Here is a 134,698-nt window from a genome sequence, read left to right on the forward strand (position 1 = left end):
TAAATGATTTCATTTCTTTTTTAATACTAGATACAGAATGCCGGTGTACTTTAGTGTTTGGAGTTTAATTTATCACACATCTCAGGAATGGTCGGCCTGAGTCTGTACAAAACTATACCTCATCACGTCATACATATCTTCCTCAACTCACTGGACCATGCGGGGGAGGGTTACATATTGTTCACTAGTAGAATAGATTGCATCGTACATATTAGGAATAAAATAAAGAAAAAAATTGATGTGGACACCATACGACTTCCTTTTACGCCTAATAAATTACATATAAACATTTTTTTTTAATGAAAAATACATAAAATTTTATTTCATTAATAACTTTTGATATTTTTTTATTTTTATTGTTGTTACTGAATTTATTTATTGTAAACATTTTCTCAAAATCAGAGGTTAATAAAATGAATTAATTTTTACTACCTTGTACGAAGTAATGGAAGTATTATGATCGCGAAAAATTTCGGTTTTCAGATTTCAACGGAAATATTCATTTTGACCATCCCTGAATCCATTTTGACTAGTTTCGGCGTGACCTCAGTATTTTCGTACGTATGTATCTCGCATAACTTAAAACCGATTAGCCGTATTATGTTGAAATTTTGGATTCAGGACTGGAGTAACATCTAGTTGTGCACCTCCTCTTTTGATTGCAATCGAGTGAACCAAAAGTGCCAAATTCTAAAAAAATTGGATCTGGACTTTTTCTTAACTGCAGTAATAATGCCTCATTGAGAGATTATCAACGATATATCATAAGTGGTATTTATTTTCATTGGTTCAAGAGTTGTAGACAAATAAAATTTTAATTAATGAAATATTTGGATATCAAAAGGGGAAGACAATCGTTCCAATCAGACTTCATCTCCTTTTTTCTTAAATTTTTTTTTAATTTAAATATATTGATTTATTAACAACTATTAACCTCTGATTGTACACAAAAATTTACAGTAATTAGTAATTCAATAACAACAATAAAAAAACTATTAAAAAAAAAACAGAGGTAGTTAGTGAAACAAAATTTTATGTACTTTGAAAAATGAGTATATGTAATTTAATAGGCATATGTATATACGTAATAGATTTGGTGAAACATTTCATTATTTATTTATTATTAATTGACAATTATAATTTAGAATTGTATTATTTTTGGATTTTCTAGTTTAATTTTATTTAATTATTCTGGAATTTCTGTTTAATTTTCTCTGCATTAAAGTTTACTACAAAGTGACTGAAAAATAGGCCCTCACAAGAACAACATATACACTGAGGCATACATCCCCAATCTTTAATAAATTGCAATAATTCTTGTCTTTTAGTTCATTACTCCCTCAGTCGAAGTTGGTCATCATTTCGTTTGTTTTTTGTTGCCACTCATTTAATTGCTCTTTGGTTTGATATAATTCTTTTGATCTTAATTTGGGTACACGTTCCGTAGTTTTAAAATTTTCTCTCTACATTCATCATCCTCTCTTAATTTTTTTATTCTTTCGATGATGTTAACGTTTTCTTCCTCTTTATATATATAAAATCGTCTCTTAATGTTTTTATTCTTTCTTTGTTTGCAACATTTTCTTCCTGTTTATAGTTTTTTTTTTTTTTTTTTGGTTTGCAACATTTTCTTCCTTTTTATTCTTTCTTTGGTTTTAACATTTTCTTCCTCTTCATATTCATCTTCTTGTCGTTTTTTTGAGGTATATTTCTTTATGTTATCTTTCTTTTTCTGTATGATTTTTCTTTTTCACTATATATATCTAACATTTCTGTCCAGTATACACGAGTACACTAGTTCACTAAATGGAATAGTTAAGTTATTATTAAATTAAATTATTAACTTAATTTCTAGACACACTAGAAATCTGAAACGTTTATTAATCAGCAACTCACGAATATACGAATAATACTAATCTAGTAATACGAGTAATAAGGAGACTTTTACTCTATCCTAATATTTCATGTACGATTGTTGAATTAATAATTGTAAAAATTTGATGTTAATAAAAACTTTCATCAATTAAGTAACTATTTACTTTATTAAAGGATTATTTTTTCGGACTTGCTAACAGGTTCCGCAAGATGTTACTAAGAGTGCATATGTGTGCCTGCACCCTACCGACTAAACCTCCTATCTCACCGATCCTCCCATCACGGGGCCAGACCCGCGAATAAGCATTACACCGCTCCGGGAGGTGCTTTCGAGCTCGGGGGATTCAGAGTCTCCGTGCTTCATCACCGTCGTCCATCCACGCAAGCGTGACAAACGACGGCTTCACAGGAGGCTGTCCTTCATCCCTTCGCTCTCCGGTCCTTCTCTTCACCTCAGTTGAAAGCTTTTTTTCTATGGTCTTTCTGATATCTCCACTCTTGGGAGCTTAGGAGATCCAGAGTCCCCGCGCTTCCTCACCGCCGCCCACCCGTGTACACACGGACGGACGTCGACTACACGCGAGGCTGTCTATCATCGCCCTCCCCCTATTCCATCTTCCATGTCCTTAGTTCTTTACTTTATTAAAGAATTGGAGGATCGTATCTCACTTTCAAAAGAAATAAGTTTAATGGCGTGTAGCAAATAATGTGTATATACAATTTAATAGGCGTACAAAGAACTCATGTGGTGTCCACATCAGATTTTGTTTTTCAAAATTTATTGTTTTAAGTAATTTAGGGCCGAAAATATTTAATTAAATTTTAAAATGAAATGTGATAATTAAAGTAAGTAATATCAGTTGACCTAGCCATTTAATTCATAATAGTATTGAAAATTATTGGTTATTATATATTGTTATTATTAGTGTTATTTATTATTATGAAGGTTGTTATTATTAGTGTTGGGCCATTAATTCCAAGATTAACTGTTCAAAGTTTTTTTTTTTGGATCTACGTAATTCTAGGGGTAATGTGAAAGGAAAAAGTTACTATGGGACGTTTTACCTTGTTTTATTATACTGCGTTTTTTCCATTTTTGCAATTTTGATTGGTTACAGCTAAAAAACGAATCATTTATCATAATTGCAAACTGAATTTATCAAGAAACGGTGTTCACCAACATTTTTATCGTAAAACATTACATTAAAATCATGTATCAAATGTCCGTTTAAAAAAAATGATTTATTGTTACGGATACAAGGTGGTAGATAAAAATTTCAAATACACCAAAAAGTAGTAAATTTTGTAATCACGTCGATCCGCGCTTGTTTCTACCCCCCGAGTATCCCTCAGTTTTGAAATATGAAGCCGTTTCCTTACATTAATATCATTCTGTATAATTAAGTTTCCATAACATTGTTATAAAGAAAATGGTCCAAAACAAAATTTATGAAATCTAAATCCTAACGCAAATAATTTTTTGTTCTCTCTTACTTGCTTTATTAATATACATAATGACTAATATTACATATATAATTCCTGTTGTGAGACAAAAGTCTCCAAGGTAAGCAGTAAAACGGTAAAAATTTCAATTCAGTTTTGTCTCATTGAACGGAGTGTCATTCTGGAATTCATTCTATCGTCCTTCTCTTGCCGGGTCAAGCCATGTTTCATTGTCGATCTTCCAACTGCTTACACCAACTGTTCTTCGGTCTTCCTCGTTTCTTGACTGGCGGGATATCAAGAGCCATTATCTTTTTTGTAACACTTGAAGGGTGCTGAGAATCAACCCTTTCGAACCAATCGTTTCGCTCTCGAGAGATTTTCTCCGCCACTGACTCTTTTATTTGAAGGGACTCTCGTATGCGTTCGCTTCTGATGCGGTCCAACTTAGTCACACCAAGAGACATTCGATACATTTTCATCTCTGCGGTCGTGAGATCTCGATCAAACAGCTCGTATCCTGTCCAACACTTTGCTCCATATGTAAGTGCAGGTCTAACAACTGTAGTATACATTCGGCCCTTAAGTTTTAGAGGCATACGCTTGTCGCAAAGAACAGCCGAAATCTGCTGCCACTTCAACCATGCCACGGTGATTTGATGATTCACATCTTGCTCACAGCCGCCTCGTTGATTCAATATAGATCAAAGATATTTAAAACTTGTACACTTCGGCATAAGTCGACCGTTGATCATAATGTCAGGCGATGGTGCTTGTGCATCGCTGGATGGCAAGAAAATATATTCTGTTTTGGATTCACTGATCTTCAGACCGTGACTTTCAAGTGCACATTTCCAGCTACTGAAAACATCCTGCAACACCGCAACACTTTCACTCGTGAGACCCACATCGTCAGCAAAAAGTACGCTCAGCAGCAATTCATCCATGATGTGCGTTGTCAGATAATTAATAACAATGTTAAAGAGCAGTGGGCTCAGCACGCTGCCTTGGTGTACCCCCACGTTCACATGAAAAGCCGTTGATGTTCCTGCCATGCATCTCACCCTTGTGGTCGCATCGCGATATATGTCCACAATGATTTCATCATATCGTTCTGGAACACCGTGACTTCTCAGTGCCGCCCATATCAAATCTCGCGGCACTCGATCGAAAGCTTTCTCAAGGTCTATGAATATCATATGCAAATTCCTAGCAGCGTCTCTAAACGTTTCCACCAGTATACGCATAGCTTGAATTGCATCCACTGTTGATCTGCCAGGCACGAAACCACATTGATTAACGTGAATTTTTGACAGTACAATTTTCATCAGGCGGTTGTTAATGACTCTTTCCCAAAGCTTCATAGTGTGCGACAGTAGTTTTATACCTCTGTAATTGCTCCAAGGAGACTCCATTTTCTGGAGTCTCCTTTGCCCTTGAAGAACGGCAAGAGGAAGCTTTGACGAAAAGCCGCAGGCACCGAGCTTCCGTTTTTAATTTTGTTGAACAAAATACAGAGAAAGAGGATGCCGATCGCTCCAACAGACTTCCACAGCTCTATGGGCACTTCGTCCGGTCCCACTGCTTTACCTCTTTTCATTTATTTCAGTCCAGCTTCGACCTCCAATTCGGTTATGTCTTCTACTTCTTCGCCTGAGACGGGTTCACAGGATGGGTATTCGGTTCGTGGGAACTCCTCGTTCAACAGATTATCAAAGTAGTTTCTCCATCCCTGCGTGTCGTGGTCGTCAGTAAGCAGCCTGCCATTTGCATCCTCAATAAACGTAGGTGAAGTTATTGCTTTTGCATTGTTTCGATGCTGTGCCGCCACTTTAAAGATCATCCCACCGCCGTCCGGAGATTCGAGATCTTCATAGAACTTTTGACACGCAGCAGCTTTGGCTTTAGCTACTTCTTTTGCCGCGGCTTTCTTTGTTTCAACTTTTTGTTGTCGTAGCCGCTCTTTTTCTATTGTTAGTAGTGGATCACACTTCGACCACGCCCTGAATGCTGCCCTCTTGGCCGCCACTGCCTTCTTGACGGAGTCGCCTTTCCAAAACCAGGCTTCTCTTCCGTTTCTCAATCGACCTTTCGATACTCCAAGCAGTTCTTTAGCTTTCAACAAACAGACATATTGGAATGCCTGCCACATCTCGCCAGCATCCAGTTCAGCCTCTGCCTCAACAACATCATGAATCCAGTCTTGCAATTCTGTCAGAAGCTGGACGCCCTGTTCAGTACCCAGTCTTTGCCATCGAATCTTTTTCCACTTTAATTATCAGCAAATAATTTTTTGTTAAATATTTTTAATTAAATAATTAGACTCAGTTTTTGAGTATAATCAAGTAATCTTTTTATTTTTGTCTATTGTTTAAAAATCATGAATAACAAGAGATAGAAAAATATAATTTTTTAACTTTCTTTTACATCCGATAATTGTTAGATTCTGTTGTAAAGTATTTTTTATTTGTTGATATTTTGGAAATAAATAAATATATATATATACACACACACAGTGTATATGAAAAATATGTTTGAGATAAGTAAATATGTAATTTATATTAACTGAGAAATAAATATGTTAAATGAATAGAATTTCTTTTTAATAAATTCAATACCAAACAAAAGAATTCTTATTTGTTTAATTTCTAAGATATTTTTAGTGCAGTTTTCCCAAATAAAAAATATTTAATTATTCTTTATTTTATTTTTTAAAACTGAAATATAAAAAGCTTTTTTTAAATGATAATATATCTAAAAGCAGATATAACACTGGAGGAAGACAAATTATTCCATTCTCTTTTATCTTCTTTGTCTCAATAGGCGAGCAAAATTATATAAGAAATCTCTGATGCAGATAAAATGGCGAGGTATATGTGTTTTGTAGATATGTTAAATCAGAGCTTTGAAATCGTAATCTTTAGTGATGAAACTATATTTCTCGTTATCTGTTCATCAACAACCACTTAAACAGCAACATAGGAGAATCTTGGATGTTGAATATCTATGTAAATTTCTAAAGAATTTTTGTTATAGGCAAAAAAATCTTTTGTATTCTTAAACAAATAAAAATATATTGCACTTCTTTTTTATTGAAATTACAATAATGTTATCTTGTTTCTAAATTTACTAGAAAATTGTATCATTTCACAATTAAATTCAAATGGCCAAGAATACAGTACAATCCTCTCACGTCCAGCTAAACGTACACCATCGTATTATCACGCAAAACTTCAATAACGTTTTCCTGGTCGGTGGATTGATCTAGCTGGGAGTACGCATAGCCACCTGATTCTCATGATTTGACGCCGGGCTAATATTTTATTTTTTCAGAATTTCATTAAAGATTAAGGCATTAACATTTTTTTGACATTATCTCAATCTAGCCTAAAAATTAAAAATCATATGTTAAAATTAAAAGTGTATTGATATGCTGAAAATTAACAAAATATCGATCTAGATTTTGTCACAATTAAATTAATAAATAAAAAACCAAAACAATTATTTTGCTAACAGCATTATCTACATTTATTCAAACAAAAGAAATACTGGATTCCAAATAAGGAAGATTATTAAATTTCATTCAAAATCCTCTTACTAACTAACAAAACAAACAAACTAACGGACTTACAAACTAAGAAAGTGTATTTTTTTAAATTTTATTAATTAATAAATAAAAAAAATATATACTAACTTTTAGAAATATAATTTGTTATAAAAATGATACTCAAAATATTAAAATTATAAACTGATAAAAATATACAATTACTTAAAATATCTTATCTTTATCAGATTTTTTTTAATTGGTGTAAAAAAAGTAGAAAATGTGTAAAAAATTAAACCAGGACTCGATTTTTAAAAATCAAAATTATTAAGTGGTCATTCAATGCTAGGTTATTAAAATGTCAAACTAATACAACATATTTAATTCATTATTTATGTCTGTTTTACGTATTTGTGTAACATTAACGTTTATTCATTAAAAAAGAAACTATTTTTTTTTAACCAATAAATAAAAAAGTGAATGCACAAGCGAAAGTCAAATTTTACGGGAAATATGCTAAAAGTATAAACATTGTAATAATAATATGTGAAAAAAATTATGGTCAGAACTGCAGACCAAAGGTAAACCAAAGCTGTTTCTCCTTTTTTTTAACTGTTAGTTTGAACCTGTTTTGAAATTTCTGTCCTTCTGGGGGAGGAAGGCTGCATGCTGGTTTATCTTATGATGCTACATACAGCTTACATGTCAGTCGATAAGTTGCCACCTTGGTCAGCATATAGGATCAGTACTGGAATCAATTTCTAACCTCACGTATTATAAGTGTAGTTTTACTGTTTCGTTGTAATTAATATTATTATATTCTTAGTGCTGCACTTTTATTAATCATAATAAATTTTTTTTGTTTTTTTTTAATAAAACACAATATTTTAGTTGGATTCATATTTTTACCATTTTTTCAGTATTTAAAATTAAAGGTAAGTTATTTTCAATTTTTTTACATTTTATTTCTTATATCTATTATTCCATAATCTAATATTAGTCAAAAGATTAATTAATTAAAGTTTATAACAGTAACCTTATTCCACAGACTAACCCTATTTTTTTAATAATTATTATTAGGTTAATTAACTAATCATTACTGGGTTCGAATCCCGGTCAGACTTGGCATTTTTAACACGCTACAAAATTAATTTAGTACAATAATTATAAATTGTTATTGTAAAATACTGTAACTGGACAATTACACATATTTGTAGTCATAAAAAAAAATCTGATGTGGGAACCACATGACTTCCTTGTACGTCTATTAAATTACATATACACATTTTTTTTAAAACGAAAAGTACATACAATTTTATTTCATTAATAGCTTCTGATATATTTTTTTATATTATTATTGAGTGCTCTTCTATTTCGTTTGTTTCGTTTCGTTGTTTTAAGTCACCGGCCACTGGGTCTGTGACTACTTAATATTAGTTCAAATATAGATCTTATTCACTTATTGTTCAATTATTTTGCTGAACAGATTGTAAAGTTGCTGTGTTATTATAATAAATAAAAAATTATTATTATTATTGAATTTTTATTTATCGTAATTTTTTTTTACAATCGGAGGTTAATAATTATTAATAAATTAATATATTTAAATAGAAAAAGTTAAATTAAAAAGAAAAAGGGAAATGAAGTCGAATTCGAACCGATGTGCCTTTCCCTTGTAAGATCAAAATATTTCATTAATTAAAATTTTATTTGGCTGTAACTCTAGAACCAATGAAAATAAGTACCACTTATGATACATCGTTGAAAATCTCTCAATGAGGGCTGATTACTGCAGTTAGGAAAAAGTCCAAGATTCAAATGTTTTGGATTTTGCACTTTTTGGACATTTTTGGTCTAGTCGATTGCAATCAAAAGGGGAGGTGTACAACTAGATGTTACAACAGTCCTAAATCCAAAATTTCAACACCCTACGGCTAATCGTTTTTGAGTTATGCGAGATAACTATACATACATATGCGAGATACTACATACATATATAGGTACATATGTACGTACAGACGTCACGCCGAAACTAATCAAAATGGATTCAGGGATGGTCAAAATAGATATTTCCGTTGAAATCTGAAAACTGAAATTTTTCGCGATCACAATACTTCCTTTTCTTCTTACAAGCAAGTAAAAATAATAAATAATTTTTTTTCTTAAAACGTAAACGAAGCTTACATTATGTCGCAAGCGTGACAGCTGTGCATTTGTGTGTGTGTGTGTCTGAAAATTGATCACATGTAAGTCTAATATTTCGAAGACTACCAAGTATTTTTATATTTTATTAAAGCCATTAAGAGAAATAAACCAGTTGTGGTTAGGCAAAAAATTAAATAATGTAATTAAAATTAAATAATACAAAATAAGTGATAACTGATTTATTTACATACTTACACTTTTTTCCCTGCCTCCCAAGGCCGGACCGTTATTTAAGCAATTATCTTTATCCATTTAAGCAATTAAACTATTATCTTCTGGCTTTAATCTCTTGAACTTATATACATGATTTAAGAGCGTATACAATCAGTTGTTTTAACCTTATAAAATAGGTTTATTTTCAATTTATATATTACATAAAAAGTGTGTAAAGTTGTTGCAATGAAGACAAGTCTTGTTAAAATGTGATTAAACAAAAATAGAGATATAATAATCCATATAATTTTTTTTAGAATCCGTCGGATTCTTTGGCTTACTGCCATAGGTTATCTCCTAAAAGTGAAATCTAATTATTTTTGAATTGAAGAAAATTTGCTCCTACATAAAAGAAATAATAAATGTTATGTTTTTTTTTCAAAATAAAAATGTAATTTCATAATTTTTTCCTTTATATTATTTTAATATCTGTTTTGTTAACCATAACATATTTCTGGAAATTTATTCAGTTCTCATAATTTTTTACAAAAAAATTTTATTTTAATCAGAATGTCTTTATCGTGTACTGGATTTGTGGCAAAATATCGATGTAAAACTGATACATAGTGACCACAAGTGAGATTTATAAACATTTTATTTAAATTTTCGAATATGGAAGTTGAACCAAAATTTTTTACAAAGATAATTCGTTATTATTTAATCGTAATTTATAAAAAAGGTTTCATTATTTTCAAAGATTTGAACTTCTTCCTTTTAGGAAGAAGTACGGTTTTCACGGTGATCAGCTACAAACATAAAAATAGTTTTTAAATGTATTTTTAATTAATTAATTAATCTTAATTTCAGACTTAATTTTATATCTCTTTTTAATTTTATCATAGTTGTTAAACGGGAAATAAAAAGTAAAAAAAAAAAAAAATCATGAACAAACTTTTCAGTATTCTGCATAAAATTTTATTAAATAAATAATATTGTTGCTTTAATATAATTTAAAACGCAAATATAAAAAGGAGAACTTAATTGTATAGACAATGTAAAACATTTTATTTATAAATATTTAATTTCTAGTTTCTGTTATCAACCCTAATTAAATTTAATTATTCGTAATTTTAATGACGTGGAAGGGATGCGTGGTAGAAAAGAGGAAACAGTTTTAAATGAAGTATAGTGAACTAAACTGATAGCTGGGCAGAAACTCACAGTTATGGTTATGTTGATCGTTACTGTTGATCTACAGAGTTATCCTTAAACCTATCTGGACGTATGGGATCCAACTCTGGTGTATCGTGGATAATATAGGGTTGTTCTTTGATGGTTGAGTTTCAATCACCAAACATCTCAGGAATGGTAGACCTGAGACTGTACAAGACTACACTTCATTTGCATTCATACATATCATCCTCATTCACCCTATGAAATAATAAATTACGGTGGTTCCGGAGGCTAAACCGAAAAATAAGAGGTACGAGTAACAGCAATATTGAAATAATTCAGATTCCATAATAAATTGGTGAGAACCATAAAAGAGGCGCTGTGGTTTGTTAAAGGTAGAGAAATTCATGTCTAGGGTTACATTCCGTCTACGAAGATCTAAAAATTTGGCTTGGGGCACAAACAGAGGTTAAACAAACATATAAATAGGAGGCAGCAAATCTATTGGTCGACAGCGATGAAACCAGGTGAATAAAACATTTCCATGTGCTCGACCTGGGAGATGTAACCGGAGGAGTGACCGGGAGAAGGAACGTAGGAGTAGGAACACAGAATGAGTCTGTCATTGTGTTGTGAACTTCATTTTGATAGTCAAAATTTATCGTCTTTTAATACTAATAATACTTCCATTACCTTCGAATATTTGTTTTATTTATAGTGTTGTATTCATGTATTGGTATTGATGACATTGTTTTTATTTTGATTCTTTTCTACCTGTAATTTATTTTTTAGTGCTATGTTAATATTGAACTTTACTTGGACCACTTATACAACTGCTTTATCATTATATGAAATGTTGTACCTTTATATGTTTTAATGAGGGGTTTCGTCGGGGACCTCTCTTCACGTAATTATCATTAATCAAATTTACTTATGGTCCCTTATGAAATACCGATTGTAAATGCTAACAGATAGGCAAAAAAAGTTTTTTTTATACACCAACCATTTATAAATTGAGTAATAATATCATTCATAGTTTGAAGCCAACTTACAATATATAAATTTATTTTTAATTAAAGTACGGCTACTGAAGCTGGAACTGATAAAAAGAAAATGTTGAAAAAAAACCGAAAAACTGGCTTTATGATAAAAATTAAGAAAAAGAATGCAAAAAACATCAAAAATAAACTACAAACGACCTATTTAGGTCGACTGAAATGTAGAATATCTAGTCGTATTATCTTTTTACCTTCTAATCATTTTCTTGAGTTTTTACGCAAAAATACTTTTATATTAGAATAATACCGCGTAAGTAGGTATATCATTGCATATCTATTAAGCAATAACGAAAATAAAATTTAAAAAATTACATTATGTAATTCGACAATTAATTCTTCGTTTAAAAGTTTTCAACATAAGTTATTTGATAGAAAGCCAATACAGGACCACCAGATGAATTTCTTCAACAGTATAGAAATAAAGATAAAATTGAAATCGATGTATTTAGTATAAAATAAAATTTGAACATATATATATGTAATATAAACACACATTGATTTGATTTTATTCCTAGTGTGTACATTGTAATCAATTCAACTAGTTGACAATAAGTAACCCCCGGCATGGTCCATTGAGATGAGGATGATATGTATGGCGTGTAAATAAGGTCTTATATAGACTCAGGCCGACCATTCCTGAGATGTATGGTTAATTGAATTAATTGAACCCCAGCCACCATTATTTGTATCTACTGTCTTGTATTGAATTCCGTATAAAAGTAACTAAACTTTAATAGGATTTGAAACTCAGAACCTTCGATTTCGAAAATCAGCTGTTAAATAAATGATTTGAGACAACGAGTTTACCGCTAGATCAGTCCAGTGAGCTATATTTATTTATCTAAGAATGTAACAAAATTTAACTAAATATTTCATAAATCATATGAAATAAAATGGTAAATGAAACTATTCCTTCCTAATTCCTAATATGAAAAAATATTGTTTCATATTAAATTAGCTTTTGTTTATTAGTTTTTCATTCAAATATATCTTTTAACCAATACTTAAATTGTTAAAATGCTAAAAGATTTAAAAAGATATAACGGTTACTTTTTTTCACTATTCCACATGAAAAAATTTGATCCAACATTAGAAATAATTCTATTTTATTTAAATTAACGATAGCTGTTGAATATAATTACACTAGATGAATACATATTACACGGATTAAATACTACTACACTTTTCATTATAAATAAGTGATAAGTGAATTACATTCAATCTATCTCAATATTCCAGGCTCCCATTTCTACTTTAATTCTTTACCGAATGTTTTTTTAAATGATATTATTAATTACATGGATTTTATTAATAGGATGAGTTTTTTTCAACTTATATATCTTAATATATATTTTTCTATTTGTAAATACTTTTTCTATACATATGTTCGTTTATAAATAAAATTACCAGTCGGGTATTCCTTTTACGTATTATAAAATGCAACGGACGTTTGTATAAACACAGTGTAAAATGTAATGCATTATCATTGTCAGCATTCGATCCATAATCTTTGTTTTAATAATAAAAATAATTAGCAAAACCAGTTTCTAAGTAAGCATCAGTAACATCGTATATCCTTTCTTCAATAACATTGTATACTGCAGGTAAAAAAAAAAAATAGAAAATAAATTTAATATTTTTTTTTATTTTCTTAAAATAAAAAAATATGTTAATTAAATAAAAGAAAATAATATATATATTTTTAATTAAATTATACAAAATATCTACTCGTACAAAAAGTAACTAATCCAGTAGAGTAAATCTAATTTTAAGCTGCACTTCAACAGTGACCTTTTCTTAGATCGACTTTAACATTTTTACTCGCTGTGTCCGTTACAGTAAGTTTTCTCAGCATACCCAACTAAGAAAAGAACTTGAGGAAAAAATTTGAAAAAGTTATTGAGAAAAGTTGATTCTCCGAGTCAGTTAGGGGATCTACACGGAGAATTAACCTCGTAAAACATAGGTTTTAGGTGGAAGGGCTGCTTCCTTTTAAAATTGTAAAAAAAATTACTCCCATTCCAAATTCATATAAAGGAAAACTTTTTTACCTTTTTTAAAATGTTAATACAAATCTTTGGTTTTATTAAGTGAATTTTTATTTGTGCTAAATGGAGTGCAGTGTTTTATATGAAAAATAGGCATGCATCTAACCAGTAAGCGGAAAACGACACCCAAATTCTGTCCTATCTGAAGGTTTACTAGTATATACTTGATTTGCTACTTTATGTTAGAAAAACAAAATTAATAAAGCTATGTTTAATAAAAGTCAAATATAATTTTATCTCATTTATTTAATTTATTTTTTTTTAGTGTAAACTAGATTTTCTACGCTATTTCTAAAATATGTTATTGGCATGAAAAGCCCCGTTTTCTAGCCGTTTTGATACGTAGAACTAATTTGATTGCTTATTATTAAAAAATTATTGATCCCGAATTTTCTGAAATTTATAAAAAAAATATTCTAATCTGTTTAGTTTACAGATCCGAAGTTTCAGATCTATTATCTATATTATTTTCCGAGTTATCATTAATTTTCTGAAAACACTTTTTCTGCGCTTTTACAATGACGGTTTAAAATTACTTTTAGCTATTTCATCGCAAAATAAAAGAATATGTTTCATAATGATCAATTCTTGTGAAAATCAAATAATATGTTTTATAATGGTCAATTGTTGTGAGAATTAAAAAAAAATGATTTATTGGGTAAAAATTAATGTTCTCAACCTGGTAAGAGCGAAGAAACAAAGCCCGGTTTTTCCCTCTTTACAGACCACCTAAGAAGAAATATTCAAACAAAGGCATTGCTGCCAGAGTTACTGTTTAAGGTTGGTGTCTATTAGCTATATATACATTTTGTAAAAACAATACATCTTTTAAAAACAGAATATCGTCGTTCCAAAAAAAATGAAAAAAATTTTAAATAGAATTTAAAATGATTGTTATTACTAAAATTTATCAATTGGCTTTTTTAGTATAAAGCTTCAAACCTGAGTATATAATTTCTGATCGTTCCGTAGCTAGAGTTCCAGAGAGACCAATTTTCATGTTTTGAAAATGAAAACCCTGAAAATAGTGAAAGCTTAGCAGTTGTTATTCACAAGGCAACAGTACCTAGCTTTAATAATTCTTTAACTTAGAAACTGTTATGAACATTTTTAAAAGAAATTTATGAAAATTGCTTCAGGTGATTGAGCAGTAGTGTTTTAATCAGCAATATTATACCGTCAAGGTTTTATCATTTACTGTTTTACACAGAATTTTATTGTGCCGTACAAAGTTATGTTATTGCAGCAGAATGTAATGAAAAGATTATTTTTCCCGAAAAAAATATGATAATTAAAAGATGGTTAGAAATTAAATAGACTATGATTACGTTTTCTTTTGATTAGGTAATTATTTTATTTATTGCTATTATCTATTATTATATATATAATATATATAGATATTATATATATTATATAATATCTATTACTACTACATCAACAATTGTAAAATTTTTGATCTTAGTCTTAGAAATTAAATCAGAGATTCCTTAAAAAACCTTTTTGATTATTTAAAAACAAAAAACTTTGTTTTTTAAACATTATTTTCACAGATATCTTTGGATATAAAATAAACGCACCATTTGATTACGCAAATGTGTTTCCATGCGTTTAAATTATATTGCGATGTTCTATCTTAATCATATCCTTGACGGTTATAAAATTTACGTTATTTTAAATTCATATATATTTAGACCTCATAAACAAAAAAGATAAAACAATTTTACACGATTTTTTAAAAACAAATATGCTATGAAACCTTTCTAAAGATTTTTATCTTCAGAAAAAAAAATCATATATATATTAAAATTTAAAAGTGATTTTGTAATAATAAGCTACGAGTATAAACGTATACAGATGTAGGCATTCCACTTGGGTGCGTGGTCGTCAACATAATCCCTCTTCCTCTTTACTACCAGCCAATCGTCTATAGTCGTTTCAAATAACAACTAGTTACGACTCATCACAACCATAACGTATAACTATAATAGCTTGTTTACTCGATCACGTAAAATGACTAATTATGTCATATTTATTTTGATTCTTATTTTCATTGCCGTAAATAAATTAAAGATACGATAATAAAATATAATATAAACTAAAATTTTCTTGATAATTAAAACTTAGAAATCATTAGTCATTGTTGAAACGTTCCCTTCAGCCTATTTCTTCAAATGTACGCATATTATAATCACATATTGCAAGTCTTACGAATCAATTCAATTTGTTCTATACAATTGCCAGCTTCAGTGATTGGCAAGCATTTGTTCACCTTTTCACTGTATACTATTTGAGTAAGGTTATAACAGTTAATGTTTTGTATCCCGTTTTCAACTATGTATTTTTTTGTGAATTAATATTGGCATGATATTATATTTGAATAATTTAATCGAAAAATAAAATTTTAAATGTTAAAAATTGGGGAAACTAAACTACTCCATAGTCAATCCCGTGAAATTGACGTAAATGTCGTAATGACGTAAAGTTCATGACAGAGGAAGCAGAGAAAGGTGACATTATAAATGACCCTAAAAAAATTATAGAACGTGTTAGGTTAGTGCAGCCACTGGTGTCTCGAATAGGTTTATCGCTCGCATAAAAAATGATTAAAAAAAATTCCAGCAGTTCATCACCGTCTTTTTCACCACCAAGGAAAACTTCTCAACGGCCGAAACCCGTCACAGGGTTTGTTGATTTTAATATCCATGTTATCCGTAATACAATAGACCACTTTTATGTTTCAAAAATATGTTTACCTTCTGTTAATAAAATACTCAAAAAACTGAAGGATGATAATGCGTTTCACAATTCAAGCCGATCATTACGTCGGATTCTTAAAGCAATAGAGTTTAAATGGATTTGAATCCCGTCTAATAAGTCTATATTGGTTGAAAGATTTGATATTCGGTACCAAAGATTTACGTATTTACAAAAAATTTCTGAATTCAGAAAAGTAAAGCGAATCGACTAATAGTTTTAGTAAATGAGACGTCCATTCATAGCAATTATAAGCGAAAAATGTGGGTTGGAAAATTGAATACGGCAGAATGTTTGAAGAAGCCTATTAGTAAAGGAGCAGGACAAAAATCTTGAATGCAGGAAGAATGATGGGATTTATACTGGATTGTCTGACGATGTGGAAATCAACTAGTACAAAAGGGGATTACTACCATGATATGAACTACGCTAAATTCTCTAAATGAGTTCAAAATAAATTACTTCCTAAACTACCTAAAAATTCTGTGAACTGTGATTCTGCGTCTTATCACAATGTAAAAAAAGTTAATTGTGTTTTTTTTTGTTATATTTTTTTTTCTCTAAAGTTCCTAATTCAATGATAGAAAGGAAATTATGGTAAATTAGCTTCAGTTTAATAAAATTCCAATTCCTCAAAATGGCTTAAAAGTGGAGTTGTATAATATTATCAAGGAAAACAATAAACGCTGCGAGAAATATTCCATTGACGAGATTGTAAAAGAAAAACATTATGATGCTTTAAGACTATCTCCCTACCACCCTGAACTAAATCCCACTGAACTGATGCAGGCAGATTTGAAAAACTGGGTCGGAAAGCACAACGTAACTTTCATACATGAAGACGTTAAACTTTGCATTTAATCTTTGTATGGATGAATTTACTTTTATTGGGACTGAACGATGGAAACCAAAAATTCATAATTGCTTACAATGTGAAAATAGATATAATGCCGAACTAGGTATTTTAGAAAACGCTGTGAAATTTTTTATAATATGATTAGATGAAAATAACGAAAGTGATACGGATGACAGCAATACCTATGACAGCGATATACTAGTACTGAGGCTGTGAGTGAAGTACCAGTAGAGGAGTTGTGATATTTATCTTGTGGTAAGTTATTTTTATTTCTTATACGAACTAAAGGAAGTATTGTGAACGCGAAAAATTTCGGTTTTCAGATTTCAACAAAAATATCCATTCTGTCCATCCCTGAATCCAATTTGACTAGTTTCTGCGAGACGTATGTACGTAACTATGTATCTCGCATAACTCATAAACTATTCGCCGTAGGGTGTTGAAATTTTGGATTTAGGACCGTTGTAACATCTATTTATGTACCTCTCCTTTTGATTTCAATCGGCTGAATCAAAAGTGTCGAAAAAGCCCAAAATCCAAAAACAGATCTAGATTTTGGACTTTTTCTTAACTGTAGTAATAAGCCCTCATTGAGAGCTTTTCAACGATATATCATAAGTGGTACTTACTTTCATTGGTTCCAGAGTTATAGCCAAATAAAATTTTAATTAATGAAATACATTGATCTTAAAGGGGAAGGCACATCGGTTCGTCAGACTACATCTCCTTTTTTTATTTTTTTTTATTTTAAAATATATTGATTTATTAAGGATTATTAACCTCTGATTGTAAAAAAAGTGTTTTACGATAAATAAAATAACAATAAAAAAAATATCGGAAGTTATTAATCAAGAGGCAATATTTTTTCAAGTATAGTGTTGCTAAAGTAAAAAGAAAAACTCATTATTATTAATGAATGTTAATATTATTTATTTATTTATTTTTTTTATGATTTATTGAAATTATTATGCAACATTTTTCCTATTACTATTTACATAAAAAAATATTTCTATTATTATTATTATTATTACCATTATTTTTTCTGAATTTAATTAAGAATAAATTAAACTCATGTTTAATCATTTGTTGTTATATGTAGTAAATTAAATGATGAAATACAAGTTAATTATTAATAAAATATAGACAGATTGTAATTGTATACTATCTTATGCTAATTAATCATTGAGGTTTTTACCTCAATGAACCAGCAATACGAAGTAGCAAAAAGCTGCAAATAAAATAATAATTCTTATAGGAAAATAATTTTAACGTAATTTTAATAAAATAGAAAAAAATACATCTTATTTTTTTTTGTTACACAGAAACTTTGAAATTGTACGTAGAATACGGATGAGGAATTTTGTAGCATATAGAAAATGCCATTCGTGAGGTATTCTAACGTACTATTACTAATAACAGTAATCAAAACATACCGCTGTTTTTGACTATCGAACTAGTTTTTAGAAAACTAAAAAAAAATTAGATAATAATTTTAAATAATAGTTAAATTTTTAGAATTTTTATAGAAAATATAATACAGTCGCTTATTTTTAACAAATTAATAAACAAAATTTTAATATTTAATTAAACTTTTGTCTTTTTTTCAAGTTCAAGGATATTTAATCATAATAAGTTTGAAAATGCATATTAACACATCTAAACATATAGATGCTAAATGTAACACTTAACAATTAAATGTAAAACAGGTGCTATATTGATGTGTTAATCATTGCAATTGTTTTCATCACGATATTAACAAATATATAAAAATTAAAATACCAAAGAAGATTAAGATATACATCAATGGAAACGACAAACATTACAAGCTAAATTCATAAAATATTTTAATAAATATGCAAAACAACGCGATGTTAATTCCAAAATAATTTAACTAAAAACTGTTTGTTTCGATTTTATTATGTTCTAACTGTTTTTAGGTTATTACCATTATTTGTTTGCGATTTACCACCAATTTAAACAAATCGCTTTATGGCTTTGAGGATGAGTTTGAAGCTTTAAAACTCAATTAGTTGAACAAATAAACAAACGATAGTAGTCTTATTTTATTGACTGAAGTATTTTCTTGATGAAAAAAGATTGATATATGGAAGACCATCAACCAAAAAAAGCTCAAATTGACAAACTTAAGACAACAATGAAAATCAATTAGTTATAAGACATAATTTTAGTTTTTTTTTGTTTTTTTTTTACGTTTTTCACACAGGAATAAATTTGACTTACGTAAAACGTACGAAATAATTGAGTACGTTTCAACATTTCTTCAGTTTTCGAAAAACGTTTTCAGTAATAAAATAAAGTTGTTTATTTCTAACGTAAAATTAACTAATAATAAAACAACATTCGCTTTTTCTAACCGTTATTGTGAATTAAGCGAGTAAGCTTCAAATTACATAAAGATACAACGCGCTTAATATAATAACTTAAGATAAAATTTGAGTTAATATTTATATTTTTGAGCTATGTAGCTTATGATTTTTCTAGTTAATTTTATTAATTTCATACTTTCTTCAACAGAAAAAATGTTATCCCAAACAATATAAAGGATCCTAACATAAGAATCTTTTGTCCAGGAAAAATAAAAATGAACCCCTGTTTACTAAGTCGGTAGTCTTTTTTTTGTTAATTACTTCTCCTTGGGACCCTGGACCTGTTTTTAATACGAATCCAGCCCAAAGGGAAAGACAGGGGGAATTCATTCCTATACATCTTCCACAATCCTTGTTCGGATGATTCTAACCAGCAACTTTGACACCGCATGCCACGCCCGTTTGGTCTACAGCATAGTCTCAATATAATCAGCTCGCATAGGTATGCTTTAAAGCAACCGTGAATGATCAAAAACTGGGTCAAATATTATCCTAATTCCCCATGTTTGAAGTCTAGCCATTTCTGGATATCCGAAATCACTCTACAACTCCATCTACCATTCGTCAGTTGATTCCATAAGACGGTAGTGTCTAGTTTAAGAAAATATCTTAATTAACCAACTATTAACTTTTAGAATTTCTTACTTCAATAATCTATTGCTCTTTTTTTTTTTCATTTAAAAATATATTTTTATTGAAATTTTAGTATATTACAATATTATTTTTAATATTGCACTATCCTGACAAGTGGGGGGCTTGTTTGCTGCCTCCTTTCACTAATCGCGTTGTTTCGGACGATCTTCTGAAGAGGTTCTGTTTCGGTCTTCTGAAGAGGATGGTTCGTAATGAGTGGCAGAGTGAATGGAATGCTACCACCTACAATAGACTTCGTCCACTTAAGAACATTGTATCACCGTGGAATTCTTCACGCAAGAATAATCGTCAAGAGGAGATTACTATACCGTTTGCGAATAGGGCACCTAGGACATCTCATGACTCAGACCGATGCACCCGTTTGTGTTCGCTGCGATACCCAATTAACGGTACATCACATCCTTGTAGACTGTGTTTGTTATGCGGCGTTGCATCGGAAATTTAAATTAGGGGCTAACAACCGAAATATTTTAGGAAACAATGTGACGATGTTATCGAATGCCTTGTTATTTCTTAAGACCGTGCATCTGAATTCAAAGATTTGGTTATTATTATATTTTGTTTCGTCTATTTATGCCATTTGGCCATGCCAGATGATAATTTCATTGTTGTAAGTTAGATTTTTAATACTGTATTTCATTGTGGTTTTATTTCGTCTTTAACACACGGCATAGGCACTTTACACCTATGTTGTACTATATGAAGAATATTTTTCTTTACGATACTGCGTGATGTAATAGTGTAATATTAATTTGAAAAAATTTATCATTAAGTACGAGTATATTCACGCATCATTTCAGTCATAAAATCATATATTTATTTTTTTTTTACATTTGTTGGAAAGTTTATTTTAAGAACAAAAACGACTGGTAAAATATTTATTAATTTATTTTTCTAATGTACTATAACAACTATTCAGGGTCGACTTTTTATTCAGTGTGTGATGCATGATTTAAAAAAGTACATGAAAAAAATTTGCTTTACTCCTAATAATTTAATAATGAAATAAAACGTGTATCTCTTCCACAAAAAAAAGTCTATAGCCTATTCTTTTTTTTAATTTACGATGAACACAAAAGGATGTAAATTCGAGGCCGCATCGTAAAATATACATTTAGTACAGTCAATTTGTATTTTTATTTGAAAATACTTACCTACCGATTGATGTTTTTCCCATATGTTAGGGGTGATGAGGGAAGCTTAACTCCAGATTTTTAACATCCCCCTCCCATAGATTTTTGAAAAACTCAAAAAGTTTTTGAAATGCGTGTTTCTCTGAATCTATGCATTTTAGAGAAAAGTTTTTCAAACAAAAAGTGTAGAGGATATTCTCCTCTACAAATAATGTCTTTAAAGTTACGCCGTATAATTTGAAATTTAAATACTAGGTGGCGCTGAAGTTGTAAAAATCATGTTTTTTCGGTTTTTCACCGGAAAAAATTGTTTTTCGTCTGTATTGCATTTGGAAAAGCTGTTAATCTTAAAAAAAATAGACAACTATTATTTAAACAATTTTCTTGTACGACTTACCGTTTTGGAGTTGTAGCTTGTGAAAGAGTGAAAATATTGTGAATTGGGCACGTGTTCGAAACCGGTCTACTCGTTTACAACGTTTTTTACAACTTCAGCGCCACGTAGTATTTCAATTTTAAATTATACGGCAAAACTTCAAAAACATTAATTGTAGAGGAGAATGTCCTCTATATTTTTTGTTTGAAAAACTTTTCTCTAAAATGCAAAAGTTCAGAGAAAAACGCATTTAAAAACCTTTTTGAGTTTTTCAAAAATCTATGGGAGGGGGATGTTAAAAATCTGGAGTTAAGCTTCCCTCATCACCACTAACGCATGGACAAAAAATCAATCGGTAGGTAAGGATTTTCAAATACAGCCTATTTTGATGACAAATTGCCTGAACTAGTTAATTTTATCGTTCTTTCCTTAATATTATAATTACGTACTTCAAAATTTATAAATTATATTTCAGATACACACACATGTGTGTGATACACATACATATTATCACATTAATATGTATCATAATACTGGTAACAAGATTACAAAAAAAAAGATTATTCTTGATAATACGTAAAAATATTACTTTGTAGTATTTTTTTAAAGAAGAAAAAATAATTTTGTCTTTGTTGCTGAACTTTTTTATTTTTAAATGCTCTAATCGTACTTAATAAATATTAAAATTTATATATTTCTTACAATCATTTTAAAACTCATAATTTAGAAAAATTCCACATATATATAACCAAAAAAAATCTAATTAAGGAACAGAAATTTTTTAAAGAATACAAATTATTTAAACAAGTACTAAATACAAATAAATACAAATAAAAAGAAATAATAATCATAACTAGAATATCATTTCTGATAACATGGTTTCCTTTTAATTACATTTCAATCCACTAGAGCATCCATCTTTATATTCTCTTCAGTGTACTGTTAACATGCAAGCAGTCATGACTGTATACGTATTTTAACTTTTAACTTAATTGTAATTATATTTTAACTCCTGATGATAGTTTGAAAAAAACCGAAAGATCTTGAGGACTTAACACTTACTTGCTTATATTACTTATTAATTATTTTATTAAAATATACCAGCAGAACCATGTTCAAGAAATAAATGTCAATATATCTGGAAGTTAATTGATGGAATGTTATTGATACTGACTGGTGAGAAAACTGATTGATTGAATTTGGCAAATTTCAGCCATTAGAATAGCTACCATTAAATTCAATAGAAATCTGGAAAATATTTAGTAAAATAATATTTTTCAGTACTTTCTTTCTATGAATCATGAGAAATCAGGGACAGTAATTTTAAAATCATTTATTCATTAGAGTGAAGTACAGACGAATCTCCACACACACACACGCGCGCGCACAATCAATATAAAATGTTAAAAAATACACTTGATATAACTTTATATGTATAATTTAATCAATATATAGTCTGGAAATATTCCAGTGTGATAGCCTACATTACCTATGTTGAAGTTTTAACCATCTTCATTAATAAAAATTATGTTATACAGCCATTTAATTTTTTTTACAAAAGAGAAATCTATGACAAGACTCAAATTTTTGAAAGTAAATTCGGAATTTAATTATTGGTTTAACTCTTATTTATGTTAAGGAAATTACATTTTAAGTGAATGGTATTTTCTTACTCCTCATACTTCAAAATGTAAATAAAATCCAATTTCAACTCCCCCCCCCCCCCAAAGTTCCACCGTGCGATCGAAAATAATACCGTAATTTTCTTCGAAAGGTCCGTTAAAGAAAACAAGATCTATTTATTAATGTACATCTAGCCAATTCGACAGTATTTAAACTGTTGCGTATCGTATTTAATTTTATAGCATATGTCTATTTTGGTTTTTTAATTTAATCTTTTTGTTTTGCTAGAACTTATTAAAAATTTTGGATATGCATATTGTTTAGTTTGGGCATCCTGATATTTTGAAAAAGATATTTTTACTACTACCTATGAGGTACAACCGAAAATACGATTTTTTTTATTTAATAACAGTATGTTTTTTTTTTTTATTGTAATGATTTTGATTTCATAAACAACTCCTACTGATTCTACTTTTTTATATGCCGAATTTTTTATTTTTTTTTAAATTTAAAATAGAAAACGAAAATGATGTCGAATAGTTAAAATATCTTTATTTTAAACAAAAATAGATAAATATTGTGTAAATTAACTATGCGAGAACTCAAAAAGTAGAATTTTAATTAAAAAATTGCTTGGAACAAAATCAAAAGTTTTATTTTTAATTTATATTACATGGCAATTTTCTTGTAGTTTAATTAAGGCTACCACCCACTTTTCAGTCCATAATTAAAATTGTATAAAGTTTATGAAACGTCTAGTAACAGTTTTATCTGACTAAAAATATTGATCATAATTCGATAAATATTTAAAGTCTTGATCAATTTGTATACCTTCATACAAGGTATTTCCTGTCCATTGCTTGGCTTCTCCAGCATCAGGACAAGTGTTAGTAGTATCAAGAAGGCTTAAATAAAACAAAATTTGGTCGGTGACCTTATAATTCCTTATATAGGACGTATATGTTTTAGTTATATCATCAACAAAAATATAAGAAATGAGCATATAAAAACATATTACAGGGGTAGTTAATACCCAATATATATATATTTTGGAAAATATTGGCAAAAAAATTAAAAGATTTTATATCACATAAAGAGATAACAATTTTAAATAAATTTATAGTATGTTTTAAGTATGATTCAAAGAATGTTGTAACAACAACATTAAATTGATTAATTGAAAGAACGTGCCATCGCATTCCTTGCAAATTGCTTTTTCTATTTAAAACTAGATTAGATATATACTTTTATCACTGTGTGAAATTAACGTACACTAAGCTTTGAATAAAAATATCACATCACGCAGAAAAAACTTTCACTCAGAATTAACACGGTGCAATAGAATTAAAAATGCTAAAATTACAAAGTAGGGTCATCAATAAATATATAAATTAATATTGTCTTTATTATTTTTTCAGTAAACTGACGTTACATTGGACAGGAACTGAGATACACCTGTGAAAATTCATTGAAACTTAATAGTTATCGGTAATTAAAGATTGTGAATTGAAAAATAAAACTATACATTGTATGAGTGTTCACTATTCTTCATAAACATAAATTAACGCTTTTTTATGAATTAATACTTCAAATGAATGAAAAATTTAATTTTTGCTAAAGTTTTTCTTGTGTCCTGTTAATTTGAACCTCATTCAATTATACTTCTTAACATAAGTATAAAAATTCTTAGACATTAAAAAACAATGTTAATAATTATTGATTCCGTAAATTTACAAGTAACATTAAACAGTCATTTTTTTTTTTTTATTAAATTAACAAAGTTATTTACTCATAAAAGCAAATAATCTAATTTATTCTCTGAAGAACTCCCTCATGAACGAATTGAGTTAAAAGAACTTTTTAGTCTTTACTATAAAAGTATTTGTCTTACGGGAACTGTCGGAAATAAAACGAGTATTTTACTTATTTATATTATTTTAAATGATAATGCATTAAGCTTAACATTATCAATTTCTTTAAACCCTGCCTCCCGGAACCAGACCCCCAATTAAGCATGAATACGTTTCCGGGAGGTATCTTCGCCTCTAGCCTCCAGATGAGGGAAACGCCAGGCTCGGCTATGCCGTTCCGGTCTCCGACACCAGAAACCGGGACTCAGTCCTGTGTGCTTCGCCTCTAACGAGGACATCCCAGAAGGGACGGCTCCGCCGGGACTCAGTCTTTTAGCTCAGGGGCTCGAGAGCACCCGCACTTCATCACCACCGCCCACCCGTGAAAGCACGGGTGAACGGCATCTCCTTACGAAGCTGTCTCTCATCCCCTTTCTTCCCGATATTTCATTTGCAGTATACCCGACACCATCAATTTAAAAAAAAAAAACAAAAAAAACAGAAAAATCTGATAAAGTGAATCATATATCCGGTATTACGTTACTTATTAGTAAAAATTTTTTAATGTTTAATTTTGCAATCTTCTCTTTTATGTTAGAATCATCAAAGTTAATGTATTCTTTAACATTAAATAAATTCAATTTTGTCCTAATTTTCCCACCGTTCAACAAGTTTCTTATTTCCTTAAACAAATAATACTCGATGCTCACTCAATTAAGAATGAAGTCAATTCCTTTATAATTGCTTCGATGATACTTGAATGCATAAGATTCTACCTATGAAAACTAAAAATCTATTCCAAACGTTAAAATCATTTCATTATACTAGATAATCGTTTTCTTATAATTAACTTATCGTGAATTACAATATTAATATTGTGAATCAAATAAATTTTTCAAAATATTTGCGGCGAGAAGTCTAAAGAAGCTGAAAAAGAATGTAGTACGTAATAAGTTTGATCAATTTTTATTGCATGACTATGCGCCGTATAAGATAAAAAAACAGGCTGTATTTTATAAGACATTTACAGGACAAATCTACAAGATAAAGACATACTAAAATAAGGCATTCCTCTTAAAAACATTTGTGTCGATCCCTAATGCTTATCTATAACACCAGCTCATCTACATCCTACACCGTTCCTTTCTGTTTATTTCAGAGTGTATATTCTCTTTTTGTCACAATCTGTTAATAGTACCTTCGACTTCTTTTATTCCACTTTCTTCTCCATTGATCCATTTCTTTTATTAAACCTTCTTCATTCATAATAATAGGTGAATAAGATATTTTTTCTTCTGAATTCAAGTAGATTTTATTGTTGGATGAATGGCTTTATATCAGATTATTTTTCACTTAATTTTATCCATTCATCCCCACTTTTTATTTTATGAGCTCTTTTAATAAAAGTTTTTTCATATTAATGTCCCTATATTTTTTCGTCATGAAAACAACCGCTTTCAAGAAATTGTTTATAATTTTTTAATTTAAGTATTCAATTACAAGCCTATTTTTATTTCTTTATCATGTTTACGTTGACATGTTTACTACATACACGTAAATGTATATGTATGTTCAAACTTTTTTCATCCAGTTAATATTAGTAAAAGAAGGAAAAATTAGTTCTTTCCTCTTCTTTTTTTTCTATTTGAGAAGCACAACCATGATTGAAGTAAAATAAATTGATTACATTATATGCCTCATTAAGCAAATCTTAATTCTTTGTGCAACAAAACGTTTAATTTACTAAAATATTATATCTAATATTTATCTAAAATATTATATTTTCACGTAAATGAAAAAATAAGCTGATGTTTTAGAGAATAAATTAACGTATATTATATTATAAGATCATTATTTTTCTCTAAGAAACGATTTCAAGTTTTACATAAAAATTACCTTGAGTAGAAACGTACGCAGTACGTTATAATAAAAATCGATTGAATATAATTGCTATTACAGTGGCGAAAAAAGTTTTAATTTTCTTAATTAATTTACATTAATGTTCAAGATTTTGTATTTTTTACAAAATGATTTTATATGATAAACTTTTTTAAAATATAATTTAATAATATTCATCATGATTTTCTTAAATATACCGAACTGAGATCTGTTTATTTATGAAAAAATTTAGATTTCTTCCCATTAATTTTTTTTTTTTTAATTTTATAAACATCAAATAGATTATTATTATTATTATTACATTTTTTAACTTTGAAAGTTCAGTTTATAAAGTCACATAAATTTGACGTAATACAAGGTAAACACCTAAGGTATGACCTTTGTGAAATATAAGAATACAATCTATATAATTCTTTGTTGATTTTAATAAACCAGTTTTATTATTGTAGTTAACAAGTTCAAGTAAATGAGGTAAGAAGGTTAGTACTTGTTTCACAGTTCACACACAACATGATATGCAACCATACAGTGATATCTGTTGCTGGTTTATTAAAAAAAAGGAAAACAATTTCTGGTTTGATTATTAATGATTTGATTCTGATTTGTAACATTATTAAAACATTTTTTTTTTATCTACAACAAAAATTAAATAAATAAATCCTACATTTAAAAATAATTAATTAATATTCTGTTTAGTAATTAAATCCTAACTAAAGCATGTCCTGTTAATTTTGAAATAATATTCTATAATATGGAACCAAATAGTTGTGGCTCGTGTATACTTATACGCGTTCCACAGTACTTACTGTGGAACTGCAGCAACCCCTATTTCCACTTGATATTATCGATAAAATTTAATATGAGTCCTTTTTTCTTTAATTCTTTGTTTATTCTTGTACAATATATAATCCTTAAGCTTAATGTCAGTAGCCATCCCCCGTTTATAAAAGACAGAAAAATCTTTGTGTGGAACTGTGCGCTTCACAGTTCCAGTGCGTGGTGTTTGGCTGTTGTGCACATGCGCACATAGGAAGCTGCACGCGAGACTGTGAGGGACAGAGAGTACTCTCGCTTCCGCGGCGCCGACCCTGGCGTGCTGGTGGAAGGTAGTTTTTTATTACTCCGTATATGAAACGTTCCTTGTTCGTTCCTTTTAGTTGTTTAGTCGGTGAAAGGAGTATGAAAATGGTTTATTTGTTTTTTTTTAGTAGTGATCAGAAGATCACTAGCAAGGGCTCTTTGATTGCCAAATCTGTCCAAAAACACGCTGGAAGGACAATAGAGAAGATAATCAGTAAAAACTAATTATGTATTTGTTCTGTGCATATAGAAATTTTAATTAAGCACCATTGGACTATAGTGTTATTAATAAAACATTTTATTAAGTTATTACCTAACAGTACTAAAAAATATTATCTGTATTGACATTTTATTATTTATTTCTGTTAAACCGAATACGGTTTTTAAGCACAATGTGCGCGCGTGCGCATGTGAGTATAAGCCGCGCATCAGAAAAATCCGCGTGACGGGAAAGCCCTACAACTGTATTGTCGGCTGTTTATCTTTTTATAATCGGAAGTAGGTGAAAAAAATAATTACATGACAATCCGGAAGGATAGATTGTGGAGAAATTAAATAAACATGTGTAAAAATGAAATTACTAAATCCTAAATGTTTTCTACATAATTTTCATTCTAAGAAAATTTTAAGAAATTGAGTTTATTACACGTCTACTTAAATAAAATTTGATCAACAGTTAGAATGTAGTTATTTAGAAATAATTTTGTAGTTATTCTGGAACTTAAGATACATAAATAGAAAAACTAATAATTCCGTCATTTGTGCGTATAAATTTTAAATGGAAGTATTAGTAATTTGATTGTTAGGGTTTCATTTAACTTAGTTAAACACTCAGACTGACAGCTGTGCATTTTTTTATTTTTACAAGTAATTGTATCCATTCTTAAAATGATCTATATAGTGTATTGTTATGTACCGTTTAGAATAAAATATTTATTTATCTATAATCTATAAGTTACTGATTTTGGCTCAGGTATGCGCATTAATCCCTCATATTTTCTTCTAGTGTTCTACTGATAATTTTTTTTATCAAAGGAGGGGAAACCTTTTATACGCCCCAGTGGTCTCACACCCCCATAGTAGTGTGGGACTCTCCCTTGCTAGCTTACCCACTAAAATCACTTCCCCTCCAAAACATGGAATGACGGACCCACCTTACGGTTTTGTCACAGCACCTCATGTGTCTTGTTTCCATCCGTGCCAACATTGCTGGCCCCACGCCTCAAACTTGTCGGGATCCTGCAGGTTTTTATTATTATTAATCTCAACCTTGCGGCCGGACTCCTGTCCCAAGGGTGACTCGGAGGTAGTTATTCATCCCTGGACATCTTCTGCCAACTTGGTTCAGATGATCTTAGCCAACATCGTAGATACCTCTGACACGATCGTTCGGTCTGTACCTCAGCCCCATTGATGTTTTCTGGGGTAAACAAGCCGAATTCTCTCCTGCATGCTTCCTTATGTTGCAGGGACCTTATGTTGCAAACGAACACCGTGCGTTCTGCGGTGTCCTCCTCCCCACAGTAATGGCAATTCATGGAGTATCTCAGCGTCCACGCTCACAAGTATGGATTGAATCACCCATAACTGGTAAGGACTCGTACCCTCATACCCCAGTTCCCAGTGTTTGCTGCACAGCCATCTCTGGAGGTCCAAGATCAGTCTGTAGATTCATCTGCCTTTCGCCGACTGATCCCATCTCAACTGCCGTATGCGGACAAGCGATGCCTCCGCAACCGTCTTACCCATCTCCCTACTGATAATTGGGCGGAGAAGAATCATTTTGTATGGGCGAATATTAGACCGTTAACACATAACAATTTTTTTAATAAAAGGTGCTTTAATGGAAGATGAATCCTCGATAAAAAATTTGGTTGTTAACAAACTGTTGTAAACATTAACGCTTTTGTTAATGCCCAATTAATCACTTTATATGCCAAACTATAATCATTTTTTTGTTATGCTTTAGACTTTTCTTACTTACCAAGTATAATAATTGCTGGATGATACCAGACCATAATCGAAAATCACTTTGAAAGAAAAAACATATTACGGTTTTTGAAGGTCAACCTGTTAAAACTTAACAAACTTGGCACTGACCATCATCATAAAAATCAATAAAAGGTTAAAGATGAAATTTCCTAGGCTTTGTGTTCTGGTGGCAGATAGTAGAAAAGAGAAAGATTTATTAATTCAAGGAGTATTTAAGTGAAGCAGTTTTTTTTTAATATAAAAATCTACTGTTGTTCTCCCTCTATAATTTTATAATATATATATATATCATATTACGTATTTACAACATTAAGGTTAACTACCTTAATAAGCAACTCAAAAAACTGCCAGTGTTATCGAACTTTTAAGAAGCTTTAATTATTTCATACCGTACAAAATAATTTATGTATTGGATAGTGAACCTTAAATATACTTTAATTATTCATAAAATAATTACAGGCTGTCGCCTAGTTACACTTATATCGTAGTTTTTACGACAGATGAATTTTTTATGACATATCAGATGCATAATTCTGTGGTGCATATCCCTAAAAAACCTATTTGTAGAGGCCCAATAAATCTAATCTCCAGACAATGAAAATAACAAAACGAATCATTTTATTTCTATGATAATATATATTAAAATTAGTAATTTCCAAAGTGGGTATTATTGTTCCCTTCTGCGTATGATAAGATTAAATATAAACAGCGTATCATAAACGAGAACTGAAATTCGAATATTTTTAACAAAAATTCTATTATTCAGACTAAATTTTTTTTTTTTTAACATTCCAGAAATATTCAAGAGCTTTTTTTTAATTTCTCTATCTCTACATCTTGAGAGACAGAAAAAAATTAATGTTTATTTGTATGTGTAGAATTAATCGACCCTGAATTAGAATACGTACATATACCTTTTACCTTTTATTTAAAAAAATACTTTATACCATATTTTTAAAATAAATGTGGGTTTACCACAAACACAGATCTGTTTCCCTGTGCAACGTGCCGCAGTGTGTCCAAATCTCTGATATCCAAAGCAGCGCAATGGAGTCATAATGAACGTAATGTCGGTCCGTTGGCTGACATAATTGCAAGTACCGAAGTACCATATCGTTGCCCGCTCCGGACGTGTACGTAGATGTTAATGCACAGACGTGAAGCTAGATTTTATCCGGTGCATTATTATTATTATTTTATAAGAAAGTATTCAAGAGGAAATGATAGGTAAAACCAAATATATTTTCTATCTAAACAACCAATATCCAGCTTACTAAAATGGATACACCTGTGGTAGTAAATCTCCGACATAAAATGGAGATACAGATAATTCAGTTTGTATAAAAATACAATTTAATAATTTGGAATTATCATGAGCAAATGATTTGTTAGTATCCGCCAGGGTATGCCATTACAAGTACATACCCGATCGACCGGGTTTGTAGTGTTATACCCGGCTACAGGTAAAGTACTTCCTTTTGTACGCAATTTCCTGAATATTGAAATGTGGCAGAGTAAACAATCTCTTTGAAACCAATCCGACTGGTAAGATGCTGTAATCGAGTCTTTTTTCTCTACTTCGTGATGATGTAAAATAATCAGTTTAAATAAAATAATGAAATATAGATAATACAGGAAATTACACCGAAGTGTACGTAAATAAACAATCACTGAAAAGGTATTTAACTTAAGAGTTTGAATCAAATGCAGACCTTCCTCTTACAATGTTTGTGATTTTTTATATGTAACAAACGTTACTATTATAAAATGACCTTCTTTTTTTTCTATATTAGAATAATGAAGTCAGTAACACATAAAACAATTTACATTATTATGGCTATTAGTACTAGAATTACAGGTACTATAAGACATTGCTAATGATGTAATTCTGACGCAAACGTTAACAGACTTTTTTTTATAACTACTGATGGTAATAATATTGCACTACCTGAATTATAAAACTTGACAAATTTGACAAAAGAACAAGTAGACCTGTAATTTGTGTGCTAGATAATTAAACAAATAAATGGTAAAATAATCAATTTAAAAAATTATTAAAAAACTGGTGACACGGTTAACAAATTTTCTCGATTATATTTATTAACACTCTTTTCCAACGTTTTCAAAATTATTGTAATATTGTTTTTTACAGTAATGTAAATTTTTGAAAAGGAAAAAGCTAAATACATCTCCTATTCTCAAAAACGCAGTGACTTTCATGTAAAGATTGACAAAATAAAAATACCCTCCTTCGCAGAACCCAGAAATGGTGCTGCTTCCATTTGAATCCCACACAACTCTTTATATCAATTTTTCTTTTTAAAATGTCAAAAAATATTTTTAATAGCGGAATATTCAGGTTGATATTATTTGTCTGAAGGAGGGTAGAATGAAGGAAGTTCTTCTAAATATAACCGGTATTTTATAGTATTAAAATGTAATTTCAAGCATCCTCTTGTTACTCTCTCCTTTTACCACGAACAAGTTTTGGTCCTGTAGCATCAATTTTTGCCGGATAAATTCTACGAACTTAAATTTTTTGAATGTCCAGTTAAGTCTTATAGGAATAAAATCTAAAATAATAATTACAGAAAACTGGAATGTAGTTATATAAACTTATATATCAATTTTTTAAATCTTCCCACTGATGTTATCCGCAGCGGCTGGATAACGTAAATTTTTATAAAGTAATAAAAACTCTTATAAATTATTATTTTACAAAACAGTTATTTTAACTGTTATTTTACAAAACAGTTTTTCTTAAATTAGCACCAGAACGCTATTGTCTATACACCTAAGTGCACACGCCCTCTCTCTTTCTTTCTTTCTCTCTTTCTCTCGCACGCGCACACAAACTATGCATTCTGGTCCAATATTATATTTTCTTGTATAATTTTATATTGTAGGAGTTAAATTTTATAATGAGAAAATTATATCATTTTTTAAGACGATAAAAATATTACAGCAGTTTCTTAATTTTCAGGAGGAGGGATGGAAACCCTTATTCTCCTAGCATTGTTCTCGCTAGGGGTGGTAGAGGGTGCTCTTCCTCCGATGAAGCCACAGCCTATGAACATTGTACCACCGCTACCAATATCTGCCGTGAATGCCTCAAATATTTTATGCAGAAACCATAGTCGGATGCTAGAGGATGCTTTGAGTAAAGGAGTACTTTGGGCTCAACAGAGTAAGTAATTTTACGATTATTTTTTAATTTTTAACTTCATAGTAACATTTTTTTCATGAATCGATAATTTTTTCTTATTCTTAATCAAGAATTTCTTTCTTTCTATTAATTTATTTATTGTTAACACACACACACACAGATTTAAATTTTTTATATATATTCACACACACCACACTTTTTTATTTTTTTTTATTAATAAAGTTACGAAACTTTATTAATAAGGCCCAGTGTCAAGTGTTACTACTTAAAACGATGTATAAAATTAAATTTAAAAACATATGTTCCTGGATTAAATTTTAATTAACTTCAGAAATTTTAATACGGAGACTTTTGGAAATTTCAGTATTTTTTTCATGTAATATCTACCTGAGAGGTGATAAAACATCTGTTAATCAGAACCCAATAACAGATTGGTGATAGGAAATAATATAGCAAGCTACTTGCGTTGGTAGTAAGGCCGGGCCTTGAACTACCAACTTCCGCGCGGGAACGTAAGTTCTGACCCACTGTAACAATCCGTTTTTTAATGCGCAAAATATTTTTGTGTTTGTTCTTTTGTTTGGAAAATTAGACAGATTTTATTTGAAAATATAATTAAATAAATGGTTTATTATTATAACCTGTTTGGAACTTATTTTGCTGCTTTGTTGGGTAAATTAATTAATCGTATCAAAATGAAATTTAAGCGTTAAAATTTCCGATGTTAGCATCACTATTATTATTTTAATACTTTAATATCTTTTAAAAATATTTACAATTTTCTTACATTTGAACATGTAAGAGATTGTAAGTATTTATAGTAATTGTTTATTTTGATAATAAACGTAATTACTCAAAGCCAAACCAAGAAGGATAACTAATTAAGAACTTAATAACTAATTAAGAATAACTAATTAAAACACACTGAATATGGCATACCAGAAAATCACACTCGATTTTTACAAAATATGCTGACCTTCTTGGTGGAAAAGTAGTTTCTTCGCCTTTCATCTGGAAAGTTCTGGGTTCGAATCTCATTGGGCTTAGTTAGTAATTTTTAAACCTTATAAAGTATCATAGTATGTTATTACGTACAACCCTCGAACTTACGCAGTAAATTTAATTATTTAAAAAAATATTTATTGCAAAACAATTTATCTATCAGAAAAGTAAATATATTAGCTGTAGAACAAATTCTACAGTTCACAAATGACTGAAAAGGCAACACAAATACTAATAATTACTTTAAATGTTACATTCTTTATAACTGACGCGTATTCAGTGTCATTTGAAGTTTTACCGTAAAACCATTTAATTACATCTACTTTATCCTATTGCAACCGTTAGGACGTTAGAGGAGCCCATACAAAACTACTATCCGAATGTGTTTTTTTTCATGTCGCCAAATAAGCTTCAAGCTTGGGCAAGGGAAATGGTAATGGAATTTTATAGGATATGAAAAATGTCATACTGTTCGGGATTGGAACACGGGACCTCCGGGTGAAAGACCGAGACGCTACCACTCCGCCGCGAAGATAAAGAACGACATCATACTAGCTTGTTATAAGCTACACTCTGTCTTTGGTTATTAAACGGTTAATCTTCGAATAGCTTTTAGCTTGTATTAACCTTGCTTTTAAATATTTTTTTGAAGCTACCATTAACATTGTTAGGCCGTAGGTCAAGGTCGATAAAGTTTAACTGAGTTCAACCAATGATTACTTGTATATGCTTGAGAATATAGCAGCAACAAATACACATTTATTTCATAATATTATTATTATTATTATTATTATTATTATTATTATTATTATTATTATTATTATTATTATTATTATTATTATTATTATTATTATTATTATTATTATTATTATTATTATTATTATTATTATTATTATTATTATTATTATTATTATTATTATTATTATTATTATTATTATTATTATTATTATTATTATTATTATTATTATTATTATTATTATTATTATTATTATTATTATTATTATTATTATTATTATTATTATTATTATTATTATTATTATTATTATTATTATTATTATTATTATTATTATTATTATTATTATTATTATTATTATTATTATTATTATTATTATTATTATTATTATTATTATTATTATTATTATTATTATTATTATTATTATTATTATTATTATTATTATTATTATTATTATTATTATTATTATTATTATTATTATTATTATTATTATTATTATTATTATTATTATTATTATTATTATTATTATTATTATTATTATTATTATTATTATTATTATTATTATTATTATTATTATTATTATTATTATTATTATTATTATTATTATTATTATTATTATTATTATTATTATTATTATTATTATTATTATTATTATTATTATTATTATTATTATTATTATTATTATTATTATTATTATTATTATTATTATTATTATTATTATTATTATTATTATTATTATTATTATTATTATTATTATTATTATTATTATTATTATTATTATTATTATTATTATTATTATTATTATTATTATTATTATTATTATTATTATTATTATTATTATTATTATTATTATTATTATTATTATTATTATTATTATTATTATTATTATTATTATTATTATTATTATTATTATTATTATTATTATTATTATTATTATTATTATTATTATTATTATTATTATTATTATTATTATTATTATTATTATTATTATTATTATTATTATTATTATTATTATTATTATTATTATTATTATTATTATTATTATTATTATTATTATTATTATTATTATTATTATTATTATTATTATTATTATTATTATTATTATTATTATTATTATTATTATTATTATTATTATTATTATTATTATTATTATTATTATTATTATTATTATTATTATTATTATTATTATTATTATTATTATTATTATTATTATTATTATTATTATTATTATTATTATTATTATTATTATTATTATTATTATTATTATTATTATTATTATTATTATTATTATTATTATATCCAGCATTAAATACCGCTCACGATTTCTTAGGCAACTAGTTCTCTAATAATAATAAATTTTGGTTTAGAATCCAAAATCAAGCTCAGTAATTCAAAATATTTTGTATTTAAATTACCATCATTACAAAATGTGAACATTTTTTGCTTGATGATCTCGCCCCACAGGCTTGAAGAGCTTGAGCGTGGGAAATGGAAGGGAAATTTTTGTAGCGTAATAAAAATGTTTTCGTATTAATCAATAATGTTTTTAAATATGAAAAAAATAATTACTTTTTCGGTTGTTTACTTCTTTGTACGAAGTAAAGAAAGTATTGCGATCTCGAGAAATTTCTGTCTTGAGATTTCAACGGAAATGTTCATTTTCATCATCCCTGAATCAATTTCGACTAGTCTCGGCGTGACGTTTGTTCGTACGTATGTATGTACCACGCATAACTCAAAAACGATTAGCCATAGGATATTGAAATTTTGGATTTAGCACTGTTGTAGCACCTTCTAGTTGTGCACCTTCCTTTTTGATTTCAATCGGCTGAACTAAAAGTGTTTAAAAAAGCCAAAAATGCGAAAAAATTGAATTTTAGACCTTTTATTAACTTAAGTAATAAGCCCTCATTAAGAGCTTTTCAACGATGTATCGTAAGTGGTACTTATTTTCATTAGTTCCAGAGTTATAGTCAAATGAAATTTTAATTAATGAAATATTTGAATCTAGAAGGGGAAGGCACATCGGTTCGGTTCTTCATCTCCTTTTTTATTTTTTTTAGCTTTCTTTAATTTTTTTTTAATATATTGATTTATTAATAATTATTAACCCGTGATTGTAAAAACGTTTTATGAAAAAAATCAAAACTTATTAATGAAATAAGATTTAATGTACTTTTAAAAATGTGAATATGTAATTTAACAGGCATTATTACATATATGTATATGTAGTAGATTTGGTGAAACATCTGATTATTTAATATTAATTAAAAGTTGTAATTTAGAATCGTATTATTTTTTGATTTTCTAGTTTAATTTATGTTTAATTTTATTTAATTATTTTGGAGTTTCTGTTAATTTTATCTACATTAAAGTTAACTACAGAGTGACTGAAAAATAGACCCTCACAAGAACATATACACTGAGGCATACATACCTGATCTTTAATAAACTGCAAAAAATCTTATCTTTTAGTTCATTACTTCTCTGATACTGTTCGACAATATTCCCCCTAAGTCGGAGTTGATCATCATTTCGTTTATCTTTTTTTTGGTTGCCAATCATTTATTTAATCACTCTTTGGTTTAACATAATACAGAAGAATTATGTGAAACCAAAGTGCAATTAATTTGTGTACACGTTCTCTAATTTTCAAATTTTCTCTCTTTATATTCATCATCCAATCTTATTTTTTTTATTCTTTCGTTGGTCTTAAAGTTTTGTTCCTCTTTATATTTATCATCTTCCCTTAATGTTTTTCTTCTTTCTTTGTTTATAACATATTCTTCCTCTTTATATTTATCATCTTCTTTTAATTTTTTTATTCTTCCCTTGTTCTTAACATTTTTTTCCTCTTCATATTCATTTTTTGTCGTTTTTTTGAGATGTATTTCTTCATGTTATCTTTCTTTTTCCTGTATGATCGTTTCTTTTTCAATTTTGATTATTCACCAAATAGTCCAGTAATAAAAACTGAATATTTTACAACGTAAGGTCGAAATTAACATTTGTAACCAGTATACAGGAGTTTACTAAATGGAATAGTTTAATTATTATTAACCTTTATTTATACGACACACCAGAAATCTGAATCTTTTGTTAATCAGCAAATCACGAAGATACGAATAATACTGAACTAGTAATAAAGGGCTTTTAATATATGCTAAAATTTCGTGTAAGATTGTTGAATTAATAATTTTATAAATATTTGATGTTAATAAAAACTAATATTTCAACAATTCTGTAACTGTCCACTTTATTAAACAATTGGAGGATCGTATCTTACTTTCAAATGAAATAAGTTTAAATGAAGTGCTACAAAAAATATATGTAATTTAATAGGCGTTCAAGGAAGTTATGTGGTGTCTACATCAGATGTTTTTATTAAGCTATACAGTTCAATTCCTTGTTCTTGTTAATAAACTAGGGTTTAAAAATAAAAAAATGAGAACTAAAACAAGAACCGATGAAGTTATTACATATTTAAAAAAATAATTACTGTTGTATGTATTCAGAAGCATATCATTCGTTCAGTTTTTGTTTTAAAAATCAGAAATAGTGTAAAATATCCCATAATGATTTTTTATTAGCAGTAGTTTACGACAAGTAAACGAATTATTACCGCTTTAGAGTTTTAGAGAAGCTTCCTCGTGTAGGCAGGAAGTGGCTTCACGAGTTCTCATTTAAGATTTTTGCGTGTTCTGATGATGTCAACTTGGTGAGCATAACATAAAGGAATTATAAACTATTTTGTAACAAGCGATAACATTCATATTTTTTTATGAATGTTATGTTTTATATGAATGTTCATTTTTTTTGTCATATTTTTATGACAAAATAAATGAAGATGACTCGATAGAATACTATACACAAGATATAATAGTTTTTAATTTTCCAAAAACAATTTCAAATAATCTGGCTGCTGTTTTAACAGATGTGAATTTATATGAATGTAACAGATATGAATTTTTAACAGATTGAATTAATAATGGAAGTAGCGTCAGCTAAAGCTGTGAGATACTATATCAACGTACTTTCAACGTACAACGTACAATTTTCAGTTGTACTTTAGGGCTATGAGAGATATTGCATGATCCTCGGTGACCGAAGAAGGAAAAAACTTCTGAAATCAGGATTTTGAAGCTTATTCTTTACCCAAAGATAGGTAGCACAGAAAATCGAACAGCGCTACTAGATGAAAAATTCTGCTCGTAGATAGCAGTCCACGTAAATCATAGCAGATCACGTTATTAGAGCCTATCTTGTTATCAAACTAATTTTCAGTTCACATCCATTTCAAAGGATACCAGCAGGGAAATCTCCTAAAGGAGATTGTACGCGGTACAAAGAGATATTCGGGAAACCAACACTCTGCACGGGTTAACAGAAGTAAGCATCTTACATTCCAATTTAATAAAGTATTATATTTCTGTCTTTCCAGCCTTAAACCTAGCTGAGTTGTTACATATTCGTGACGATAGAAAACTTATTTTGATAACATGAGCGTATATCTGGCCAATAAACCTTTACCGTGATTTAAACATGAATGAATTTAATGTTAATATACTCTTAAGTAAGCGTGGGAAAAACTGGGCTTTGCCTTCTGACCTTCTGACCTTCTGACCGCACATTAGTGCCGATTAGACTTTTTATAGTGAGATAGCGAAATTGGAAACAGAAAACCGGTTCTATTCGTGTATCAAACAAATCTATATCCATCGAAAGTTCTACCAAAAAATAATATCTAAAATCCGATGTGCAAAACTGACCTAAAAACAATAAATACTTACTTTCAAGATCAAAAACCTTTTTTCAGAAAAAAAATAAAAAGAATTTTATTTTACATCAGGCAAACTATGCTCTTATAACTATGAATATAATTATAGATAATTATAGTTATTCTATTATCAGTAATAATAATAATTTAACCGTGCTCCTATATCTCAGGATATAGGAGCACGGTTAAATCTATTTAAAACTTCCTTAAGATGCCAATAGTGTGTATTCTTCTAAAAGGTTACCGATTATACTTAAATACGAGTAGTACTTATTATTCTACAGAAAAAATAAAGAAAAGAAACAACCGACATCAGACAAAAAACTAGCTCAACATTCTATATGTTCAGAACTAAGATACGTAAAAATGAACGGATACATAAATTTTTTTTAATGCTCTCTAAAAGCTACTAGCAGATCAACAGTGCGCAGTAAAGGTTATTTACAAAAAATAAATTTAAATAAAATTTATTAACCAACTTAAAAATAGTAGAAACAGATTAATAAAAAAATACTTTTAAAAAAAATTAAGTTGCTAGCAAACTGACAAGGTATCCTACTATTTACTTCTTTTACTAGAAATTAACAAATAATTTCTTCCTATGTACGTCCAAATAAATAGTTTTATTTAAATAATAGAAAATAAAAACCTAAGACTAGTTTAATATAATTATTATAATTACCTGAAGCTGTAATCTAAATATTTCTGCTCTTCAATTAATTTCACCTCTCCAGTACAGATATTTTTTATTTTACTCTCATCTTATTCTTACTCTGATTCTTTTTTGTAAGTCGTTTTGTTTATTTATTCCTTAGATTAAGTCCTTGTAAATGCGTCTATACGTATATTTTATAAAGTAAAATAAGGTGGATGAAATGATAGGGACAAAAGTATTATAAATTTACCAGGTATTGAATCAAAAAGCTTGCTAATAACGTAACAACTATAGAAAATAACAAACTAAAACAGCTACTTAGCTTTTTTATTTTGTATATTTCCTCCATAATTTTCAAATTCTTTTTTATCTTTAAAAGAATAATAATAATATAATTTTTTTTTCTCCACTGTTTCCTCAACCGTTACAAACTTAAGTATTCTAGACTCCATTGCCAATTTGTCCATCCAACACCCTTGTTTTCCGTTCTGTTCCAACAAGTCCAGAAGTTGTGCCGCTTATATTAACTCTTCAACCAAATAAAAATAACACTCAAAAACTACAACGAGTTTATAATGTATTTGCATACATGTGTAGCAAGTCGGGTTTTGAAAGGTTGCGGTTGTAGCTGTAGAATGTGAAAAAACGTCTTTATTAATGGTGTTATAATCACAAAAGTTTGAATTACATAAAAAATCTTTAAATATATTTTGTAAAAATATGCAGTGAAACTTGGTATTCGTTGATGTTCGGTAATAAGAAGAGTAGCTTTAATTTCTTAAAATGTATGTTGTATAAATCCGTGGATCTCAAATTAGTAAAATTTTCTTTTGTGCAAAAAACATTTTACTAACTTAAACAAAATTCTCACAAAAGATAAGAACAACATTGTTTAACATCTTTACTGTAGAATACTAGAATTTATAATAGGTGGTCTAAAAAGTATTGAGCTTTTTGCGCAGGAGAGGTTAGCGAATACTGGCAAAAGTCGAGGAAGACTGTCATATAAGTAGTCACGACATCGCCAATGACCTAAACATCCATCACCAAACAGCGATAAACCGTTTTGAGGAGACTGGATACAAAAAGAAGATAGACGTTTGGGTGCCTCATGATCTGAATCAGAAAAATTTACTCGTACGAATTTTTACCTGCGAATGTCTAGTGAAACGTAACGAAATCGAACCGTTTCTGAAGAGATTGATCACAAGCGATAAAAAGTGAATAACCTACAACAGTGTGCGAAAAAGATCTTGGTCGAAGCGAAGAGAAACTCTACAGTCTATGGCAAAGCCCACAGGAATTTTATGGTGTGCGTTTGGTGGAATTGGATGGGCATTGTACATCACGAGCTGCTGCACGTGATGCCACTAGGCAGAACGATAGACTCAGACCTGAAATGTGACCATTAACGGGGATTGCACCTAGTAATTTAAGATAAAACGCCTAAACTGGTCAACAGAAAGGGTATTGTATTCAGCGCTGATATCGCCAGACTGCAAAAATGTTTAACGACCAGTCAGATATTGAGAGAGCTTGAATGGGAAGTTTAAATTCATCCACCGTATAGCCTGTCATATTATCATTTGTTTCGGTCTCGGCACAACTTACTGAATAGTGTTAAATTAGTTTCAAAAGAGGCCTGTGGAAACCACAGAAGTTCTATAGTGACGGGATTATGCTGTTTTTGGAAAAATGGCAGTAGTTCATAAAAAAAAAATTAAAAATAAAAAAAATATACGGTCTCATAATGTTATTTTCCAATAACAATAAACGTATTCTTACTTTTGGCCTCTAAAGGCTCACTACGTTTTAGACAATCTCATACGTTCTTGACCACAACTCGTGTTAACAATAGTAAAAATATTTATTTTCTTCAATAAAATATTTTGCAGTAAGCCTAATATTTAAATAGTCTAGTGGAATTAATCAGTGCGTTAAATCTAGTTCCTTAATTGAAACTAATTTTCTTGCGTTTACACCGTATTAAAAATAAGTCATTAACTTTAAACAAATGATTAATTTAATCCTTCTGTTTACCGATGTGATAAGATTTTCATAATTGAGAGCTGTTATAACTGTAATAATGGTATCAGAGACATCAATGGTCTTGAATTGAACTTTGTAGATAAGTTAACTGCATGATTTCATTTACGAAAACCGGCAACAAAAATGCCGGTTTTCGTTGTTAATCCATTTACTAGTGTTTCATAAAAACTTGACAGGTTTTTGACAAAACATTTCATTATTTTCTACGTGTTAATCTCTCGGTTCAACATACTTCCTACGTTTCAAATTATGTTCAATTATGTACTTCAGTTATATTTTAACGGTCTACCCTTATGGTTTTAATTTTAATAAAACCTTCTGAAACAAAATTCACTAACTATGGTTTCCTTAATTAATAGTTCATAAACTTTGTCCTTTCAATAAGATTTTTCCACAAACTTCTCTAATCTCCAATGCTGCCTTAATACCTGTTTATTTCGTACTCTATCAAGCAACCCCTTTAATTTTCACCATTCTGGTAGATCACTATATTTCAAAAACCTCTGGTTTTCGGATTTCCCTGAGGTTCATATTTTGCTTCTATTAGCGCTACATGCAAATATACAATTTTTTTACGCAGAGTAAGAGATGCACGCTATGCACCCCAATTTCAAAAGTTTTTTCTATAAAATCTTTGATTTTATTAATATACTATTGTTTTCCAAATCCAAAATATCATGAATCGGCAAAAGTCAAAAATGCCAGTTCGTTAAAAAAATATATCCTGAGCTGTTTTTCAAAAACTATTCTTCTGATTTTCAAAGAGTGTCATTTCTCTTAAGCTATAAGTATTCCAGCTACAAAGGGAAACCGGATTGTTTAATCCGCGGTGAGTTCCATCGCGTATGGGAAAATTTATTAAGCTTCATTAACATAGCCTTATGGGCTGCATTTTAAGGACTCGCCGCCCCTTAGTTTTAAGTATTTTAAATAATGTGATCTTATAGTTTTTTGACCTAGCCCGTCTAGGCGGTGTAACTTAGAAAGAAGATATTTTAATGATTATAGTCCCTAATGTTATTTGATATCCATTGAGAGAGATTTAAAGATGAATAGAATTTTATTTAAATAAATCTTTAATTTAAACTACATTTTTTATCGTAGATGCTTAGATATTTTTAAAAATACTTTTGTATTCGTCTATCATGAACATGATGAATTTTAATAGAAGAAAATTCATATAACTGGATTTTAATCAAAATTATTAGCAAATTTTCAAAGTAAAATTGTTCAAAATGGAGGACAGTTACTTTTTGTTTGATTGTCACAGTTCTTTAAAAAAATTTCTTAAAATCCATCTGAAGAGAACCAAACGAGTAGGCTGGTTAAAAAAGTAGAAATATTAAAAAATATATTCAACTTTTTAATTTTTCAATGAGTAACTCTAAACATACAACCAAAGAAGTATGGCATAATGACCTTGGAAAAAATGTTTATACATTTAAATGATAAATCTTACAACGCTATATACGTAATAAGAAATTAATGAATTTCAAGTATTAATTTCAAGGTAAAAAAAAAACTGATCGTGAATTGAATTCGTTAAATATACTTACTAGTTTTACAAGTATGTAATTGAGGAAATTTTTTTATCTACTATAAAAATAAAAAGCCTATTTTGCTTTTTTTTATTTATAAACAAACAAGTTACTCGGTTACAAATTAACTGTTACTCGCTATAAGATCAAAGGAAAAAATAATTAAAAAATTGAACCAACACATCTGAAATTTATAAGTATAGGTTTTTTTTTAAATTAAAACCAACTGTTAACATGTGATCAAAGAACACCAAGAGAGTGTTTTAAAATCAATAGCAAATTTGTTTGAGATAAATAACTTCAAAACAGATAAATTAAGGATAACATTTTCCTGGATTAGTGTCCTTCAAATATGGTTGGAAACCATATTAGTTCCAACAGAACTAAATGATCAGAATTTTATTTGGTAGAAAAAAATTAGTTATGCACATCATTTTCAAACACTTATTGTAATCTTTAAAGATTTTTCACGTTGTCATTATAAATTTATATTTTAAATCAAGTAGCCTAACGTTTAATTAAATTTAAATATTTAGTTATAGTTTTTTTAATAAAATTTTATCATTTTTTATGTACAACATATAGGTTATCAGGGATTTTTTCTTAATGACTTTTACACTCACCAGTCAGTCTAGAAAAACTCGTTATCTTCTATTGGAAAGAAAATCTGTTAGGTAATTTTTTTTTTTTGTTTATTTTAAAGGCGTAGCGGATAAACAAAAAAATTACTTGGTAGTTTTTTGTATCGGATACAATAGTATTAAGAAAAGATGGTGTGAGAAAAAAATAACGGTATACCAATAACGAATTTATCAAATACTGTTTTAAAAGTTTTATGTTTTATTTCATCTCTCTTCACTTTATTAGGTCTTTATTTGTTAATAAAAAAAAGTTGTAGAAATCTGATAAGCAATCCAGTAAAATCGAATTATTACGTTAGACGCCGTTAGAACAAGAAATAAAATACAAAGTACCATAAATTAAAACAATACAATAGACTAATAACTTCAGATAATTGTTTTTAGAAAAATTACTTTGAGAGTTAATAAAATTATTTTTTTTATATTTTTATCATTAAAAAAATATAGTACAACTTTAATAAGAAAATCTACATAATTCGTACTGTAACAACAAACATCTTTATTATTTATTGCAAGTCATTACCATTTAATTTTTACTTCCTTGAACGAAGTAAACAAAGCATTGTGAACGCGAAAAATTTCGGTCTTCAGATTTCAACAGAAATATCCATTTTGACTAGTTTCAGCGTGACGTCTTTACGTACGTACATATGTGTGTATGTACGTATCTCGCATAACTCAAGATCGATTAGCGGTAGGATGTTGAAATTTTGGATTTAGGACTGCTAAAACATCTAGTTGTGCACCTCCTCCTTTCGATTGCAATCGACTGAACCAAAAGTCTCCAAAAAATACCAAAATCCAAAAAAAATTGGATTTGGGCTTTTTCTTAACTTCAGTAATAAGCTATCATTAGCTTTTTGACGATGTATCACAAGTGGTAGTTATTTTCATTGGTTCCAGAGTTATAGCAAAGTGAAATTTAAATTAATGAAATATTTGGAACTAAATTTTCTTTTTCTGCACCTCATTTAAACTTATCTCATTTGGAAGTGATATACTATCCTCCAGTTCTTTAATAAAGTACGCAGTTACACAATTGCATTGTGGTGGACAACACATTTTTTGTGGTGTCCGTTTCAGCATTTTATATTGGTTTATACATTAATTTTGTTTCACGTCGCTCAAGTAGATATGTGGTATAAATGAGAACGGTCGGATCCGTAACCACGCACACATCGATTTGCATATACATATATTTTTTAAAACTTGTTTTTTTAATTTAAATATATTGATTTATTAATAATAATTATTAACCTATGTAAAATTCTTTAAATAAAATGCAAAGAACATAACATTTTATTTTACTAATAACTTCTGATTTTTTCATATATATATATTTTTTTCAGTTAGACGTTAATAACTATTAATAAATCAATATATTTGAATTTAAAAAAAAGTTAAAAAAAATATAAGGAAATAAAGTTGGATTCGAACCGATGTGTCCTTGTAAGATCCAAATTTTTCATTAATTAAAATTTTATTTGTCTATAACTTTGGAACAATGAAAATAAGTACCACTTATATATAACGTTGAAAAGCTCTCAATGATGGCTTATTACTGCAGATAAGAAAAAGTCTAAAATCCAAATCTTTTGGATTTTGGGCTTCTTTTGGACACTTTTCGTCCAGTCGATTGCAATCAAAAGGGGAGGTGCACAACTAGATGTGACAACAGTTGTAAATCTAAAATCTCAACATCCTACGGCTAATCGTTTTAAGTTATGACACGTACGTACGTACAGACGTCATGCCAAAACTAATCAAAATGGATTCACGGGTGGTCAAAAAGAATATTTTCGTTGAAAACTGAAAACCGAAATTTTTCACGATCACAATACTTCCTTTACTTCGTACAAGGAAGTAATAAGAGCAGTTCTTTCTATGATATATGTATATGTATTTCTTATTTTACATTTTCAATTTTTTGTTTCCCTCTGTTTTGTTCTACAGCAGCTGGAAAAGGAAAACTGTAAAACAGTTAATATGTCACATTCCTTTTTATTACTTTGTATTTATGAACTTGGGATGATAACCCATGAAAGAATTATAAATTATAAGAAAGAAGTAAAGTACTATCAATAAATAATTTTACAATTTTTTGCAAGGGTTCAATTATTTTTTTTTGTAAATTTACAGTGGTTTCATTCGTTACACACGATGAAATAGTTACTCAAAGCTGATTTTGTTTAGAAAATTTTTTTTAATTACAAGCTTTTTCTTGTAAAAAAAGAATAACCCCCGAGATTCACATCTTTCTTACCCAACAACGGCAGAAGGAGGATTTTGAGTGAAAACGTTTGTTTGAGTATTTGAGAAGAAATTTTTTACGGCTCTATAAACTCCTTAATGCTTACACTGATTTTATCTGTTTAGATATTAAATGATTCTTACGGTCGCATAAGTGACGATGGTTGTATGAAAAATTGAAGAAAATAAATGGTAGACACCATATATCTTCCCTTTTGTTAATAAATAAAGATACAAAATTATTCTTTTCTTTTCTTTCAACCAAGACAATATTTCTTGATAATAAAAAAATGTTCCTCTTCATATAATCAAACCAAAAAAATTGTCACCCCTAGTGTAATATTTACAAATGTCATGAATATAGATTTATTTTCTTCGGCTAATAATAAAAAAACACCAAAACAATAATGAAATCACCACAATAATAAAATAAAAACAATAATAAAATCGCCTCCCACGTACATTTTTAAAATATTTTTATTGATAAAAAATTGGAAGTAAACATTTTATTTAATTTACGAAAAATTTATTTTCTATAAACATTTCGTTTTATTGAAAACGAAATTTTCATCAATTTTCTTCTTCATTATATCACGTAAATTGGTAATGAAATGTGAAATTAATAAAATTATTAATAATTACAGATATTTTTACAGAAAATAAAATACATAAAGAAAAATGAATTTTGAATTCTTTTTGCCAATGCAAATATGAAAATATTTCTATTACTGCGTGAATTACTACTAAGTCATTTATATTAACAAGAAATAAACCTCTCTAAAGAAATCTGGCCGTTTAATTTTTTTTTTTTAGCTGTAATTCTTTTTATTTAATATTTTTTATTACGTCAGTATTATAGAACGACAGTAATAAATAAAGTAATTAAACTAGACGTACCAAACGGAAAACATAATCGAATATTTTGATTATGGCTAAGAATCTTAAAATTTATTCTTAATACCTCCCAGTATCCGGAAAAAATAATTCAATGCGCTTTAGTTAGCAAAAAAATCAAAGATTAATTTATTTTTACATCTCAGTTCTTATAAATTTATACATTTTGTCCTTTAAGCCCACCTTTACGGCTTTTTTTGAGTGGGAGATTTTGTAGGAACATAACCCTCGATGTTTTGGGATCTGGTAGACTTTCTGCCAGCTGGATGCCTTTCCTTACACCAGCTTATTAGAGCTGATTTCGAAGTCGAGAGTTCTATGGTTCAAATCCTACTAAAGGCAGTTACTTTTATATGGATTTGAGTAATAGATCGTGGATACCGGTTTTTTTTTCTGATCGGGTTTCAGTTAACCACACATTCAGGAATGGTCTGATCTGAGACTTTACAAGATTACACTTCATTTACACATTCATACATATCATACTTATTCATCCTCTACGGTGGTTCGGAGGCTAAACAGAAAAAAAGAGAGAGTGCTTACTAGAGGGAATACGGTAACGTGAAAATTTGTTGGAATGATAAATGCCAATACTACAGGGATTTGAATCCAGTCAATCGGAATACGTTAAAAAAATTTAATTCAAAACATATATTACGGCCGGCCTCCGTGGCGCTAGTGGTAGCGTCTCGGCCTTTCATCTGGAGGTCCCTCAGTCAGGCATGGCATTTTCACACGCTAATTGTCAATCATTTCATCCTCTGAAATAATACCTAACGGTGGTCCCAGAGGAAAAAAACACACAAACATATATTACTAGAATTGTTATCTTCTAATTTTTATGTTCCCTATTTATTGTTTATAATTTAATCTTAAATAGTAGGGTAATCGTAATTAAATTTTTAATCATATAAAACACAAATAAAAATCATATTAATCGTATTGAATGTCTCCTTTTTATGGTACCTTCTATAGGGGGGATTATTTAGCTATAAAGGGTTTTTGTTGTAAGGAAGAAGACTAAGAAGGTATGTTATAGATGGGAGAAAATAGCTTGGAATTATCTTTAAACAAGAAAAGCGTTGGAGTTTTTGTGAGATGAATACTTGAATATATTTTACTTTATTCAAAAACTAAAAAAATAGTAAAGAAGAATAGAGTTTTATTTTTTGTTTTGCATAGACTACAAGAAAATATTTCTATTACCACAAACACTTTTAAAAATCGATCTAACAGAGATCTATAAATATGTCCTTAAAAACGTGTTGTATGACTTAAAAATTGGTTAAAGCTAAAGTTATGAATAATTTAAAAAAATATTTTTTTTTTTTTAAGTGAAGAATATTTTTCAATTAATTCCATCAGAATTAAGTTTATTTTCTGTATCGACTTTTATTATCTTCACATAGTTAGTTATACCATATTATTTCATATACATTTTTTATTTTTACGTGTTAATATATATTTCTCCAAGAAGTTTTCTAGCTACTGCCGCATCTGGTTGTGTGTGTGTATAGGCAAATGAAATTACTGCTTCCGGTTTGCCAGGTCTGACGTAGCTGCAGTGTAAGTGGAAATAACCGGTAAACATCAAGTCTGGAACTGACTCAGGTCGACCATTCAACCATTCTTTGGTGGTTGGTTAACTGAAACCCAACCACCAAAGAACTTCGGTCTCAACAGACTAGCATTCAAATTCATATAAAATCAACTGCCTTTACAAGGATTCAAGCTTTAAACTCTCGACTTCAAAAATCAGCTGATTTTACGATGACAAGTTTAACTACTTGACCAACCCGGCGAGCTAATAAAATAATTACATGTTAATATGGACTTTAAATATTTAAAATTTACATTCATTAAATTTGTGTTTTGTAATGGAGTTATGATTAAAGTTTTACTATGAGTTTCTTTGATCTTTCCTGTCAAATTCTGGATTAGTTTAGTTTAGTTATACATTTCTTATCTACCATCTCTGATTTGAACTAGATAATATATAATTATGTCTGAATAAATTTATTCATTATTTGTCAGTTCAATTTTATTTCTGATTAATGTAGTTAGTAATTTTAGTGAATAAAAAGATTTAACTTTATTTCATGTACTGCACGTTAGTAATATTGAAAAGTCCATTTTAAATTACGTTTGGGTGTTAGTGAATGTCACTGAAGATAGATTTTTGTTAAAGGTGAGAAAAAATAGGAATTCTTTCTCTAGCAGAAATCGGTGGTTTTTGAAAACACAATGCTACATATTTTACCAGTGATTTTACATCAGCTAAAATGATTTTTCGTCAATATTTCCTCTTATTAAAAATTATTATACAACTTTTTAGCTACGTTTTCCTGTTTGCTAAATGTTCTTGTTTAATATTACTAAAAACGTTTATTTAATATTACTAAAAAAACTCTTTTAAAATGAAAATTTTGGGATTGAAAAATCTGGATTGTCTTGGTTACAAGTTTTAGCAGAATAAATTTCGATAATTTTACTAGGAAGATTAAATAAAACAAATATAATATTTTTTTTATTTTTTGTTTCATCTTTTACAAATATTTTATCTTTATGTCAGCAAAAATGATATAGAATGGTTAAATGTTTTTTAATCTATAGATTTCAATGATAATAATTGTGAAATAGTTTTTCTCAGTACTTAACCATTAGTTTCCGTTAGTTTTATTGTTGTAAATTTCAATTATGTATTTTAAATTTTGTTGCCTTTTTTAGTCATATTCTTTGCTTAATTTTTAATAATCTTCAAATATTATTAAAAATACACTCTACTGTTTTATTTGTACTCATTACAGTAAGTTTACAGTAACAAGTAAGCTATTACAATAGGTTTGATAACCGTTATTGTCAATTTTTTTTCAAAAATGTTTATAAAAATTAGGTCGGAATACTTACAGATTTTAAAATATTAATATTTATTTCCATTAAATTTTTATTAGGTTAAAAGAGAAAAAATAATTATTTTAATAATAGATGAGAGACTTGTCTACGAATAACTTTTTTCGAGTATCTACTAAAATATTGGACCAAATTGAATATAAGTATAACACATAATTAATTAATTTATAAGGATTCTACTAGATAATTTGTAATAACGTACAGTTAAATAAATTAAAAAATTATTAAAACTAAACGGTTATCTTTTAATTATTATAAAAGTGATTTATTTAATATGGTATAGTAATATTAATTGAGTTGAATTTAGTCGCTGGTAGAGTGAAGACATATACGATGTCTATCTTATCCCATTTAAATGCACAAGAAGTTAGTTGTTGCTCAAAGCTTCGTGACAAATTAATTTTTATTTATTTTTTTGGTTCGTTTTTTATTCCGTTGACAAATTAACGAATTTAAAATATCGCAAGGTTGGAATAATAAGCGAGTATGTGCACAAAGCTAATCGGAGAGCGTGTAGAAATTGGCTAAACGTAGTTTGAGGGGTGAAGATGAGTTATTGAAAGCTATAGAACAGACATTAAAAAAGTTAATAGATGAAAAATTGCATATTTTGGCAATAAGGATGACATAACCTGTATTGGTTGGCACTGCTAATTTTATGGAGAAAAATAATGCATTAAAACATATGCTTAAACGCCCGAGAGAGGAAAAGATAAAAATAATGTGTAGGTCAGACCGAGCTTCGTCCTTGGAGTAACAACCTGATTTTTAAGGGGTTGTAATAAAAAATGACAATGACTGAAGTAAGAAAATAAAAACTGTTTGGCTTGGTATACTGCAAATAGCAGACACATTGTTGTAAACCAAGCACAACTTCTGAGTAAAAAAAGAGACAAGGCGCCAGTTATTGCGCACTTTTCTGTAGATAATGAGATTAATTAAAGCATACTAAGGCGAATAAACTATTAAAGCATTTGACATTTAATTGATATTTAAAAATTCTAATGTTATTGTACCTAGATAGATCTTAAAACACGATTTTTTTTACAGATACAGATTTTAAAATGTCATCGGAGCTCGGATTAATTTATTATTTTAGGTAACGAATTGATTCCATTAGTGGCTGGCGGTAAATGCTACTTTAATTTTCTGTAAATATAATGCCATACTAATACTTAATTAAAAATTTGTAGGCTATTGAACAGAAATGTCACTAATATATATTATATATATTTTAATAAAGGTAATCTAATTACCATAAAAAAATACTTCGGAAATTCTTTCGTTTCCGTTTAATACATTTGTTATTTTATTTTTAATTATACGAATCGTTATTTTCTCTTCTACTTATCTAGAAAGATAAAAATATTTAATTTTATTTCCAATCAACGTTAGTTAAAAAATCTGATGTGGACACCACAAGACTTCCTTGTACGCCTATTAAATTACACACACACATTTTTTGCTGTACTCCATTTAAACTTATTTCATTTGAAAGTGAGATACGATCCCCCAATTCTTTAATAAAGTGGATAGTTTCAGAATTGCTGAAAAATGAGATTTTATTAACATCAAATTATACAATTATAAATTCAACAATTTTACATGATTATTAGGATAAAGCCCCTTTATTACTCGTATTACTAAATCTGTATTATTCGTATCTTCGTGATTTGCTGATTAACAAAAGATTCAGATTTTTGGTGTGTCGTATAAATAAAGGTTAATAATAATTAAACTATTCCATTTAGTAAACTCCTGTATACTGGTTACAAATGTTAATTTCGACCTTACGGTGTAAAATATTCAGTTTTTATTATTGGACTATTTGGTGAATAATCAAAATTGAAAAAGAAACGATCGTACAGGAAAAAGAAAGATAACATGAAGAAATACATTTAAAAAAAAAAACGACAAAAAATTAATATTAAGAGGAAAAAAATGTTAAGAACAAGGGAAGAATAAAAAAATCAAAAGAAGATGATAAATATAAAGAGGAAGAATATGTTATAAACAAAGAAAGAAGAAAAACATTAAGGGAAGATGATAAATATAAAGAGGAAGAAAACTTTAAGACCAACGAAAGAATAAAAAAAATAAGAGTGGATGATGAATATAAAGAGAGAAAATTTGAAAATTAGAGAACGTGTACACAAATTAATTGCACTTTGGTTTGACATAATTCTTCTGTATTATGTCAAACCAAAGAGTGATTAAATAAATGATTGGCAACAAAAAAAAGATAAACGAAATGATGATCAACTCCGACTTAGGGGGAATATTGTCGAACAGTATCAGAGAAGTAATGAACTAAAAGATAAGATTTTTTGCAGTTTATTAAAGATCAGGTATGTATGACTCAGTGTATATGTTCTTGTGAGGGTCTATTTTTCAGTCACTCTGTAGTTAACTTTAATGTAGATAAAATTAACAGAAACTCCAAAATAATTAAATAAAATTAAACATAAATTAAACTATAAAATCAAAAAATAATACGATTCTAAATTACAATTGTTAATTAATATTAAATAATCAGATGTTTCACCAAATCTATTACATATACATATGTGTAATAATGCCTGTTAAATTACATATTCACATTTTTAAAAGTACATTAAATCTTATTTCATTAATAACTTTTGATTTTTTTCATATTAACCCGTGATTGTTAAAACGTTTTTACAATCACGGATTAATAATTATTAATAAATCAATATATTAAAAAAAAACAAAAAAAAATTAAAAAAAGCTAAAAGAAAAAAAAGGAGATGAAGAACCGAACCGATGTGCCTTCCCCTTATAGATCCAAATAATTCATTAATTCAAATTTCATTTGGCTAATAACTCTGGAACTAAAGAAAAATAAGTACAACTTACGATACATCGCTGAAAAGCTCTCAGTGAGGGTTTATTACTGCAGTTAAAAAAAAGTCCAAAATTCAATTTTTTTTGGATTTTGGGGTTTTTTGGACACTTTTGGTTCAGCCGATTGCAATGAAAAAGGGAGGTCCCAGCTAGATAATACAACAATCCTAATTCAAAATTTCAACATCCTACGGTTAATCGTTTTTGAGTTATGCGAGATACGTACGTATGCCGAAACTATTCAAAATAGATTCAACGATGGTCAAAAAGAATTTTCCCGTTGAAATCTGAAAACCGAAATTTTTTGCGATCACAATACTTCCTTTACTTCGTACAAGGAAGTAAAAAACCAAACAAAAACTTTCCGAATATCTTTAAAATTTCCTTTACGATAATCTTTCTTTAGATTGTTAATTAGCACTTATAGAAAACATGATTTATTCAGCGATTCAAAATAACACTACAAAAAATGACATAAAATTGTCATATTGCTGTAAAATTGTCATATTTATGGTTTAAATCGCATTGTTCCCAAATACGAATTTATTTACATAAATTTACGCCTAGAACATTTCTAAAACTTTCAACAGTATTACTATTCTGAGTGAATCATTTAAGTATCACTCACTTAAGTTCATGAGAGTGCAATCATACAAATGGACATTCTGCTTTATTTATTAAATATATTATAAAATTACAGATAACTTTTTTTTTAACAATCTAAAACGGTATTAAGGTAGCATATACAAAAATTTTATAAATATTTTTTTAACAAATAATAATCCTTGCTTTCGTATGAATTAAAATAAACGACTTCATTTAAATAGGGAAATTTTATATATTTTTTTTTAATATATATAACATTTATATCACAGTCTAAACTAATATATATTACAGAATCAAGGCTAAGAAAGCATTATTATTGCTAAGAATTATTTAATATATAATTTTAATTATTGTTTTTACTGCCTTCACAGGCGTAAGGAAGTATTTCGCAAACAAATTATTAACATTCTAAATAATATTAAACAACGTTCTTACTTGCTTGGTATATGACGACATAAAAGTTAAAAATCAAGTTCGTACAAGAGAACAAAACTAGTACATATTATAATTATTTTTTTCATAGATGTCCTTGGTACCCTAAATATAAACTGGTTTTTTGTAGTATCCAGTTACACCGGAACTAGAATAGGAAATGATTATAATATTTCGATAGACAAATTTTAAAAAGAAGGCCTCATACCACACTAATTGCCCAAAACTAAATTTATGTAGTCCTCGTAAACCTGCTAGCTGATAAAGATATTAAAATATTATATTCAATATCAACTAGTATTAAAAAACCAAGAGAAGGTTTAATTAATATTTTATACGCATTTATAAATGTTGGGTAGAGCCTAGTAGGTTTTTGGTCCTATTAATCATAGTTGGTCTACTTATAGTGGTCGTTAAAAATACAGGTTTCTTATAAATGAATACTATAGACAAATTTGCTACTTTGTAAAAAATTTTAATTTTATATATAACGATAATTATCAATCTTTAGATTGAAACATTTGTTGTTTTTGACGATAGAATCTATTACTTTCACGTAACCAGGCCAAAAAGATGGCCATAAATCCAATTGGGAAGGTTTATTGTGTACTGGAATTTGCGAAAACAAACTGTGTTATTATGATACAGCAACCTTTAGGAATAAATCACCGCCAATAAAAAAATAAATTGATAGTGTTTACAGCCTAGGTTAAATAATTACAAGAATAGTTTAGAAATTCAAATTCCATAATCTAATGTAAGAAAATTTTGCGAAAGCGGTTGAAAATGACCCCAAATAAATTGTAGTTAATACAAAGTTTTGGTAACCACAATAAAATCCAACGTAATTCTTTCTGAGTGGATATGTAGAATGTGTTGAGAAAGAAGATGGTTTCTTCTAATTTTCGGTTATGATTTGTATCGTTCGTATAGATTAAAAAAAAAAAACATATAATATTCAAACAGGAGACATAAAGCCCTAGAGAAAAGATTGAGCATACTGATAAATGCTGTTTAATGAATATATTTTTCCTATCTCATAAAAATGTTTTTAGGCTGTATCTGTTTTTTATGAATTTGTCTTTTAATGCTAAGTGAGTAGATAATTCATGCAAATCCTTATTCTAGTATGCGATGAACTTCATCTCTCTGTCACATACAGTTTCGAAATTATTTGGAAGAGCATCTTTTCCGAGATCTTGGATTGATCGTTCAGGAGACGAAAACTGGTACTTAACCGTTAGTCTCTCAAATTCAATATTATTAAGTCCTAATTTAATTCCTTTTCTCTACTTTTTGTGGATTTTACAACAACATCAACAAAATTTGTTGTCCTTTTTTCCTGTAAACGTAAAGAAAACTTGAAATAATATATAATAATTGCTATCGTTGCTTGTACTGATTGGATATGCTGCAACGTGTTTGGTACGAATAGACTGCCCAGTTGAAATGTATCGTGAGACACGGAGTGTGCCTGTAAAACGCCTATAAATTTTTAGATGTAGAAACAAAGAAATTTTTTATAAAACCATTTTCTTTATAAATAAAAGTTTAACTTTGTTGTTTGCAAACAAAAGGGTATATTTCATTTATAATAATCCTGTATATTTATTTAATTACTAGCTAGACGAAGTAAGATCATTATTCTACCTTCTACTTGTAGCCTACAAAAATAATAATAATAATACTTACGTCAATAAGAAGTAATACGGGGCTGTATTTATTTACGGTTATAACTAATAATTTTTTAAGGCGTACACAAGTATTAAAAAAAATTCGTGTTTGAAAAAATATTAAAATCTGAATTTAAATTCTAGAACGTAGATAAAAATAATAATAAAATACGATAAAAAGTAAAAAGTTTGATTATAATTTTTTTATTGATGTGTTTGACAGCATTAAATTATTACATACGTTTTTTTTAAATATTTAATAACTTAATTTAAAAATATATACCGGTATAAATACATACGTAGAAATACTTCGAACTAGTTTTGCATACCGATGGCTAAATAATTAAATCTAACATATATTTTCAACATTTTTACTTTTAAATTAACTTTTTTCTACCCCTCCTTCCAGGGCCGGGCCCGCAATTAAGCATTATCACGGCCCTGAGAGGTGCCATTGCCTTAACTACCAGGATGGAGCCGTGCCAGGCCCGGCTATGCCGTTCCTAGCAGCCCAACCCCAGTAGCCGGGACTCGGTCCTTTATTGTCATTTCCTCTAACAGGGGCACCCCGGAGAGGGCGCCCCCGTCGGGTCTCGATCTTTTCAGCTCTGGGATCAGGAGTTCCCTGTTTTCTCACCGCCGCCCATCCGAGCAAGCCGGACGAACAGCAACTCCACAGACGGCTGTCCCTCAACCCCTCGCTCACCAGTCCTTTTGTTGCATTACCCCACCCTAATCCCGTAGGTGAAGATTCCCACCTTGTGGCGCTTCCGTTCGCACACCACCCTCTCCGTTCCGAGCCCTGAGGAGCTTTCCTGGAGGTCGTCTTTAGACCCTCTAATTGATTACACCTCACAGTCATCAGCCAGGTCTCAGTCGGATTACCACCGATGAAAATGCCTCGGCAGACATTTACATCAGTAAAAATTATTATCTCAGCCAACACCTTTGCTTTAGGCTTCTTTCGGACTTTCTTCTTTTCCTACAACATCACCCTCTGAACTAGCTAACCGAGCCCGCAGAAGCGCGAACCCCGCGACTAGTCCAATTTTAATACTAATGCTTGTGACTGTAAATGTCTCAACCATCGACTAAGTAACGAGTCAATACAATGCTAAACTCATACCGTTCAAAATGTGTTATACGTAACAACGAAATTCAAATCTGCATCCCATCACCCACTATAAACATTATACCTGAAGACCGCTCTCGGCAAGACAATGCCACTCCTCACGGCTGCATGGACAACCATACCCTCGGTAGCGTAGTCACCTCCCCGCCGACAGTGGCTCTGCCACTCGACCTCAACAATCATTGCTTTTGAATTAACCGAAGCTCGTTCCCAAAACGCCTACCCCTCGCCAATCAAATGTCTCGTCCGAAACCCTAGCTACCCGGGATCCTACTCCGTTTAAACACCTTCAGCCGATCTACGTAATGGACGAAACGGAGGAAACCAACCACTATCGACCATTCCCCACGGTCCTTCCAATTAACTCAGAGATCCAGAAAGAAGTTCACTCTCAAGTTCTCTAACTACTCTGGTACGTTCAGCCTCGTACCGGGGACAGACATGGAGAACATGGTCCACCGTATTATCAACCCCGCAATCCGGGCATAGACCTGAATCTACTAAACGAAACCTAGCCAATCTCTCCCAAAGAGCACCATGCCCGGAAAGGAATTGCGTTATATACCGATCGGGGGAAATCCACCTAACCGCGCGCAAATCAGACACAATTGGAAATATGCCATGCGTATAACGACCAACAGGAGAGTTATCCCACCTGACCAGCCAAGATGTAAAACCCTGGTCTTCAATTCCCCGCATACGTTCCGAAGTAAGACGACCATCCTGTTTGGAAGTACAACTTCTACGGCAAGAATATCTATCGGCTTAATGCCAGCATAAACCAGCCTGCCTCCCGCGACACAGTCTTATAATGGCCGACAACAGCCAACAGAAGGAGAGGGTGGGCTCTCAAAAGACCCCAGCGACACGGTTTGCTTGGAATTTCTCCCGCCATCCACACTCGGTCGCCCTAAAGCATAAAACCGAATGTCTGTGGCACAAACGGCTACTGAGTCTCGAAACATTTTAGCGACTCGTGTCATATATTTAATTCACCATATAAGCTTGAAGCTTGTGCGTGGGAATATGAAATGGAAATTTTGTTGCGTATGAAAAATGCCATGTCTGACCGGGATCTCCGGATGGAAGACCGAGACGCTACCATTCCACCACGGAGATCGGAGGAAAAAGATAAATATTTTTGAAAGATATTTTACAGCTATTATAAGACTGATGGATTTACTTATATCAAAAATTTGTAACTATTTATCCAGAACTCACTTTTTATTATGATCATTCAGGCAATTCATTTCTATGTGTTTTTTTGCAGTGTTAATCGTTAATTTTTTCAGTGTGTACAAATACAACTGCTAATGCTTTCAGAACGTGGAGAAAAAGAAACACAATTATGTTTCTTTCAAGCTGTAGTATAATCAAGTAAAATTATTAACCAACTGTCTGAATATATTTCACAAAATTTGTGAAATATACGTATTTACGTATATACGTAATATACGTATTTATAATCTACAGTAGAGCAGGTTTCTGAAATGTTTAGTACTACTAATATTCTGGGTGTAAGGTTGTCTAATAAATTGCCTTTTAGGCAGTTAACACTTTCGACAAATAGTTTCAAAGATGCTTCAAGGATAGCTGCTGTTGAAATTAATTTATGCGATAGATCAATTTTCAAAAATTATACGCTATTGATAGTGTGGTACTAACAACATATACAACACGTATCTTAAGGCCAAATATTGGGAAATGTAGCTAAATTTATTTTTTAATCAACCATCTACCTAAGGCAATTTAGCATACTATGATTATTTTAATAATATGTTATTATGTTATTTTTTAACAATATGTTATTAGTAATAATATATTATTCTGGTGTGTTAATAAAATAAATATCTATAGATCAACATTAATGAATGTATTGAAAAAACTAATGGTTATTGTTCAGTGTTTTATTTTAAATATAATTATTGTTGTAAGCCTAAACGAAATCTTTTTAAATATATACGAGTATATTTTATATTTTTTTATAAATATCAAAAATTGTTTAAATATAAATACAACACTTTTTTTTATGGCTCTTCAGTCTGACGAGAACCTTGGCCTCCTTTACAACTCGTCTCCTTTTATCTGTAATCTGCGTCAAATCTCTCCTATTCACAACACCAATGCTCCTCAAACCTCCGGTCACAGCCTGCAGCCATCGAGTTCTAGGTCTACCTCTTCTTCTTGGTATCTTCATTTCTACATCCAAAATTTGTTTCTGTTGTGATATACTTTTTTTTCTTTTTTTTTGACTCTCCTCCCCTGGGCCGGTCGGACTGGTTGGTATTGCGCCACCCAGGGGAGTGCCTGTTGTACTCAAATGGGCCTTCCTACCGGCTGTATGTCCGGCATGGCAAGTCGGCCCACCGGTCAGTTCTTTTGAGTCTATTGATATGCCCATCTATATATATCGCCACGCCATACCATGATTGTCTTGACGTGACGATTGGGTCTTTTCTTTGATATTTCCTATCAAGAAAACCCTTGGAGTCCCCAGTGGCTCATCCAAACATGCCAGTCCTCACCACTGGGGCTATCCGCCCTTCCCTATACTAAGATCAGAACCCCAATCTCCTCTCGTCCTCATTTTTCTGCGTTAATATTTTCTTAATAGCTGAATCAACCCTCTTCCAGGCATCTTCACTCTGCAACATGTGATTAATTAATTTGCCGTTACCATCAGATGATAGATCGATGTCTACTAATTTTTCTCTCCATTTATGGCAGTCAGTAAATGTGTGCTCAACATCATCTTCGCGATCGCAATACACACATTCCGTCGATGCTCTTCTACCGATTCTGTGCAAGTAAAAATTAAAGTTGCCATCCCCTGTAAAGTATTGTGACAGGTGAAAATTCACTTCCCCATGCTTCCTATATATCCAGCTTTTAATATCGGGGATGAGTCTCTTTGTTCTACCTCCAGGGCCATTCTCATTCCACCACTCCTGCCACTTTGCCATTAGCCGCTGCCTTGATTCGTGAATTCCAACTCCCTGGTCTCTTTCAACTCTTAAAAGTGTGATATACTGGTATTCTTTCAAAATGGTCCAGCCAGGTAATTCTCCTAGATTTGTAATATTTAATCCGGCATGACCTGGATTCTATTAGTAATATTTCCTCTGGTATCAAAATTCTCCATTGTCTTTTGTACAATAAAGTTGACGAGCGCGCCGACAGTGTCTCCCAATCTACATTATACTTCCTACTCTCCTTACCTCAAAAGCTGCTTGATAATGTCAGTTGTGTTAATCTGACGAGTTTTCTAGGTATTCCATAACTTTCTAGGATATTCAGGACTTTTATCCTATTTACTTTATCAAAGGTCTGCTTAAAACCGATGAACAGTATAAGCAGCACAATATCATATTCATAACACTTTTCCATTGTCTGTCTCAGAGCAAAGATCTGATCAGTAGTACTTCCCCTGTTCCAAAACCGCATTGATATTCTTCAATAATTTCTTTTGTATATGAATTTATTCTGTTCGTTGATATGCTACAGAATATTTTATAAGAGACATCTAGAAGAGTGTAACAATACCCTTGTGATTGTTATCGTTCCTCTTACCACCTTTTTAGAGAATTGGATATATGAGCCCTTTCCTTCAATCCGTTGGTATTGCTTCTTTGTACCAGATCATATAAATTAATTTATACAACCACTTCCAAATATTTCCACCTCCATACTTCTACATTTCTGCCATTTTGAGATCCTTTCCTGATTCACTGCCGTTTCTCTGTTTTCTAACCGCACTCTCAATCTCAGCAAAAGAAGATATTTTAACTTTCACTTTCGTAATTTGGTACATTGTTTTCCATTCTTTCACCCGCTATGAGACTCCATCGTTTTAAATCCTCAAAGCCCACCTTTCAAGTATCTTTCCTTCTTCATTTATTATATTCCCTCTTTTTCTTTACAGACCCTAATTTTAGCTTGAAACTCTGTATTCATTACTTTAATTGTTAGGCAGATTTTTTGATATCATAAATCCTACTAAAATCATCATATTCCTCCACATTTTTTACATCTTTCGGTATTTTTTCTTGACCCTCTTTACAATATCATAACTCGATCGCAATTCTTTTGCGCAATCAACTCTTTATATTCCGCATCAAACCACTCCTTCATTTAGAACCTTAATATTGCTTTAATTTATAATATCTATTATTTAGTTTACAATATTAATTGCACAAAGCTTTTACTCTAAAATATTGTCAAAAATCTTAAATCTTCTCCGATGTACCGTTAACTCTGTACTCCATCTGGATATTATGATTTACCATTAAAACTAATTAACACATTCACTGCTTACTTTTCATCGATGTATTAACCCTCCGAGCTGAATTATTTTTTTGTTTTTAACTCATTTAAGTATAATAGTTATCAGCATTTATAAATATCTTGGAATATAAAAAGTTTGAAAAAACTGAAAAACATGACTACGCGCTAGCGCGTGGTGCGTACGGGAAACGAAAAATCATTGGATTTATACCATCCGTGCTAAATACTCAATTGCGCGTGGTTGAGCGAATTAGAATATTTCTTAATTGTTCATGCTGGCAATAACTAATTTTTAACTAATTTTTCTAATCTTTTAATTAGGTAAAAATAGTTTATTTCTTCGTTTTATGTAAAAAGAAAGACCTAAGTTTGCGGATTCTACTCATAAAAAGTCTGTGTTAAATTAACGTGCAATAAATTCTCAATTTATTCCATATATCGATACCTGATTTAGAATTTTTTATTTTACTTTTGCACAAGTTAGATTAATTTACAGTTTATATTCATCTGATTTCATCTATCATCTGACTTGCACCACCTGAAATTAGTTTTTATGTGAATTTCTCTGAATTTTTAGTTTAGATCTGACAAACAAGTAAAGTAACTACTATTTATGTTTTAAAAACATAATGAAACATTACATTGTATATTTGAACGGTTTTACTTAAAAGAATAATAATAAAATTAAAGGTATCTGTGCAACGTACATTTTATTATAAAGGATATAAATAATCGCCAAAGAGTATTGATTTAAAAGTATCTTTAATTATAAAATTAAAGCAAAACATAATTGTCTAATCTAACTGAAATAATAAAAAAACTGAAATACAGATAATTTATAAAATAAATCTGTTTATTATAGAGCTAAATCTATCATCCTCTTACAAAAGTGATTAAACTCCTCTTACGAAAATTTAAAATTAAACAAAAAATTAGTTTAGTGTAACTACGAACGAACTGCACCGAACAATACATAAATGTTTCTGATGCTTGACATAAGATAACGAGTTAACAGTAACATGCTGATCCTCACCAGTAGAAATAGAAATTCACTGTAAAACCACACGTGTGTGTGTTCAGCAGGATGCATGTATACATGACTACGCGCCTGCAAGTACTCAGCACTGAATGTGCTAAAATAATAGTAGCAGTAGAAGCAAAATGCAGTGCGGCATTCTTAAGTAAATCGGATAACCACTCTTAACTTTTTGTGGCAATAGTAAACTGAAATTTCAACCTTGAACAATATGAAACAGTAAAATAATTTAATATTTTAGGGTTGCCATTTATTTTCAACTTCTAATAAAATATTATTGGAGCTAGTGGCCACAGGTCATCAAGTGTTTATGGTTACTCAAAGCACACATAACTTACTCTTGTAGGTCATGCATTATTATGCTGATTGTGTACTATGAATAAAGTAACGAAATTGAAAATAAAATACGTAAGTCTAAAAATATTTTTGTTTTATATTTCTGAAACCGTGCAGTATCGGTTTAATCTAATTGTTTTATTTGACTTACCTAAAAACATTTACAGTACCTGTAATTTAAATAATTTTTCACTGAATTTTAAAGACTCTTATTGTATGTAGGAGTTTTTGAATATTTTTTTTTTTGCATTCTTGTTACTGTATTTAGCTATATTACGTTTCAAAGACTATAACTATTTTAGTTTGTACATTTTGTCTACAGCTTATTTATTGCTGTAGACAATAAATATTTAGACAGCTTATTTATTGCTTTTAATGCATATCATAAATAATATTGTGTTTATTGAAATAACTTACATTGAAATGCAGTTTTGTACTGTAAAAGAAATTTGAATATTTTTTTAAAAGATTTCAATATAAAATAAGTACAAGAATTCTTATTTGAAAACACCTAATAACTGGGAGCAGCGAAAAAATTTTAAAGAGAAAGCTTCCCAAAAAAAATTAAAAGAAAATTATCTCATTTATTTATGAGATAATAATTAATCTCATAAATAAATGTCTACACCATTAACATTATATACAAAAATAGTAAAGTATATTTAAGTCTACTAAGGCTACTTATTTTTTTTACGCAGCTTTAATAAAATAAAAGTCAAGTAATATTTGGATATAACAGTAACTTACAAATAAATAACAAACCTTAAAATTAGGATTTTAAAAATGCTAAAAGAAACAGACCATCCAAAAAAGAATATTTCCTATATAGAGTTCCTCCATGTCCAAGAATAGGTCTGTTATATTTATTCTACAACAAATTTTATATGCTTAGAATTAAGGTAATTTAAAAAAATAATAATGTTTAACTCGGTGAATAATTCTCAAAATAAAATTTAAAAATAAGGTGATTAACTGCATTAAGTTACTATAATCTTATGTAGATTCATTAAATTTAATCCACCCCCTTAGTACAGTGGTGAACGCGTCTTCCCAATTCAGCTGATTTGAAAGTCGAGAGTTCCAGTGTTCAAGTCAGTTTTTTATAGTAGTATGTGTGTGTATACATACACTTATATATGTATATATATATATATATATATATATATATACATACATATATACACTTAGCGGGCACTCGCCTGCGAGCGCTCATCAGGGTAACTCAAAATATACATATTTATAAGTCTATGACACTTCCCGTAACGTAAGAATTCCAACGCAGGGTCATACATCTAAATCGGTTCAGCCATGAGCTGCTACGGTGGAACAAACATACATACATATACCTCAAAAATACATTACACTCTGGCAGTCGTGTAAAATACAAATAAAATTAGTCCGTCATATGATACTGTAGTAGTAAAATTATGATCTGTCACAGATCACGCTATACTATAAACACACGTTTCAAGGTAACAAGATTAAGGAAACACACCTCACAGAAGGTCTTGTCTGTGAATAGTGGACCGTTAATACTGTTCCCTACTCACAAGTGAATAGAGAGAATTATTTGGATGCAGTACTCCCAACGTACTTCCGTACTTTACAGGCGTAACAATACCATCACTAAAATTATACAAAAAGAAGAGGAAATTGGATAAGTACCTACCTGTCTTCCGGGAATTAGATTAAAATCCTGAAAAAAACAAAAGATAATTATTATCCTTCAATTAATATTTATAACTGCAACAACATATCATCATCATAATGAATTCCTAGAAAACTCACAAATAACACCTAGTAACAAATAGCTCCTAGTAACATACACAAATTTGTCATACAATGGTTAGCTGTCACACTCGGTGCTTACAATTTAGTCAGGAAATCCCTTAATTCATAATAACCAAAGAACTATAATCATATGGGTTCATTCTTACATGTCATTTAAAAAAAAAACAAATCTGGGAAACTGCGAAATTCTATGAAGAAAAATTAATATAATTATTATAATAATTGTTATGATACAGCAACAATAAATTGTTAGTATACTTATTTGTTCTATAACAGTAATCCTGTATTACAGATGTACACTATTATGAAGTCTAAATAACAAACTGAGTAATAAAATTTAAAAAAAAAACACAATGCTGACGTCTCATTTTCGTACAAATTGTTAAATGACTACAATTTATTAATACATGTCAAACATAACTAAAAAAGAAACGAAAAGTATCTACTTTGTAAAACCTGAAATTTAACATAAATGAATACGCAGTTAAACTGGTTTACCTTTAAATAAAAATCTTATTTATTTTTTAAAAAAATAATTGATTTACAAAAGCACGATAATCAGGGTAGTTTTACGGTTAAGTATTTTTATTTCACTCAGTTAACAATATCTGTATGCGTGATACCTACATCTGAACAAATACAAATTTTTTCGTGATTGATAAAGCGGTCGTAAACTCTTACAGAAAACTTAGATGACCTGTAAAATCCTGAGAAAATAGTTCTTACCCAAAAATATGGTCAAAATCATTGCTGAAGTTCAAAAGAATTCTTCTGTAATATAGAACAAACATAAATATCAATATACAATACTTACGTACTTATACTTACTTACTTACAATACTTATAAGTACAATTGTACTTTATTATTTTTAAAACCCAGTTTAATAAAAAATAAATGAAATAGAATCCTAGTGTTCGTGATTTAATGGAAATAATGCCATATTAGTTTACTACAATTTAACAGAATATCGAAATTAAATAAAATTTCGGATTAATTACAATGAGTATATGAATTCAAATTTAGTTAAAAGAATATTCGGTCCTGTTTTGGAATAGTAGTCTGTTCTATTCAAAAAATAATTCTAAATTAACTATCAAAGATATTCAAACAACTCTCAAAAGTATTTTGGAACCTGTACTATGTACGAAAGTTTACGAAAGAACTAATCAACAGATTTCCAGTGTTGTTATATAGTGTTATGTAGTTGTATAGTGTTATTGGACAAAACTATAAGATCTCATGTCATTTTAATATTATATCTAGCATCGTGGTAGTGAATTAAATGGATTTAACGTCAATCTCGGGAGATGTAATGTAACTGGTATTTACATGCTACAGATGTACTAGTCATAAAACATACAATTAAAAACGGAAAACCTGTTTCCGTTACTAAGGTGAGCGATCTCGAATTTTACTTTACCCAGATTTAAATGTTGAAAAATCTAACTGTCAGTCAAATTTTATTCTCAGAACTCGTTCTCCATTTTTTAAGACCTGAAACGACTATTGTAGATCTGTACAAAATACTTATCTGTATTAAATTTTAGAACAAACTTAAAATATGAATTCCGCAGTTTTGTTCTATAACGTTGGATTTAGACAAAATCCAAAGCAAGTTGAAAAATTTCTTTAATACTGTAACAGGACTGGTATAACGGACCAGAGTAACGGATTTCTTCCAATTAAGAAGTAAGAAAGAGAAAATAATAATGAAAAGAAGCATTCAGAAGGAACTAAAAGAAATTCTTTTCTCAGACTAATAGGTCCATTTAACAATTTGTTTTTGTAATACAGACAATGGCTTCTCCAAAAGGTGTTGTTCAACCAGAAGAGATACCGGGTCAGAATAATAATTTACAGTAAAACATAAGGGCGCGGTCGATGAAAATGATTATGCTTCAACATTTAAAGGAGTGAGGCGGATACTGGTTCTGCAGGCCAGGGAATACTGCCAGGGACCAGCGAATAACAGTCAGTAGTTCTGCGAGGCCGTGTTCGGCGTAGTCGTGATAACAAGCGATAACAGAGTAGTTTCGCAAGCTCGAGTTTGACGAGTTGATTGTCACGAGCATTCCATTGTGGACAGTGGATGATTGCACCCAAGACCTCCGGATGAAAGTCGGAGACGCTACCACTCGCGCCAGGGAGGCCGGCATGTTTATTTAATTAATTAATTAATTAATTAATTAATTAATTAATTTATTTATTTATTTATTTATTTATTTATTTATTTATTTATTTATTTATTTATTTATTTATTTATTTATTTATTTATTTATTTATTTATTTATTTATTTATTTATTTATTTATTTATTTATTTATTTATTTATTTATTTATTTATTTATTTATTTATTTATTTATTTATTTATTTATTTATTTATTTATTTATTTATTTATTTATTTATTTATTTATTTATTTATTTATTTATTTATTTATTTATTTATTTATTTATTTATTTATTTATTTATTTATTTATTTATTTATTTATTTATTTATTTATTTATTTATTTATTTATTTATTTATTTATTTATTTATTTATTTATTTATTTATTTATTTATTTATTTATTTATTTAATTTATTTAATTTATTTAATTTATTTAATTTATTTAATTTATTTAATTTATTTAATTTATTTAATTTATTTAATTTATTTAATTTATTTAATTTATTTAATTTATTTAATTTATTTATTTATTTATTTATTTATTTATTTATTTATTTATTTATTTATTTATTTATTTATTTATTTATTTATTTATTTATTTATTTATTTATTTATTTATTTATTTATTTATTTATTTATTTATTTATTTATTTATTTATTTATTTATTTATTTATTTATTTATTTATTTATTTATTTATTTATTTATTTATTTATTTATATAGAAAAATAAATTGTACTTATAAGAAATATTTAGTATGTTAGTCTCTCAATATCTGGTCGAAACGCGAACACGCGACAATATTATATACTTTAAAAACTATACCCATTTGATTTATTAAGACTTTTTTTTTGAGATATATTACTAAAATTTATATTTAAAATTAAATTGTTTAAATACAATACAATAAGCTGGGCCCGGCGTCCCATGTTGAAGAGAGGGGAGGTGTTTCAGTGGGTAGGCCCGCGCGAGAGTTTTAAAAGATTAAAAAAAAAAAAATTTTTGTTACCACACACTATTGGAGTTGGACGGGCAAAAAATTTTTTAGTTTCAAGGACTTTTGATGAAGAAAATATAGATACATAAATAAATTGACCAATTAGTAAAATTGAAAGTAAAATATAACTAAAAAAATTAAAATATATAATCTTTTTTTTGGGCAGGGGTGAATATTAAATAAAAACTTTAGGTAATTTATAATCATCATAAAAATAACTTCAACTTTTATAAGAAAATATTTTGCTGAAATGCCCCAATAAAATTTGATATTTTATTTCGGGCACAATATATCCACCACTTTTTACGATTTTTGAAGCAATCTAATACATTTTCTACTCGAAGGTAGTATCTGTCTATCAAGTTTGAAGAAAATCCGCCTATCAAGTCGAGTTATAAGACCAGATAAAAGGCCAAAAATAGATTTTTTGAACTTAGGAACATTTAAATAAAATTCTTTTCTCAAATTATTAACAATTTATTAATTTTTTTTTTTTTTAATGTTTCCTTAAGGCACAAAACTTAATAAAGGCCAATTTTCTTAGATTCTTATAAAATCGATCTACATACTTTTCCGATATAATTATAGCAACGTGAATCGCTGCAGCCGGGAAAGTAAGATTAAACATTTATGAGAAGCAGTGTAATATCTGATCGTTATTTTAATTGACAGAGTAGACACAACTCTAAATATCAAGAAAAAACTCTTTAAGTGTACATTAGCAGTTTAATTCATCACTGTAGATAATTATAATGTGAACAACCTCTATTACTAAATATCTTCCTACCGTATGAAATCCCATTGTTAAGTGGCGTGTTTAATAGAGAAGATTAATTACGTATTACAATTCTTATTATTTAGACATCTGACAGCCCGTTTTAGATAAACTCAACGGAAAACCGAGCCAACAACTTATACTTCCACTTACAATGTGTCTGTGGGCGCGCGCGCACGTTCTTGTCAGAGTATTTTAAAAAAGTTAAAAGAATCTGTTAATGGGTTTTAAAACATTTTCATCAATCCGACAAAAAAATTTAACGTTAAATAAATAACAAAATCTGTCAATACGACTTAACATTATTTTATTAATTAAATAAAAAAGATATATATAGTAGGTAGTGACCATACCTTCTCTACTATTATATATATATACGTGTATATATATACACTTCTACTACTACTACTATTTTACTACTATACATATAGTAGGTAGTCTAAAAATAATTTTGAGCTTTTTGCGCGCGAGATAGCTTAGCATATTCTGGCAAAAATCGAGAAAGGCAAGCATGTAAAAGCAGTCATGACATCGCCAGTGATCTAAACATCCATCACCAAACATCGTTAAACCGTTTTGAGAAAACTGGATACAAAAAGAAGATAGACGTTTGGGTGCCGCATGATCTGATTCAAGAAAAATTTACTCGTATGAATTTCTATCTGCAAATCTCTAATGAAACGTAACGAAGTCGAGTCGTTTCTGAAGTGATTGATCGCGAGTGATAAAAAGTGGATAGTAACCTATCACTGTACCGACCACTTAACCTACCATATGTTTAACGTTTAGCACCTACTAAAATAATGTACGAAAAAGATCGTGATCGAAGCGAGGAGAAACTCCACGCTTCGTTTTGGTTTATGCCAAAGACTGACGCCCAGGAAGGTTATGGTGTGCGTTTGGTGGGATTGAAAAGGCATTGTGCATCACGAACTGCTGCTACCAGGCAGAACGTTAGACTCAAACCTGTACCGTCGACGATTAGCGCGATTGCAGCTAACAGTTCAAAAGAAACGACCTGAACTGGCCAACAGAAAGGGTGTCGTATACCGCGCTGATAACGCCAGACGGCAAACATCTTTAACGACCCGTCAGAGAGTGAGAAAACTTGAGCGGAAGATTTTAATGCATCCACCCGGACCTAGCACCATCAGACTATCATTTGTTTCGGTCTCTGCAGAACTCCCTCAATGATGTTAAGTTAGTTTCAAAAGAGGTCTTTAAAAACCATGTGTCACAATTTTTTGGCCGCAAACCACAGAAGTTCTATAGCGACGGGATTATGGTGTTGCTGGAAAAATGGCAGACGGTCATCGAAAGAAACTGGTGAATATATAGTCTCAATATTATTTTTCAATAACAATAAATGAGTTCTCAATTTTGGCCACCAAAGGCTCAAAACGTTTTAGACAATCTGTATATACTCGTATAATATAATATATATAATAATATATAAATATATATTGTTTTTGCTATTGTTAATCATTCAAATAAAGCTGCAGCTCAGATCCTTGTATATTTTGGGCTAAAATTAGAGGCGTAGATACTAAATATTGTACTTACGCTCACAGAAGATAATGAATCAAATTTTTGTGATTTAGTTAATTATGAATATAAGGGAGATAATAATTTTTTTAAAATAAGAGTAATATAAATGACTAAAAAAGTATTTTTAGCGTTTATTACTTTCTGTTTTAAATCATTTTAATCACATTTAAAAAGATGAGAGAAGCTGTGAAAACAGAGTAGTATTTACAACCTAAAATGATTAATAATTTGAAAAGTTTTTGAAGAAATCTGAGGAACGTTACATACATAGAATAAAAAATAAGAAATTTACCATTTTTTTTAGAATATTTCTTACCAAAGCGATGGAAGTAGGCTTCAAAATCCTCATGTCCAGTCAAAAGCTGGGAAAGGTAGAAGCCCACCTCCCTAAAGCCTCGCTGCACCCAGTCATGTACTCACGGAATTATTCGCTTCATCCATATTTCCGTTGCAGAGCCATTCCACTCGTCCTACCAGTCATCCTGTAAGGCATGTTTAGCACGCTTAGTCTTAGGCATGCCGTTGTTTACACGAGTTCTCTCGTGTAAACACGAGAAAAGTTCTATCTGAGCCCTCAGTTTCACTGGTGGAATACCTGTAATCACTTCAATAGCACTCCTAGATACAGTTCTACAGGAGGATGCCACACTAATCGCCATACGCCTTTGGATCGCCGATATCTTATCCACATTCTTCTTCTTCTAGAAAGCTTCAACCCAGGCTGGGGCCGCATAAAATATAATAGATGAGGTCACCGCCAGAAGGAGTGATGAACTAAAAGACAAGAATTTTCTGCAATTTATTAAAGATCGGACATGTTTGCCTCAGTGTATATGTTCTTGTGAGATTCTATTTTTCAGTCACTCTGTAGTTAAATTTAATGTAGATACAATTAAACAGAAATTCCAGAATAATTAAATAAAATTGAGCATAAATTAAACTAGAAAATCCAAAAAAAAATACGATTCTAAATTATAATTTTCAATTAATATTAAATAATCAGATGTTTCAGCAAATCTGTTACATATATACACACGTAACAGTGCCTATTAAATTACATATATTAAATTACAAAAAAAAAACATAAAAGGCAAGTCTTAAAAATATTAAAAACAATTATAAAAATTAAAAAACACTACTGCCACAAAATTAAAAAGAATAAATAAACTGAACTAAAAACGACAATAAATCGAACTAAAAAAAAGAAAATAAGGCATGGAAATAAAGGATAATTAGTTAATTACTATTCACAGCTCTTTAATGTAGACAAATACTGTTCAGACCCAGCACTGCATTTAAATATTTTCGTTGAAAGAAAAATTGTTCTTATCGATGTTAACACTTAGTGGGAACTTAATCATTAGACAATCTTAAATGCCTGCTATTTCTACAACATGAAAAATATACTCAAACATATCAAAAGTGTCTTAAAGTTGATTGGTCACCCGTTATTTTATTTAATTAAATACTGCATAACGATGTTTAGGTCCTTTATTTATTTATTTTTTTTTTTTGTTCGATTTATTGTCGTTTTTTTAGTTCAATTTATTTTTTAATTTTACATTTTATTTTTTTAATTATATTTTATCATTATTTTTATTATTTTATCATTATTAATTCATTGTTGTTTTATTGTTATTAATTTATCTAGTAAATTTTTAATCAAAAGAACATTACACACAAAACCAAAACATTATAATAATTAATCATGATTAATGTGATACAAAGTAAGTCTAATTCTATTTAAGATTATTATTCTCATTTAGAAAAGATTATTTTCTTTAGTACTTGTTATTTATTATTATTTACTAACCTAATGGAACTAATAATTCTATTTAAGTATAAAACTATTAAGGTAATATAATGTTTTGTTGTTTTTTTAACACATGCTATTTTATTATGCATAAAGAATAAATTTAACATTTTTACTTTAAACATTACATAATAAATTTAACATTAACATTTTAAAAAGATGCATTCACTACATAACCTTGAATAACAAAAGGACAATAAATAAGTGTTTAAATTTATGGCTCGTACTGTAATTGAGTTTATAAAATAATAATAAATATAAAAATTCTTGAACTTTCATAATAGTATTTTTTTATTCTTAAACTTCTTTTTTGCAGTGTGGGATGCGTCTGCTAAGAGTCCAGTCGGAATTTTATCTGGAAATGTGTTTCAATTGGGAGATTTCGATGAATGTTTAGGAGTTAGCCAACCTGTTAAAGGAAAGTACTGTATTGTTCAAATCCACATCAATGTACCACCTGGTCACAATTTTGTCTCCCCTTTGACAATCGATTACAGTCCTTACTTACATTTTTGGGACAAAATCTATGTAAATATATATTCTATTATCAATTACATTATTTTTAAGTAACAAAAATATAATTTACTTCTACATAGTTCTAATAATTACAATCATATTTGTATTCTTAAATCTACAGTTTATCAATAATACTTTGTTGATATTTCCTCTATTATCATTAACGTATTAATATACCAGCAAAAGAAACACAAGAACAATTGCAAAAAAAATTATGTACAATTATTATTTTTATTAACTCATAAATGTTATGGATAATTTCACCCTAATCTTATTTTCCAGTTCAAAGAAAAAAATTTTGAAAATAAATAATAAAAAATAGCAGTTTTTTCACAATTAAAGTTATAAAAAAAATTAGTTCAAATGTGCTAGTATTATCAAAATATAAATGCCAGAACTTGGAACATCCCAAAACTTAAAAATCCTTTAATTTATTCATATCTATAAAAATAGTACAAGGAGTAATTGAAATTTAAAATATATAACTATATTCTATGTTTTATAATTAGTTCTGATTGCCTGTTATTATGTATGTTTAGAAAACACAGATAATATTACAGAAATTTTAATCAAAATTTGTAATAAAAGCAAGTTCCTTTCTCTTTCCCAAGAAGCACATAATGAACAATGTTTTCTTTCTGCTTTCTTTTTATGCCAACAGTGTAGGATCCTCTGTAAAACTTGTTCATTCATTCTCATTTGCTGTCCTCCTTTTTCATTTTCCCATTATCACTCCTCTTCTTCTTTCAATCACCACACAGTTCAACAACTTGTTCTAGTTCTGCCTTTAGCCTTCTTCAGCACCCATTATTCTTCTTAAAATTTTTTACCTTCAGATTCAGCATAAATAAAACAGTTGCTGCTGTACTGTCTCAAGTTTCTTCACAACGACCACTGTTTTAATATCTAACCCAATGTATTTATTATTCTCTCCAAATACTCCATTTCTGCTATCAATACTTGTGTTGTTATAGTGGTGCTTCAATTGTTATTGGCCAACTTTCTGATCAGTACAAGAAGTATGGTATTTAATATCTATAGTTTTATTTCATTTGATAATTATTTTTTATCAAGAGCATTATTAAAAATATTTCCACCACACCCTTAATCTTAAATCTCATTACAATCATTAATCAGTGATTAACTGATAGTTATTTTTATTTTGTTAAGCTGCAATTCTGCCATAATTTTTTTAACGTAGCGAGTAAAATGATTTAAGTACTGCATGAAATATTACATGCCTTTATATTAGTCTACGTATATATATATAGATTTCATATGGAAATTAAAGCACGTTATTATATTTATCTCAATATAATAATAATAAATTAAAATTAAAGCATGTTCAATTTATAAAAAATATCAGAGTATTCTAATTTCTTCAGAGCAAGTTTGATCAGTACAGGACCCAAGACTTTGAGTAATCTAAGAATATGGGTTTCAAAATAGTTGAAAATAATAAGGGTATCCCAAAATAAACTGATATTTTAAATTTGCCCCCAATTTTTTCATGGTAAAACCAGAGTAGAGATTTTTATATGCTATTATCAGTAAATCTTGAGGTTAAATTACAGAAAAGTACACACTTGAACAACATAAATGTATTTTGATTACAAATTATGATACAATTTATGTTTTTTTACCTCTTAAAATATACAATTCATAAAACCCAAAAATGGTATTTAGATATTTATCTAAAGAATATTTTCAAGCCCCATTCTAGTGAATATCTCGTTTAGTGTAGTCGCAAATGGAGAAAATTTACCATCATTGTTCAAAATTTTTATCTTTCTTCACATCTTCAAGGTCAAATTTTGAAAAATCTATAAATTGGTTTTTAAATATTTACCTGAAAATTATACATACCAAAAATCAAGTTGATATATTATTTGTTACTGAAAGAAATAAATCGCAGAATTTAAAAAAGTAATTTATCTGAAAAACTTGTTTAAAAAAAAATTAAAAATTGTTTATTTTTTTAATTATATATAACATAATTCAATAAATGATTTTTTTTTTTAAATTAACAAACTGGTTTTAATTCTGATAAGAATTAATATTTTTAAAATATATTTATTAAATAAATGTTTTATTTTTTTATTATATTTCTTTTTGTTTTAATATCCTTTCAAGTATGTACACAGGAGTGGTAGTTTGTTTAGCCATTATGTAAGTCTGTTTGTTCCCTTCTTTAGCCACAGATCTAACCAATTACAACCAACTTTTGGCTCAAAGCAGGTCTTTGATCTGGAAGTAACATAGACTATTTTAAATTGTTTTAACCAAAACGGGGGATGCTACACTGAGGGACAAAATTAAAAATTTATGCTGTTTTCAAATTGTAATGATGGAATTCCATAAAACAATTAAAAAAAACACTTTTTATCTCTTATGATTTTTTTTGAAAAATTCATTGTTCTCTAGTTATAGGAAAAAAATGTGCTCAGCAAAAGGAAGGAAGAATGTATCGTGGCTACCGCATACATGAATTACACGCATGTGCCTTATCATTCATTAATATTCAAATTTCTATTTAAATAACACAATTCTAAAAATGAAACAACTTATACCAGTATCATATCTAGATGACTCTTATATTGAATGGTAAAATTATGGAAACAACAAAAAATAGGTCGAAAGCTACAAAAAAAAATTGCCTATGTAGGCTATATGAGGCAGTAACTTTAATGACCTTCACTTTGTTAAAACTCGAAATAAGCACCAATATAACATAAAATGTAGAAGTAATATTAAATTTCACATCGCTGAGTACCTTACTGCATCCTGAAAAATACCTGTAAGAAAAAAAAGAAAAACTTATTTAATTATTTTTTGTTTGCTTTTCATAATTATTCTAGATAGATATGTATGATCAGTAGTTGGATTCCTTGTTTTTTTTAAATTATTTTATTATATAAAAAAAAAGTTAAAATGTTCGCAGCCTACATTCACTGAACTGTTGAGATATGTTGGCGTATAGGACTGGTCTCCTGATGGCCATTTTTAAAATTGTAATTTTTAACATATTTTCTCTAATATGCTGTTGCTAATAGTTATTTCTATATATTTTATGCCTCTTCCACCATATACACAGGTGGGCGCAACTGGTAATTACACCTTTTCATTTATACTGCCAATATTGTATTTGTATAATACCATTTTTAATGTGTTTTTGTTAGAAAAATAATTCATTATTTTACTTAATGTTATTGAATGAGATTTTTAAAGAATATCATTCGACTAGGTCTCTTCTTCAAAGAAAAAAAATTACAATGAATAAATTAAAAATTAGATGAAAAAGATTTGTTCATATTTCAAAATAGCATATCATAAAAAATAAATCACAATTTAATAAATTTTCTTTATTACTTGGTAATGTTCAATGCCAAAATGTTTTCAGAGGATTGCAATACATATGAGTATGTATTGTATATCTCTCATATATAAAGAGAAACAGTGAGCTTAATATCAACAAGAAACACAGAAACTGTAATTCAGTACATTTATGAGCATCCAGCAATATCTTCAACTCGTTGTCCTAGATATCTAAACTTCATTCTCAAATTAGTCCAATCTTAAAGCAAGATATTATAAATCGGTTTTTTAAACTTAACTAAAAAAAGTGACAAGAAATTTGTAAGTCTAATTGGTGATTTTTTTTTTAAATTAACTATTTTATAAACACACCATTATAGAAAACGAATCAAGAAGTGATATCTTTGATACACATTTTCTTATAACATTACATATAAGACAGCGCATAAATAAACAACATGATTACTTATTTTAGTAGACACTAATTACAGGTTTAAAAAAATATCAATAAAAAAATGATGTACAATTTAAAACTTTGATATAGTGGTTGCTTTTTCTTGCTTTAAAAAAGAATAAAACTATCCAGTTAGAAAAATGATAAATTACCATACCATAAGTTATTATTCAAAAAATATTGATTATGTGAATACTGACATACAATTTTATGTTTTGTATTAAATAATTATAATTAATTTTTACAGTTTGGTGGCTCAAGATCAAAACAGCGACTAGATCAACTAAAATGGGCTCTGTGTGTACCTCAATCATGTAGTGTAGATGATTTACAATCATCTTTAGATGATTACATTAGAAAAATAAATATGAAAGACAGATTAACTATATATGTTGAACAAAAAGCATGTACCATTAAAGATAATCCTCGATATAATTTCTCATTAGCTGATTTAACTTTCAGGTAATTTTATTTAAACTTGTTAAATAAGGTAACTCTAATTGTAAATATTAATATAATTATTTAAAAATAAGATGTACAAACAGTTTTGATAACTTAACAAAATAAGATTGAATTTAAAAAATAAGGTTAAAATAAATATTATTTAATGATGATTCCTAAATAAATTATAGCTCATAAAATATTGATGGAATAATTAGGGAAGTAGTTAGAGGGCCAGGATTTGACATATATATGAATGTAAGTTATTTGTTAAATTATTACAGTTTATTTTAATTTTATATGAAATACAAACTGACACAGATAAATCCTGTAAATATTATATACTGAAGTAAACTATTTTTAAAAACGTTAACATATTTCTAAAAAAATGTTCTTGGCAATTATTGTATTTTATTTTTATTAATAATGTTATTTATTTTTTACAGTTCATCATTGAACTGCTTGTTATTGAACTGTTTGTTATTTATCATTATGAATACATTTTGTTTATACAGCATTAATGCATTCTATTCATTGTATTTTATTGATTACCAATGCCTCAACTTGAACAGAACTTACCTGATAAGAAGGACTCCAGTTCATCCTTTGATAATCTGCAGAATAGATTTTTTTAAATTGTAATTTACAGATATTAATGAAGTAATGATTTCTTTTTTAAATTTATATCTTATCACATTTGTATCATATATTCATTACATTATATTTTACAAGTCAAACTGAAATATTTATATGACTGTTTATTTGAAACCTGTTCATTCAAACATCTAGATTATCTAGGTCAGTTTGACATCATGATACTTTAAATACATAATTATTTATTTTTTATGAAACTACAGAATTTTTTTACATTAATGTGTCAGCTTTTCATCCAGGTCGAATCAGTCAAGCATAGCATTCTTCAATCTCTACAAAATTTCCATTTGGTATTCCCACACACAGCTTCAAGGGAAGTTACATGGGAAGTTAAAAAAAATATTATTTATAGTAAAATTAACTTACTTATTAATTTTTAGAAATTGGATTTTTTTCATACTTACTTACTAAAAAAGCTGGCAACACAGTTGTAGGATTTTCCAGTCACACAACTAAAGCCACGTTCCAGGAAAGTCTACAACTGTGAGTTATTTCTGATGCAGGGCTTACACACACAATTTAATTTAAAATATTTATCATTTTATTTAAATATAATATTTTTTCATTTATTTAATTCAATGATTGTAACTAAAGCTGGTGCTCATACCGTATTTAATTTGAGCGGGTGTGACGGTACTAGCGGCGACTGTCGGCACTAACTAAACTAATGTAATTTTACAAATTACACAGAAAAATTTCACTTTTACCGTTGGCAGACTGGTGTAGCCACGAGGCTAACGCACCAGATACCGAGTCAACCGGGTGATAGAGTTCAAGACCCAGCACCGAGTCAACCGGGTGATAGAGTTCAAGACCCAGCCAGAGCCAGTTACTTTTTACACTTTAAATATTACTCATTTATTTAATTCTACCGCTCACCTGTGACATCACAACATAGCAGTAATTTGGAGCATATTTTGTTGTGGTGGTGTGATTTTGCAAAAAAGGTTAAGGGGTGTATTTTTTGCAAATCTTGTTATTTTTTAATTGCTAACAAATGTGCCTAAGAAAAATGTGACCTTAATTAGGCAAAATCTTGAGATACTGTGGGTGAACTTGCTCTACTGCCTCACCCCCTTACCTTTTACGTTGAAAATTTAATGTATCAATGCCCCATATATAGAAGTAATCTGACCAAGTTTGGTCAAAATCGATCCAGTAGTTCTGGAGATATAACGTTATTTAGAGGCCAATACCAAACACACGTGCATGCGTATGTGCTCACACACAGATATATATATATATATACATATATATATATATGAACATTAACATCCACAAAATTTCCAACTAGTTTTTTTTTGTTTTTTGGGTTACTTAGGTGTTCAAATGTCAAGATCCAATGAAACAGCATATGCCCAAATTGGCCCGATTACAATCAGTACTTTCTCCTTCTAGAGCTATAGCGCAACTTAAAATCAGTGTGCCATTTCATATTCTATTATATCTCTACTTTTCAAAGTTTATCTCATTGTAAAATTCAATTAAATGTAGAAATTATTTCAAAAAAGTTACTGTTCTTTTTATATTTTACACTTGTGATCTCTTAGGCTATATGATCTTTCGAATTATCTAGATTTTAATTCATCTAGGCCACATCCAGTCCCAGTTACTTTGGATGTGGTTTTACAGAACATGTAAACAGTAATTAAAAAATCAAGACTGGAAATAATGTAAGGAGAGGTACTCCTTAAATTAATAATTTAAGAGAGGCATTCCTATTAATAATAATCACCTTGTTTCCACAAGGTACCTCTCATTAGTAGTTAAGTTCTGTTCAGTTACTACTGCATTTGAAGATCCACTTTTTAACCATATTATCTAATACATGTAATAAATTAATATTAATATATTATTTTATCACTCTGTTATAAACAATCGAACAAATATTAAATTAATTATTTCCTGATATAATACATGTTTTCTTTATTTTGCGTATTATTATATGGTCTCTTCTCACAATTATATAGAATAGATGTATATAGTTATTAAGTTCCTGCATTTGTAATTTATATCTGTGAGGTGGTTAGAAAAAGTGTTGCTGTTGAATCCTTTTCATTGTACCTTTAAAGCTACATTATCTTCCTCATGAGCAGAAATGTGTGATCAGAGCAGCTAACTTTGTAATCTCCTGAGAATTGTGTTTGTATAGTGAACATATTCATTGTAGGATTGATTTTTTTATCCGCTGTTCAGAAAACTAATTATTAAATTATAAAAAAAAAAACAGAACACTGTAATAAAAGGACAACTAACATTTTATAATATAATTTTTAAATATTTGTTTCAGTGCTGTTATAATTTTGATACTTCTGGTATCCATAACAGCTACAGTTTATGATTTCACATTCTTTAAAGGTGAAGGAAATTCACCACCAAGTAAGTATAATATTTCATTTTTAAAATACTCAATTAATATTATTGAATTATTTAAACCATTTGAAGTTTAGTATGACAAAAGCATTAAATTTTAAATCCAGTTTAGTTAATAACATAATAAATTAGTTATAAATAAAATTACCATTAAAAGAAAATCTACAATTCATAGCGACTCAGAATGAACTGGAAATGGTGCAGAGAGATCTTGTTTTCCTCTATGAGAGAGGTAGACAGTTGAAAGATCGGTTATATTAGAAACTCCTTGAAACTGTCTCCCAGATACACTCTGTTGTTGGATTCTAAACACACGTGATCTGGTGATCTAGAAATGTAACATCTACAAGTACAGTTATTACATAAACCCTGAATTAACAAAGCTTAAGAGTACATCTGAAAAATTCCAGAACATTATATGTATAAATGAATCATCCACCGAAAATAAATAAAAAATCTTATTGACTTTATTAAGTACTTTCTAAAAATTCTGCAATAAAACTTTATCCCACAGTAGGTTAGACATATATGCTTACTATAGTCTAAAAATGATTCAAAATCAAATGAATCCAGTTACCATTTTAAGGAAACAGAAATTACACCAAAAATTAAGAATTTCTTTAAAAATAAGCTTACATAATGAGTTAAAAACAATTGACTAGACCAAAAAATAAAATTGGAATTAATTAACAGTAACAGCTGAAATTAATGCAGTAACACAGTCAAAAATAAAGTATGAAACCAGATCATTAAAAAAGCAAAATAAATACTTTATTATATGTAATAATTTATGTTCTGCTTTGAATATTTGACATAATATGATTAATATGTTTTGCAGGAACCAAATATCTATTAGGAATATTATTATCTAAAAAAAAATTTTTTATTATTATGATAACCTCTGGTTCATGTGGTTCTTGGTTCGATGTTCAATGAAATTCTCTGGAATTTTTATCTCATATTTTTGTACTCTACCCATTACTTTTTCAAAAATACCTCATGGAAATGAATAATGCACAGAACAAAAAAAAAATGAATGAAAATAGAAATAAGTGAATAGGCTGTTTTAATAGAAAATACGAGTACGTTTATAGCTATTTATACCTACCTCTGAAAACTTGTGTTTGTGCAAAGTATATGTGGTTTAATTTGTTAATTAAAATAAAAATTTGTGCGACACTGGTAACAATTGTAATACACTAAATAAAATTTGCAATTTCTTAATGTCTATTATAGGTTGCATAACTGAATATTTGTAGACATTGTAACACGGAAACAAGTACTCAAAAACATGGCATAACTACTCTTAAGATTAAAATATATCCTGTGTTAGATATTCTAGTAAAAAAGTGTAGTAAAATGGTTTTCCATTCTCTTTTTTTAAGCATATTTATTGCTTTACATTAGTATGCAACAGAAATTCATACATAATCCTGCTTTTAACAATGAATATTCAATGACTGTAACATACATAATTATTCAATTTTATAAACATTATTAAAAACTGTCAGATTAAATAAACTAAACTCTACTAATAATTATTAGTATACTACAAAAAATTTAATTTTTGCAGGCAATTTACTGCTTTGTTTATCAGCAAGGAGAAGTTATCACAGTCTGTTTCGTAGAGAGAAACCAATTTCTGGCCTTGATTTGACTCCAATGTATGCAATTCACTTTTTGTCTATCACATGTGTTGTTCTTGGTCACAGATATGCAGTTGCCCTCATGGGTCCAACTCAGAATTATGAGCTAGTAGAAAAGGTATTATATTATTTATTTATCTCCTATAATGTTAAGATAACATTAAAATTTAGTCAAATGTCTCAAAATATAAATCCATTCATTTTTCTCTCTTCTTTTAAATTAACTTTTAACATCACTTTCTGCACTGAAATAACAAAATTATTAGCAATAAAAGGTTTAGTTATTTTCATTACAAAATTAATACCACAATATTAAAGATCATACATAAGTCATAATGTGTTCTTCATAAATATGTTAATTCACTATATTCATGAGTTATCACTCTACAGTATTCAGAACATAATTTATATTTTTTATAAAAATAAAATTCATGTAAAAACTTTGACTTTTTCATTTTCCAGATATATAGAAATTATTGGATTTCAATGTGGATGGGTCACATGGATTTATTTGTTGATAGTTTCTTTGTTATGAGTGGATTTTTGTTGGGCCTTTTATTACCACTTCAATGTGATACCTCATTCGTTAATCCAGTTACTGTTTACCTGCACCGTTACCTCAGGTGAGAATATTTGTTTTTTTGGCTATTATGGTATAATTAAAATGATTTGCTCTAATTGAAAATATAATAAAGTTATATAACCCTGTTTGTATGAATTAATAAATAAAAACATGGCTTTAGATAAGTGAAATTTCAAGTGACTAATGAATATTGGTTTTTCAGACATAAATAAAAGCAGTACAGTAATTATTCGAACAAGAAAATAATAATTTATTTTTTAATATGTGTAGAAAAATTATTATTTTTTTTTTTGTCATCAGTCATTTGACTGGTTTGATGCAGCTCTCCAAGATTCTCTATCTAGTGCTAGTCCTTTCATTTCAGTATACGCTCTACATCCTAACAATTTGTTTTACATATTCCAAACGTGGCCTGCCTACACAATTTTTTCCTTCTACCTTTCCTTCCAATATTAAAGCGACTATTCCAGGATGCCTTAGTATGTAGCCTAAAAGTCTGTCTCTTCTTTTAACTATATTTTTCCAAATGCTTCTATCTTCATCTATTTGCCGCAATACCTCTTCATTTGTCACTTTATCCACCCATCCGATTTTTAACATTCTCCTATAGCACCACATTTCAAAAGCTTCTAATCTTTTCTTCTCAGATACTCCGATTGTCCAAGCTTCACTTCCATATAAAGCGACACTCCAAACATATACTTTCAAAAATTTTTTCCTGACATTTAAATTAATTTTTGATGTAAACAAATTATATTTCTTACTGAAGGCTCGTTTAGCTTGTGCTATTCGGCATTTTATATCGCTCCTGCTTAGTCCATCTTTAGTAATTCTACTTCCCAAATAACAAAATTCTTCTACCTCCATAATCTTTTCTCCTCCTATTTTCACATTCAGTGGTCAATCTTTGTTATTTCTACAACATTTCATTACTTTTGTTTTGTTCTTGTTTATTTTCATGCGATAGCTCTTGCGTAGGACTTCATCCATGCCATTCATTGTTTCTTATAAATCCTTTTTACTCTCGGCTAGAATTACTATATCATCAGCAAATCGTAACATCTTTATCTTTTCACCTTGTACTGTTACTCCTAATCTAAATTGTTCTTTCACATCATTAACTGCTAGTTCCATGTAAAGATTAAAAGGTAACGGAGATGGGGAACATCCTTGTCGGACTCCCTTTCTTATTACGGCTTCTTTCTTATGTTCTTCAATTATTACTGTTGCTGTTTGGTTCCTGTACATGTTAGCAATTGTTCTTCCATCTCTGTATTTGAACTCTAACTTTTTTAAAATGCTGAACATTTTATTCCAGTCTACGTTATCGAATGCCTTTTATAGGTCTATAAACGCCAAGTATGTTGGTTTGTTTTTCTTTAATCTTCCTTCTAGTATTAATCTGAGTGCTAAAATTGCCTCCCTTTTCCTATACTTTTTCTGAAACCAAATTGGTCTTCTCCTAGCTCTTCTTCCACTCTCTTCTCAATTCTTCTGAACAGAATTCTAGTTAACATTTTTGATGCATGAGTAGTTAAGCTAATTGTTCTATATTTTTCATATATATCTGCTCCTGCTTTCTTTAGTATCATGACAATAACACTCTTTTTGAAATCTGATGGAACTTCTCCTTTATCGTAAATATTACACACCAGTTTGTATAATTTATCTAATACTCCCTCACCTTCACTGCGCAGTAATTCTACAGGTATTCCGTCTATTCCAGGAATCTTTCTGCCATTTAAAACTTTTAATGCTCTCTTAAATTCAGATCTCAGTATTGTTTCTCCCATTTCATCCTCCTCAACTTCCTCTTCTTCCTCTATAACACCATTTTCTAATTCATTTCCTCCGTATAACTCTTCAATATATTCCACCCATCTATCGACTTTACCTTTCGTATTATATATTGGTGTACCATCTTTGTTTAACACATTATTAGATTTTAATTTATGTACCCCAAAATTTTCCTTAACTTTCCTGTATGCTCCGACTATTTTACCAATGTTCATTTCTCTTTCCACTTCTGAACACTTTTCTTTAATCCACTCTTCTTTCGCCAGTTTGCACTTCCTGTTTATAGCATTTCTTAATTGTCGATAGTTCCTTTTACTTTCTTCATTACTAGCATTCTTATATTTTCTACGTTCATCCATCAGCTGCAATATATCGTCTGAAACCCAAGGTTTTCTATCTTCTTCTATCTTCTATCTTCTTTATTCCACCTAAGTTCGCTTCTGCTGATTTAAGAATTTCCTTTTTAACATTCTCCCATTCTTCTTCTACATTTTCTACCTTATCTTTTTTACTCAGACCTCTTGCAATGTCATCCTCAAAAATCTTCTTTACCTCCTCTTCCTCAAGCTTCTCTAAATTCCACAGATTCATCTGACACCTTTTCTTCAGGTTTTTAAACCCCAATCTACATTTCATTATCACCAAATTATGGTCGTTATCAATGTCTGCTCCAGGGTAAGTTTTGCAGTCAACGAGTTGATTTCTAAATCTTTGCTTAACCATGATATAATCTATCTGATACCTTGCAGTATCGCCTGGCTTTTTCCAAGTGTATATTCTTCTATTATGATTTTTAAATTGGGTGTTGGCAATTACTAAATTATACTTCGTGCAAAACTCTGTAAGTCGGCCCCCTCTTTCATTCCTTTTGCCCAGCCCGTATTCACCCACTATATTTCCTTCCTTGCCTTTTCCAATGCTTGCATTCCAATCTCCAACTATTATTAAATTTTCATCTCCTTTTACGTGTTTAATTGCTTTTCAATCTCTTCGTATATACAGTCTACCTCATCATCATCATCATGGGTGCTTGTAGGCATATAGACGTTTACAATCATTGTCGGTTTAGGTTTTGATTTTATCCTTATTACAATGATTCTATCGCTATGCGTTTTGAAATACTCTACTCTTTTCCCTATCTTCTTGTTCATTATGAAACCTACTCCTGCCTGCCCATTATTTGAAGCTGAGTTAATTATTCTAAAATCACCAGACCAAAAGTCGCCTTCCTCTTCCCACCAACCTCAACAATTCCTACTACATCCACATTTATCCTATCCATTTCCCTTTTTAAATTTTCTAGCCTACCAACCTTTTTTAAACTTCTAACATTCCACGCTCAGACTCGTAGAATGTTATTTTTTAATTTTCTGGTGACCCCTTCCTTAGTAGTCCCCACCCGGAGATCCGAACGGGGGACTAGTTTACCTCCGGTATATTTTACCAAGGAAGGCACCTCCATCATTGCTATATGAAAATGCAGAGAGCCACATTTTCTTGGAAAAAAGCAGCTGTAGTTTTCCATTGCTTTCAGCTGCGCAGTACTCAGAGGACTGAGTGATGTTGATATGGCCGTTTAAGTCATTCTGACTCACGCCCCTAACAACTACTGAAAGAGCTGCTGCCCTCTTTCAGGAATCATTCCTTAGTCTGGCTCTCAACAGATACCTCTCCAATATGGTTGCACCTTCGGTCCAGCTACTCTGTATCACTGAGCACTCAAGCCCCCTCACCAACGGCAAGGTCTCATGATTCATAGAGGAGGGAAAAATGATTAACTGTGTATATTTATAAGTTTTTTAATTTTAAAATTACTCAAAAAATAAAATCTATGTAACTTTACTATTTATATAATTGTGGCCTAACTGCTGTAATACATATTTATTATAAATTAATATTTAATACTTAAACACAAACATTCAAACAGCTGGAAGCTCTTGGTTTTTTTTACAACCAATAAAGTAAAAGAAATGTTTTGATTTTTTTTTTTTAATCATTCTAATCTCATAGACCACAAGTTTGTAATTATGATTTCTTTTTCTAAGTTGTTTCTTTTTCCTTTCTTCTCAATATTTTCTCATTCTAAGTACATATGTTTTTTCCTTTCTTTCTTCAATTCATCTTAAATTTGGATTTGATGTTTTTTCTTCATCCTAAGAGTACTTTATTCCTTTTATCATATCTCAATAACACCAAGAAAATTCATAATTTATTTGATCCTCAGAATTTTTGTAATGTAATTCTTGTGACTTAATTACTTTCAGGTTAATGCCGGCATTCATTTTAGTAACATTTTTCTACACCACACTTTTCTATAAAATAGGAGATGGTCCACTATGGAATTTACTTGTTGGAGGAGATCAAGAAGCATGTAGTCATAACTGGTGGACAAATTTAGTATTTCTCAGTAATGTAGTTAATACAAAAGAACTGGTAAGTTTTAAATAATCAATTCCATTCTTCTGCTTCACTAATGTATTTATAATATAATTTTAATTCAAATTTTAGTCTGTATCCTAGCTTATTTTAAAAAAACAAAATTCTTTATCTTTAAAAAATGCTTAAATCAAACAAAAATATTAGTTTACAACCAATTATTTAGGATTTAACTGGTCACATACTGAAAAAATTCAATTTTTGGCAAAGATAACCTCAAACCTAAATGACACACTAGAGAAGTTTTCAATATTAATATTACAAACCTCTTATAACACACCGACTTAACTTATAACCAAATATTTTAGAATTTTTAGTATTACTTTTAAGTTCTACATTAATAAAATCTTAGATATCTCAAGTTAATATGGTAAAACCACAATAAAACGACATTTTGCTCAACAATAAATAAAATATCTTAAATAAAATCAAAACAAAAATCTTAACGATATAACAATATCTTGAATAACAAATTCATCTATTATGTCTAAGTTATAATTTATTTATCTCGTGTTTTGGCAGGTTTATGGCCTATTTTTTTTTTTTTTAATATTAAAAACTTTTCCGCCATTTTGGCGTTTTACAATTGAATTTATAAAAAAAATGTTATTTATATATTTAACGGATTTTAGTAATGCGTAAATTTACATTAGTGCGTTTAAACCAAGTTCTTAGTTTAAGATGTTATTTCGTAATGATTATTACAAAATATTAAATATGACGGCCATTTTGAGGTGAGCCTGACGGCAGATCGCGGCCATTGGTGTATTTTTGTAATCCTCCTCTAACAATGCTAATCCGAATCTGAGCCCACAATCAAAATCAAAAGTTTTCACACACTTACCTACCTATTGACTCCAATAACGAACTGTTCATTCCTTGAAAACACGTAACTAAATTTAGCATTAATTTAAAAGCCTGATTAACAAGAACAGCTGATTATGTCTGATCCACCTTGATTTACTAAGCGTCTCAAATAATTGCTGTAAAATAACAAATGAACTGTAAAATAACATTCCTCATAATTTTGAGATATTCTATGCACTAATTTTTGCAGGATTCTTGATAAATTAATAACTTTGGTAAAAGAGTCACTCAGATAAGTGCAGCAGTAAAGTTTTTAAGGGAACATCTTTACATGCAAACTTACAAAACTAATACACACATTCAAATTTGGATTTATTTATATATTAATACGGACAAATATTATCGCTTTCTTTAATTACATACATAACAATGGTTTTCGCCCAGGCAGGTGCACGGAAGATGCTATTCCTAAGATTATAAGCATTGTTTCTTCTAGTGAGTATGAGTATGTCTTAGGTATCTTTTAATAATATAAAAGATCAGTGATATATCACGGACTTTTAATAATTGTGGTGGTCCTCTGCCCTGTTTCAGCTGCAGAAGCATGATAGTACGTAGAATGAGCTGAATGTGTTATATAGTTATTTCAGCTATCGAGATGTCGTTCGATATAGCGTCTCAGAAGTAGGAAAAACGCTATCTAACTGTTGCCAGCTGGGTAGTGTTTTAGAACCTATGCTCTAGGTTGCGGAATTCGATTCTTTGATGCGGTTGAGGTTACCCGGTGGATGCCGTGTCATCGCGTATGCAGATAATGGACTTTTGCTGGTTAAAGAAATTCGTGGAATGAGATCGAATTGAGGGCAGCCCAGGCTGCCCTGAAACTCTAGTTGTGAAGTTTGTAACATAAGATGGTGTTTAGCCAAGAAAAAACAACGATGATGTTGCTCAAGGGCAGACTGGCAACGACCTCAACTATCAGTGGCAGGTCATCAAATTAGGTATGTCCTGCTGCAGATGTCTAGGTGTTATCCTTGATGAGAATCTTCGATTCAAGGACCACTTTCATATGCTGCCAAAAAGGCTTGTAATACTTTCTTTGGTGTTCGGAGAGCAGTTAACTCCGATTGGGGGCTTAATTTCACAACCACGCATGTTTCATATAATGGTGTATATGAAGCTATAATGCTATATGCTGCACTTGTCTGTTTGTCACCAAATGAGGTACAAATAATAGGAAACATTTATTGAGAACTCAGTATCTCCTATTATTAACCCACCGGGTTGGTCTAGTGGTGAACGCGTCTTCCCAAATCAGCTGGTTTGGAAGTCGAGAGTTCCAGCGTTCAAGTCCTAGTAAAGCCAGATATTTTTACACGGACTTGAATACTAGATCGTGGATACCGGTGTTTTTTGGTGGTTGGGTTTCAATTAACCACACATCTCAGGTATGGTCAAACTGAGAATGTACAAGACTACACTTCATTCACACTCATACATATCATCCTCATTCATCCTCTGAAGTATTATCTAAACGGTAGTTACCGGAGGCTAAACAGGAAAAAGAAAGAAAGAAAGTATCTCCTATTATTATCTGTGATGTGCTCATAAGACTGTCTCTTGAGAAGCAGTGCTTGTTATTTCTGGTATTAAGCCCACTGATATCCTTGCAACTGAGCAAAAATTACGTTGTGATGCCAAGAAAGTATACCAACTTACCTCTGGCTGCATAAAACAAATAAAAGCCAGGGTTTCCATTTATGGAAGGTCAGTTGGACTGAATCTTCTAAGGGCTGTTACATGCCTGGAATTTTTTCTGATGTGAAAAGTATGCAGATTTTTAGGTGGATTTCACCCAATTGGCATGTTACATAGTTTCTTTCAGAATATGATGCTTTTTGAATTAGGTCGGCCAAATTTGGTTTGATTAATTCAGTCTTGTGTCCAGAGTGAAGAGCCATTGATGATGTGCACCATGTCTTTCTTTCATGTGCACCATATGTCTTTCTTTCTTTTTTTTCCTGTTTAGTCTCTGGGAATTACCGTTCAGGTATTACTTCAGAGGATGAATGAGGATGAGTGTAGTCTTGTACAGTCTCAGTTCGACCATTCCTGAGATGTATGGTTAATTGAAACCCAACCACAAAAGAACACCAGTATCCATGATCTAGTATTCAAATCTATATAAAAGTAACTGCCTTTACTAGGACTTGAACGCTGGAACTCTCAAGGTCCAAATCAGCTAATTTGGGAAGACGCGTTCCACTAGACCAACCTGGTGGGTTATGTTTTATATGGCTGCCCCAGATATGAAGCTGAAACTCACCAGGTTGGCCTAGTGATGAATTTGTCATTGCAAATCAGCTGATTTTGAAGTCGAGAGTTCTAAGGTTCAAATCCTAGTAAAGGCAGTTACTTTTATACGGATTTGAATACTAGATTGTGGATACCATTGTTCTTTAGTGGTTGGGTTTCAATGAATCACACATCTCAGGATTGGTCAACCTGAAACTGTACAAGATACACTTCATTTACATTCATACATATCATACTCATTCATGCTTTGACGTAATATCTTACAGTGGTTCCAGAGGCTAAACTGAAAAAGAAGAGAAGTTCAAAGCTGATCGTACCAAAGTAGTAAATTGATCCTTGCAAGCTAGAGAGCTAGAAGCTGGAGAGTGAGAGAGGCAAAACTAATGAATGTGATGTGTTATCAGGTTTAGAAAGTCTGAAAGACGACCTCTGATACAGCTCTTCAGGACTATGATCAGAGGGGGTGGTTGGTGACCAGGATCATAACAAGGAGGGTATCTCCCCTACAGGGGTCAAGATGTTTGAATAATTGTGCATAAACAGAATGACTAGTTTAAATTACCATATAAATGATCATATCAATCAATTAACCTATGTAAATGATCATAATCCTCACAAACCAAAAAACATTAACCAGGGGAAGTACACATTCATCCGAGCATACTATAGATTCATCTTAAGTTTTACAGCCCTTAACACAAACACTTCTGAATAACCATATTGATTCATTCAGTCAAATTACACTGATTTTCAACCAATCTGTGAATACTGCATCTTTTTAATCAATTACAAGTATGAAAACATTTGACCAGTAGGAACAGCATATTTAAACTAATCACAGCATGGAAAGAAACTGACCAATCAGAACGTAGTAAATTAAAATTTTTCTTTTTCCTGTTTAGCCTCCGAGAATTACCATTCCGATATTACTTCAGAGGATGAATGAGGATGACATGTATGAGTGTAAATGAAGTGTAGTCTTGTACGGTCTCAGTTTGACCATTCCTGAGATGTGTGGTTAATTGAAACCCAGCCACCAAAGAACACCGGTATTCATAATTAGTATTCAGATCCATATAAAAATAACTGACTTTACTAGGACTTGAACAATGGAACTCTCGACTTCCAAATCAGCTGATTTGGGAAGACACGTTCACCACTAGACCAACCCATAGATTAGTAAATTTTAATCTAGCACAATTCTTCATTCCTTAACTAATCATAGCCCCAAAAAGAATTGACCAGATGCAAAAAGTTTTGAATAATCACAATGCATAACTTCTCTGACTAATCACGGAATCTGGACATTTTTAGTATCATATTCCAACCAATCACAAACCTTATTATTCATAAAGTTTTATCCATGAAAACACACTGAGAATTAGAATTTTTATTACTAACCAAATATGGAATTATCTTGACTATCATTAAAATTTCTAACTGGGTAATTAAAATATTTAGTACTTTTTGTAATTAAATTATGATTACACTTTGCAAATTCATCTCTTTGGAATTTAATTTTCTGGTTTTTTTGTTTCATGAATCACAAAAATTTACCAGCATTTTGGCTTGAAATTGAGCTATTTACCCAAAACAGACATTCATCACCTCACAACCTCAACGAGAAAAGAAAATTTGCAATTTCATATTTTATTATTCAGTGTGATTTTATAGTATGATTTTATAACTGGAGTTCACTTTAGCTGAACCACATGTATGTTGCACAGTTTTTTCTGAAGGGTCCTCTGTTCCCCGTATATTCCTCTGTATATTTGTACCTGGTGTCTAACGACTTTTTCATTAATGAAAAACGAACACACATCATCAAAAATTAGATAATGAAAGCAACCATCTTCTTACCTTCCTACATATGCCAAGAATTCTTTACATAAGATTTTATCATCATCATAACTATAATCTGTTTTCACCATTTTTAACTGTTTCCATAAAATTATCCTTTGATTGTTTGCAGAATTTGTAACTCGCAAACACTATCAACTTGTTCTTCTGACATGTGACGATTTCTAGAACTTTTTCTTTTTACATAGATACTCTCTTTTTCCTAATTGTTTTTTCAATAAGAAAAAACTTTTCTAATTAGCCTTTTTACTAGTCATTTACCGTACTTTGTTCTGAAACGTCAATGTATGAGAAAATAACAGAATTTGTTTTGCTTAATTTGAGGGCACAAAAAGCTTTTTCAGCAGAAATAAGACATCTTACCAGACTGGTTATGCAACCTAGAATTGACATCAATGACAGCAATTAGATCAACTTAAAAAAGATTCCCTGTAAAGCCATGTTAATCTTTCCATGTTAAACTTTAATTTTTTACAAAAACCACCAAAAGTGTCTATTTCATTTTGAATCACTCTGTACCTCTCTATATCAATAATTCCCTCTACAATGATATTTCAACTTGGTATGTATAATATCATTACACAGATTAGTCCAAATCTCTCTACGTATTGGTAGTGTACAGTGGTATACCAAATTTCCTTGAAGGAATTTTGCTATAGAACTTCTATAAATTTTGTTTTGTTTGCTGCATAAAATGGATATATTTATGATAAATTAAAAATATAATTCAGTCATATATCGATATTTGCTATCTTAGTCATTGAAGTAAAATTTGATTTTATGTTATTCCATTTTATTCATATATTACTTCATGTTATTTAAATAAATCTTTTAATTTTCATCATTTACCTTAAGATTAAACAAAATATTAAATATCACATGTTGAAGTATGAATTATACATGTCATATAATATGAAATAAGCATATATATATATATATATATATATATATATATAATTTAAATAAATCTTTCTGTGAGTACTAATCATACTTAACATCATTGTGTACAACATAATAAACATCCTAATATAAAAACACTTTCTGAAATTGTCCATATCAAAATATGATGTAAAATGAAAATTTTATTTTAGTAAATGAACAGTAAACATTTTCTCTAGTAAAAATTTAATTTTAATTATTTTAATTAAAAACATCATAAAAAATATGATTTAAAACAGCAGAAATCAATGCAAACATACTCAGCAGAGATCATAAAAAAATCATAATCTTTTAAATTAATAGTTTAAAAATTTTGTTTCAAGTCGGGTGAAGGATTTGAGTTAAGGAAAATATCTCTTAGGAATGTATCTAAGTTCAATGCCCAACCATACTACTCTGAACAGATTTTTGTGGGTAAAAACGAAAACATAAATCACATTTAAATAACATAGTTATGCTGTTGATAGTATTTTTAAAACAATACAATAATATTCATGTTTCAGAATAATTAGTTTTACTTATACTCATATAACTGATATACTGTGGTTGTTTTGTTACAGTGTGTTATGCATTGCTGGTATATTGCCTGTGATTTTCAGTATATGGCAGTAGCAACAATTATAATATTAGCATTTAAAAAACATGCAAAATTAATGGTAGCAGTATTTATTTTACTTTTCTGTATGACAGTCAGCGCTGTTTTTGTTCATACATATGTATATGAGAGAAAAGCCATAATGTGGTTCTTTAAAAGGTAATTTATTATTCAAAATTAATTAAAACTTTTTTTTTTACTCATCCATATCTTTTATTGAGACTACTTTGACCATTAGTGATTACAACTGAGACTACAAAATTATTCTGAGTCAAAAGATTTGTTTATTTTAATTTTAAATTTGTTGTGACTTCACAACAAATTGTCATGTTTTTCTAGAAGAAAAGAAATGATACAGAATGCAATTTTTATTAATTTGATGTTACTCTTTTTTATTCTTTTTTCTGTTCTGTGTTAACCTTTCAACCTCAACCCATGTTTAAACTGATCCTATATTCTCAGATATTTACTTATTTATGTAGTAGCACTTGCACATAATTCAATCTTTTCCTTCCTACACAATTTCTAGCCTAATACCAAATTAACTAAACTTGGATATCTTAATAATGGCCTGACAATCCAGATTATCTTTTTACAAAAATCTGCTGTAAACAGAATTTGAAAGGATATATAAATTAAAATTGCATACTATTCTATTCTCACACATTTTCATAAAAATTACTAACTTAATTCAACCAAAGTGCATATACCACAAACGTTAATAAAGCTATGTGATTCAAAATTATAAACAGAATAAAATAAAGAGACAACAAGGATCTGGACAGTCTCATGAGAATGATATGAGTTGAATGTTTAAGAAATAACATCTTACAACATTCATAAATAATCAATAACTACCTCTTAAAAATATTGTATATATGCAATTTTGACACTTAGGAACTGTGAACAAAGGAATCCAAGAACACCAACAGTATAGTTAAAATTATCAAATTTGGTTGCTGCTCCCTGGTGGAGAATTTAGTAATAAAGTGACAAAGGTTATGATTTATGCCAGAGCTTTTGAAATTACATTTATAGCATTATTTTACATAATTTTATAAACACAGTTAACAATTTGTTTTCCATACATTCTTCCAACATGCCAAGCCATTGTCTTGTAGCAATAATAGTCAAATTTATCATTAAAAAAAAAAATTAATTTCTAAATTTTAGATTCATTTCACCTACCCAGTCCAGTGATGAACTAGTCATAGCAAATCAGCTGATTTCGAAGGCAAGAGTTCTAAATTAGGATTCAAATCCTAATAAAGACAGTTACTTTTATACAAATTTTAATAGTAGATTGTAGATATCGGTGTTCTTTGGTGGTTCAATTAACCACACATCTCAGGATTCATCAACCTGAGACTGTACAAGACTACACTTCATTAATACATATCATCCTCATTCATCCTCTGAAGTAATACCTTATGGTGGTTCTGGAGGCTAAACAGAAAAAGAAATTAAAGATATATTTCATCTCCTCTCCAACCTTGTGTATCTTTCGGCAGAATTTAAAGATCTTTGCAGAATTCTGCAACCCCTGTCTGCAAGCTGAAGTCATTATCTGTCTCTTACTTGCAAATAAATAAGTAGTAGACACAATTTTTTAATTATTAAAAAATCAATTTATATTTAAAATTTTAATCTGTTATTTTTATCTACAGCTTTTTCCTTAATCCCAGAGCTGATGAGCACTATTTATCAATTTATATTCAACCTCAATACAGAGCTGGGCCTTACATACTTGGAGTACTCACTGGATTTTGGGTTTATAACAATATTAAACTACGACTGTCAAAGGTAACTACTTAAAACCAACATCGTTTTAGTATTTTTCCATTCACTTAACAAACGTACAAATCTATTCATTAGCATAATTGTATATTTAGTGTTAGAAATTTGTATTAATGAATTTTCTATGAATTTAGATGTATGTTTATAATGTTTTTAAATATATTATCTACTCTATTTTATTATTGTCAATTTTAATAATTATAAATAAAATAGAACTTACTAATTGAGGAACGTTTTTGGCCATTAGGCCATCCAGGTTGATTAATTTTTTAATTCCTGTATTAATGCAATCTGATACACACACGCGTGCATGTGCACATACACATAAATCTAGTGGTGTCTGTGAGTTTTTTACTCTTTCACACAAAAACGACTCTACTGACAGCTGAAATTTTGCATGAACATAGCTTTTATATCTGGAAAAATGTAGGACTGTTACTGCTACAAAATGTTTCGCTGTTTCAATATGGTGGCCATTTTAATGACTTGTGGTAACTATCAAATTATGTTCCTTGCCGATATTCAAATTTACTGTAGCCAAACCACTGGTGAAATAGAGTTCAGAAATCGGTTACAGTAATTGAAATTAAATTTTTTACAAAAATAGTTTCTTTTTCAATATCTCTTTTGGTTATCAAGAAAAGTAGCTTTAAAGGTGTGACAGTATACAGCTCAGCCAACACAGCAATTGCCACTGTTACTGTGTGTGTGTGATGAGACTGGCTTTATCTACGTCCAACTACTTGACTAAAAAAATAAATAAAAAATGAGAAATGAAGTACAATCACCTTCTCATGGTGTTTGTCAGGTAATGCTAAGAACCATGCAAATTACTTTTTTAGCCATATGAAGGATGGGTAACCAGCTGAAACTACATTTTTAAGATTGGGGTCAACTATTCTGAAACCCACATACTTCAGAAAGTTTAGAGTCCTGTGCTGACTAAACTGTGGCTCTGAAGAAATTACAATACACTAATAGTTTTTGTAAACTTAATATGCTTTAATTGTTATTTATCTGTATTATTCTCACAAGCATAAGCATAATGAACACAGTGGGGGTGTAAGGGGCAGAGCCTCCTAGCAAGATGGTAGAGGTGAGTTAAGCAAGTCCTGACCAGCTAGTAATAATAATAATTGTAATGTAAGTATTATTACTCCATATATAACAGTCAATAAAAGTCATGACTATTTTCTGTTATTTTAATGTAAAAGGCTGAAGATGGTCTGAAGAAGGGTCAAAAGATCCCCCATTTCTCAGTTCTATTTTATTAGCTCATTAACAAGTCTATAAATATTAAAACTCATTGTATAGTTTCAGCATTGCACCAAAACTACCACAATTAAATGAATTACAGGTCTACTACAAATTATCCAACTTTATTTATATTCTCTTATTTGGATGTTTTCAGTTATTAAAGCTGTCAAGATCCAGTGATGAATTTTTTGGATATAATTTGAGATTTTCTTCTTAGTTTATACTATAATTTCTCAAGATGATCATTGGTTATACAAAAAGTTTGTTTTTTATGTGTGCTAAGCAAAATTTATAGTACTAACATAATTTTCACTACATCATAAGTAATTTTTTTTTTTAGTTTGTTCCTAAATACATGTTAAAATGTTTAAAATTAATACATAAAATATCATACATGGTTTGTTTAATACAAAATATAGTAAGTATATACATTGTACGTAAATCAAAATATTAAACCAGTGATACATTGAAGTCCAGAATTACAATAGTAATATATTATAATTATAAAACAGAATTATAATGATAATAATAGACTAAAAATATAGTGCAATAAGGAAATAATTATAATTAAGTGGCCCTGGATTTTTTTTATATGTTTGGTTTAGATTCAGAGTCCTAATGAATAGTTTGAACTATAAAATTATGGGAGGAGGAAAGCGGAGAAAAATGAGAGGTTTTTGGTAAAATCTTACTAAAACTATTGATTTCACCAAATAATATTAACAGACCATCTTTAGAACTTATGAAATTCCTTGCATATTGCTAGTTATTTCCAATTAAGTTCACTGCTAAGGATCTAAGAAAAAAACTGAAAAAAGTTATTGAAAAATTATTTTTCAACAATTTGTATTTTTGCTGGTCTTCCTGTATGTTTCGAGATCTCTACAAAGGTATGATCTCTTCCCACTGCTTTGTAATTCTTCATCTCACCCAGTGCTTGGCAGACTTCCTTTATTGTGGGAGGGTTGATGTTTTCTTGTGTGTTATCGAAGTACTGGTGTCAACATTTAAATGTACTGTCTGTTTTTTGCCATTTAGGATTTATTTGAAATATTTAGCTAGGATTTCCATATTATTGTTATGAACCAAATTATGGTTTTTATCCTTCATTAGTAGAGTTAGGATTTGTATTTTTGAAGCTGTTTTTTGAAGGTTTTGTGGTACTCCCTCAACTGTGTTCTGTTGAATTCTTCTTTTATTGATTTTCAGTGTGTCTTTATGGTGTTGTCTTTTTATTTTCCTTAGGGTTTGAGTGGGTTCTTTTCTTTGTTTCACTAGATTTGGAAGGATGTTTCTGATTTTTGTGATTGGTGTAACAGCCATACTTGATGTCTCTTCTCCACTATTTCATTGCATTTGCTGTTCCGCTACTGATTCTTTTTACAGGGTTTTATTGGGGCCAATTCTTCTATAATTTGTTTAAGGTTGTTGACTAGGTCTCCTTTAAGTTTATCCATGATTGTTATCTGTTCTGTTGCTTTTTGGTAATTTTCAGTCATGGTTAGTTGGGTAGGGTCTATTTTTCTTTTAGTTTAAGAGCTTGGTTTGTTGCTTTTTTGGGGAGTGAATTTAATTTTAATCTTGACACAAAGTGATCCAAGTCTGTGTCTACTCCTCAGAGAATTTTTACATTGTAGATCTCTTTGTGGTGGTGTTTGTCCATGAAGACATGATATAATTGCCCATTCTCCTTTAGTGTAATCAGGGTGTTTCCAGGTTGAGTTTTTTAAGTTTCCTCTTGAAATATGTGGATTTCAAGATTAGGCTGTGGTTCTGCAGAGATCAATGAGCCTCTGTCATTTTTATTTGTTCTCTTTTGGGCAGGCCATTTTCTGATGATATTGTGGTATCTTCTTTCTCTGCCTAGTTGAGCATTGAAGTTTCCTATTAGTTGTTTAACATGATTTTTCAGGATGTTATTCATGGTCTGATTGAGTAGGTCCCAGAACGTTTCTGTTTCTTTATGGTATTTTGTAGATTTGTGTTTATTATTATTTGAAGCATGGACATTTATTATTGGTGTAGATTTTATTAGTTGCTTTTAGAATGAATGTTGAGATTCTTGAGGATTGTGTCTTAAATTCTTGTACAGAGTTTATTATTTTGAGGGTGATCAAAAAGCCTGTTCCAAACTATGGGACACTTTTCATCATTCTCTTCCTAGGTATACCTTTGTAGATTCCATGGTGTTCTGGTCTGTTTTTCTTATTTTCTGCAGTCCCATTATAAGAATTTAGTGTTGGACCCTTAGATAGTTATTATTCTTAGCTTACCAGTCTGCATGAGTAAGTTTACATTGTGTGTGAAAATGTTGGTGATTTATACTTCAGTTTGATTTTGGATTTTGTATTGTTCTTGTTTGTGTGTGTGGTGTTCCAATGCTCCCAATCACATGTTATCTTCTAAGTGGCAGCCCACTGTATCTGAGTGCTGCCTTCTCTGAACTCTGGTGTTGCTTGCTTCAGCTGCTGTTGTATTCCTTAAAAGACCTTTCATGATTGACTGTCAAAGGTCATCTATGGCAGAACTAGATCTCAAGTTACAACTCTAGATCATGGTAATGGTGATGGTTACAACTCTAGGTGATGGTGGGGTATGCCTTTATATTAGATGAAGTTGTGAAGTTTGTTTAGATTCAGTTCACCAAACAAATTTCTCTTATTTGTTCCAGATATATAATATATATAATTAATATATAATAATAATATTAATATTTTTACATATTAAAATTTTGGTCCATTTTTTATTTATTATAGAAACAGACATGGTGCACTTTACTCATTGGTTGTGCAATAATGCAGCTTTGTTTTTGGAGTGGTTCATTATATCACAATCCAGCACGTCCATACAATGTACTTGAATCATCACTTTTTGCTGCTTCTACAACAAACATTTGGGCTTTTGGTCTATGTCTTGTCATAGTTTCAGTGATAATGGGAACAAAAAGTAAGAAAAATTTTTATTTCTGCTTAACAATTTTTATACTTTTATATTTTAGTTAAAATACCTTTAAATAATTTCAATTTGAAGCTCTCAACAGAATGTGTTCATAAAAAATAACATAGTTTTTGCTGAAGTTCATATTAGACTGTTTTTTGTTTTTTTTTTAATAAAATTTTTCCAATCCTCTGAATGACTAGATAATATTTTTTATAAAAAAAAAAAACTGTACAAAATGTGAAGGATTCCCCAGTTATCTCATTCTGCACATTTTTATTATGAAAAATGTACACAGGACATTAGAAGAAAAAATAATTTAATCGTTTGCATTTTTACAATCATCAGTAAAAACTATATTACTAAATATAAATGATTCATTAAAAATATAGTTAATAACAGTTCAACCAAAACTATCAGCCATAAAGTTAAATTAAAAAGAAAGAATACAGTTCAAAAAGCTGTCCCAAGTTAAAGTCACTGAGTGCTAATTAATATTTTTGTTACACACGTACTTTGATATTTACCATGTTAAAAATTTTTTTTAAAGAAAATTTACTTTTTACAACGTTTAATGAAATTAAAGGTTTTATGAAACCTTTCATCATTAAAGAATGTGAACTATTTTTAAAAGTTGCTTAATACAGTCATTCTTTTCAAATACTACCTCTGTTTATCTGCGTTCTCAGAAATAAGATGTTTCTTACAGTTTCATTACTTGAACTATTTCCTTTTAAAATCACTTTTATCCCAACACATATAATAATAACAATATTTACATGCAATTTTATTATTATATGTGCTTATTATTTTATTCCTACATTTAATATAATAAATTTGTATCTCATAACTGAACATTATCAAAATTTAAACAATTTGATTTAATCTCTTTTACAATGAATCTTTTGTATTTATTGTACATCATATTGATTTAATTTTATTATTATTTTCATACTAATTTTTACTGTTATTTTTAAGACAGTGTTGGTGGCATTTCATTGAAGAGTACAAAAATATATATACATATATTTATAATTAATTTGATCTCTCAAAAATTGAAAGAAAGGATCAATTACTCAAGTAATGCAACTAGTTTGAGAATCACATTTTAAACTTTAGGATTCAAATCCTGGTTGCTAACAGGAATATCAATCAATAAGTGTTGAAATAAGGAATAAATAAGTAAACTATTTAAAAGTAGTTCTTTATCAAAGGGAATTAAAGACACCCATTATTTGTTTAGACGTATCATATGTTCTTTCAGAGTAGACAAGAGTTAAAAAAAAAAACCAACAGCATAGAAGGAGCCATGATTATTCATACAAAGGCAACATAAGATTAGTTCTCAATGCTTTGATGATCTGAGAGACAGGCAATAGTTACAACAATAACTACTATCAAATTTGCTATTATAACTTCATAAAATGAATTCAAATGTACTAAATTTCTAATCTCCAACCCAATAATTATGTAGTGGTAATGGATGAAAAATCCTGCCATAATGTGGCAGGATTGTAATCCTGCCAATTGCAAACTTAATATAGAAGAAATGTCTAAAAGACTGGCAAAAAATGAATCCCACTCAGCCATTGCATGTTAAAAGCAGAATTAAGTTCACTGTTACTTAACATGATGATATAAGTATGTACATTTGATTAACTATTGAAACAATAGGGACATTTATTTTAGCAAGTAATGAAACAATTTATAAGTAATTATTTTTTGTAATAGTTATTTAAGTAATAAAAATTATTGTGGGAAAATATTTTAGGATTGTTTTTATCATGTACTCCTTACCTGCTACTTAGAGCAGTAGATAAGATAGAAAAAGAGGCACCAGAAGGTTTTATTGCAGAAACTGAACACTCACCAAGATATCAAATGAGAAATGTTAGGAAAAAAATATAATAATAAAATTGTTTAGATTCTCCCACTGATTGGAAAAATTGATGACAAAGGAGTTATAGTTGGAAGAAAACAACCAATAAATACAGTACTAAATTAATAAATTAGTAAAATTAACAATAAACAACAGCTTAAACATTTTTTGCATTTTCAGCCCCTGGATCAGTTATATTATCATGGAAACCATTCACTTTTCTTGGTAAGCTTTCATACAATGTATATTTAATTCATCATGTACTTCAAGTATATTCAACTGGTTCAAGAAGAACTGGAAATCATTTCAATTTTTTGAATCAAGTAAGTATTATATCCTCATTCTAATAGCAAATTATAACTATTGTGAAATTTATCAGTGACTAATGTTTGTGAAAACCCAGTCAAGAGAACCTCTATTACTTTATTTTCATGCATCCATATTATTATTACATTACATTAACATACTTTAAGATAACACTGTATCTACCTGCATAAACCCTGGCTCCTCATAAGACTTGCAGGATAATTTTAGGATTGATGAGAAAGAAAATAAAACTCTTTACAATATATATTCTAGATATTTCATAGTTTACAGCTAGATACTTCATAAAAGGAAGATTTGTTATTAGTAAAAAATAAACAACACTGTTTCACAGATTTATTTATTAATGTTATTATAAAAGGACATAAAAGGATAAATAACTATTTACAATTGCTAAGCTTTCCAGTTCTTCACCTTCTTCTCCACTTTCATATCATTTTCAGATCCAGAATCAGAGTCTTCATCCTCTTTGTTTTCCCAGAGAATATCATCTTCCATTTCATCCATATTATTTGAAACTGAACACTTTTGAAAGCTTTTAATCCATAGCTCTAAAAATATATTTTCGCATATGGTCAATATCAATTTGTAGACCAAGGACAGAGATGGTCTTTTAATTTGTCAAGTGAATGTAAATGAATGCTCATAGTTTGCCATCCAAGAAGAATAAAAATTTTCAATCTGTCTTTAAAAGGCTTACTAATACAAAGGTTGAAGGAGAGAAGTTAATCCTCTTGGAAAAATTACTAATTTTGAATTATTTTTGATAATGAATTTTTCACATTTTTACTTAAATGTTCCTGAAAGCTATCAAGTACAACCATAGATTTTACCTTTTGCAAGCTTTTGGGTCTTCAAAACCACACCAATTTCAACTATTCATCCATAATATTAGAATCCATCCATCCATTTTCATTACATCGAACAATTATCCTCTTTGAAAAAATTTTCTTTGGGCAAAGTTTTTCACTTGAATAGTAAAAGGTGGAAGTATTGTTCCGTCTGCTAAAATGGCAAGCGTAACTGCACACTTTATTTTTCACAACCATCAGTTCAAATAGGAACACTTCTTTCACCAGTAAAACTTATAGTTGATTTCTAAAGTATTTCAGTATTACCTATTTATGATAGTTCAGAACTGAGTTTTTTGCGCAAGCCAATAACATACCAGTGAAATTTGATAAGTTTTTTCTGTATGAATCTGGCAATCTTTGACAAACAAAGGTCCATCTTCTTACAGTCAAACCAGATCTACACATAAATTGTTGAAAGCAACCTCTGCTAGCTGTAAAATTCTCAATATTACCCGCTAAAGCTATTTGTTTCGCCTTTATATTGCACATCTGCAAAATACTTTTCCCTTTTCTGTTTAATAAACAAAGATAGTTCTTGCTCTAATTCAGGGAATTTTCTGGATTTCAGTACATGAAAAATTGTCTTTTTGAAAAAGCACCAAGCAATGAATTCTTTTTTTTCACCAATCTCGAATAGAAACTCGATAGATGTTATATTTTTTACAAATTTTTTGTAATTGCAGTTACCAATAATTTCTGCTTCTGAAAGAACTTTTAATTTTTCAGCAGCAGTAATTGAACACAATTTTTTTTTTGTTTGAAAAGATAACTTTTAATCAAAAGGTATTTTTTAAAAAAAGAAGAGTAAAATTACCAAGATATGACATGTTTATAAGTTTGAAATCAACTGAATACTGAAAGGTAAATGAAAAGTGTGAGGTAAATTCACTTGAAATGAATAAAACTAAAAACTGGAATGTACTGTCTCAGAGATTTGTTTTATTCTGCATAATTTGTTACAAAATAAAGTACTAATAATAGAGACATAATAGTATTAACCCTTATACTCTTCCTCTAGTGGCAAAGACAGGTATTATAATAAAATTCATCTTTGTTTATGTGTTATACCTGTTTATCTATCAACTTTCATAGTCACTATCACATACAACACTGGCTTGTAAAACAATAAACAAATATAATAAATTGTTCATGCAGTAATAATCATTCAATCATTATAATGATTCGAATAAGACCTGCATCCCAAAATTTTAAATAGGAAATCATGAGAAATACTGTGGAGCTTATGCGAATAAATGTGGTAAATGTTATTATGAGATGTGAAAACCATTCTTTGCTAACTGTATTACAACAAATCAGTAACACAGCCTCAGTTAAAATACAAGTATAGAAACAAAATTATGGAAGCTCTGTGTTCAGTGAACTAAAGAAATTTAATCACTAATAATACACAATACATTTTCTGAAATGTCATCAAGTTGCTAAAAGATTTAGCAAAGTTATTATAAAATGGAAAAAATAAATTTTAATCTGATGAAGAAATTAAACCAATGGTAAAATCTTCATGACAGGCATTCACTATATCATACCATAGATGCCATGAATATAACTATGAATCCATCACTAATGCAAAAAAGAGTACTTATTGCTTTTACTCTAAAGTCACTATTTCATCTAAAATTTTCATCAAAACTCACTGATTTATAATATCCATTCAGAGGACATGGCATGGTCACTAACAGTATATGTAGCTCATTAACAAACAGCAAATCATAACACGCCTTACTTTCCACAGCAAATCTGACATGGAATGCCAGTTATTATAAGTAACCACATAACTTTCAAGGGTTAGTCAATGCTACAAATGTGTCATATTTTTCTGTGTGTAAACATATATATATATATATACATAACAAAGTTGAAATTTAAAATGCAGTAATATAATTATTTAGTTTTAAGTTTCCTAAATAGTTTAATCTTTAAGTTTCCTAAATAAAATGAACAATCAATGATATGGTAAATAGCACTTAATGTAGTATATTTGTTTTTAATTTATACTTAGGAGCATTCAGTAATTATTAAATTTGTGGACATATTAAAAAAAAAGAAATAATAACTTTAAGGTTCCTAATTAAAAAAAATAATAACTTTTTAAGTTTTTAGAAAAATTAAACTAGGCAGAAAAAAATTTTTCTTTATAATTTACTGTAAATTTGGTAAATTAATATCTGTTAACAAAAATTTATTCCAACTTTCAATGTAAAAAAGTGCAGAATGTACTGCAAGTCAGCTTCTTTTTGAATGATAGGAACAGTAATCAAGAGCACCAGATCTACCTTAGTAAAATATTTTATTTTGGCAAAACAATTGAAGGGAAAATTAAAAAGAACTTTTTTGGGGACTTTTTCTTTCTAACTGGGAAATGGAATTCCATCTCCTCTTTTGATACTGATTTATTTATTCAGAGAAGCATGAAAGCTGTTTACAAGAATAAAGGACTTCCAGAGATTAATTTGAAAATAAGAGTAATAAAAAATGATGTAATAGTTTTTTTTTTACAAAAATTAATATTTTTGAAACATAAGGGATAAATAAATGAAAGATAAGGTTTCAGAAATGAATTCTCAATATTATGTTTTAAAATTTAAATACCTCTAACTGTAAACATACTATATTTTACATATTAAAAATAAGTTTAATAATAATGTATCTTTCTTTTCAGGTAACTGAATCAACATACGATATGACATTGTCAATATTTTTTGCATTTATTCTTTTTGTGACAGTTGAAACTCCACCACGTTACATCAGTAAACAAATGCAAATGAAGTTGCAAAAGTCATCAGTATCACCAGCACCAATTCAAAAATAAATGTGTTCAACTTCGCAAAATAAATATTATTTTAACTACCTATTCTAGTCCCAGAAAAACTGCATACAGTGTTTCTTCATAATAGAAATATTTTAGGAGATTAATTTATTTTCTTTAATTATAATAAATACAATATTATTTGAATAGCGATGAGAACTGATTATTTAAATTGTAATTCACTTACATTATTTTATTTTATTGTTTGAGTAGTGTTTTGAATACTTTTTATGAATATTTGTAACTATACATAACTGGATTTAACTGTTAAATAAAAATCCATTAGAGGTAATAAGTTTGACCTTACTCCAAGTAGGTGTTTATTCTTAATTAAAGAAATATTTTATAAAGCAAAGGCATTTTTATCAGCTGATTACATTAGATAAGACTACAGTAAATGGTGTCTTACATCAAATTCACGTCTTGCATTTCATTCATATATTATTGACAGAATATTACCATATTTTACAATATACCACTAACCTGAAATTTTAATTGTTCAAATCATGCATAACCAAAATATTGATTCATGTCACAAATTAAACGAAAATAGTAAGGCCATTGCCAAGAAAGAATTTTATGTTTTATTTTGAGTGGTAGCATCTCTTGTCTTTCATATGGAAGGTTCTGAGTTCAAATTCCAATCATGCTTGGCATTTTTCATACAATATAAACTTCATCTAACATCAAAAAATTGTAACTGGGAATCAGCCTAACTTTGTAGAGATAAAACTATGACTTTGTTGAGATTTTTGTAGAAATAAATAAATAAAATGAAAAAAGAGCAACATAAACACTATGCATATATATTTTTAATGTCTCATATTTAAAGTTACTATCAAATTTTGATTTTGAAAGATAGTGTTCAGAAGATGTAGGTTTGTCCAATAAAAATATAAATAATTCCACTTAAAACATTGTGAACTAAACAGAATGAATAATTGAAACATGATAACTCATACATGTTACCTTATTCTTAATTGAAAAAAGCAGTTTTTTCTAATTGCTTGTTATAATAATATTTATTATAAATCATTCTATTTTAAATTCCTAGACTATATACCAATTTGGTTTATAGATAAGTTTATATACAACAAAAATATGATACTATCTGAAGATAAATTAAATGTTTATTCTTTGCATTACCTCTGTCTATAATAAATTGATAACAGAAATGATTTTGTTCACTAACAGTAAACAAATTATTTTGTACAAATTTTAACTCATTCACAGAAAAAAATGTTAAGTAGTGTCATGTAATAGCAGCTCACTTTTAACAAAATTTTAATATTAAGATTTTACAGTTAATTAAGTTGAATTATTTACAATTTTGGACAAATCTATAATCATACACTTTTATTTGATATGTGTGTGATCATTTATATTTAGAGTATTTAATATCTGAAAAAAATTACCCCAAAGAAACAAACCTTTGCTTTAAATATATTGATATCTGAATAAAATACAAAACTTATATAGTTCTATATTGTATACTCAATCAATTTTTGGTACAATTTATTAAAATTGATGTTATGTTAATTAATTTTCATTTTTCTATTATATTATTGTTATGATGTATTACTATTGTTATTATTATCATCATTTGTATTATTATTATTATTATTATTATTATTATTATTATTATTATTATTATTATTATTATTAATTTATTTTTAGTAAAGTAAATCTTGTATATACATTGTTTCAAAAATTATTTATTTGCAAAAAAGTATTTTTATTTCATTGGATAACTCTTATATTGTGGCATTGAAACTGGAACTTTGCTAACACAAAATTAAACTAATGTATTAAGAGTACACTCAATCCTCAATTGTCAAAGAGCACACACAATCAAACTTGCTCCAAGTATCTACACTGAATTTAAAAATAACTGTACCAGTAGCCACAATCATTTCAGGAAGGATTTTTGCTTTAAACAAAGTTGCCTTTGCTACTTTGTCTAATATTTCAAACAAAGTTTGTTTTGCCTAGTTTGCCCTTATTGCATAGGATGCCTTTATTGTACTATATTATAGTATATTTATTTTAATATGAGTACAAGAATACAGAAATAATTCATAAATTTATGAATTGAGTTTCAAAAGAAAAACATGATATAACACAACACCATCTATTTATTTTACAAATTCTCAATCCTGAACAAATATAAATGATGCAAAGCATACCACCAAAAGAATCTAGCTTCAAACAACTGGCAACCAAGGAGAGATAGATATATCTGTAGTATTACTTTTCCTGCCCCTGTTGCTTAAAATTCTCAAATAATTAAATTAAGTCATAATTGTTTTTCAAAATTAAGTAATAATGGAAACAAACAGATTAAGAATAAAATATTTGTTTCAGAAATAATGTTATAGTCTAATTCCATTTAAATAATGAATGTTTATTATATACTGTTCCAGCCAATCAGCTATCATAATAAATTTTGTAAAGTTTAACAGTTAAAATAGATTTTTTTTTCTGGGTGAAAAAATGCTTCCATATTAGCATAGCCCAGACACAATGTATTTGATGTAACAAACAAAGATACATCATATTATATATCTTAATTAAAGTAATAAAATAACTATCTGCTTTACAGCAATTGACATGAATAACTGAAACTCACTACAGTAATTCAAGTACTTGAATGTAAATGAATGGCCCTAAGAAACCATAAAACAGAAGATAACATCTTAGTATTCCCTAGAATATTTCAAATGTTAGCTCCACAGTTAAACTTGCAACACAATGCCGCACAACAGATACAATCCACAAGGATGTGGTGAACTGTTAGTTGGTAGTCAGACCATGCACAAAGGGGTACATCTGTTTGCATTATCAGATATCCATGGGGGAGACTAGTGTGTCCAATTCGTAAATGGTAGATAATAATCTCCTCTTGACAGTGATTTGTGCATGATGAGCTCCACAGTGATATAGTATTCTTAATTGGGTGAAGTTTATTGTTTATAGTAGGATCCCATTCACTTTGCCACTCATTGTGAACTACCCTCTTCAGGTAACAGACAAGGTCATTAGAATGCAACAAAATTGGTAAAAGTAGGCTGAAACAAACCTCTTTTGCCACACTATCTGCGTGCTCTTTGGCTGAAATTTCTATATGGTTGGGAATTCAGCAGGAGTTCACTGTTGTATTACATCTAGTCATTTGCAAAGTAACACACTGTATCTCACAAACAACAGGGTGTCTGGAGTACACTTCACTAACTGCCTTTAAGGCACTTGTGGAATCCAAGTAAACAAATATATGTCGAAATGTTGGGCTAATTATATTTAAGACCTTATTGATAGCAAACATCTCCGCAATGAAAATACTGGAAATGCTGTGGAGGCCAAACATGTATGTTCTGTTGCCTACCGCAAAAGCACAGCGAAACAGAATTAATGTTTTTAGAGCCATTCATACAAACTGTAATATCAGGATTCATGCATTTATAATATTATAAAATTTGTTTCACAAAATAACTGGATTTGTGTTCTGTTTATTATACTGATAAAGATTAAAGCAGTAATTAACGAGTTAAGGCCGCCCGGGAGAGTAATAACATGGAGCAACACTAAGGACTAGAGGTAATTGTATATTATTGTATATTTAGAACTGAGCAAAGGCGCTGAGCTGTAATGCCAAGCGGAGCAGCACAACTCAGCTGTTCCTGGAATCGATTAATTTGTTGGTTGGAGAATACCACATGAAAGGTTGGATGAGATGATTGCGCTTTAATCCAAGCCACACAGGAGCATTGCTTCCGTCTATGCTAAAGAGATGGCTCAACCAGCAGACTTACCACAGGGCTTGAATGGAAAGCACCTGTGGCAAGACGGATGAATGAATTATGGACTGCATCGAGCATCCTTAGAGCAGTAGCCTGTCCCAACAAATAAGCTATGCAACCATATACTTGGCCCCGCCAATGTACAACCTTGTGACGTCACGAGCAGACAGCATATTACTACTCTGCCGAAAACATCAACTCTGGATATCAAATCAAAGTATTACTTCTTATCATATTGTACATGGTAACAACTACCATATTTACATTTACTAATTATAAACAATACGTAATTAATTATTTTATAACCTCTATTTGCAGTAGATTATTGATTTTTAATAATAAACAAAAGCTTACTTGAATTTTCTTACTGCATCTAATTCTTACTTCTAGCGAGTTCACCATCCTCGCTAAACGAATCACTATCACTGTCACTTTCACTATCAAAGTCTACATGTTTAATATAACATTCTATCATTTCATCTATCAATGGTTCCAGTTTTTCATACTCTTTTTCAATATTTTTTTACTTTTTCACAATAAAGTTTCCAGTCATCTTAATTCATGGAATTAATTTTCTCCGTAGTAAATTTTTCAACATTTGTGAAAGAAAATGTTGTGTTATGACTCACCACATGTCTTTTTACAGCTGGCCTTACCATCTCGATCAGATTCAAATAAGGATAATACGGTGAAAGTCTAAGAATACAATGCCCTTGTTTTTTCAAAATTCATCCAAGTGATTTTTTTGTACTTTCTTTTCTTTTTCTTTTTCCTGTTTAACCTCTGGTAATTACCTTTCACATAATACTTGAGGATGAATGAGAATGATACGTATGAGTGTAAATGAAGTGTAGTCTTATACAGTCTCAGTTCGACCATTCCTGAGATGTGTGATTAATTGAAACCCAACCACCAAAGAACACCGGTATCGACGATCTAGTATTCAAATCCATGTAAAAATAACTGACTTTACTAGAACTTGAACGCTGGACTCTCAACTTCTAAAGCAGCTTATTTGGGAAGACGCGTTCACCACTAGACCAACCCGGTGATATTTTTGTACTTTAATTTTATGTAACTACTAATTCATATAACTGTTTCAACATTTTTTAACTATACGAAATATGGGTTTTCTCCAATCAATCGGTGATATCTTTTATTCTGGAGTTAGAATCTTTCTTTATAGCCCTTTATCAATACCTGTATTGTGATACGGGGCCTTATCAACTACTACTGACATTGGTGGAGATTTGAAATTTTAAAGTAGGTAATTCACTCTTCTTTGAATGAAATTCATTAACTTTTCTTTTAATTACAATTAAATCAAAACTGTCTAGTCCATCGACAGGTTTCAAACGTCGTTTATACTTTTTCGCAAGTTCTTTCTTCGCATTAGTAAATGCCAATTATATGTTTGTCGTCAGTTAATTTATCTACTTTTAGAGCTTCCTTTTTCATAAAATCTAAACATTATTGATAATTTCACGTGCTTGACTCCTAAGTTTTTTTCTTAACTACGGATTTAAATTCTGTCATAACAAGCCGCACTAATAACACACGAACAAAAATAATATATTACAAAAAATTTGCGAAAAACAATGAATAATTATAAAATAGTATGACCGCAAAAAACGCTATCCGAATTCCTTCACTGATCACGATATAACTGGATTAAGGTTTATTTCTTTATACACACATTGTGTACTACGAATGACCGATCTAATGTAATCGTGACGAAAGACATAATTTCTAACTGCATATACAAATTTTTATAGGCCTGTACATAATACTAATCAGAGCATTAGTCATTGGGTAACGAATTATTATTGTTTACAAGATTAAGTCACTAAGCATTTTTATACATGTATTCAGCTCAAGTGAAAAGAATTGAACATAAAAAACATAAATATACTATTTGGGCGTCTGTATTGTTCGTAAGTCGAAAAATTAAATAAAAATAATAATTACGCCCAAAAATAATGTTTTGGAAAGCAATAATATAATGAGATGTCTGCACGTGACATCAAAAGTTGGCAGACGTGCTGAGGTAACTGCAGGTCTAATCGGTAACGGACCAGAGATCGGTAGAAGCATAACATGCATATACGATCGGTTCCCCAACGGATATTAGATAAAACCCTCAGCATGTCTAACATTTTTAGACATTTTACCTGCAGCTCCTTCAAATATGTTACCCACGTTAGTGGTTGGTCTAACCACATTCCTAGAAATCTAATCCGCGCGCATGCCTCAACTGGTTCCCCATGTAAATATAGTTGAGGATCAACGTGTTCCCTAAACCGGGAAAGGCAAATGCAGTTCGTTTTTTCCGGGGAAAAAATTAATCCAGTAAATTTACACCACGAATCTAAGAGGGTTATTGTGTTTTGAAACAGCCTTTCACATTTAGCTAACGTTCTACATCCTACGTAAATAGAAAAATTATCTACAAATAAAGAACACATAACAGGTTTTCGAACGAAGTTTGTTATACTGTTTATGTTTACGGCAAACAAAGTAACACGTAGGAATCCCTGAGGTACTCCCTTTTCCAGTGTGAAACTTTCAGACACCGTCGATCCAATCGAACTCAGAAGGACCGACTACACAGGAAAGCCCTGATAAATGCGAGGAAATTACCTTATACACCCCATTCACAAAGTATATTTAGGACTCCTCTCCACCATGTCATGTCGTACGCCTTTTGCAAATCGAAAAATACAGCAACCAGACGTTTGCAAAATAAAAAGGTAATTGAATAGCAGCTTCCAGGTCAACTACGTGATCAGTAGACGATCTACTCTGGCGGAAACCGCATTGTTCTGGGGCAATTAGGGCGTTTCTCTTAAGGTACTACACTAGACAACGATTTACTAGTCGTTCCATCGGAGGAGATAGGACGATAACTTGTGGGGCATGATTTATTCTTACCAGTTTTCAGTACGGAGATTACCCGTGCCTCCGACCAAGAATCTGGAAACACCTGGTCAGAGAATATCCTGCGACAGAAACACAAAAGTTGTCGTAGTACATTACCTGGGAGGTGTGATAACATATTAAGCCTGATATCATTTCTGAGGGAAGTGCCACCTAAGGTATACCTTAGCTCATTATAAGAGAAGGGTACGTTACACTTGTTTTGCGAGTCTGCAATCCCCAACGGAATATTTTCTACCTGCCACTTATGTTTCACAAACTCAGGACAGTACGACGATGTAAGTAAAACTGCCCTGAACGACCTTCCGAATGTGTTCGCCACATCAAATGTCGCGGTAACAAGGTCTTCGCCGCTTTGTAGTCCAATCGGTTGCGGTGAATATAACTATCCACACATGGTTCGAGCCTTTCTCCATTCAACAGATGATGATATTGTCCGAGATATGGATTTGATGTAATTCAGCCAAGACGTTTGCTTAGCGCACCGAAACACTCGACGGCAAGCAGCCCCCGCGTTGCGGAAGGCGCAGAGCAATTCATTCTTCAAATGAAATTACGTAATGCCCTACGACGATATGTTAGTGCACTCCTGCAGTCTTCATTTCACCAAGGAACAGCAGGCCGACTTGGCTTTCTCGATGTTACAGGGATGAATTCATTCGCTCTATCGAGATTCTGATGTGTAAACTTGGCAAGTTGGAGCATCGCGCTACCGCTCTTGCCATACTGACTAAAGGAATCCTTGTACCCGATACAGTCCGCTTTCTGAACCATCCATCTACGTAGCTGACTCTGAGGCAAATCACAATTACCGACTGAGATTACAACCTATCTATGCTCGCTTTAAAATAAGCTTTTGGAAACGCACCAAGTAAGACCTAAGAGTAAGATTGTTGAACACGAGGATAGGACAATACACAAAAATGTATAGGACAATACATATCTTTCGCAAATGTATCCGCAAAAGGACACATCATCCTGGGGACAGAGGTGAGTCTCCTTCAGATACAGTAATAAAGGATTTTCTTCCTTTATTAGGATCTCAATGTCCTCATGGCAATGACCATAAAAATTCCAATGAATAATATTTGTAGCAATAAATACACTTTTCTTGTTATATGCAAAAATTATGTGCAGATTATTTGTCAAACACTATTCGTGTTTTTGCTATTAATAATGTTTTTCTTTTTGCTGTTAATATCTTTAGGAAGTGCTGTGGTTCTTCAAACCATCTGCCTCCATATTCTCAAAAAGACCTCGAGATGGTAGTGGTGATTTGGAAGCCTGTTAGGCCAGTTATACCCTACCAGGCAATAATTTTTTTGTAGTTTCCTTCTTTGGGATCTTAATAGTTTGTTGCGTTATTGGTGCAGCGGAAATTTTATTGGGTAGCGATTGAAGTAGTTTTCGGTGAACCACTTTCCAGCAAAAATAACTTTATTCTTACCTGCATTCAACGAAGCAATAGCAAAAGTGAGAGCTTATACCTGGTCCAACAAAGATTGGACCAACTTTGTCAGTTCCTTGCATGATGCGCACTTGTTCTCTTTATGTACTTTGTTGGGGAGAGCTTGTACAAAACTAACAATAAGTTGTACTGAATTCCTCAGGTTGAGGGATTTTTTATATTCCCGACGAGCCGCAGGAAAGAATACTTTTCTGTTCAGTACAAATCCTTTATACAGCTTTCTCCCTGTCGAATATAATAAGAATAAGACTCCTCATCGAGGGAAGAAATAGATTTTATAAAATATTTCTGTTATTAAAATCAAGACTGAAATGTAAATGATTTTTTTGATGATATTAGAACATCATAGTCAACTCAACGTAACGATCATTGCAGCAATGTAGTAAAATGAAATGAACATGCAAAAGAATCTAAAAATATATAACCTATCAACCAATAAGAAAACCTGTAGGTCACCAAAAATCATTAATTTCTCATAAGAGCCAATATTTGACATTTAAAATACAGTACTGAAATAACTATTGCAGCACTGATTTAATATTAAGAAAAAAAATAGAATAACAAAAAGTTATGGAAAAGAACTAATTATAATGTTTTTTTTTTGTTTTTTTTTTTTTATAAAACAACAGATGGTATTATTAAATACTCATTTAATATTTTATTATACACAAATTTCTTTTGTTCATTGCTTTTCTCTAATGCAATCACTGATGAAAGATTATTTGAAATTTTTAAATAACCAAAGGAATCGAATGTAATAGATACATTGTTTTTAACAACTTCAAACATTTACAGAAAAATCACTAAAATAAATATAATAGACATATATTTATACTATATGTAGACTAATGTAGCTCATAACATGGTTATGATCTGGCCTTCAAAACAATAAATAACTTACTATTAAGTAGAGAACATAATCACTAAACAAACATCAAAAACATAAACTGAACTGCTTCATCTGTGTAAATGTTCTACATTGATAAAAAAGACAGCTTCAGAGATACACAAATTCTTAAATTCCTTCTGTAACAACATTGAGCCAGGTTTACCAACTATCCCACATACGCAAATCACATAATCACTGAAATTGATAACTTTGATATTCTACACATATACAAAAAGAGATTACAACTTAACTCACTTAAACAAAAAATATAAAACTACAATATATGAAAGGAACAAACTCAATTCAAATGAAACACACTTGCTAAACACATTTTAAATAAATGTTTGCCTACTCAGCAATTACATTGGTTGATGCCAAGCTGAAATCAGTAGCACCAATCACAGATGATGACAAAAACAATTGAAATGTCAAAATAAGTTCTGAAAATATTCTAACTGAATTGAAACTATTATACTACTTTGTCACCATAACAATTTTAAAGTTTTAAATAATTATTGTTGCCAAATGTCATTGACCTCTGGACGAAAGGTTGAAACGCTAGTAATTCACCAGAGTTTGGCATAATTTTTTTATATTATTGAATTTACCTATTTTTGAGAAAATGAGAAATATAATGATTGGGCTCATGCATGTCCAATATTGCATATTGTGGCATATTCATTACATAATGCATTATGTTAGTCATCGTTACAAAAATGTCTTTAAAAACCAGGAAAAGAGACTAGTATATTCTATTTACAATTCACTCATTTCTAAGAAAAGAAATTTAATGTTTTACAAAAATAAAATAAGTTATATATAATATAAAATCATGTAGCAGAAAAGTTCACTTTATCACCTATTAAATAAATTAAATGCATTTCAATTAAAAACATTTATTTAAAATATTTGCCATAGTTAAATACAACTTTTTTTCAGCATGACAGGAATTATCAATCTCTCTTTTTACAAACATTATGAAAGAATGTTGCTCTAAGTTTTCCTGATGGAATCCAAACACCATTTTCCCACCGTCCTCGTCCTAATGCTTCCAGTTCCTACTTAGCACACATAACATGCAAAAAAAATGAATTTACAAAAAAAGATTTTAAAACAACTAATTATTATATAAAATGTAACCTCACTATTAGTAACTTAGATTTATGACAATATATGGATAAAATAATAACCCATCAGGTTAGTCTAGTGGTTAAACTTGTCACAAAATCAGCTGATTTTCAAAGTTGACAGTTCTAAGGTTTGAGTCCTCATAAAGGTAATTGCTTTTATATGAATTTGAATGCTACACTTTGGATACAGTGTTCTTTGGTAGTTGGGTTTCAGTTAAACATACCTCTCAGGAGTGTTCGACCTGAGTGTGTTCCAGACTACATGTTTACTGGTACATTTACTACATTGCACTAAATCTGCAGCAACATTAGGCCTGGCAAGCTGGTAGTAGTAATTGCATTTGTTTATACACACATACACCCAGACCCGGCAGTAGCTGGAAAACTGGTTGGAGAAAACAGAGACAAAATAAAATGTAAGACTTTTCAAAGTGATGAAGGTAATCAAAAAATTGTTTAAACAATTTTGTAAGTAAATGTAGAGAAACTACACATGCATTCCTTTAATCCCGAATAGTGTAAAACAATTTTAATTGTAATTTTGTTTCATTCATTTCTTTCACTACAAACAAAAATATTAAAATATTTAAACTTAATTTACTTGCACATTCCAATTTTCATTCTGTTGAGCATTAGAATTAACATTTTAAAATAAAAATACATGACAAACATCTGAGCAACATTGTGTACTAAACCCTTGCTGTGGGAAAACAAAATATAATTTTTAATTCCATTAATGAACACATCAGAATTAATGATGTCTCATAGAGCTTTTGGAAGATGACACTAGCTTAATAAAAAAAGATCATGCATTTTTTTAAATCAGTGAAGATTTAAGTAAGTTTATTAGGGTAAAGAAATAATTGGATATTAAATAAATTACTCTTTATAAAAGACTAATTCTGAAATAGCATAAATTCTCTTCAGCGGTTGGTAGATTATCATAATATTTTGTCCAAATACTACTTCATATTTCTCTTAAACAGCAACTGAAATATATTTTTAGTAAAGTTAATAGCTTATTAGTAATGAAGAAATTTATGGACTGATGTGAAAATTCACTGGTGGCATGTAAAATATCAGTATGCTCAAGACCTTTATTTCATTAAAAATAAATGTAAATATTCTGTGAAAAAAATTTTTTTTTAATATTTTCTCTATACAAAAAAATGTTTGAAAATACTGTATTTTGAAAATAGTAATATCAAGAAAAAATCTTACATATAAATAGAACATATTTATGTTTTACTAGAGATATATGAATAAAATTATTTACATAAAGAAATTTTTAGACAGTTTGACACTATTACACTCAACAAGAGAAATATATTTATTATTAACTCCACTATCAACACCAGCTCACCAGATCTCCAATCTGTTACCACCGAACAACACATAGCTCTCCTTAAACAGAGAGCATATATACAATCAAAACCCAGAATCCCAAAAAAAGAGTTCTGCTGGACCACAGACAGTTCCTGAAACAAAATGACTTTCGGAGAATAGATTGAAATGGAATTAGCCATGAAAATGATGCAAATAACCATCACTCTCCACAGAACTGTCATAATATAAATTTTAAATGACCAATCATCAAGAAGGATCAGAATGCAATCCTTCCTTCAGAATATTCATTAATTATAATTCCAGCAGCATGGAATATAAATCTAGCCATGCAGCCATAAGCCCCTCTTCCCCAGCATTTTTGTGTTTTGCTCTGTTCTGGCTGGGTCAGAGTGACAACAGTGAAGAGACAGATGCGATTCCATAAAGAAGAAGAAAAAGAAAACACTCAAGGACCACTACCAAACGTCCTAACAGGTTCTTAACTTTGGCACCCAGATGTAGAGGCAAAACCTTTCTATTAAGAACCATGTCAAGGTTTACTATTGGACTGGCTCATATTTCGCTATTGTCAATTTCCATAGTTCACAAACTAAATGGTTCTCTTCAGAGCCAATGTGTTAATGTGTTTCTTTCATTCATTCAGTGATAAATACTGTGGAAGCCAATTCATTTAACAGCTTTTTTAGCGCCATCAATATTCAAGTTGCTTCTTGTTCTGTCTAGTGAGAGTATATACTGAATTCTGCCTTCAGTTCATAAAACTTATCGATCACCTTATCCCAGTTGCTATTGCACAATTAAAATTAAATATTTTAGTTATCAAATAAAAATGGTTAGTAGAAATGATACTTTAGGATTCCTGCTACATGAAAGCATCATTTTCAGAATGAATAATTCACTTCCTGTCAATAGACTAGTATGATTGACAACATCCAGCACAATATTACATATCTAGAATTACTATATATTCAGTTAATTATTATATTCATTGTTAGAATGAGTGATATTATTGATATAACTGAAGAAACATTTATAATTAAACAAAAAGCACTGAGTGCTTTTAAAACGACTTTTATAATTATAATTTTTAACAATGTTATCATGATTTGATATTTTTTAATCTAAAGAAATACATTACCTTGTAATATATATTGTTTTTATTTTTTTTCTTGTTTTCATAGAGTTCACTTTCAGTTATTCTTTTTTGAAAAAGTTTTTTCACTTTATTGTATGATAGTATTGTAGATATTGAACTTGATGAAGGTGTTTCTTGAGTAACTACTACTGACAAAGATGGATCTTTTAAATTAGTAGATTCTGTGAAATCTGATTTTACATCACTTTCAAATTCATGGTATGAATAATCTGATTCAAAAGTAATAATACTGTCATATCCAACAGTAATTTTAGAAGGTTTTTTTCTAAATTCACTAGTAGATACAGATATATTGTTTGAGTTGTTTGTTTCATTAGAGTTAAAAATATGTCTGGGCATTTTATAAAAATCAATTGAAATTTTGTCTTCAGGATTATTACTTTTAATAGTACCAAAATTTTTCCTATGTACTTTATCTGATTTTTGTGTTTTAACATCAACTGAATCATTAGCAACTTCTTGAGATGACGATGCCAAATTTTCAGGATTTTTTTCAGAAGTCTCTGAACTATTCACTGGATAATAGTGTTTAACTGGATTATAATTCAATACATTTTTGTTCATTTCTGTACAGGTATTTTGTTTTACATCTATGTTATTCTTATGCAACTTATTTTCACTTATAGTTTCATTGGTATTAGAGCACATACTATTATTATTATTAAAGGAAACTTTGTTTAGTACAGATCTATTTCTCCTATGCAGGCCATTATTATCACAGTTATCTAAATTAGATGTAAAATTTTTTTCCTCAGCAGATTTTTCCATGTTAGTTTTAGTTATTTGATTACTTCTATAAAAATTTGTTCCATCACATGTATTATTATTTAAATTTTTGTTTGAGTCTACTTGATAATGTGATATTTGAAAATTATCATTACAGTTTTCACTTTTATCAACATCGGTTAATTTTACATTCTCAGGTACTGACACAGGTTGAATAAATGATTTCATAAACTTCCTTTGAAGGAGGACACAGTTTTTCTCAGTTAATTTTTTTTCTAACTGTTCTCTTCTCAGACTTTCAAGCTTCATAACATAAGATATACGACGATCACCAGACATAATTCTCCTTCTTCTTTCAATTGGACTTTCATTCTCTAATACTTTAAAGTCTACACGTGGAAGATCTAATTTCCTTTGTGTAACATGTGATACATCTGAATTGTTTTGATTTGGAATAAATGCAGTTGTCCTTGACCGATTAACACTGGTGCTATTTTTTATTATACCTAAACCAATTTTTAAAAATACTACAGGTCATTACCACTGCTAATAATTAAGAAATAACTCGTATAAAATATGATAATAAAAAAATATTTTATTAAAAAAGCTTGATTATTCAAATTATTAATACAGTAATAACTTATCTGAGTCTTTTTAACTGGTACGATTTTAATACATAAATTTCAAGCGAGAACAAGAAATACGAGATGCAAGACCAAGAACAGTTGAGTTTAATATTATTAATTAAACACTACTCTTAAGCTATCCATAGCATTTTAGCAAATTCTATTAATTCAACTGTCCTAGGGTCTGTACACAGTCTGTAACTTATTTCACATCATTTTATTTTTCATAATGTTAACCTATGGGGCAACCCAGTTGCTGTGAATATATCAGGAACAGATAATACAAATGCAGTTTACCATCATGACAAGGAAATAATAATAATGTTATATTTTCCCACTTTTTAAAGGTTTTTTTAAGTATCTTGTCACTTTTTAAATACATATTTTTAATGACAGCAATTCTAGGCTTCATCTGCTGTGTAAAAATCAGATGAGGATTTCTAGCCATTAAGATTAATGACATCTCAAGAGTAAACTTCTTTCTTTGACAAATACTACTCTTGGAAATGGCAAAAATACTGTTATAAACTATTTATCATATTACTATACGACAAACTGCAAAGATATCACCTGGAAATATAATCAAATTTGTAGCAGATTGAATAACAAGTAGTTGAATACAACTTATAATTAGAATATTATTTGAATAATAAAGTAACTACAAAAATACATAAAAATGAATGAACATTTTTATTATTATGATTTTTGTAGGATTTATTATTTTTTGTAGAACTTCTTTCTATGTTCATAGGTATCTATTAATACTATTTGACACTAGCAGGCCCGGCAATGCTTCACTATTGCTAGATTTGAATATATATGTATGTATATATATATATATATAGGTTAAATAAACACAATTGAAAGTTTGATAAAACATTAATAAAATGAGAATTGCAGAACTTTACAAAATTAAACCTTTCCCTTTTTCCCATTTCCACGCCCCCTTTCCTTTGTCCCATTTTCCTTTTCCCCTTTCCCCATTTTCATTTTTGCCATGTTCCCTTTTAATTTCCCTCTTTTCTTTTTCTCCTTTCCATTTCCATTTCCTGTTTTTCTTTTTCCTTGTTTTCCCCTTTTCCTTTTTTTCTTTTTCCCCTTCTTCCCTTTTTACCTTTTTTGATTTTCCCCTTCTCCCTTTTTCCCCGTGCATAAATCGGTCCAGTAGTTTTTTTAGTCTATAGCGGACACACATATCAGAAACATTGAACTGGAATTGTAAAATATTTGGTATAACATGTGTTGCTTTTACATCCAATAGATAGCACTATTTCTCAGAAAAGTCATGTTTTTACCTGTCATAGGTGTGACATCTTAGGTATATAAATAGTAGGTATATAAAAACATGTACATATGCAAATACAATGTTGTGTCAAAATTTCAAAGCAATTGGTGAAGAACTATCAGAGATTTAAGATTTTGAACAAATAAACATTTACATTTTTATTTGTATAGATTGTATAAAAAAGGAAAAAACTGTGCATGTCCTATCATTTTTAATGTCAATAGCAGGGATTAATAAGAAATTTATCAGTTATGGAATGTTGTTCACATAATTGTTCATTAGTATTAATAAGAATTTTCTTATTTAGAAAAGAATGCACTATATTAATTTTGATGATTTAGCAGCAGGTAACCCCTTTATTTTATTTAAAAAGAGATTGGTGGTTCTTAATGAACAAAATTATAACATCCACTGACAATTGTTATTTACTGTTCGCTTCAGTATCAAGTGAGAATAAAATTTTCTAAAGATACATTTCTTTAAATTAATCTACATTGTGTAATTGGTTGTCTTTTCACATAAGTTAAAGTAAGTTTAAAATTTCAAAAAAGAACACTTTATTCCTATCACATTTTTTTTTAAATAGAATTACTGCAAAATAAAATAACAATCTAGAAAGTTAGGCTCAGAGGTGATGATTTTTAAAATAATTTATTTTTCTATTTGATCTTCTTGTTTTTAAATAATTTTACTTTTCAATTTTTACAAAAGACTATAATTTAAAGGAGAATGTTACTTATCAAAAATAAGTTACACAATATATAAAATTTTTCATCTTACAGTAAGGAGGATTTTGAATATTTGTGAGATTTCATTCGCTTAAAGGCTTAGCAGAAATATATTTGTGAAATTAGATTACAGTTTGTTAAGTTTTTCCTTTGCTCTGTTGTGTAATAGGATAAGAACTATATCTACTATAGTTATTACTTCATTGGTTATTACACTGGATATGTGTTTTTCAGGAATTTCTATTGTGTTTATTTAAAACTTTTGTTTTTAGTTGACAAATTAATATTTTATAAAAGAGCGATTAAAAACAAATTCTCCTTATTCTCTTGGAGAAGTAGTCACTGTGTGCAGATATTTCTAGGCAAAGTCCTTAAAAATCCACCCTCTCAGGACTATATGGAAAATAAGTGGTGTCAAAATAAGTTATTGATATCTAGCAACTCGGGAATCATCGGTATCTGGATGTTGTTATAATTAACAGATAGATGTTAATTAATAACGGAAACGTGCATATCTCTTTCCTTCATAATTTTCTATAAAATCATTTCTGTGTTTTTCTGTATCATTATTATTTAATCTTAAGAAACAGTTTAGGAAATGTAAATACTTATAAAGAGTGTAACATGTTATGATGGCTCATTAACTTATTAACAGACCAACTTTCATTTTAGATAATGTTTCTCTATTATTGTTGATAGCAGCATCCACACTTTTTAAATTTTCTTCATCTTTGGTAGTGCTGGAATCAGAATCTTCTTTCTTTTTCTTCCTTGACAGAAAAGATCCCATTATTTTATATTATTCATTCAAAAGCTCATCTGTAATCAAAAAAATTATCGCTCATTTATTATTGTATAATGGGAATGTAAAATATTTATATCTCACAAAAGTAATGACTAAATAACTCTGCATGAATCTTTAAACAAAATTTTATCTTCTTTAATCCTGATAATTTATTCAGCAATACTGAATAGAAATTTCTTGGTATTGAAATTGTCTCAATGAGAGTAGTAGCAACATTTGTCACAAAATCAATCATTAGTAAGATTATGCATTTTCTATAAATATAAATAATGCTTTTAAGACAGGACCACAGAAGTCTTTTTAAGCTCTTTTTGAAGTAAACTAACAAATAAAGAAGGAATACTTTATTTAATACACATAACTATATTTTTGTTACTTTTGTTTTTCTTAACACTACACAAAGGAATTTTTATTACAGTAGACTTCTTTAGAATCAAATGGTTTTGATTCACGGCATATCTTTTACTTTCCCATCTAGTGCTATAGCTGTAGAAGGGATACAGCTATACAGTAGAAGGGATGTAGTGTGTGTGTGTGTGTGCGCGCGCGCGCGCGTGCGTGCCCGCATCTCCAGTAGTACCAAACAGAATTTGATCAAACTTGGTCAGATTACTTCTATATATGGGGCAATGATAAATTAAATTTTCAAGGAGGTGAGGCAGTAGAGCAAGTTCACCCTCACTATTTTGAGATTTTGCCTAATTAAGGTCATATTTTTCTTAGGGACATATGTTAACAATTAAAAAATAGTAATATCTGCTAAAAGAATTTTTGCAAAATCGCACCCCCACCCCAAAAAATGATCTAAAACTAGTGGCTAAGTGGGTATACTGTCTCAATAGTGTCTCCTCTCGCCACAGGAGCACTAGTGTAGCACCGATATACAGCTGTTGTAGTCGTCTGCTATGTTGTGACATCACAGGTGAGCAGTAAAATTAAATAATATTTAAATTGTAAAAAAGTATTTAAACTAGCCAGTAGTACCACCACACCCGTGCTAATGAAATACAGTACGCGTATGCGCTTTAGTTAGAATCATTAATTAAATAAACAAAAACTATTATATTTAAATAAAATGATAAATATTCTAAATTAAGTTGTTTGTATAAGCCGTGGATCAGAAAAAAGCCGGATGACAGGAAAGTCCTAGACTGTGTCAGCTTTTTTTATTATAATTTTCTTCTCTAACATGTTGATAAATTATACATTTGAGGTGTTTATATAATTTTTCATAAGTACAACATTTAAGGGAATAGATAATAACTTGAAATGTAATCTCCTAAAAATGCAACATTCAAGTGCACCACAATCATTCCTCATTTAAACCAACAGTAAATCACCTAATAAGTCACCAGAGTATGAGAACAGATAACTGATTTCAAATATCTCCATTTTTCTCATCATACCCAATTCTGTTCAGTAGTGTTTGAGTTGTCACAGCCCTTTGTAAAGGGCTACATCTCAAACATACTATATATATATATATATATATATATATATATATATATATATATATTTTTATAAAAAGAGATGAAATGAATGATAAAAAAATAAATCTCTTCTTGGAATCAAAGCTGATATTAACAGATCTCTGAATCAAATAATGTTGAGTGTGAAGATGCCAAACCGGTCTAGTATAACATACATTAGCTTTTTTTAGTACTCCTGAAAATCCTGATTTTTGGAAGTTTTAATTCCAGTCCTAAGTTAATATAAAAATAAGTTACATTGAATCAGTGTTGACATTGAGTTTTAGTATTGTTAAATATGAAGGGAATACTCGCTTAACGTCATATAATTGCCTCTTTGTTTCTCATGGTTTACATTACCAAGATTATAATTTATTTTATAACCACTGCTGCTTTTTAAAACACTTTTAGTGCTGAGCACTTGCAGACATTTGGTCTATACATAGATTTAACCTGCTGACCACAGACATACGCGTGGTTGTACAGCAGCTTTTGAATCTCTACTGGTGGGAGGTCAGCATGTTACTGTTGATTTGGTATCATATGTTAGAATCACACCAGAAAGTTTTATATTTTGTCACTGTGCAAAATCTTGTTTTGTAGTTACACTGAACCAGCTTTTTGGTAAAATTTTAAATTCGTGTGAACTTTCATCTCTTTTGAAAGAGGACAGACGTATAATAAACAGATTAATTTTATAAATTATTTGTATTTCAGTTAGCATTGATTAGACAATTATGTTTTATTTTTATCATATAATCACATACTGATACTATCATTTTCATTTTAATTTAATACTTTTTGGTGATTATCTATATGCTTTATAATAAAATTTCCTTTGCATGAAAAATGTTTAATTGTATTATTATTAATTTAAATAAAAGCATTAATATATACAGAGTATTATCTAATTATATTTAAAACTTAAGGAGTATAACATTACTTTAATTTACTTTACTTGCTTGTCAAATATTCAGAAGAAATTAAAATGTTGAGGAATTTCTGTAATTAAAAAAAATTGGAAACAACACCAAAATGCGCTAAAATGTAAGTAATTGTAATTTTGTCCAAATGCTTGATTAATTCCTTAGACTCTTTTTTGAATCAGCGCCTGCTTCTACAAAATTAATTTCTAGATATAATATAAATCTGTCTTGTAATACTACATACTTATATAAAACCAACAAAGATATTACATCAATGGAATTCATAGCTTCGATTGCATTTCCGTTTACAATTATTACATCTTTTTATATACACCATCTGTAGGTCCATTCAAGTACCATACAAGCAATGGCGGCTCGCTTATAGGCATTGTGGAATTGCAGCACCTACTATTTCCACTTGATATTATCAATAACATTTAATGAAATGAATCCTTGTTTCTTTAATTCTTCCTTTATATTTGTACAATATATAATCATCAAGTTTAATTCCAATATCCATCCCACAGTTTATGAAAAAGATACAAAATTCTTTGAACTGGATCCGCTTCACAGATCCAGTGCGTGGTGTTAGGCTGTTGGGAGTTTGGGTACATAGGAAGCTGCACGCGAGGCTGCGAGGGAGGGAGAGCACTGTCCCTCCCCCAGCGCCGACCCTGGCGTGCTGGTGGAAGGTATTTTTTTTACTCCGCGTGTGTATGGAACGTTCCTTGTTCGTTCCCTTTTCTAGTATAGTCGGTGAAAGGAGTATGAAAGTGGTTTAGTTGTTTTTTATCAGTAGTGATCATATGGCGGAAAGCAAGGGCTCTTTGATTGCTAAATCTGTCCAAAAACACGCTGGAAGGGCAAAAGAGAGCATAATTAGTAAAAACTAATTATGTGTTTCTTTCTGTGAACAATAAATTTAAATTAAGCACCATGATGAAAATAATTTGGTTTATTGCAAAAATATTAATGAGCTTTAGGACAAGTTCATAAACCTGAGGACTAGCGCCTTTTCATAGATTCGTCCAAATACAGTTTAAAAGTGGTTCTACTCCACAACGGTAACACATATCCTTCGATACCAATCGCTTATTGCGTTAATTTGAAAGAAACATACGATGTGATGAAAGTCGTTCTTGAAAAAATAAATTATAAAAAACATAGCTGGAACATAGGTGGCGATTTGAAAGTTATAGCTATTTTGTTAGGCATGCAGTTGGGCTATACTAAGAACATGTGTTTTTTTTGCGAATGGGACAACCGAGCTAGGAATAAGCATTATATTACGGATAAACATTAGTAGGGATAAACATTATATTACGGATAAACATTAGTAGGGATAAACATTATATTATGAGTGGAAGAAACGAGACAACTTAATTCCAAATGGGAAAAATATTATTCACGAGCCCTTAGTTGAACCCAAAAAAATATTTTTACCCCTTCTCAATATCAAGCTAGGACTAATGAAAAATTTTGTAAAAGCAATGAAGAAGGACAGGCAGTCCTGGATTTTTTGTACATCAGTCAGAAATTTCCGAATGTAAGTGAAGGAAAAATTAAAGAAGGAATATTTGTTGGTCCTCAAATAAGAGAGTTGGTCAAACATGATGTATTAACTTGATGTTAAATAATGTAGAAAGTGCAGCTTGGGCTTCATTGAAAGACGTTTGCAAACATCTTCTTGGCAAACAAAAATCTGACAATTACCACGACTTACTTCAACTTCTTACTTCATACAGAGCTACGGGATGTAATATGTCTTTGAAAATACATTTCCTCCACTCATATCTGGATTTTGACCCGGATAACCTCGAAGACGTAAGTGACGAACACGGTAAACGTTTCCACCAAGGCATTTGGTTAATGGAAAGCCGCTATAAAGGGAAATGTAACACTTTACATGCTGGCCGATTACTGTTGGACATTAATTCCGGATGTGCCTGAGGCTATATATAAAAGAAAAAATCATTCTAACACAGGTATGGCCGTGCAAAATTATAAATTTTACACATTTTAACTATATTTTTCCTTAATTTCAATTGAAGCATAATTTATTTAAAACTAAGGGTGATAGAAAAATTGTATTTAGAGATCTGCAATGTACGCAAAAAAGCAATTCAAGAAACGGTATCACACTTAGCGAAACATTAAATTTTTTTTTGTCTATTGATGTAATTATTAATTAAACTTATTTGTGAAACATTATTTACAATGGAAAATGAGGTCTTTCTTATTTATTTGAAAACAATTAAAGAAATTAAATCATCATCTAATAATTTGTATTGCCATCGAGAGAGGCCATTTCAAACATTTCCTATCTAAAATATCAAGGTCCATACCTACACGCCGGACGGCGAAAAAATCTTATTTTGTCAATTTTCAGACCAATTTTTCGTGTCTAAAACATTTTTACAACATCATGGTACCACCGCGAAAAGCAGCTACGTCGATGGTAACAAGATTTATTTCAATCGGAGTAATAGGGAAAACGTTATACGCGAACAAACATAAAAAATTATATACGGGTAAATACATAACCTCCTTTATTGTTAAAAACTAATTTGAAGTCTTAAACAAGTCAGATGATAGAAGGAATCAGATGAAAATAAACTGTAAATTAATCTAACTGATAGCAAAGGTAAAATAAAGAATTCTACATCAGTTATTGATATACGGAATAAATTGAGGATGTATTGCACGTAAATTTAACAAAGATTTTTTATAAGTAAAATCCACAAACATAGGTCAATATTTTTTTAATAACACAATGAAATAAATTACTTTTTTCTAACCAAAAGACTGGAAAATTAGTTAACATTAATTATCAGTATGAATAGATAAGTTTACGAATACGCTCAATCACGCACGAGTGAGTGTTCAGCACGAACGGTATAAATCCAGTGATTTTTTCCCTCCCGTACGCACCTCGGGCTAGCGCGTGGTCGTATTTTTAGGTTTTTCAATTTTTTTTATATTTCAAGACATACATAATCGTAAGTACTTATATCTACGGTATTTAAATGAGTTAAAAATAGAGAAATAATTCAGCATAGAGGATTAATACGCCGACGAAAAGCCAACTAAATGTGCTATACAAGCATTGATAGGGAATTATAAATGTAAGGGAGTCATGTACTACAAGTATAAAGAGATCTGTAAGTGATGTTTAATGGCAAAAGAAAACATATTTTAAGAAGGCTTAAACATAATTTCTGAAAACTCAAAAATGTACAAACAGAAGTCAAAGAGTTGGATCAATATATCCAGCTTTTTTTAAAAATAAATATTTTGATTAAAGTTGTCAACAACACTGGTTAATTCTTCTGCTTTCATGCCTGTATTAATGCTTTTCATATGATAAAACAATTAATTTATTATTAACTGTAAATATGTTGCATCAATTGCAAATTGAATAAAAATTAAAAGTCCACACAGCGATTCATTTTTATGGTGAAGATGTAACTACAGAAACTCACTTGAGTGAAGTGTGTACAACACCTCATCTCTGAAAAAAAATTTGAGCTTGTTAAGTAGTGCCTTGTTTAATTACAAAAAAAACACAAGAAGAGTCTTTTCAAACAGCTCTCGCATATTCAGATCATTATGAAGTGAAATATAACAACTTTTTGGACAAAACTGTGACCCTAGCAAGACCTGAAACAAAACAGAATTCACTCGATTGTAAATTTTCTTACTCTCCACCTCAAAAAATGTGCCAAAAAGGTGATGCTACCCTTCTCATCCAAAAATAAGGTGTTATGCTTGTTGAAATCATGTCAGAAGGTTGCATAATTATCACAGAATCATTTTTTAAAACCTTGAAAGGGCTGAAAAAGGCAATTAAAGATCAATGGCCTAGAAATGGCATCGTGCTTCTGCATGATGACACCACTTTATTTGACACTTGTCACAAATGACCTCCTGGAAAGATTCAATTATGAGATGTGACATTCTTTACAGTACTGGCCTTGCACGTATAATTTTCACATGTTTATCCCATGAAAGAGGGCCCTTACAAAGCGGTGCCATAACTCCATTAATGCATAATGGAACATGGGATTGGTTACTGCTAGTAGAATGGAAATTTTTCAACAAAGGCATGGAAAAATAATTTTTATGAATATTCCATTATGTTTTTTTTTATGCTAATGCAACTAACTTTTGCCTCCAGTAATTTAAAACAAAAATGATAATTTTGAGGTAAATTTTCAAGAAAGTGATGACTATGACAACCTGTTTTTTAAACATCAGGGTTTTGAAATATTTTTTATAATTAAGATAAGGTGAGAATTTTTGTTCTACCTCAAGTTATAGAAAAAAAATTAAATAAAGTACTTATTTAATAATATTTTACCATAAGGAACATTGGCAAATAGGAATAACAACTTGCCATTAGGATATAATGGTAACTACTTATAAATGATATCGCCAATGAGTTGTTTTAAATACTAACCTTTTGGACACTTGGTAGCAAGACGTACTAACAATGCATGTGAGCTAGTGGTAAAATAGATCCATAAAGATGAAGTATGTAAAGAAAATCCTTCTTGTGTGAACTGTCGAGATAGAAGAAACAAAAACACTGACGAAAATCAGTCATTTTGAAGACAGGAAGATTGTAAATGATCAAACACCAGGAAAGAAATCCTCAGTGTAAGTAACAGTAAATACTCCTTTAATTATATTGCCATCCCAAATTGTGGATAATTTAGTAAAGAAGATTACCCCTGGCTACTTTCACTAAAATAAAATTACCCTATAACAGGGAGTAAAGTAACAACAAGTCCTTCAACAAGTATGTGCAGAAAATAAAAAGTGAGAGAGCAACTAGTCGATCTACAAATGGAGGTTGATGAAAAGTCTCTAATGGATCTTTCAGGGCCCATACATAGTATGGGTCTCTAACCTTCCTCAGGGAGAAAGGTCAGGTAAAGCTTAGCATTGGAAATCCAACTAGCCATGAGATTATTACTCCTGGTGAATGATATAAGAGTATTCTGATCTTGTATGTGAGAATGAGACCCGCTCACTTGGATCACAGGTGGACCCTGTCACAGTCCCATTAATTGAGGATGTAAGATCTGGTAAGTATGTTGAGAGTAAACAATTTGCCCAGAACAGAAAGGGATAAAAAACAGCATTCTAATTTCTAACTAAACAGCTTGAAGTTATTTTGAAATCTGTCAACTCCAAATAGAATTCCAGGAAATATAAAATTTAAAAAAGAAACATTATTCGAAAAAAGAAAAAAAAATTGTAGTTAAAATTCACAATTTTAAAAAATGTTTTCATGCAAAATAATATCCATTGCTTATCAGATTACTAAACAAAGATGGTACACCAATATATAATACGAAAGGTAAAGTCAATAGATGGGTGGAATATATTGAAGAGTTATACGGAGGAAATGAATTAGAAAATGGTGTTATAGAGGAAGAAGAGGAAGTTGAGGAGGATGAAATGGGAGAAACAATACTGAGATCTGAATTTAAGAGAGCATTAAAAGATTTAAATGGCAGAAAGGCTCCTGGAATAGACGGAATACCTGTAGAATTACTGCGCAGTGCAGGTGAGGAAGCGATTGATAGATTATACAAACTGATGTGTAATATTTATGAAAGAGGGGAATTTCCATCAGACTTCAAAAAAAGTGTTATAGTTATGATACCAAAGAAAGCAGGGGCAGATAAATGTGAAGAATACAGAACAATTAGTTTAACTAGTCATGCATCAAAAATCTTAACTAGAATTCTATACAGAAGAATTGAGAGGAGAGTGGAGGAAGTGTTAGGAGAAGACCAATTTGGTTTCAGGAAAAGTATAGGGACAAGGGAAGCAATTTTAGGCCTCAGATTAATAGTAGAAGGAGGATTAAAGAAAAACAAACCAACATACTTGGTGTTTATAGACCTAGAAAAGGCATTCGATAACGTAGACTGGAATAAAAAGTTCAGCATTTTAAAAAAATTAGGATTCAAATACAGAGATAGAAGAACAATTGCTAACATGTACAGGAACCAAACAGCAACAGTAACAATTGAAGAACATAAGAAAGAAGCCGTAATAAGAAACGGAGTCCGACAAGAATGTTCCCTATCACCGTTACTTTTTAATCTTTACATGGAACTAGCAGTTAATGATGTTAAAGAACAATTTAGATTCAGAGTAACAGTACAAGGTGAAAAGATAAAGATGCTACGATTTGCTGATGATATAGTAATTCTAGCCGACAGTAAAAAGGATTTAGAAGAAACAATGAACGGCATAGATGAAGTCCTACGCAAGAACTATCGCATGAAAATAAACAAGAACAAAACAAAAGTAATGAAATGTAGTAGAAATAACAAAGATGGACCGCTGAATGTGAAAATAGGAGGAGAAAAGATTATGGAGGTAGAAGAATTTTGTTATTTGGGAAGTAAAATTACTAAAGATGGACGAAGCAGGAGCGATATAAAATGCCGAATAGCACAAGCTAAACGAGCCTTCAGTAAGAAATATAATTTGTTTACATCAAAAATTAATTTAAATGTCAGGAAAAGATTTTTGAAAGTGTATGTTTGGAGTGTCGCTTTATATGGAAGTGAAACTTGGACAATCGGAGTATCTGAGAAGAAAAGATTAGAAGCTTTTGAAATGTGGTGCTATAGGAGAATGTTAAAAATCAGATGGGTGGATAAAGTGACAAATGAAGAGGTATTGCGGCAAATAGATGAAGAAAGAAGCATTTGGAAAAATATAGTTAAAAGAAGAGACAGATTTATAGGCCACATACTAAGGTATCCTGGAATAGTCGCTTTAATATTGGAAGGACAGGTAGAAGGGAAAAATTGTGTAGGCAGGCCACGTTTGGAGTATGTAAAACAAATTGTTGGGGATGTAGGATGTAGAGGGTATACTGAAATGAAACGACTAGCACTAGATAGGGAATCTTGGAGAGCTGCATCAAACCAGTCAAATGACTGAAGACAAAAAAAAATTATACTTTTTACTACAACTTCTACATTACTTTAGACATAGCTTTATATTGAAAAACACCAATTTAAATGAAAAATATGCAATTAGTATTTATTAAAAGTTTTAAAATGTGTTGAGCTTGCAAAGAGATATCTCTTTATACTTATTTAATACTTATTGCAATATAAAACTTTTGGTCCTTTTAAAAATAAAAGATAATAAATAATTATTCATCTACCAACAGAATATGCATGTATATGTTGTTTAGGATACCAATTTTATTTAATTATAAAAACTAATTATTTTATTTTTTCCCTGGATAATGAATTATCAGTTATTTAGCTTTATAACTACTGTTACTATAAGTAAGAAGTATTTAAATGAAATGCACTTTCTATAATAGTGATTCTAATATTAATTCAATTCCAGCTGTACTTAGCAATTATTTTATTAATTTATAAACTTCTTAAAAAACTAAAAATCTTTATGATTATTGACTTAAATAAATAAGATATAAATAACAACATAATTGGGTATAACCTGTACTTTTTAAAATGATTAAAGATATGAACTATTTAAGTATTTCTATGTGAAAGTATCAGTTTAAAGCAAACAAATTCAATACAAATGGATTTTTTTTTAAGATATAATTACTTATGAATACTATATAATAGTATATAGAGAAAATATTCAGATATGCAACTTACATTAAAAAGTAATCCTGTCAAAGTGTAGGCAGAGAAATTTCTAATTTACTAAATTTATAAACCAAAAAGTATCAGTTAATGATAAATATCATTCTTATATAAAAAAATGAATATTTTCCATAAAAAATCAAAAATTCATAAATTTAGTTACCATAGTATTAAAAATATGCTCCTAAACTATCTTTTTCAAATGGATATTGCAAATGATATTACCAATCTGAAACAACAAACAGCTAACTAGTCTCTTTAACATGTAATTACTAGTGAATTTATTGATAGAAAATGTTAGTTTTCCTAGCTCCATTATGTATTTGTATTGATTGTACGGTGAGTACTAGAACTAACAGCAGAATCTAGCTGGAATTGGCTATATTATTCAACTGGATTCACCCCGGTACCCAGAAAGCTTGTTTAATACTCACTATACAAAGCTCATCAGTAATTTCTCACATTCTGGGTTACAATTGTAATTAAAACATGTAGCAATGGTTGTGATTTAATACTGTGTGAAAGACAAAATGTATCTAGTTGTGCATTTCCCCTTTTGATTGCAATCAACTGAACCAAAAGTGTCCAAAAAAAGTCCAATATCAAAAAAGTTTGAATTTGGGACTAAACTGCAGTAATAAGCTCTCATTGAGAGCTTTTCAACAATATAAGTGGTACTTATTTTCATTGGTTCCAGAATTATAGCCAAATAAAATTTTAATTAATAAAATATTTGGATCTTACAATGTAAGGCACATCGGTTCAAATCCGACTTAATCTCCTTTTTTTTACTTTTTTTTTAAATTTAAATATATTGATTTATTAATAATTATTAACCTCCGACTGTAAAAAAACTTTGATAATAAATAATTCAGTAATAAAAATGTAAAAAAATAAAATATAAAAAAATATCAGAAGTTATTAATGAAATAAAATTTTATGTACTTTTCATTTTAAAAAAAATGTGTATATTAATTTAATAGGCATACAAGCAAGTCATGTCACTTTAAACCCTAATACTTTATACTTAATCTCACTTTAAACCAAACCCTAATTATATAAGTGAACTTTTTGTATTAATTCAAAATATAAAATATTTGGATCTTAGGGTAAGGCACATTGGTTTGAATCAGACTGACTTCATCAGCTTTTTTTTTAATTTTTTCTTTTAATTTAAAAATATATTGATTTATTAATAATTATTAACCTTTCATGGTAAACAAATTTTTACAATGAATAATAATAACTCAATAATAAAAAAAATATGAAAAAATATCACAAGTTTTTAATGAAATAAAATTTTATGTACTTTTCATTTTAAAAAATGTGTAAGTGTAATTTAATAAGTATACAAGGAAGTTCACTTGTCCACATTAGATTTTTTTTTATTTTATTGTGGCTACCTAGAATATATTATGTTTGTATTTTAGCAAGATGATGTGATAGTTGAAAAAACGTTAGACACTTACTGGGAATTGAACTTGAAACTAGCTGATCTGGAAGTCAGCATGCTAACCACTATATCAACAGGTCAGCTATAATGTAAAAATGATTTGACAACTTTCAAAGCAACATGTAAGAATCAGAAGAGAGATTTTATACACTGCAGCTTCCTCAGAATGTCTAACCAATGTGATAACAGATTGGTATTTAACTAAATAATCATCACTCAGATTATAGCCATACCAAATGTAAATTTGATTTCAAATGTAAATCTGATTTAGAATTTGAGTCTTATAGAAATCTGAGATCAAACCAGTCTTATTATAAAGAGCAGCTAGCACCTCACCTTGCCTCAGTTGCTTTAGGATAAAATAGATGCCATGCTTATATTTTTTTTTATTAATTTTTTTTTCAAGAGGCTACACTTATTCATATTTGAAAAACTGTCCACAGTTCAAGTAAGATTTAATTCATAGGATAAAATCTAGTGTAATAAAGAACCTAAGCTAGGACCAATGTTAGCCATTTGTTTTTATGAAATCAAATCCAGTAGAATAAAATAGAAGCCACATCAGCAGATGTACTTCTGTGGTCCAAAAGGGTGAATTGGGCAGATTCTATGACACTCCATGGAATATGTGGGTTAAGGATGGAGAAGCAGCTTTTCATTCATTTGTTATGAGCATCACTAACATCGATGCCAGCCAGCAAGAAACGACCCCTAGACCTTCCAAATACCACAGTGGTGGTCAGGGTGGAGAGGAAGGCCTACGGAGATCTCCTCTGCATGATGAAGGGAGCAGTGTCACCAGGCAAAACCAGGGTCCTCTCCGTATGGATGGAACAGGGGAGGTCTTACTCCTCCAGATGCGAGCTGATAGTGATAAGGCCGAACAGTTGAGCAGAGATATCACCGAAAAAGTGGAGGATGCTACCACAGCCCTGACTGGAAGGGATGGTAGGAGGGTCTGCCTCCTAGTTAAGGATGTGGATGCTCTTACGATGCAGGATGATTTTCTTGGGGAACTTTACAAAATAACTGGTAAGTAGTCAGTCACTATAGAAGTTTTATCAATGCAGCCAGCTTACGGCTCAATGCAGTCACATTGGCAGACAAACTGCTCTCTGATGGGCATGTTCACATAGGGTGGGTGGCCTGTTGGGTGATGAAGCGTACCTTTGACAACCTCTGCTTTAGATGTTGGAGTCCAGGTTGTAGGGCCAAGTTCTGTAATAGCACAGATAGGAGTGGCCATTGTCTCACATGTGGTAAGGCCGGCCATACATGTAAAGACTGTAAACAGGAGCTTCAATGTACATCCTGCAAGCTGAACAGACATGCATCCAGAGGTCGGGAATACAAGACAGTTTCATTTGCACAGGAGTTGTGTCTTCACAGTATGTCATGGTGTCTTTGAGGGACAGCCCCATCCGGGAGGGGTGGTCTTCCACCTTTCTTTTCTTCTTCGGTCTTCCACCTTCAATGATCGGGTGGGGACTCCTTTGAAATGCCATTGGAGGGAATG

General features: G+C 29.8%; 3 protein-coding genes across 3 annotated transcripts; 1 reads left to right on the forward strand and 2 right to left on the reverse strand.

Annotated features, from left to right (window-relative positions):
* Nucleotides 1-3,545: 3,545 nt before the first annotated feature.
* LOC142319959 (uncharacterized) lies at nt 3,546-3,917 on the reverse strand. Its single transcript, XM_075357636.1, has one exon. The coding sequence runs from the start codon at nt 3,915-3,917 to the stop codon at nt 3,546-3,548; it is 372 nt and encodes a 123-aa protein (XP_075213751.1).
* Nucleotides 3,918-4,918: 1,001 nt separating this feature from the next.
* Nucleotides 4,919-29,810, reverse strand: LOC142319960 (uncharacterized). The gene is made up of 2 exons (XM_075357637.1): nt 29,724-29,810; nt 4,919-5,587 (listed from the first exon to the last, which is right to left on the reverse strand). The coding sequence occupies exons 1-2, from the start codon at nt 29,808-29,810 to the stop codon at nt 4,919-4,921; spliced, it is 756 nt and encodes a 251-aa protein (XP_075213752.1).
* A 3,292-nt stretch (nt 29,811-33,102) lies between these two features.
* On the forward strand, nt 33,103-106,321 carry LOC142319961 (nose resistant to fluoxetine protein 6-like). Its single transcript, XM_075357639.1, has 12 exons — nt 33,103-33,290; nt 72,492-72,703; nt 76,708-76,922; nt 79,846-79,934; nt 81,502-81,692; nt 82,037-82,197; nt 86,219-86,387; nt 92,873-93,066; nt 94,575-94,710; nt 98,718-98,907; nt 100,958-101,100; nt 104,636-106,321. The coding sequence occupies exons 1-12, from the start codon at nt 33,158-33,160 to the stop codon at nt 104,783-104,785; spliced, it is 1,983 nt and encodes a 660-aa protein (XP_075213754.1). The 5' UTR covers nt 33,103-33,157; the 3' UTR covers nt 104,786-106,321.
* Nucleotides 106,322-134,698: the final 28,377 nt, after the last annotated feature.

Source organism: Lycorma delicatula, chromosome 2 (assembly GCF_047948215.1).
Source record: "Lycorma delicatula isolate Av1 chromosome 2, ASM4794821v1, whole genome shotgun sequence".
NCBI lineage: Eukaryota > Metazoa > Arthropoda > Insecta > Hemiptera > Fulgoridae > Lycorma > Lycorma delicatula.

What these genes read in the sequence shown, in the direction of transcription:
- LOC142319959 (XM_075357636.1), bottom strand. Translation starts at nt 3,917, where the DNA reads ATGCCTCTAAAACTTAAGGGCCGAATGTATACTACAGTTGTTAGACCT.
- LOC142319960 (XM_075357637.1), bottom strand. Translation starts at nt 29,810, where the DNA reads ATGGGATCAGTCGGCGAAAGGCAGATGAATCTACAGACTGATCTTGGA. An exon ending in AGCAAACACTGGGAACTGGG is followed by an intron (nt 5,588 to 29,723) that starts GTATGAGGGTAC and finishes TGATAATTAAAG; the next exon opens with TGGAAAAAGATTCGATGGCA.
- LOC142319961 (XM_075357639.1), top strand. Translation starts at nt 33,158, where the DNA reads ATGAAGCCACAGCCTATGAACATTGTACCACCGCTACCAATATCTGCC. An exon ending in ATTTTTGGGACAAAATCTAT is followed by an intron (nt 72,704 to 76,707) that starts GTAAATATATAT and finishes TAATTTTTACAG; the next exon opens with TTTGGTGGCTCAAGATCAAA. An exon ending in TGAAGGAAATTCACCACCAA is followed by an intron (nt 79,935 to 81,501) that starts GTAAGTATAATA and finishes TAATTTTTGCAG; the next exon opens with GCAATTTACTGCTTTGTTTA.